This window comes from Pteropus medius, unplaced genomic scaffold, assembly GCF_902729225.1.
Source record: "Pteropus medius unplaced genomic scaffold, Ma_sr-lr_union100, whole genome shotgun sequence".
Taxonomy (NCBI): Eukaryota; Metazoa; Chordata; class Mammalia; order Chiroptera; family Pteropodidae; genus Pteropus; species Pteropus medius.
Genome location: NW_024350397.1, coordinates 925,300 through 1,069,478, shown reverse-complemented (window position 1 = coordinate 1,069,478; position 144,179 = coordinate 925,300). Strand labels below are relative to the sequence as shown.

General features: G+C 37.0%; 2 protein-coding genes and 2 pseudogenes across 10 annotated transcripts; 2 read left to right on the top strand and 2 right to left on the bottom strand.

The window, feature by feature from the left end:
- Nucleotides 1-10,338: 10,338 nt before the first annotated feature.
- On the bottom strand, nt 10,339-16,626 carry BAMBI (BMP and activin membrane bound inhibitor). Its single transcript, XM_039839702.1, has 3 exons — nt 16,414-16,626; nt 12,687-12,974; nt 10,339-12,282 (listed from the first exon to the last, which is right to left on the bottom strand). The coding sequence occupies exons 1-3, from the start codon at nt 16,487-16,489 to the stop codon at nt 11,864-11,866; spliced, it is 783 nt and encodes a 260-aa protein (XP_039695636.1). The 5' UTR covers nt 16,490-16,626; the 3' UTR covers nt 10,339-11,863.
- A 34,879-nt stretch (nt 16,627-51,505) lies between these two features.
- WAC (WW domain containing adaptor with coiled-coil) lies at nt 51,506-129,027 on the bottom strand. Of its 9 annotated transcripts, none has more exons than XM_039839694.1 (14): nt 128,786-129,027; nt 127,761-127,797; nt 126,067-126,262; nt 86,168-86,274; nt 80,385-80,500; nt 79,708-79,820; nt 75,237-75,545; nt 63,695-63,940; nt 62,170-62,292; nt 60,946-61,094; nt 57,378-57,499; nt 55,709-55,895; nt 54,538-54,665; nt 51,506-52,958 (listed from the first exon to the last, which is right to left on the bottom strand). In XM_039839694.1, exons 3-14 carry the CDS (start codon nt 126,203-126,205, stop codon nt 52,889-52,891), a joined length of 1,809 nt encoding a protein of 602 aa, XP_039695628.1. In that variant the 5' UTR covers nt 126,206-126,262; nt 127,761-127,797; nt 128,786-129,027; the 3' UTR covers nt 51,506-52,888. The 9 variants fall into 9 exon arrangements, with proteins under 9 accessions (XP_039695628.1, XP_039695631.1, XP_039695627.1 ...); XM_039839697.1 differs by having other exon boundaries at nt 126,067-126,280; nt 128,786-128,919; XM_039839693.1 differs by lacking the exon at nt 128,786-129,027 and adding an exon at nt 128,166-128,675.
- LOC120584153 (uncharacterized) lies at nt 61,693-61,811 on the top strand (annotated as a pseudogene).
- On the top strand, nt 112,160-113,125 carry LOC120584075 (B-cell receptor-associated protein 29-like; annotated as a pseudogene).
- Nucleotides 129,028-144,179: the final 15,152 nt, after the last annotated feature.

Genomic DNA, 144,179 nt, shown 5'->3' with positions numbered 1-144,179 from the left:
ATCATGTCAAAAATTCCCACTGTGTTGTAGTCTTGACTGTTTTCTAAAAGGTAATTCTTTTAGGACAGTGTTATGAATGAAGTGAATGAAGTCAAAGCATGACCATGAAGAAAGTTCTTTGAGTCTCTTTTGCCGAACAAGACACTGTCTGGAATATAATTACAGTTTCTGAGTGCTATTGAGGCTTTAGAAATACAACTTATATGAAGTTGGACATTTTATGACTTTACAAAATATATCCTGAAACTATTCATTGAAATTGCTCCAGGATCTCTCTGTTCTTAGCACAGAATTAAAAAGCAAGACTGTTAAAAAAGTGAATTTAACACATCATTTTTTTTCCACAAGTACTTCTGTTTCCAAAAGCAAATTTACTCACTTAAAAAAAAAATCTTTCAAAAAGGTCCACAAATATAAACCACAAGGTTCATCAGAATCAATTGATTTCTGCTGCTTTTAGTTCAGAGAGTAGTTTGTACAAAGGTAAGAAGCAACTAGAATAAAAGGGCCAGAAAGAGGAGTTAACAGTACCCTCTGCTTATCCCCAAAGTAAGGGGGTCACTGGGGAGGCGAACAGAAATCCTTTCCCCATAGCCATCATATAAAGCGCTCTTTCCTCGAGGAATTAAACCTAAAAAAGAAGAGAAAAAATTTCTTCTCAGCCCCAAACCCAGGTAAGCGAGGCAGAGAATTCCTGGTTCCACTGGGAGGGATGGGGTGAGACTGGGCAGAAATCATGGGATTTGAGTTCAGTGTGGTTTTGCCTTCCTGAGAGGTAGAGATCCTGTTTCAAAGAGTCATTGTAAAGATTCCATTCAGAAATAAAACTTTGGGAAGTTGATTTTATTTTTCTCCCAAGTTTTCAGTATCTGTTGGGGAGAAAGTGGCCCAGCGCTATGGTCCTGGGCAGAGATTCCTGCTCACAGCATCACTTTGGGCAAGTCACTTAGACAGTTCTTTCCAACTATGAGGTAGGCAGAAGAACACCCAATTTTGCAATATTTAAGTACTATTTAAGTATTAAATGTGTAGATGTAGGTCGACAAAATATTTTTCTTGTTGTCCCTAACCAGGACACAGTCTATTAATCTTAACAGTTCATCTAATGATAGAAAATTTTCAAAAACAAAAGACAGTTTCATTGTTATATATTATTAGTTTTATGTAAAAGAAAAGTACAAAAGTTAAGGTTATTTTAAGCAACATTGTCTCTAAGGTTTGGAGGGGGTTTTTTACGTTTTTTCTTTTTTTTTTTTCTTTTTTTTTTAGTTGAACTCGATGTTTTGTTGTTTCATTTTTATTCAGGATACTCCAAGAAAAGTCAGCACATTTGTTTCAAATTGTACACAACAATGCTGGTACCACTTTCATTAATTATATGGTTCAGATTTTTCTCTCTTCTCTCTCTACCCACCCTAGCCCAAAATCTAAGCCTGAGGTTTGCTGTTAATGTTCTGAATGAGTAGTACATTTATTGGTGGAAAAAAAGGAAAGATGGCCTTCAGCATATAACTGTTGGGTACACCATTTTCTGTCTTCTTAAAGTAAACTTTATGGTTTAAATATAAATAGTAAAGGAAAAAGGATTCAAAACCTATATTGAAAGAGTAACAGAACTCAAAGTGTAGAAGAAACAAAAATGTGAAAACACATGAGAAAAAGCTCATCTTAATTTCAAAACGGCACTTTAAAACCAATTCCTATTCTATGGTGCCTTTCCCAAGGAGATCAAAGGGCCGTACTAGCCCCACAGAACTCCCACAGCTCACATGAGAGGTACAAGGAAAACAGCATTGTTGTGACTCTCGTTTTACAAATGAAAACGACGAAGCTGGGAAATGGCATGATTTACTACATCTGACTAGTCAGTATAGAATCTTCGAACAAATTGCTTCTTTTTCAAAAACTGAAAACTGACCTCATCAGAGTCATACATCAGAGCTGTGAACAAGAGCCGAAAGAAAGATGTTAGAGGAATAGCTGTTGCCGCGGTAGCTTATATGGATCACCTTCACTCTGCCAGGCCTTGTGCTACAGGCTGCCCGAGGAGCTGACCGGAGCATATGGGAAGGCTCTCCAGTTCCTCTGGGAACCACCGAAGCCGCAGTGCTTTTCCCCACCGACTTGAGGCCAACGCTGTTGTGAGTCACCTTGGCACGGGGTACAAGGCTCCTGCATCGAAATTCCCGTGGACCTTCTGGGGGTGCAAATCCCCGCTAGGTGTGGCCAGGGAGGGGCGCTCAGCCCCTGAGATAGCCTGTGATGAACCCCGGCCAGGTTAGCATGTAGGTGCCAGGCTGACCAGCTGCCTGCCATGAGCCACCCATTCAGCCGGAACACCTGCAGCTCAACATCTCATCAAACCATGATCTGACCGGCCTTTCCTGGGCCTGTCGGTTCAGAATTGTGCCAAGTTGGAGCATGTGCTCATGGAGAAGCTCTGGCAAGCTCCCTCTCTTGCAGGAGGCAGCACATGGTAAGGTTGGTAAGTGCCCACCCTTCCTCCCAGCTCTGCCAAGATCCCCATCTTGACTTCCTCGAGATGCCTCCCTGCTGGCTACTCCTCCATCTCGCAGTCACGTTAATAGACTGGAATAGACTAGAAATGTCACCTACTCAATTTCATCAGAGAACTACAGAGTGGCTGGTCATAAGTTGTTCTGTCTGCAGCAGGAATGAGGACGATTTTGTCAGATTTCAGTGAAAACTGTCAGACCCGGGCCTCAGAGGAACGGACATCACCTTCTAGAGCGACAATGAATCAGAGCTCAGGGACCACAGGGCACCAGAAGAATTGCCAGTGTGTTCTCAGTCCTAAGGATGATGGCCTTTTCCCTCAATCACCATCTTGGCCAGAAGCTCTCCAGCTTGCCTCATACCTGCTAAGTCCATAGGTTCTAATCCTACATTATTAATGAGTACAGAACATTCACCAGGAACTATCAGGTTACACGTGTCTTGGAAGTTCAGTGAGGTGAGTTAAAATCTGACAAGGTCTTGAGCATGTAGCCAAGTTTGTATCTAAGCAAGCAAGAGCCCAGCGCTCCAGGCCCAGGATTACTCAATACTGGTCCAGGACCAGACTGCCAGCTCGACATCATGGCACCAAGGTTGACACAGAAAGCTTTCCAACAAGCCAAAGTCAAAGTTCTGTGTCCAATCAAGTCACTGGAAGACAAACATGCTGGACAGAAAAGCAAAGCTCAAATACATCATCGAAAGAAAGGACATAAGGGGTCAGAACCAGCCTGAGGCAGGGTCCAGAGAGATGGCCTGAGTGGTGGAGCATCATAGACAGGAAAGGAATCTCAGGTCTGGGGGGGAAAGTGGGAGGATACACCAGCATCAGCAACAAAAACCCATGTCCAAGGGCATCGGAAGAAACAGGGTAAGGGGCGAGACCCAGAATGGGTGGAAAGGCTTAGAGTTGGTCAGCTAATGAGAAAAGTGCTGGAAATGCCTCTGTGTCTCATTCAGCACATGCCTCCAGGAAGCGGCTGGGGGCTGCTTAAAGATGCTGTGGCGATGTGAGACATAGACAGATTCCTGGGCTTGGGAAAGTCTCGCTGATTTGTCGGTTTCTTATGTAACATGCCCATCAGGCTGACTTAAGGAACCTTAACAAATGTAGAACCATGTATGTCACAACACTTTTAGTAAGAAACGATAAATGACAATTGGTAGATTTGCGATGGGTACTCTATTATCAATGTTGTCTTGTGATTTTAGTTCCACGGATTTAGAAGCACAGATTCTCATGAGAACAGTCCTCACTCGGTTTATGGATTACAGGTGTGATCTGGAACAAAATTTTAACATGCCTCTTGCCTTCCAGAGGGGATGACCTTCACCAGCCCTTCACCCGGACCCCCGAGCAGCAAGACAGTGGGCAGTGCCAAGGGCAGTGAACTGTGGTTTGGCCCTCTGTCAACTAAGTCAACAGAGCAAACCTACACATTTGACAGGTGTGTATTCATTAACAAGATGTGCAAAAACAGGTATTTGTTGTAAGAGGGAACAGATGACATGCCCTTCTTGATTTTGGAGAGTGTTAACACAAACTGCTCCGTGCTGATGTCAAACACTATCATCGTTACTAATAAGTAATATTTTCCTGCAAGGGATATATGATAGTTCCAATATTTTTACATCAAAATTAAGTACTTTCTTACTGTCTTGAGCAAAATATAAACACGGCAGTTTAATCTGGGCAAATTAAAGACACAAATAAAAAAGATTAAACGTCATTGGATCTTTGAATCTATCCAGTCTGGCTCTCCTCACTTTGTCAAGGAGGCGTGGTGACCCCTGTCCACCCCCGGGCCACCCCTGCGACTCTTCTAAGCATTATGAGGGCTTACGAAGGAATAATACCTAGTAAGAATGGCTAACTTTTACAACTTTGCAAGGAATTGAGCTAAATCTTTATTTGCACTATCTCATTTAATCCTCCCAACGAGGCAAAGTGCTGACAATATTATTATCCCCATTGTATCAGCAAGGCAATGGAGGGGCTCGTCAGCCCAAAATCATGACACTCGTAACAAGCCAAGTCTGACCGAACCAAGGTTCCCTGGGAGGCGGGGACCATACACACCCAGGGCCATTACAAAAGACAAGAAAAACATTAGGATGAGCACTGTGAACAAATGCTTTTGACTAAAGTAGGTACGTACAAAGACACAGCCTAGTGAGAGGCTCATCAGCAGGCTTCCTTTAAGGCCAAGGAGGGAGAGAGTTTTCCCAGAAGAGGTCAGAAGATGAAACCAAAGGAAACGGCTGATTTACTTTTTTCCAGATGAGGTAGGTATTCATGGAACGGATATTCTAAAGAGAGTTGGTTTTTTCCCTTCCAGTTGTTTGCTGTTTTGGTGGCTCAGCCCCAGCCAGGAGAGCTCAGAGAAACTCCAAAACGCTGTGAGCCAGCAGCTTCCCAGCAGGTCACTTCCATCAGCGTCAGTCCAGGGACCAGCAGAGCACTTCCGCTCCCGGAGTTAATGAAAATGCTGGGGACCCCGCTGGACCTCATTCATTGCTGAGGGCCATGAAAAAGGGCTCCATAAATCTTCTGCCCTTGGAGAAAAGGTCGCGATAAACAAATTGAGCATTTCAAAGCAACCTGTTAGCTGCTCACCCCAATTTGCATACAAATGCCAACAAACAGCCTCCCATTGTTAAACAAGATGGTTTAGGAGGTCGGGTTTTACGTCTGACCACAGTGTTTGTCACAATCCAATCCCTTGAAAGATTTACCTCTTAACCTGCCTCACAATCAAGTGTCAGGCCGGGGAAATGACCCTTGACATTTAGCGATTCCGGATGGACACACAATCCCCCTTCTGACAGCCTCCTAAAGCAGCACCACCTCCGTGCTTTGTCAGCCTGTGAAATCGGTGGCCAGATGCAAAGAATCCCAAAGGAGATGGAGCTTTGAATCAAGCATGATCACTGCTACATCAGGTTTTGCAGAGAGAATACCTTTTTTCTACTTCCAGCAAAGAAGTCTGCCTTTCCAAATGTCTACAGCTGTGGTGCTTTTAAAGAAGTGGGATTTCTCTTTTCCACACTTTATCCATATTTTTAACAAACACTACTGGAAGCAGGTTGACATCAGTTTGAGCCAGGGCTCATAGAAAATAGAAATATATGTATAAAATATATGTATAAAAATATTTCTAAATAAATAAAAGGCATGTGGGAAATTAGAAAAAATATAAGGATTGGAAAGGCATGAGTGATTATCTCCCCCTACAGACACACACACACACACACACACACACACACACACACACTTTAAAAAAACTTACCTTTGGCTCCTTAAAGTTATCTATGCATAAGTAATTTTCTTGATAGCACTGTATAATAACAAAAGGAACACATACAAAACTGTAAACAGATGCATAGGAGGCATTTGCAGTTTTGAAGTAAAAAGCAATCTTCAAATAAAGATGCTAAGTGTTTGGGAGAGAAGGTAATTTATAACTTCTGCTGTGTCCTTGAATGAAAGATGCGGCAAAGTATTTGTTGCTTTAATTATAGAATCTGGTCAGGGTTTCATTTTAAAAGAAAAGAATTTGCCGGAGTTGTTTGGTGTGGCTGGGACAAGCTATTGAAGACGAGAAGCTAAATCAGCCTGCTGAGTCCAGGTTCTTCACCTTTTGGACCAATAAAACTCTCAGTGGCTTGTTCTTACCTCCTTAGAAAAATAATGTTTCATGAAAACTTTGGATATTTTACAACACGAAAATGAAAGTACAACTCTTAAGCTTAATGGGGAATGATGATGTACTTCTTGGTGAGAATTAGTATCCTTAAATTAGCTTGGAGATTGCCCAAAATTTAAAAGGTGGGCTGAGCCATTTGACCTTAGCAATGCTTCATTAATTTTCAGACGCATTTGAATTGTCTCTCCGCAGCAACATTCACAAGCAATTTGTTTTCCTTTAGGCCTCTCATACAAAAAAATTATAAATCCGTAAAACAATAGTTTAGGGTAGAGAAACTAAAGAGAGGCCTTTTTGTTTATTCACTGACAATTTGAATTCAGATATCTGATGGCAAGAGGCCTTAATCCAGCCACCAACGACAATACCACCTTTTGAGCTTTATTTACTTAAATTAAAAGGTATTTCTTAATTAAAAAAAAAAAGAGAGAGAGAGAGAGACTTTAAGCTCTCCTTTATCTCACTCTCTCCTTTGGGTAGATTATGGAAACATTCAAAGGTTATTGATCCTAGCCCCTGTCACCCCACCCCCACTGGGAGTTCACAGATTAATCCCTAAAGCCAGGTGATAAATACCCCATTTACCAAGGCAACTGTGAATTAAAGTCTATGCTATCAAAATCACCTCCAGTAACTTTAGTAAAAAATGCTTCAAAGTGGACTGGACTTCCAACACTTGAAAAGTAAGAAACTGCTTTTCAAAGTGTGGTGTTTTTCCACTGTCCTCATCAGTTCCCTAGGGAAATTCCAAGGGGAAGAGACCAGGGATAAAGAGCTTTCTGTATTTCTCTTGGTTTTAACTGCTAAAACAATTTTTGTTCCATTAGGTTTGTAATGTGAGATCTTTCAGAGTGAATTTACACAACAGCCTCTGACTTTATTAATTCGTCACAAGTAACTTAGTCCTCACATGTCTAAAAACAAATTGCTGACTTCTCACAAATTCCATCATCTACTTACACACTGCCTTGAAAATTGTTAACTGTAAAATTATTCCAGGATGACAAAGACCATTGAGCTAGCATGGTATATATGTATACGTGTGGCATGCAATAATTACTCACTCATCTTTCCAGGGTTCTACTCAGGTTTAGTCCTACATCAATTTAATCTACAAGATTTAGGAAGCTAAACACAATTTGAAATAGCCCCTGAGAGGCCATCTGGCCACTAGCCACCAGATAGAATGAATCCCTGAAAAGTCTTGAGGAATGACAAATGCCTCGAGGTATTATCTAACTGCTTACCCAAAGTTATCTCCAAAGATGGCTCGCCAATGCCTTTCCGGTTACTGCTTTTTGTATTCATAGAATGGGGAAAGTTTGTAGAAATATGGCTGGTAGGCCTCCCGTAGTAATAACTACTTTGAAACTCCCCAAAGCAGATCCATTGCTGCCTTGATACAAGAATTATACCCCTATCTGGTTAAACTCAGCTTGCCACCTTCCCAATTCTATTTCCAAATTTATGGGATGGCAGACAAGAGCAAGTGAATTTCACCACTGCGCTGCAGAATGGTGTAGCGTTAGCAAATTAGCAAGGATGTGTTTAGAGTCTAAAACTATACCCCAAATAAAGAGGTGTAGAAATTTGAAAGAGCATTTAATTTCATTATTTCACTGGCTCACAAATTCTCAGATCAGCAATCTGCCTTTTTAAGTCAGCAGAATGAGTGTGAGTGACAGAATGAATTGGGTAGAGGGAAGGGGAGTGAGTTGGTTTCTGGAGCGGTAATTTTTTTCCATTACAACTGTGGTCCACAGAGTAACTAACTAACTTAACTTTGTCCAGGGAAATTAAATGGATTTTTCATTAGCTAACCCCCTCTCCAGCAAAATTCACAAAGTCTCCAAAACCATAGTACTTGTTTGGCATGCATCAATCAGACACAAACTATTCAAGCAGGTTTGAAACATTATCTGTCACTTAAATTGGCTTTTGGTTTTCTCAATAGAGTAACCATCCAGAGCAGCTGAAACTCTTGAGAGAACTTCATTCTGCCAAAAAACAAAAAACAAAAAAAAACAAAAACAAAAAGGTATATAAAATTAAAATGTTCTTATCAGTAGCCATGTGGATTATTCCAAAAGGAAATAATTACAAACCAACATAATTGGTAGATATGAGGCTAAATGCAGTAAAAAGAAATTAAAAATACAAAATACAGTCTGCAGGTGACTGAAGGGCCTGCAAATCTTAAATATACAAAGATCTGAAATATGTAAAAGTAAAAATATCCACTGCGTAAGTGACAGGCATAAGTTCTTAAATTTTGAGGCATGTTAGGCCACTCCACTTTACCCAAGACTCTTGTGTATATTAATAGAAATGGCTACTATATCTCCTCCAATAATCTCATAAAGTATTATCGTTGCCCCCATTTTATAGGTAACAAAACTGAGTTTCAAAGAGCTTGTCACTTGTCCAAGTTCACATAGCTTGTAGGGACAAAGGCAGCATCTGAACCCAGGCTGTGTCTTCGAAGTGACCTTGACCGCTACTCTGTATGAGTTCAGTCTCATACTGTGTAACTTTTGGAGGTTTAAAGTTATTTAGGATGAGACAGAGAAGAGGACCAATTAGAGATAAAGAAAAAAAGCCATCCAGCCCCTAAAAGGCTAGTCCCAGACTCATGATACTAGATCCCACTGCTTTCAAGCTTTTAGCCTATAATCAACCCATATTGAAACCAGATTTACGAGCTCTTCAGAGGAGAGCTTTGTGATTTTCTAAAGCAGACATGTTTGGTATTTTAGAAGGTTGAACCCCCTATGGTGCAGTGTTTTTAATAAAATCAGTTCAGCAGAAATTAGAGACACACCAGTCAATTTCTAGGAAGCCTCTGAGCCGTTCAAAATAAGGGGGGAAATATCATAAAAGACAGAACCATGTACAGATCAATTTTTTTCAAAAGAGGTAGAATGTAAGGGGCGTAGATACAGAAATGTGGCAAATTTGGTCCCATTTGTCTCTGGTTTGGGCAAATTTCCACTTAGAAAGGAAAATTACTTTGGGGCGGGGGAAGCTTTATGTCTTGTAGTAAACAAGAGCTGTTCCTGGTTAACCAGGACTTGCACTGACACCTGAAAGTAACAGTAAACATCACTATGAGGGAAAAACAAGTAAATCAGTCATTACCATTCTTACATCACTGAATCAGGTAAGTAGTTATTTCATGAAGGGTCCTTTATCTCTGCTCTTGGCAACTTCCACACTCTCATAGGAAAGCAAAAGAATCTATATTTAGTTCTTCGAAAAAATCAAAGTAGAGAAGCACGCAATATTTTCATTGAAAGGCCAAGTTATGCGTAGATCTGACTTTAAGACTTGTGGCAAGGACATGTGCAAATACTAAATGAATAAGAGGATATTAAAAGAGGATTTATTAGCAAAAGAGTCAAGCCAGTCTATTAAGTGGTTCGAACTTGAGCCCCAGAACTCAGTTTGACAGAGAAAGCATGGGCGCAGTACCACCACCCCATCAACAGGGAGATGTAAACAGCCTTATGAATTTACAGTGGGAAGAACAAGATGCAGGTCAGCAAAACACAGAACCAAGTGGACACTTTGCATTCATCTTCCATCAAATTTCTATGATTTTAGCTCTAGCCTGGATCCAGGCCTATCCTGGAGCATGGGGTTTACTGATTTCAAAGTGCTTCAAAGCATGTGAATTTATATTTTTCATTGCTTTATTTCCTAATAAATTGCTAAGTTCTTAGTTAACTGGGACTTGAAAGAAATGAGGTGAGTAGAGAATGACAGCAGGGCAAGCAGAAAATTAACCATACAGAACTGATACAAAGGCTGGCTATTTAAAGAATAACTGAGCTTGCATGATGCTGTACATGAAAAGGTGAAGAAACAAGAAGTCTTTCCATCCTAAATGGCAAAACTACTCTATCTGATTTAGAGCTAGAAAGCAGAGGGGAGGAGTGGAAATTTCACCAACGGCATTTTAATCAATTCTCTTCTCTAGATAGGTTTGGATAGTGAGGTACAACAATCCTTTAGCTCCATCAAAAACTAACACACATAAAACTTAACACCTTATATAAATTGTAAGTCATGCATGCACGAACTGTCAATCTCAAAAAGCACAAAACAAATGCTGTCATTTATTAAAATGTGTATTTATTCCATAGCCTAATTTGTTTGGGGCAGTGGCCTTTTGATTATTAAATAATCTAGGTATTCATTTTCAAACTAGTCCTTTCAATTCCATTTCTTCCATGAATTGGGCTACTGCATCTAAGGGATCCAAATTATTCTTATAAAAAATTGCAGAAAATCTTTTTTTCAAAATCCTTTAACACTCATAAAAGAAAACCTCATACTCATATATGCAGGCTAGAGGTTAATTTTTAAGCTAAAGTTTCAAATATACAAAAGAATGAAGGAAAAAAAACCCTATATGACAAATTATTGTCATATTTAAGATAATAAAAGACCCATTCTGGAGGGAAAAGTACACAAATGTGGCATGGGTTTAAATTCAGGCTGGGCAGAGTTGCAGACAAGGTTTTACAGGAATGGGAGAGGGTTAGTGGCTAAAGTCAATGTTCTATTTGGTTATGTTAATAAAAGGATCATTTGGGGGAGGTAAACTAGTAGCATTGTGTTATTTAAATCTGTTAATATATAATGTTCACAATTATAAACCTTTTAAAAATTGAGAAGTAAAAAGTAAAATATAATGTTAATAGAACACTGTGTTGAAGGAAGTTGTGAAAACTGGGAGCGTGGTACAGTAAAGTGTAGCTAACTTGGTTTGAGACAGAGTAAATAGTAGAAGACAGTGACTAACTTTAACAACAAAAAAAAGTTTCGTTTAGTAGGGGTTTTTTTTACTGGTTGGAGGTAGACACATTTAAAAAAGTATTCCAGAGCAACTGGATCAAATTGATAAATAACAGTACTTTTGTTAAGGCAACTTCAGAAACTGATCGATATCTGACCTGGTATAAATACGCTTAAGATTTCTCTTAGATGAAAGCTAAAAACCAAAATGGTCTGAACAAAAAATGTGGGTAAGACACTGAAGGATGGGCGGTACATTTAGAAATTCTACGTGCTGTAAAAAAATTATACATGAGCATGTAAGAATATACAAGATCTTGGTCTTGTTTTTTTAAAAAAAAAAAGAAAAGAAAAAATCAGGCCAAAACCTAGTTAGATCCTACTATGAGCAACAGATCTTCATGTGTATAATTAACATGTAGTTTCTTACTTCCCACTTAGTTTTTAATTTATGACAAGACACTGCTAAATTTCAGACAAAATATATATATATATTTAAATCTTTACAATAAATCAAGATGTAGGAGCTTACATAGAGCACATTTTGGTTTATTTAGGTACTCATTCCAGCTCCCTCAGATGCAAATCACCCTGGTAACAGTGTGTGTACATAGTCTTCTCTTTGCTTTTTATAATTTCAAAGCAAATAATACATTTGACTGTATGTAAGTCTGTGCAAATAATCCTTCAGAAGAAACATCCAAGATTCTGTTTGCAGAGGTCATTTTGTCTCTCAAAGATGATCACATGAGTTTGTTTTTCTTCAGATAAAGTGCTCCTGTCCAGCAGAACTCAAAGGCCTTCAAGCATCCAAGAAGCTCGGTTCAGATAAGACGAGGTCATACGAATTCCAGCTTCCCGTGCCCACTATACATGCCCCAGTGAACAAGCGAGAGGATCTTGTCGTTGCTGAGGTCTGCTTGTCTCATTTTGTCACAGGTCAGACAGCAGTTCTCATGCCCACTCACTGGCACCATGCATTCCAAGTCCAATTTTGCAACCTGCCCCTTTTTGGAATGGTGTCCGTGAAAGCTGTAGTGCAAACGGGAGAGCATCTGCTGCCGCTGGTCCTGCAGTCTCTTGTTTTCACTTCGAAGCATCCTCAAGGCCAACATAATAAGCAACACTAAAATCAGCCCTCCGGCGATGGGAACGGCAATCACGGCAGCCCGGAACCACAACTCTTTGGAAGAAGTCAGCTCCTGCACTTTGGTGATGAGGTTTCTGCTACTGTCATGCTGATACCGGTTCCCTTGTCCTAAAGGAGCAGGAGCAAAATGATCAATCTATGCTAAGCCCTCCTATGGACATTCGTGATTACCTCTCCATTTTAAACAAGGCACCCCATTAAAAAGCTTACACTTAAGAAAATAAATGTTGCAAAAAAGCTTACAAAAACGTTTGTTTACTGACCGTCATTACTAAGTAGTAATGGTCATTTAATATTTTCAAAATGTTGAAAAACCAGGCGAAACCTATTACACAGACAGATATCTAATGCTCAGGCAGACGTAAAAGCTACTCAATAGAGATGCATCTTCGCATCCAGCCTGGTGTCTCTAATTACATTAACAACAAAATCAATAGCAGACATACAAAGTCACGTCTGTCACTAGCCTATAGATCAGGCAAGCATTTGGGTTAGAAAGGGCTTCCACCTACCTGAGGCCTCCCCCTTGGGAAGAGAGAGTACATCATGCAGCCCTCTATAATTGCACATATCTTCATGACAGCATTCCAAAGTGGGCATGGTGGTGCCAGAGTGGTTTTGTGCCTGTTTGGCTTGGCAGATGTCTGCTGTGCTTGCCAGAGAGTCCAGGCAGCCATGGGTGAGTGGAGAATTTGTGTTCTGAGGATCCAGAAGTCTAGAGAAGCAAGCGCTCAGCTCAGATTTACACATATAGCCAGTTGCTACGCAGTGGGCAGCGTCACAGTAGCATCTGATTTCACCTGAAAACAATGAGAAATTGCGTCAAACTACTTCAGAGACCAGATAAAGCATCTGCTTAAGCAATCCCTAAACCCCAAGCTCAAAGGCACTAACTTTTAGAACACTCGGCTGAACAGCAGGCCATGTAGACTGGAAAAGCCCTTTGTGCAAATCAGTGTTGAAATGTCAATCCAGTTAAATATAATTTTAGAAATGTATTAATCCTAATAGCGGAGAATCAAAGTTCGATTTAGGTTTCTGATAAATTAGTGAGTAATTAAAAATAATATTTTTATTTTCAAAAGAAAATAATCATCACAATAATTTCTCCTACCATAAGGCAAATTACGTTATTTATTCAGTTTAATCCTATATGACCATACAGCATAAAAATGCTCGGCTTTTTGATTTTGTCAGTATAAATATTTGATCGGAACTACTGAATTGTTTACTACCTCGAAGGGCTGTGCCAAGATTTAAGAGCTTTAGCTAACACCTTATAAAGTTATTAACTAGAAACACAACAATCTAGAAATTGCTCCAGTCAGGAGGTTTTAAAACTATGAAACTGGGCAGCTATTTGCAACCTCTCTAGAAAAGGCAAACTTTGCCTATAAAGATCTTTTCATGCAGAGGAGCTTTTAGTCAGTATATTGTAAAACAGGAACTAGGCAGTTTACAATTAGTGGTTTGCTTGCCAAAGTCAATTTCTTTCAGCCCAAATGGAAAGTCATAAAACTGGGGGCGGAGGGGAGGGTGTAAAACTGCAAGGCTAACTCCTCCGTCCCCCTGACTCCCCAGTTTTACATGTAATTCAACATGGGATCTAAAAGGGGAAACGCTGAAACTGAAAATCCTCTGCTGGTTGAATGAAAAATCCTTAAGGAAACCTCAAATTTTTCTACAGGAAGTGATTAAAAGTTTCCTTTATAAAACTTATTTTGTGAGTTGCACGTCACTGTTAACATTTTGCGGCAATGCAAGATCTGAGGCTTTTAACATCAATTTTTCGTTAAATAATCTGGGTCTCGGAGTAATCGCTAATATGATATCTGACCCAGTGGACTCCGGTCATTGTCACATGGCACAGCTAAAGCTAACGTTAAGTTGAACTAATGCACACACTTCTTCCCAGCTTCCCAGCCTGAAGTTCTGTCTAGTGAACTGAGACCTCCGCTCTGAAATTGAATACCTCTTCCCACCCTCACCTTTCTTCCTCCACCTCCTCTACATGAATGCCTGAGTAAGGTGCCTCATTTAATTATCTGTCCAAATTCCAAGCCACTGTATGGTACGCTCAGTTTTCACCAGAGGCTGCTAATGCTTGGGTTCTAAAAAGACCAGCCAACAAAACACAGGTCTTTGGCAGCCCCGAGTGTAACTGTCCAAGCTGGAGGTCTCGCTCCTATCCTAAATCTGCGCTCCCTGTCCTAGGTCTGGGCCCAAGTCTCTTCTCCAATGAGACCTTCAAGTTAGGACTCTGCTTTGCAGAGGTTTTCTTCTCTTCAGTTTATTTGATTTTTCACATAAAGCTCACCAGTCTCATGTGATGACTACATGTCCCTAGTCTGACAAATTCCATATATAGAGTAGAATAAAAACAGATTAAGTCAACTTTGATCTGGTTCACCTCAGACCTAGTGCAGAAAAAGAAAACTGAATACAAGTAAAATGCTGCTTAAATGTTTATGAGAGCCTATTTAACATACTATATTTTCAATGACCTAAAATAGTCTAATAAAATTTTGACAGGTAACTAGGAAAGTTCTAACAACTTTTTTTTTTAATTGGAGCCACATTTGAGCAAGTTGAATGAACTTCTGTATTACTGTATTAAAACTATATTCCTGTCGTTTCATAAAGTTTCTTCCTGTGGCATGCAAAAGGCCAGAAAGGGGACTGGTATTTTGAAACAGTGAACAATGCTCTTCTGTTTTCCCCCCTTTCTTGTTACTGTATGTAGTGATTAAACAAAAATGTCTGCTTTAGTCAAGATGGCTACAGGAGAGACTGCTGGCTTCTTTTAAAGCTTTTGAAGTCCGCAGCAGGCAGAAATCTCTGATCCCCTAATTATATCATTATCAGGCACATAGTTTCGGTATCTGTGACTTCATGTCAGCCTCAGTCCCTCCCAGTTCTGCTAGCCTTTGATAGGGCCAGGACGCTCCCCTCTGCAGGCTGCGAGGGCTGTTATTTAGGGTTAATTACACCCTTCCTTCCAAAATAAATAAATACTGTAGCACATCATCCTTGCTGGGCTAGCTTATCCTTTAACCTCATGCCTGATACATGGCAATTAGAGAAAAGTGGGGGGTGCAAAAGCTAAATAACGCTTCCTATCTTAAAAAAATTTCTGTTCACTGAACAGTAGGTAGAGCTCATGGCAGGGTAGGTGGAGGAACCTTGAAATCTAGAGGGAGTTTGGGTTATTTCAACATAAAAGGCGAAAGCCTGCACGCGGGGGAAAAAAGAAACTGACCACTGCCTTTTTTTTTTTTTTTTTTTTTTGAGTGTTTGTAAAATACGAGGTGAGTGGGAAATGAGACCGCTGACAGCGCCTACTCCTCCCGGCCACTGAGAAGCAACACAGCACATACTCATGCACAATGAACACAGACCCGGGACACCTACACACTCAGGGAGGCACACACATTCACTAGCTCATAAAGACACTCAGAGACACACAAAGAAACTCAAGGACAGAAGCACATTCAAATACAGAGACAGACGAATACAGAGATATACCCTAACACAGACACAAAAGAGACACCGGCAGAGACACATTCAAATTCACAGACACATTTAAATACACTGATATACTCAAACACAGAGATAGATTCAAAAATAGAGACACTCACAACAGAGAAACACATTCACAGAGGCACACTCAAATTCAGACACACTCAAACACAGAGACACAACAGAGGCAAGTCGGACAGAGACACTCGGGCACCGAAAGATACTCAAATAGAGATGTACTCACAGACAGCGGTACACAGATATACGGATGGACACACGGACGGACGGAAACACACACACTCAGGAGCTGTGCAGCTGGGGGAAGGGGTCTGCGGTTCCTCCCGGACGCCCCCGCCCTGCGGTGGGGAGGGAGGCGCGGTCCGAGCCCGCACTACAACCCTGATCCCCGGCCGCCAACTTTCAGAAGTTCACTACAGACAGACTTACACAAACATTTTGACAACCACTTGCCCTGAGGTCTGACGCCACCTACACGCGCCAGGCCCTGGACACCCGAGGGGGCGGCCGCGAAGCCACCGCCGCGACTTCTAAGAACAGGCAACTTGTCGCGACCTGCGGGCTCCAGCGCGGGAGGAAGCCTCGCCCGCCGCCAACAAAGCCTTGGCAGTTGGCTTCAAAGGCCCGAGGCGGCGGCCGCCCCGGGACCCCGTGCTCCCCTCCGCAGGGAGCCCGCGCCCAGGCTGACCGGTGGGCACCCACCTTTGGTGAGCAGCACGGCCATGGCGCAGAGTTCGAGCTGCAGCCAGATGAAGATGTAGCTGGAATGGCGATCCATTGACGCCCCCCACGGCCGCGGCGGTCCCGCCGGACCCGGAGCCGCGGCGCAGCTGCAGCCTACGACTCTCGGAGCGCGCCGTGCATGGGTGCTGCCCGGGGCGGGCGCCGTCAGCGACGGGGCGAGTGGCCCGGACGCGGCCGCAGCATGGAGTGCGGCTGCAGGGCGCGCCGAGAGGCCGAGAGGACCTGCGCTCACTGCCTGCGTGCACCAGCTCCTTCGCTGCGCGGCACGCCGCAGTCCTGGGTGGGCTCTCGGTTTCACTCCTCTTCGGTCGGCCACTCTGCGAAGGCAGAGGCTCCGCGAGCCCGCGCAGATACAGCCAGCCGCAAGCTCCCGACTGCGCCGGCCTCGGCCCGCTCCGCTCCGCGCTGTAAATAGCGCTCCGCGCGGGGAGCTGGCCGGGGCCGCCCCGCCCCCTTCCCACCCCCAGCTGCGCCAGCGCCGTCCGATTGGCCGCCAGGCTCCAGTCAGTCATCCCACAGCCAGGGGCGGGCCCAGACGCGGGCGGGGTGGGGACCTGCCCGCGGCTCCAAGCGGCGCCGGAGACTGGGGCCTGCGGCCCCGCGGCTGCTGTCTCCCGCGCTCCCCCTCGTGGAGGTTTGCGGGTCCGTGACCTTCGGGAGGCGCGAGTTGAGTCCGGCCACTTGGGTCTGTCTTTGGCACCCGCCTCCGTGACCCTCACTACTCAGCCTTGGGCCAGCGTCTCCCTGCCAGTGGCTTCTGTTTTGTTCCCCCCAAAACACGCGAGGGACCCGCGTGGCCGCCTTCGGAAGCCCTCCTCCGCCATGCACGCTGAGCGCGCTTGGAGCCTCGGGGACAAGTGGCGATCCCCCGGCGTGCGCCGTTGGCCAAGGCGCTCCTGCGGAGCCCCGCTGGCTAGCGTGTGGCCGAGGAGGGGCGTCCAGTCGGGAGCCAGGAAGGGGGGCGGCAGGGCGCTGGGGTCTGCTTTCAGCCTTCCCGGTTTCCCTCTGAGCGCATCCGCCTCGAGCCGCCCGCCCTGTGATCAATAAAGCCCAGACAGACAGACTGTTGATCAGTAGGAGCCGCTAAGTTCTCCTGGGTAGACAGGGGACGAGTAGCCGACTAGAGACACTTAACGAAAATTAGCAAATCCAAAAAGCACCCGGCGCCAGCGAGACGACACAGGCCGAGACTGACACTCAATTAACCACCCCCCAAACAATCGCAGGCAAACACACCGGCTGACCCTGATCAATATCAGCCCCGCAGTGATCTCCTTTCTGAGATGCTAATTCATTTATTAGGACTTGGGGGGGAGGGGGTGCCTGACCGCCCCAACATACCCAAGGCGATCCAGGAGGTTTGGCTGTTTTTATTTTTTTGGAGGGGAAATTCAGCTTAAAACTCTTATCTGAAGAAATGTTCTTTTATCCCCTAGCCCAAACACCAGAGATTAACAAAAGTCAACCATTTGCAAAATTTCCTTTTAGGATCAAACATTTCCCTGCCTGATAAAATGTCAAGGGGAGGGGGGCGGAGAGAAAAGCTCATTTAATGCTAAAATGGGAAATGTAAAGTCACAAACTCTTTAAGACTAGAATGCAGAAGTGAGCTTTAAGACTAAGAAAAAATATATATGTCTGGAAGACTGAAAATCAAGACGAACTTTGTAAATTAAAGTTATTGAAAGTCCACAGAGCTGCAAGATGTAGTTAATGAAATTGCTTTTGAAAAATATTTATATGCAGAAAAAATAAAATAATTTCATAAATTGATGCTCTTACCATCACTTCGCTAGATCGACATTGCATACAAAAGGAGGGGAGGGCAAGCACCGCAGAAGTTTTTAGAGGAAATTAAGCTGGTTAGGACACCAGGTAAAGGAGGCCTGTCTCAATTGGTGGGCTGACGTCATTACTTGAGGAGTTTGATCAGGACTTCCTGACATCTAATTCTTTGACTAGTTAACAATTCTAAGGAGTTAATGCAGACAATACTTTTCTTGTAATGACACACTCTTTTAACTCCAGAGAATCAATCATTAACTTAAAGAAACTTTGAGAGTATATTTATTCAACTATTTTGGAGACCCACTATAAGCCAGGCTCACAGTGTCTGGGCTATAAAGATGTCAAAACCTAAATAGGAAACACAAGCAATGAAGTTTGACAATGATAAAGATTTACGTGCACAATGTTATGATGCATAAGGAAAGAAGAGATAACTAGTTCAGGAAGGTAAAAAGAAAGGTCTGCTGCAAAAAGTGACATTGGGCTCCTGAAGAAGAAAGATTAGCAGGGAACCATTATAAGCACTGAGGACCACAGGAATTTAGGCATGAAATTAATTGATTGTTTGGGGGATATAAGTGGTAAGTAGGGGATGGGTAGATAGAATTACAAGCAATTCCATCTACTCATGCGCATAAAATGTGAAACAGGGAATGGGCAGAGACACACTGGAAAATAACTATAAGTTACCTGGGATGCAGATGAATCCTTGGTTTGGAAAGGGTCTTAGGGAGATGTATTGGTGAAAGCCGTACTGTAGTAAACACTTTCTGAGTGCCTTCCCAGCCCCTTCCTCTGGCGTGGGCATTGGCAGCGAGATTAGGGGACTCCGCCCCTCTGGCCATAGCTAGTCATGTGACTCCAATTAGGTTCTCTTTTCCGGGTCTTCGGGCAGAGATGCCGCTCAATCTCTAGAGGTCATTTCATGGGAGACATACAACTTCAGAGTTCACCTGTCTGCAAAGAAAGAGAAAAATGACAATAGGTTCCATATTAAGGTTAACTCAGGCACCTTAAAAGTTCTCCTTTTACTAAAGATTCTTTTACCTTCCATCCAAAGGGTCCGAACTACAATTATTGTATTTTATTTAATTAATATTGACTTTTATCATTCCAGGATGTATACTTTTTTTCTTCCAAACGCAATTCAGAATAAGAACGTGTGATTCTTCAGGCAATGATTTCAACTCTTTTGTTTTTATTATTAGGTTAATGGACAGAGTTTCAAAATGACTATGAATTAGTTTTAAGAGAAATAAGTCTGCACTTTAGTGGTTTTGAAGCAGACATGGACTTCAACTAAGTGAAGGAGAGTGAGTCAATGTGGGAAATCAAAATTGGTTTAGGGATAATATGTCAAATAAGAGGCCATATCAACAGTTGAGAGAATAGGCAACGATTTTAATTCAATTTAAAACTCAAGGAAAATTGCTTCTCTGCAGAATTTTACTAGCATTTTGTACATAATTCAGTTTTTACTTTCCTACATGTAGGTTGATAAGTAGAGAAGAAAATAGTAAAATCTAGTGTCTTTTGGAAATTTAAATCAAGAAATGAAATCAATGACCAAAATCTTTTGACAGGAATGCAGAAAATACAAGCTTTAAACACAGGAACAGAAAGCTGATTCTAGACCTAAAAACTGAAATACTTCAAAATTATAATAGTTTTATTTTATTAATTTCAAACAATGTTCTAGGTATGATTTATCCATGGATATATATTCTATATAATCACAGCATGCCACTATAATACATTTTTATGGTTGTCCTATACCACAGAATAACATTTCAAATTTCATTTTTCTTATAAATAGCAAAAAACAAACAACAACAACAAAAACCCAAGGATTTTTATGTCCTAACACATTTTGTTAACAAAGCTCTAAGTATTCTACCAATCTCTGCTTACTTAAATAACGCCATTGCTTATACATGATCCCCATTTTTAGTAATACCTATCTACAGTGCAGATGAAAAATAACTCAGTATATTTTGTTCAGAGAGAAACAGTTGTGTTCAAGTTCCTGCCTAGCAAGCATACGAACGATTGTAGTCTAGCACGAGAATCTAACATTTATGTCTGTTATACAAATCTTCTACCAACTAACGCTCTACAGAGGTTAGGTAACACTTGAAATTCCCAGTAGCAGGTCTTTTACAAAGTCATTTATTCTCAGCAGAAGTTAAGAGTTCAGATCTAAAATTTACTTTCATTGGAATAAGGTCAAAGGTGAGAGATTAGCCCAGGCAAAAGGATGGCTGTCTAGTGAAGTTGTTTTTTTTCCTTCCTCAAAAATGGAAAAGGAGATAAAGGACTGACTGCAGAGTCTGGACACGTAGTGGGATAGGACCTAGAAAGAAAAAAGACCGAAGCTCACATTCCAAAATGCCCATCCCCCCACAGACTAGCAAAAATGCTATGGGGTCTTACAAATAAACCATAGATTATCTGTTGGGTTGATGTTTTCTTAATAATTTTTAAAGCAAGTTTAGAATACAGTAAGAAATGTCTCTGGTTAAAGAACATTCATTACTTTATGAACTTAACAATGGATAATACTTATAATCAAATAGTATCAAATATATTCTGTGTGATCCTTAACCATAAGCCTTAGCCTTAATGTTTTCATTAGACAATTAAACATTTAGACTCTTGCTTGAAACTGGCCAAAACCTTGCACCCCTTCCCACCACCCATAATCCACCTGTCTTCTGGTGTTCTGGTCCTCTAGTGGCCACATGGTGACTTCTCATAAAGCCATTCTCGTCTAATACTGGATCTTCCAAACTGAAATCTCACTGACAGAACAGAATGAGGTCTTGTGCAGAGGAACTTTGAAATTACTTATACATGCCATCATGTTTTTGTCACTGCCGTTGTGTTTATTTCATAATAATTTCTGAGGGAATAATTAGCTATACAAATAATTCGATATTTGTTTACTGTTTACAGAGTATCAAGACACACATTAAATTTGATGTATAGGTTCAACCCATGAAATGAAATGCCAGCCAATATCTTCTAACATTTAATACACTTCGGTGAAGTTTATTCTATGGGCAGAGGTGATGGAGAGAGAGCTGTAGGGTTGCATCAAGTGAGATCAGTAATGAACAGAATTCTTGTTTTTATCCTTGATATTAAGAGAACTTTTAATGCATTTATTCCCATATTCGATAATCTTCCTTTGCTCCTAACAAGTTCCTATTCTGTTGTGAATCTGTTTAAACCCAAACAACCCTCCGCTGTTCCTTTCATAGTTTACTGTTGCTTACCTATATTTTTAGCTTATTGTTTCAAAGACACCATTTAAAACATGTACATTTGTAGTACATTCTTCAGTCAGACTCGTTTAATTAAAAGGAAGACAGACCCACTTAAGATTAATTAACTTGGAAGGGGTTTCTTGTGCAGATACAATAGGCATATTGTAAGGACGCAACCGATTGGTGATTTATAAGCATTACTTATCTTCCCCAGAAGCCAGCCTCCCTGGAACCAGAAACTAGACTTGGGTCTCTTTTCTCAGGATTGTCTTTGCCTCTTACCTCTCCTCCAGCCAGCTGGTATCCTTTTCTCATTTCTAGTGTTTGCTCTCTCATAACTTCTCTTACTTTTATCCAATCATACGTCCCCTTTACTTACAGGCAATGCTCGAGATAGTATTGCTCCTGCCACTACTGCAGACTACCTCTGGCAAGACTCATGCTGTGTAGAGAGATATCATCACCCTGCAGAGGCTGGACTGGCAGTGGCAGCCCTTTCGTTTTCCCATTCCCAATCTCTCAGGTGAATCTGACAGGCAAGTTACGTGGGTTCTGTCAGCTTATGACAATCCCATCTCAAAATGCTCAGCCTAAGGTCCATTCAGCTAGGGCAGAGTCCCGGCTGATGTAAAACGTGGTTGCTGCCCCTCACTGAGGTTGTGGGCCAGAAAGACCAGGTGGGAGGAAGTGCGAGCAGGCCAGCACAATAAAGCATGTAATATTTGTGTGTGTGACATATATACACATACTTATGACATATATGATACGCACACACACAAAGTCATTTAACTCACCCATAAAAAAGTATTAATGAGTAGAATTAAGGTCATTCCTTTAAATCATTTAGTGTGAGTATATCACTTGAATGTTTGCTGTCATCAAAAATAAACTTAATGTAACCAAATGAATATGGCCCATCTTATAATGACTGAAGACTCACAACCTTTTCAGAGTCCAGGCCCCGCATGACCACCTTGAAATCTTCAATCATTTTTAATATACAACAGTCTTGAATATCCTGTCTTTTTAGTTGACTGTGGCTACCAAAAGAGCTTTATATCAGTTTCCTGAGAAAGATGGGTATTTGTGGTGAATAATCATCCGGCTTTTACCAAACACGTAATTTGGTTAGGAGAGGCCAAGGTGCCTGCATGTCTGTGGGCAAATAATATTGTTTGCCAGTCCATGTGTAATACATGAGCAAAATTCATCAACTTTATGACCAAAAAGCCAAAGTCATCCCTTACTTCCTTAGAATGGCACCCTCTTGGCTATATCCCATACCACTTAGCTGTTCCTCATAAAATCTTAGGAATATAAAAAGAATTTTCTAAAGAAGCAGCATCTTTTACATGGTAAGGGGGACCAGAGTTCTGCCACCTTAGCATGTAATACAAACTAAATGTGGCAGACAGGGGAAATCTAGCAAAGCCCATTTGTGGAACTTCCTCGGTTTCCCAGTGTTTCTGGGTGGCCCAACAAGAATTTGTTTATTGCATGTTTTCTCTTTCTCATCTACCTGTAAATTACCTGCTTTCTCTTTGAAATCCCAGACCCCTGCATCTTCTCCTTTGCCCAGAATGGCACGTAAGCATCAACTGTCCAATCCATCCTTGGGTCTCATATTCTTATGGCATCCCCACATCCTTAATACATTTTGGACATTTTCTCCTGTTTCTTTTTCTCATGTTGATTTGATTATTAGCCCAGCCAGAGAACTTAGGAAGGTAGGAAGAAAATTATTTTTTGCAACCCCACAATGGTTATTTAACTTTACTTTTCTATCTGGCTACTCAATGAGATTGTAAACCCTTAAAGGACAGAAAACATCTCTATCCTTGCTATTCCTATTGATACCCTTCACAGAGTAGTCCTGGATAAATTTTAGTTTTTGATAAATTAATGTCAATGAATGAATTTCCAGTGGAAATGATATAACTTTGTAGATGAGGAGACAACAGTTAACTAGGAGACTGAAGACCTGAATTTATATCCACGCTTCATTATTCAGTGCGGTATCATAGGTTAATCAATTGTCCCCTCTGTGCCTCAGTTTCCTCACTCATAAATAAGAGCAACAGTGATAGGTGGTCTGGCTGCCTCCCCGATTTCTGTGAGAGCAACATGAGGTCAACTTTGTTTTGTTCACTGTGAAACCCTGTGGAAATGTTAAGTGATTTTCCATAGAAACAAAGCGTTTATTCAAATCTATTTTTTAATCATCCGAATATATTTATGGTAGCTTCAGGACTTCCTGGGTGGGTTCAGGATTCTTTTCTCCCTGGAGCAGAAGATTTGAAGCACAAACCATGCCACTGCCAGTCCAGCCTCTGCAGGGTGATGATATCTCTCTACACAGCATGAGTCTTGCCAAGAAGGTTAGTTCCCATGACGGGTGATGGTCCAAGGATCACCCGAGACAAATTGGTCGGCTAACTTATCCTTATGCAAGAAATTTAGCTGCTCACAGGGAGCCATGATTCATACCTCAGCCTTCTGGGAAACAGGAAGAATCTTCCACTCTGTGTCAGGGCTCCTTCAGATTACCCATCTCCAATTCAAAGGCAATTTTCAAAGAAGCCCGATGTTGCTGGCTCACTGTCAGAGGGAAGTATTTCCCTGTGAAATCCCGACTGGTTATGGACGTGCTGACCGTACTCACGAGCCATACTCACTTTTACGGGCGATCAATAAGATTACTGAAGAGGCTCTTGCCCCTCCAGATACTCCCGATCTCGCCACCCTTCCTTTACATGGCTGCTTAAGTTTAACAAAGATTTATAGAAATAGAAGACGGGAGTGGGGAAAGGGCGCTCACATTCTTTTTTTCTCAATCCTTGAATCCGTTCTGCTTAGACCTGCACAGGTGTTCTGAAAATAGGTGAGTTTGGGGCCATGATAGATGCAGATAATGCAGAGAAAATAATAATAATAATAATAATAATAATAATAATAATAATAATAATAAGTTGTTGTTGTTGTTGTTGTTGTTGTTATTGTCAGACGTAATGTCTTGAGGTACAACTGAAGACTTTCCGGCCTGAAATCTTTTTGTTTCCATGGGGCAGCATAACTCCAGCAAGAGTCTGGAAATAAAGAGAGCGGGGTGGGGGATGCCCGGCTGGTAGCCAAGGGTGAAGTTTCGGAATTGACAGACCCAGGAAGTTTCAGGAAAGTTGACTTCAGGCTCCACACATTTTTACTGGTTCCCGGCTTACAGGAATGGAAGCAAAGAGGTATTTGAGAATATCCGTGTAAGTATAAAATAAATGTTAATGCAGGTCCTTCTACGTTGCTTTTGAAAAATAGAAAAATTGGCAGCATCAGCGCCATTTCGGACCAATGGGATTTTGGTGTCTGCTCTAGGGAGGCCTCCCGCAAGGAGAGCTCGCGGAAAGATCAGAGGCTGGAGCGGCGACAAAGCAGACGGACAGGCCGGAGGGCGAGGGAGCGAGAAGCAGGAGGCAGAGCAAGAGCGAGACCTCGAGGGATCCTGGCTGTGGGGGGAGCAAACGCTGGAGAAAGGCACCAATTATTATAATTGAAGGTAATGGTGCCGAGGCGCCGAGGAGCTCCGCTCTGTTTTACATCAGCAGCCCCGACCCAGACGCACCCGCACCCGCGCTCGGCTCCTCCCAGCGCCCAGCCCGCGCCCAACCCGCGCCCTCGGGGCTCCTTGCGCCCTCCCCGCCCGCGCAGCTCCCGGCCCCCGGCGCGCGGCTCTCAAGTTCAGGTGCGTGCGCTGCGGGCCTGGCTCACCTGCCCGCTCTTTCTATCTGTTCTCTGCCTCGCCCCGCCGCCTCCCTCGCTTGTGACTAGTTGAACGACACTGATTTGTCCCAAAGTAAAACAAAGGGGCAAGCACTTCTGGTCTGGACAGACTCCCCACAGGGTAGCGTCTGTAGGGGTTGCAGACAACTTCCTCCCTTCCTTGTACCCTGAGTTCCTGTTCCTGATGTGCTTCTCAGTTTTACCCCCATTATAACCCCTTTCCCTTTTTTCTCTTAACTCAGGGAACTTATCCGGGGCCTTCAAAGTAATCCACGTGGGAGCAGGGGAGTGAGTGAACAGTGATGGACAGGACAGGAAAGGGCTTTATCGTTTTCTTTTGTTTTGATTAAAGTATAGTTTACATAGAACATCATATTAGTTTCAGGTGTACAACACAGTGACTCGATACCTATGTATCTTATGAAGTGATCACCATAAGTTATTATGACATTGACTATATTCTCTATGCTGTACATATTTACGTACCTATTTTATAACTAGAAATTTGTACCTTTCAATCACCTTTTTCACCCTCCCCCCTTCTTCCCTGGCCAGAAACGGCTTTATTGTTTCTTAACTTCTGACCAAAATGAGATCCCCGAATCATTTAATTTTAAGAGGTGATGGACTAGCACCTTTCCTGACTGGCACTCTACAGGTGTAGAAACAAGGCTAAGGGAATTCAGGGGCTGTGAGTGAGGCGTGTTTTTAAAATCTGTTTATAGATGATAGATTAGGTAGATAGATAGATAGATAGATAGATAGATAGATAGATAGATAGATAGATATTTCTGATGAGAAAAGTAATGCATCATTGTAGAAAACTTGGAAGATAGAGAAAAGGAGTGTGAAACTTTTGCAGCTGGGGCAGGTGGCAGGACACACTGCTCCTTGCCTGTTCCTCTGGCCGCACCAAACATGGTAAGGAGGCAGCACGGAGATTCTCCACCAGGGGGCCCAGCACTAGCTTGGGCCTCAGCCTCCCTACCAGCGTGTGCCTTTAGCCAAACTTGGTTAAACTCTCTAGACCTGTTTTGTCATGTACAAGATTTGACTAGTGGAACGATCTCTAAGATCACTTCCAGATGATCTGGGGGAAGACGGCCTCGAAAATAAAATTAGAGTTCAAAACAGCAAGTGACATTACCTTCTCTATCAAGCCAAATAAAAGAGTCACTACTTTTCAAGAACTGCTTTAAGAAAACCTTTAAAAAGCAATCATGTGACCCTATCTGTCTTTCGGGAGCTCTGTCCTTTTAAAACAGATGTGAATAATAACACAAGTATTTGGCAGGGCAGTTTGGGGCCAGTACATGCTAAAAAGCCCAGCACAAAAATGATGACTGTTCTACTGGAAATTGCACTGATCCGGCCATTCTAGAATGGTGAGCTCAATGCAGTGTAGCACCTTAAAAAAGTTTTTTGATATGGCGATCAAGTTGGTAAAGGCAATTAATGCAACCTTTAACAGCAGTTGTAAAGGTAGGATTTTCAACCATAAAAAAAGGAGAGTTGTTTGTATAATTGCCGAGGGCATAGCAAGGACCAGTGGGTGCCAACTAAAAGTTGCCGAGCAGGCTTAAAATAAGGAACTCTGCAGCATTAACGCTATCTGGAGAGGCCGTGGTTCCAGCGATGGACACGTGAATGAATTGTCGGAGCAGGTGACCCTTGAAAGTAGCTTTCAATGCCAAGATGCTATAATTACAGCAACTGCGTCTAGTTATCATTTCTTTTAATACTATAGACGATAATGCTGTGCCATTTTCCAAAAGTAGGAAAAATGTGGGGCATTGGATGAATCTAGGGAGTGAGGACCTAAGAGTCAGCTCAGACTGTCTTGAGCTGTTTACGACCAAGGATGTCCAGCTGAGGGGAAGAGTGAGGGCTGAAATTCAGCTCCTACTATCAGGACTGGCTGTGCACTCTGGAGCTGACCTTGACTGCTTGAGAGGGCATGCCTTTTTCTAATTTACAAGAAAAGAGCATGGTCTGAGCCAGTCACAGTCCTATGATCCAGCACTCATTAACCTAGCCGGACAAGTTTCTTGCCGAGGAATTATAGTTAGGGCTACAAACGGCAGATGGCCCACATGAAGATTGCTGATAACTGGGATCTTAATTGAAGTTTGAGAATCATACAAGACGAAGAAAAATCTCAAAATAATTAGAAATTGATATAGATTCTCTCAGACCCGTGTTGCATGTAACCCAAAGTCACTTCCTTTATCTCTTTCCTGACAGGTGTCTAAACAATACCTCATATCCATCTCCTTTCAGTTGACAACTGGACAGATTTAACTTTCTATGGGAATAAAGACCAGTTTTGCTTGCAAGCTCTAACAACCTTCCTCATAAATCGCTTTATATTATATAATAATTCCAGACTTCCTCCGCCCCTCCCCCCGCCCAAAAAAAAGGCAGAGGAAGGAAGGAGAGAGAAGGAGGAAGAGGAAGAGAACCCACGCAGGTCCGATATCTTGCTTCATAGTTTGCAGTTTATTTTTTCCAGATTTTTCTCATTATTTTAAGTTCCTCAGTAACTATCTTTTGAGGTGCCCCTGGAACTGGACCTTCCAGAACCAGGGACAGCATCAGTATCACCCAGCTTAGTGACTTGCCTTCTCTTGAAAGCACTGTGTTCCCCAGTATATTTCCCAAATGTCCTTCATGTCACATGTCCCTGCAGCAAGAGAGCAGTGCTGGGAACAGGCTTCTGCTCCAAATCATCAGACGCTGTTGATCACACCTTTGAATTCTTACACATGCTTCATTAAACTTATTTAAAATAATGTGTCCATTTTCTAGAGAATAATTATATAAACAAACAAACAAACAAACAAACAACCCAGCAGGGTAATCCGTTTTTCCTAAGCCAACACTGGAACTTTCACATCTGTTATCACTTGGATTTTCCGGAGAATAAAATGTATTCTTTGCCACCCAGAGTTCGTCCACGTTCAGGGTGTACATCCTCCCTCCGGGAGGGAGCGGGCCTCTGCCGCCCTCTGGTGGTGAGAGGGAAGCAGCACCTAGCTGCTGCTTGCTGTTGATCCCGGAAGGGAGATCATTCTACGGAATATTTAGACTCAATAGTTTAATGACTGTGTCTCAATGTCATGTAGTGACTTCAATAACAGGACTGTGAGCTCTCTTCTCAGAATCTTCTCACGGCTTCGGACAATAATGAACAGGCTCCTCTCTGTGCATAAGGCCAGGAGAAGGTGAGTAGCTGGTCCAGGGATGCTGTGGAGAACTACAGTGACCATTGTTCTACAAAAAACACCCTTACCTGCGAGTGTCTGTCACCCACCAGCAAGCCAGAGCTTTTCCAAGGAGGAGTGTGTATTCTGGGTGACCCTGATTCATGCCTTGGTTTTCAGTGAAAATGTGTTGGCTGAACAGCACCACTACGTGGCATTGCCCCTAATCTCTTAATTTCTAAATGTGCGCATTGTTTCTTCAAATCTACAAACTAGGCCAGCTTCAACTTTAAAAACAAGCACAAAACCTCCAAACAGATGAATGAAACAAAGATCCCCTCCTTTCCTGAGCCACATGACACCAAGGGATGGGTGACTGACATTCTCCAGAAGTGAGCATGACAACGATGAAGTCAGGGCCAAACTCACGCCCATGTAATGTGAAAACCTGACTCTTATTGGGGATCAAAGCTAAGAGACTAACAGGATAATTCAACCTCTAACTCCACGTGAGTTGCCAGTCTAGAACGATCAAATTAACCGAAGTTTCTCTTTGTGCTACGAGTTACGTCAGCCACTCTTCAAATTAAATCATGGAAATGATCGCGTCCTCTCTGACTTTACAGCTGTGGAAAGCGAGAGGGAGTCGAAGGCTCCCCAAAGTCACATCAACTGCTCTGAGACTCTAAGCTCAGGACACCAGCTGCTGGCCACTTTCAAAGGTGGGGAGCTGTGATAGGTCATCACATTCTCTGCTGTATAGTGGTCGGTTTCTCTTCAAACAAGAATATGGAAAGAAATTGTTAGTGTTTCTGAGCTAAGATTCCATAGAAACATATTGGCTATATTTAAGGTAAAATTACCTCTCAAAAAATGGAGTCATTTGAGGGAGAAAAGGAGAAGAGGAAATTTTATTGCTGAGAATAAGGCTGTTTATGAAATGATTGATTTACTGCCACTCCCAAACCTCCTCAGTTCTTAAGAGCCTGAAGTAAAGATTTCTGGGAATGAATTTGGGGATCATTCTTGTATTTCAGTTTCATTGCCAGAACCAACCTGCCTAGGTAGCTGTCAGTGATTGTTTTCCCTGATATTTGATTTTATTTGAAGGCTCCTTCTGCTTAGACCTTGGCCTTCTGCTAGAAATGCCCTATGAGAATTCCCTGGCCCTGACCCTCAGCGCTCAGAAGCAACTAGCCTTTCCAGCCCTCACACCAACCAGTATGTTTACACCAATCAGGGAAGCTGCTTCTGTGGAAGGGCAACCTCAGGGCTCCTGGGATCCATACCTTGTTCCATTCTGAGGCCTGTAGATGGGACATCCTACCCCACTCCCACCTCCAGCCACTGGAGATGACTTCATCTTCCAGAGCAAGAAGAAAGAGGGCAGCCATGACTTCTGGGGCCCTGCCTTCTGGGCTAGAGCCAAGTAGGTCTAACCAGATCCAGCTTCTCCACCTGACCTTGCTCCTCCACACTGTGCCACCTTCTCTGAGTGGCAATTGCATGGAGCTTTGTGATCAGGATACAGGAGAGGCAGTGGGACGCAGGAGAAGAGCATCAGCCATCTTGACACCAGCTCTTGGCCTGGGTTTGGATCAGACCTCACTTAGCCCCTTGGGGTTGCAGAATCCTCAGCTACAAAATTAGCCAAACTAAAAATTGGCTTCTCTAGTCCCTTCTGACTCTAGGGTCCTTGGGCTCCTTCTAATGATGCTGTAGAGGCGGGGCCCTTGTTCCTAGTTTCTGCAGAAGCTCCAAGACCTAGGTTAGTGGTTCTCAGACTTGAGCTTGAGCTTGAGTGTCAAAATGGTCTGGCGGGCTTGTTAAAGCAGATTAATGGGCTTCGCTCCCAGAGTTTCTGACCCACTTGGTTAGAGGTGGGGCCTGAGAATGTGCATTTCCATTAAGTTCCCAGGTGGGGACCACACTTGGAGAATCTTTGTCCTAGGGCTCTACAGGAGGCCACCGGGTACCCCTCAGTACCCAAAAGACACGCTGAGAGATTGTAAACCTGCTCTGCCAGCAAGAGGGAGGCTGTTCCAGACCGACACCTAGACCTATCTCTGCAGACAGGTTTCTAAACAGCCTATAGCCTAATTTGTTAGTCTCATGAGGAAGTATATAATAATATTTGTGTAGTACGTTACGGTTTTCAAAAAGCTTTGTCTTACTTTACTTGTTCCTCCCGACACTTCTATGATGCCATTCCAAGTGGCCCAGTGTTTGACCAGTATCACTCAGCAAGAAGTGGGGTGGGGACTCGGGACTCAGCCCAGGCTTTCAAGTCTTTTGTGCTCTTGCTGTTTTACCAAGCCACCCATCAGTATACTATTCTAGGTACTTGGGGCACTGTTTCCAACCAAATAATTATTTCTTCGAGATGCTATTTAGGTATTATTTTAATACATGCAAAGTCATATTGTTCAGAAAGCCATTCCCTCTGTCTCAATTGTCATAACCTAATAGAAACCTGTGCTTGGAAGCTCTTAGTCTTGCATCAGAATGCAGCTTTCCAATAGTCTAGTGAAACTGTGAATTAATTTGTACTATATGTCAGTCATCATCACAAGTAGTATCGAATAATTTTTCTGCACTGCCCAAGGTACTAGAGAAGGACGCCCTGGATAAGTTTGTTAAAAGGTAAATTTCAATACTTAGTTCTCAGTTTTGATTTTTAAAATCTCTGCTCACTTTCTTCATTCCTTTCTGTCTTCAGTTAATGCATTTAACAGCAAGTCCTTGGAGATGGCTGGCAGACAGGTCATATAAAGTCATGGCCACAAACAGAATGAGGCCACCCTCCTCTGTACACACCCTTTCATCAGCAGCAATGATGAACTTCCCAAACAACGTTGCATAGGTAGTGTGTGAGGTTCATTCTCTGTCATCCCTTCAGGGAGCGTTGCCTGTGAAGACTCTTTCATGCTAAATGCTGTAGCAGGGCTCTAGGAAACTTGGCCGTATTTATTAGGATCAAGGAAGAACAAAAACGAACAACCACCCATCATCTTCAATATTTCTGTTACAATGGCTTACCTGTGCTTGCTATATTGTGAAATGTTGACTCTTGAAATAAAGCTTTTACGAGAGATTAAAACCCTTGCTCATTCACCCTGAGTTTTTCATACCATAACAGGGTCCTGCATCCTTCATTAGTCATGCTGAGAGGTGAGGGTGGAGTATGGAGAGTGAGTTCTGACCAGTGGGAAGCTCCCAAGCTACATGTTGGGCTTTCTGGTCTTATAATCAAAATCTTGCCCAAAGACAAGATTCAAAGAGAGAGGAAAAAAAAATATTGTTGGCTCTCTGGCTGACACGAAAGTCGGGCAGTCAGTCTGCTAGCATCATCTGAAAAAAGATGGACTTGGATAAACAGCAGTGGCCAAGCAGAGAAAGGGCACAGGCTGAATTGATGTACAGACTGGGACATGAACAGTGCTAGTAATAAGGGCAGAAGAAAAGTAAATCTCTTTGAGAGTCTTTAATAAATTGGCAAAGTGAGTTTTAGCGAACCGAGCGCCATCCAGAGCAGTCAGCTGGTCTCCCCTTGATATTGTCCTGGCTTGGATTTCGCACACGCGACCACCTAGCTGTCACTCAGCTTTGGTAAGAGGTATACCTCTTCTTCAACTGCTACCTTGGTTTGGGGTACAAATCACTGGCTTCAAAGTTAATGGTCCAACAATAATGCTTTTCTGCTTATAAATTTCCTGGCCCCATATCCACCTAGAGCATTTCTCCCCTAGGATCCTAGGAGGCAGTGGACCAGGGTGGGGAAGGTCATGCTTTGGACTCAGAGCTCCGTTGCACCCTGACAATGCCACAACTAGGTCTGTGACTCTTGAAAAGTCTTATTTTTTTTTTTTAAACAATGGATTTAATGGAGCTCTGAATAATATACTTTGTCTTAAATCTTTAAGTGTTCCTAAGCCTCTGTTTTCTCATCATTAAAATGGGAGTAAAATAACTATTTCACAAAGATAATGGGGATGAAAAGATGAGGCATGGTATGTACAGCACCTAGCACAAGGCCTGGCACAAAGTAAGTCCTCACTACATTTGGTATCCTGATTATTTTGGTTACCAGGTGAGGGGAAACCTTGGAATTTGAAACTATTGGCCAAGAGCTATGTGTGGTCCAGGTTATATGATCCAAGAAGTGATGCCAAAATATTTTCCCTGCTTCAATGTCTTCTCCACTTCCCCTTCTACGTTCTCATCTACCAAATGGGGATCATGAGGATAATTCCTGCCTCCTCGGATTAACTAAAATATCGCATGAGAAACCATTTTGTAAACTGTAAAGATCAGAGACCAGTATTTTAAGGGAGGGGCCATGAACAGGAGAATGAGGATGAAGGAAGAACAGCTGACGAGACACTCAAAGTCTACCACAGCTGTCTTTGATAAGTTCAGCTCCCAAAAGACAGTTTTACTGCAGGGACTTGGTCTACAGGCAACATTTTAATATTACTTTATAATTGAGATGTTCCGGACTCTGCTCCTGTTTCCTGGACTGCTGACACACAACACATAGATAATGCCAAATGCCACCAGCCTCTAAGATGCAAGGCCACTAAGCTCCAGGGCGCCCCGTCTTGCTACAGGAGAGTCCAACCCCACCTTTAGTCCATCAGAGATGAGATGGTGACAGAGGGACATGGGGGTAGTGACTGCCTCTAAAACACTTCTGTTCCACCAGATGAGGCACATCGAGCAAATGATTTTTTGACGAAGTATTGAATACTTGTTATCTTACTCAGGGTGGACCTTTGAACATACAAGAAAATGAATAAACACAAAGAGTTAGGTTATCACAAGGTTCTTTTTTTCCTTCCAATGTAACAAAATTCATAACGTGTGTGCTGAAGTCTGATACCCTATTTGTTCCCGCCCCCTGCCACAGGCTCCTCACTAATAACGTTATGACCTCAGGCTGGAATGTTAACTTGAACTTTAGCATTTGTGGCACCATCAACTATAACTCAGTTTAAGCATACTTTTTTTTTTATTTGATTGAGTGTTCCAATTTACTGTGTACTTCCTGAGGCCCTTGGGTTAAAACAACATGATCTAATGCAATGGAAACCAGCAAAAAATATGTTCTTTACTTTCGGCCAACTGAATCTACCCAAAACGTACTTACACAGTGTTAACCAGCCTGAAGACTAACTGGTTTTCTCGCCCTTCTTTGTGGCCACACATTCAAGTCAGGAAAACTTCAGTCTTCTAATGGCATATGAATGCTCACAATTTAAAGACTAACCAAGCATCTTTGGGCGCCCAAAGTTTGTGTTAATAACGAGTGTCTAAGGAGGTTCTTGAATAGATTTGGGACAGATTAGGCCAAGGAGAAAAGGAACTCAGTCTTCAATAATTAATTCCAATTCTATAACTTCTGCCCAGAGTGTGAGTATAAGGACTTTATAATAGTCTTGAGGACATAAAACCAAAAAGGGGGCCAGGGAAAAGTTGATACTTGGCTTGTGCTTTAAAGCAAGGACAAGACTTGGTAGATAGAAGGGAGAAAAAAGAACATGCTGGCAAATGGAGACACCCAAGTGCAGGCAGGTAGGGGCAAGTAAGCGCCACATGCATGCACTTAACAAGTATTAATAGAGCTTGTACTGTGTGCCGGGAGCTGAGCTAGATGCTGAGAAGAGAAAAAAAAAAAAAGCAAATAGCTCCTGGAGCTCACATTCTCGTGAAGGGACAAAGACAATAAAGAGCAGCTGAGTAACATATGGAGGTGCCAGGTGGTAACAAGTGCTATGAAGAAGCATAGAGCTGGAAGGAAGATAGGGAGTCCCGAGGCACAGAGTTGCTCTTGTACATAGAGTGACCAAGGGATGCCTCGCTGATAACATGAATGTTCTAGTAAGACCTGGAGGAGGCGAGTTAGACAGCTATATGGGACAGAATGTGTAGGATCATGCCCAAATAGTGAAAGCAAGCATTCTCAGTAGGGGAGACCTCCTCTTAAAGGGCTGAGAATTCATTATTGGAGGATGAAAAAAAAAAATCTTACTCTTTTAATGTATAAAGCACATAGAGAGATAATAAATAAACATAAATAGCATATTCGTGGTGTTAAATTTTCATGGGGTGGGGCATAGGAAAGAAATACCTAAAAAGGCACTTCCTTTTTGCCCCTGGTGGGAACAATAATGAAAGAAAGTTGAGAAACACTGAGTTAGGGGAACAGAGAAGGCCAAGGTGGCTAGAATAGAATGAGCTAGAGAAAGAATAGAAGGAGAAGAGAGCAGAAGAATAATGGGGAGTGGTCTTACAGGTCACTGTAAATATTGGCTTTTACTCTGAGAAAACAAGGGACACTGTGGTTTTCTAACAGAGAAGCGACGTGACTTAGCTTTTAAAAGAATCCATCCGGCTGCTGTGTTGAGAACAGACAGCAGGGAGACCAGTTGGAGGTTATTGCTATAGCACAGGTGAAAGAGGATGGTAGATATGGATTCTGTATGTATTTTGAAGATAAGATTGGCAGGATGCATATGTATTGTATGTGGCATGTGCAAGGAGAAGAGTCAAGGAAGATCCCAAGTTTTGGCTGGAAGAAATGGAAAGGAGAGTTGCCACTATCTTCGTGGGGGGCCACTGAGAGAAGAATAGGGAGATGAGTGTGTCAGAAGCTTGAGCTGGTATGCTAAATTTGAGCTGTCTGTTATATGTCTAAATACAGACATTGAGTAGGCAACAGAATTTAGAAGTCCAGGCTGGAGATATGAGACATGGCAGTGATATTTTTTAAAAGGAGGGGAGAGGAACAGAGGAACAAAATCAGAAAAGACAATGAGAAAAGTAATACAATGGTAGATCCAAACCGAAACATCAATAATTACATTAAATATAAACGGATTAAACACTCCAAATAAAAGGCAGAGATTTTCAGATTACATATATAAATATAGTATAAATATAGAAACACATGTCAGCTGAAAGCCAATGGATGGAAAAAGATGCACAATGCAAAGAGTAAGCATAAGAAGGTTGGTGTGGCTGTATTAATACAAGATAAAATAGACTCCAAGATAAAAAGTATTCCCGAGATAGAGAGGGTCATTTCATTATGATTAAAATGTTCAATTCATCAAGAAGACATAACATAAATGTGTCTGTGTCTAATAACAGAGGTTCAAAATACGTGAAACAAATATTGATGTAATTAAAGGGAGAAAAACATTTTTACAATTACAGTTAAAGATTTCAACATCCCTCTTTTAGCAATTGATAGAATAACTAGGCAAAGATCAGGAAAGATACAGAAGGTTTGAACGCTATCAGCAGCCTCTTTAGAACACTATGCCTGACAGTGACGGAATGCATATTTTTTTCAAGTTACATAGGGTACATCTGTCAGGATAGACTCTATGCTGGGCTATAAAAAAGCCTCGATGAATTTTAAAATACTGAAAGCATGTATAAGTATGTTCTCTGACTACAATGGAATTATATTGGACATCAATAACTAGGAAAACCCCAAATATTTTAAATTAAACAACACACTTCTGAACAACCCATGGGTCAGAGAAGAAATTATAAGGGAAATTAGAAGAGATATTGAACTGCATTCCACAAATTATAAAAATACAACATATCATAATTTGTGGAATTCAGCCAAAGCAATGCTTATAGAGAAATATACAGACTACGGTCTTTTAATTTAGAATCTAAATGCCCAGCATAGCTCACCCTATTCTATATTTAGCGTATTTCTGACCTTTTTAATCCTGAGAGGGAGGTCTCAGTGAAGGACTGCTGCTTTGCAAGCTTATTACAGGGAGAAGTTCCTTGAGCTACAGGAGAACTCAAAGCAGACGGCAACCCTCCAGCACAGAAGGCGCAGCCCTGCTTGGGTGGAGATTACTGAAAGTTTGGTGAATAAAGCCCATGAAATACAGTAGGTTTCTGCAAAGCCCAAGAACTTTAAACACTGCCACCCTAAATACACTCTAAACGAGGCGATGCCACACTAAGGCTCTGAAAACTGGAAGGACATTTTTCCCATTCTAGACATATCAGGTCTAGATATGTCACAGTTTTTGTTTTATTTTTTTGGTTTTCAGTCCAAGCCTCATTTAGTTTTCTAGATAAATAACCCTCCCAAGACCTGATCCTGTAGCTTTGCTTGAGCAGATCTCATCTGACGTCAGTGGAAGGTCTGCCAGAGCGAGGACTCCGCCACTGAGGCCTGAGCTCGTGTTCGATCAGGTGCCACAATTCTCTGTGACGAGCTGTGCCTCTGGAGGAAAAGCGAGGCCTCGACAACGGTTCTGGTTCTGCTCACGTCACCAATAAAAATCATTTGCCAAGGCACCAATGGTTTCTAATGACAGTGTCATCAGATTTCTCACTTCTCCTTCGAGGGACAAGTGTCAGTGCTGAAACTCATTTTGCCGCCCCACACATCAGGACATCCACTTCTCAGCTACCTGTTGGTCTCCACATGCTCTTCTATCCCCTGAACCCATTTCTTTGTTTACTTAGATCATAGGCACCGCCCCCTACCCCCACCACCACCGCCCCAAGCTAGAGGGAGTCCCCTCTATTCAACAGGCCACTTTCAAACCAGGCTTGGCCCTCGAGGCTGACCCAAGGAGGCCCTGCCTCCCTCTGCCCCTCTGGGACGTAGCGACCCTCGCCACCTAGAAAAATCTCCCTTTGTCAAACCTACAAATGTTACAGAATTTTAAAATTACATTTCCCCTTGAATTATCCTTAGTTGAGGCCACGAACAGACAAGGACCATCTTTTTGGAGATACCCTTTCACGCATCTGAAGACCATTCTCAGACGTGGCCCAAACCTTTCGTCATATGAATCATTCCAGTTCCTTTCCAAAGTTTCGTCACCATCGTAGCCATCCTATGACCTCTCCTGTAGCTCTGGGCATTGCTCTCTTCTTTCAGAGTCCAGTGCTAGATGCCATAGTGTCTGGTAAGGCTCTGACCAGTGTGGAATACTGGCCACCCTCAGCTAAATTGTCAGCCCTGCCTTCCCTCCCCTTAGCAATCTGAGCTCACATTCCCCCTCACGTTGGGTTACTGCTCTCCCCCACCATGCCACCTGCCCTGATGACTCTGGTTTTATAGAGCTTATGGCAAAGGTTGGGAGATGGGGAGCGGGGGGAAGAAGGGAGTCCTGTGTGTTGTGAACAACACTAATTCCGTCTGTTTTACTTCTTGGTGCACCAGATCAATGAGAAGGCGTCAGTAGCTGCTGCTGGGCCTCCTCAGCACAGACCTTAACTCTTATGTGAGAGACTCCTGTACCGTATCCACTCGAGACCGGCTCTTGTACTCACAGGACAGGTGCAGAGGCAGTTTTGGGGCCACAACCTCAGTTTTATATGGCGTCTCCAGAGCCAAGGGCAGAACCTGGGAGGGGCTGTGGGGAATGGAGCAGGAAGGATAGCCTGCTCCTCTGAGCCACTTGGGGGCTCCTGGGCCCACATGGTGGAAATAAGGTCCTCTTCTGGGTCACCGGGCCCCTTCGTGGATGCTGCTTCCCATCACCTCCAGTATTACAAGATGCCAGAAGCGGCACTGTGTCATCCTTTGGGCCTTCAAAGCCCCAAAGCTGTGACGTACCCTGTGAAGAGCTGGGGAAACCTCCCCACCTCACTCGTGGGCGACTTTATTTTTCCTAAAACCTTGCGATCGTTCTTGTCTTCGCTCTTTCTCGTACGCCTCACATCCAATTCATCAGGCAGTGATGCCAGGCTGCCTTCACGATCTTCCCGGAATCCATCCTTTGTCACGACTACAGCTGCCACCACCTGGCCCAAGCGCGCAGCATCTCACAGCTGGATCATCGCCGTAGCCTCCCAAAGAGTTTAGTTTCCCTGCTTCCCCTGTCACCACCACCCCATCCGGTCTAGTCTCAACACACAGCCCTTTGAAATGTAAGTCGGATCGTATCACTGCTCTGACTAAAACTCTCCATCGGGCTCATCACACTCAGTGTAAAAGCCAAAGTTCGTACAATGCCTACAAGTCCCCCCACACGATCTGGACCCTGTTCCCTATCCAAACGCATCTGCCAGGCCCCCATTGTTCACTCCACCCCGCCACATGCCCAGGGGCACGCTCTAGCCCGTGGGCCTCTGCTCAAGCTGTTCCTCTTCCTCATGTTCCCCCAGACGTGGCCAACTCACTTCTCGCCTTCAAGGCTTGGCTTCCATGTCACCTCTCAACCATCTCAATGCTGGCCACATGTGTAAAACGGCAGTCATTTCTCCCGCCACAGATGCATCTGGATTTTCTTATCCTGCTCTACTTTTTCTTTATTTATTTTACTTATTACCTTCTAAGGTGCCATGTAATTTACTTATGTATGATGTTTACCATTTGTTGTCTGTCTCCCCATGCAAGCGTACATATTCCCAGGGGGGTTATCTGTTCGCTGATATAGTCCAGATCCTTATGACATTTTCTGGAACATCAGTAGATGCTCAATTAGTATCTACTAATTGAATAGGCAAGAAGAATGTCTCTTTACCAACAGACTTCACAACTTATCATGTGGGCCCCGAAGCCACCCTGATGGTGCTCTTGTGACTCGCAGGGTCCCTGGTGGTAACACCCCTTCCTGATCATTCCCAGGTATGTCTGAGTCTCAGAGATTACTTCACAACTGGACTTAAACTGGCATCACTGGTGTAAGTCAAAGCAGAAAAAAATATGAGAAAGGTGGTGGAGGACTCCCTAGGTGCAGCCTCTTCAGAGAAATCATAGCGTGGTGAGCAGCTTGGTCTGGTTCAAGAGACCAAAAGGGTTTAACTCACAACCACTCAGTTACTATTGGGCAGGTGAATGGCAGCTACCCCACAGGGCTTCTACAGAGGGGCAGAACTTACGCAAAGGTTGGGAGACGGCGGGTGTGGGGGCAGGTGTCACATTGGTTATATAGACGATGTTTTCGCAATCACCTAATATATAGTAGGTACTTGATAAATGATTGAACTTGAGTACCTGCCTTTTTGGCCCAAGAATCATGACTACATTTTCCATTATAAGTTGATTTGGCTTTTCCAAGGCTCATTATTGTTGTCTGGTCGCCACCATCTCAGTCAGTAGCTACTCCATGTGAATAAGTCTAATGGTCCTGGCTGTGTAAACAGACTAACCTGGAATGGAAAGCTGAAAGATAAGAGAAATGCAGTGCACGAAGCAGTCACTTATACAAAAGCAACCGACCAGTTAATGGTGCTAGTTCTCTTCGTGCTTTTTAATTGTAGGCTGGTGTAAATGCAGATACAGTAGAGAGCGAAGCGCATGCGCACACGAATCCCTAGGTCACGCTAGGGATCTCAGGTGTTAACCGCTAAGTCGAACTCATAGTCTCTTTCCCTTTGGAAAAGAGGAATGCTGTTTCCTGCAATTGATTTGGTTTCTCCCCACTGAATTCTGTTTCCTTTTGTTTCCCTCTGTGGTCTGATTTAAAAGAGCAAAGATCAGAACTAAAGATCAGGTCTGGTATCAACGTTGTCAGCCTTGAATATCTCCAGCCACAGTTCATCCCAGGATGGTTTCGTGCCAATATTTTCTGAACCCCAAATCAGGACCTTGTCCACCAGGCTCTCTGAGGTCCAAGTTGATACAGAAGCCCGTGACACAGTCCTGTTCTGAACACAGAGGTGCTGTCCACCGACTTAACCCTGCAAAGGAACCCACTGCTTACCTGACACACAGGTAGCTCTGGAAAACAGGCTGGCGAGACCAGAGGCAGAAAAGGTTTTCCAAAGGGTAAATTCAACAGTGACCCGACCCTATAGCTGGCACTGTGCTAAAGGCTTCTGCACATTGTCACCCTTATCAAGTTGACTGCCAGTGGCAAGTCAGCTCTGAAGGGACAGAACCTGGGTTTGCATTCAGTAGTACAGACTCCCGAGTGAGTGCTCTTATATATCCCCCCAAAATAAGTGTGCTCATTAAAATAAACTCTCCATCATTCCCCCACCCCCATCATAGTACTTTGGGGGCTGCACACAGTTCTAACAGTTACTTTGAAAGCCTGGTCATTCTTTTCTTGCCCCCTCCCTAAGGTTTTTTAAGAAACTTCTCGCCAGTTTGATGATCTGGTTGACTGCAGCCTAACACTGCCACCTGGTGTCAGCAGAGGGATGTCCCAGACCCGTGACGAGCCCTGTGGTCACACACTGCTTGAGACCTACTGGTCCTGATGCAGCTTCAAACACTGTGTTCTGTTTTGTTTTTCTCATTGCCAAAGAACATTCTCATTGTAAACCTTTCAAGTATGCTTATAAAGAATGGTTCTAGAAGCCCATTTATACAAGGGAGAGCCAAATCAGCCCGATTTTCCCCTCCATATAAACATTTCCCTACTTTTCTTTAACCTCCAAGTTTCATCAGATTGTGCCTGTTCTTGTGATAATAGTGTTATGGTTTTGTAGGATAAGAACCTCATTCTCGGGAGTGTCACACTAAAGCATGTAGGGGTCAGTGCCATGATGTCTGCAACTGGCTTTCAAATGGATTTGGGAAAAAGAGAGGAGGAGTGGCAGGATGTGGCAGTGTCAGTTACCCACTGTAGACCGGAAGTAGACGGGTGTTCACTGTTCAGGTCTTTCAACTTTTTGTATGTTTGAGTCTTCAAAATAAAAAGCTATGAGCATCCCTGGGATGTGTGAGGAGAGAAATTAGCCATAATCCAAATGTCAAATATTCAAACTCAGGAATGCAGGCCCTGCGTGCCCTCCCTGTGTGAGACTTTTGGAGGCTATGTATTGCTTATGGGCAAGTTGATTGAAGTAGGACTGGATTCTAGCCAACAATCCCAAGGGGATCATCAAACCTTCTTAGAGATAATTTTCCCCTGTTTGATTAGCTCAATGGCTCCAACCAAGTAAAATGTAGCGTTAAACAGAAGAATTCACACTGTGATCAACGTAAGTGATTATTTAGAAGAGAGAGGCCTTGGGTGAGGAGTCCTCACAAAGGGCAGCTGCTGAGACTTCGCCACTGCCCTGCAGCACAGAGAAGGAGCTGGCCACGGGGGTTGGGTCGGCTAGTTTTTTAAGAAGTTTATCTTTTTTTCTGTTTGTTACACAAGAGCTGCTCCATTCCCTCCTCAAAATGCTGGACACATTTCTTGTCAGTCCTCAGTAGCAGCTGACACTTCTCTATTTTTACGCTCAAGCAAGAAAGGCTAGATCCTAGCGAAAGGAATCAAAAACAAAACGGAAAATAACAGTAGTCTAAGAGACTCAGTTAAGGTCCACAGAGTGTAAGTTGATACCTATTCCTGGGTGCAGAGGGATTGAGGAGAGAGGAATGGGTGTATGTGGAAGAAAGAGAATTTGAAAACAGCCAAACTGGCCAAACTGATGGGACCGTATGAATCGGAGAGTGCCATCATCTCTGAAGTTAATCAGTCCGGTCACCTGAAAAATTATCGTGGACAGATATTTAACTAAAATAAGTGTTTAAAATCTTTGGAACTTCTTCACATAATTGGACATACGACTGAGCAGCCCAAAGGCAGGGGACAGGCATTCTGGAAGCAAGCTTCTGGTCCCCCTGGTCTGCGTCCTTTTTCTCCAGGCCTATTGTGAGTTTCCTTAAGGTAATTCACATTGCGTGAGGAAGAGTATTTGGAAGACATATTTGCAGCGCACGGCCTCTTGGTTGCCTCATGAGGCTTGCTGGTGCTGGTTGATAAAGGATCTGGCAGAGTTTGCCTGTATCTGCCTTTCCTTGCAGTCACACGCACCTCCCTTGTCTGGGGGTGGGGGTATGGGGTGGGTAGAGATCGGGGTCTGGGGATTCTTCCACGGTTTTCTTACCTAAATATTTTTTACCTCAATTATGCTAGTCGTATAGGCAGAGGCGTGCTGACGTTTAACGGGTTGCGGGGAGTGAAGCCTTATTGGAGGGTTAGCCCATTTCCATGCTGTAAACATTTCTGCCATGGCCAAGCTACCAATGTGAGGTCACTAAACACAGAGTTGGGAACAAATGTGCGCAAGTACCCAATCAGCCCTTTTGCGTTTGGCTACAGCACACCACTGAAAACCACAGTAGCAAATGCAAAGCGTACAGAGTCATAATAAATGAAAATAAGTCTCTCTCCCTTCCCTCCTAGTCGGTCTCTTCAACATTAGCCACTATTAATGGTTCCTTGTGTATATATCCAAAATACATCTAATGCCTAGGTATATGTGTATATTTTTATGTGTCTGCTTTTTAAATAATTGTCCAAGTGAACTCATATTCTACTTAATCTTTTGTATCCTGCATCTTTCATTTAAAAACCTTAGAGGTCTTTGTTAGTACATACAGGTCTAACGTCTGCAAAACACTCCATTGCGTTATGCAACCAGTGTAAATCACTAGTTCCCTGTTGATAGATGTTTAGTTTATTTCCCATCTTTTGTTAATGTAAACAGTGCTGCAATTATCATTCTTGCCATATCTTGACCCACTTTTGTGACTATATCCACATAGCAGTGAACTTGCTGGATCTTGGGGTATGGATTTCCCCTGCCACCCGAAAGTAGAAAGTGTTCCTGTGGAACCTTTCCTAAGTCGAAATGGCATAAAGCAAAGAAGCAATTACCATGAATTTATATGGAAACATTTTTGTCCTGAAAAATGACCTAGCAGCTCATACTAAATAAATAAAACCTAAAACAACACTAGCATACAGTAAAAGCAATGCCACCCTCATGGCTCCGTGTGAGTGCTGCCTCCATAACGGCTTGCCGCAAAGCAAACGCTGGATGCGATTTGCACTTTCCCTCACTTTTTCACAAAAGCAAAATCCTCTTCAGATTTCTCTCTGTTATCGAAAACAGGTACTAATGCAGGTCTTTCGTAAAAGCAAGTGGCATAATTCAAACTTTCGAAAAGCAGGGGATACTTGCGTGTGCATTTAAAAATATAAAGATAAGTGCCTGTATCCCATGTATTTATTTATCAATATTGGGTTTTATTTATTTATTTATTTTTGTAAATCTAATACGTGGAAATTGATGTCTCATCGCTTTGATCTGCTTTTCATTTATTCGTTCATTCTATAAATATTTATGAAGTGCCTACTATGCGCCAGGCACTCCGATGTTTTGTAAAAGGCCCGTAAGTCGCACAGAGAACCACACTCGCATAGATTTCATTAGCTCTTTTTCTTTCTTCTGGGAGCTGCCTGTATATATCCTGCTGCTCTTTTGAGCTGCTCCTGTTCCTCTTTCAGATCTGATCCTCTCTAACTTTTTATGCATTGTCGTTCCTCCTGCTCCCAGTTTAATTCTGATACATTGAGTTTGTTTAGGATCTCTAAATTTTTTTTTCATAGAGAAGTTTTTAGTTACTATGTAGTAAAAATTACTTTATAGCATCTAGGTTTTGAGACTAGCTTAGAAATGCTGTATCTATCCAAGATTATAAATAAATCTACCCATGATTTCTTGTTTTTATATTTAAATTTTAATATTGAAACGTTTGATTCGTCTCTTATAATGATAAAGATCAAGATTCAGACTTACAATTTTTAAAATTGCTGATCAATTTTTCCCAGTTTCGAATACTTGCTATTTCTACATCAATTTGAAACGTTATTTTTATCACATCCTAAGTTTGTATTTATATTTTTATTGTTTTCTGGAATTCCTATTATGTTCTGTTAGTTTGTCTAATTATACAATTTGTGCATTTTATGTAGTTTTAATGTATATAAAATAAAACTATAGTATAAAACTTTATATAGCATAAAACTTTATAGTAATGTTTTAAGATAGGTTTAAGATATCTTCCATTAGTCTTTTAAAAAAGAATTTTCCTAATAATTTGTACATTTATTTTTCCAGATGAACATAGGTATCATTCTATCAAATCTCCCCAAAAAATCTTGTTGGTATTTTATTGGAATTACATTGAAAATATTGAAAATTTTAACACTTTTTAAAATACTGTTTTCCTATCAAGAAATACATGTTTTCTATTTAATCCATATTTTATATCCCACAAAAAAGGCTTTTTTCACATTAACTCTATACATGTCTTTTTTTCCCCAGTTTTATTGAGAAATAATTGATATGTAAGTTTAAGGTGTTCAACATTTGACAGGTGTATATGCTGCAAAATGATTACTGTAAGATTAGTTAACATAACTATCACCTCACATGATAATTTTTTTGTAGTTAAAACATTTACTCTCTTAGTAACTTTCAAGTATATAATACAGTATTGTTAACTATAGTGACTGTGCTCTTCATTAGATCTCCAGAATTTATCTTATAACTGGTAGTCTGTATCCTTTGACCAACATCACTCTATTTCCTTAGCCCTTGGCAACCACCAATCTACTGTTCCTATGAGTTAAGCTTTTTTAGATTGCGTCATGAAATCATACAATATTTGTCTTTCCCCACCTAACTTATTTCGCTTAGTATCACACCCTGAAGGTTCATCCATATGGCAGGATTTCTTTCTTTTTATGGCTAAATAATGTTCCATTGTATATATACCACATTTTCTTTATTATAAGTGTGAGGTGATATCTCATTGTGGCTTTGATTTGCATTTCTTTGATGATCAGTGATGTTGAGCGCCTTTTCATGTACTTGTTGGCCATTCGTATGTCTTCTTTGGAAAATTGCCTATTCCAGTCCTCCGTCTATTTTTAATCGAATTTTTGTTTTTTGTTTTTTTCTGAATTGTATAAGTTCCTCATGTATTTTAGTATTAATTTCTTGTCAGATATATGATTTAAAAATATTTTCTTCCACTCCTTAGGTTGCCTTTTTATTTTGTTTCTTTTGCTGTGTAGAAGCTTTCTTGTTTGATGTATTTGTACTTGTTGCTTTTTCTTTTGTTGCTTGTGGTTTTGGTGTCATATCCAAAAAATCATTTCCAAGACCATTGTCAAAGAGCTATTCCCCTGTTGTCTTCTAGAAGTTTTACAAGTTTCAGACCATATATTTAAGTTTTAAATCCATTTCAAGTTAATTTTTGTGAGTGGTGTAAATTAGGGATCCAATTTTATTATTATTTTGCATATGAATATCCAGTTTTCTAAGCCCCATTTATTGAAGACACTTATATGTCCTAATTGGTATCATAAATTAAATCTTCACTTCTATTTTATTTTCTATGTAACAAAGCTATTGATATTTATTAAACTTGTAATTAGCCCTCTTACTGAATTCTCTTTTAATATTTTTTTTTATTTTCTAGATACAAATCACTGAAAAAATTATAATTTGTCCTCCTCCTACTTCATATTTACAGCTCATTTCTTTTTCCTGTTTAATTGCATTGGCTAGTATTGCCCAAACACTATTGAAAACAAGAGAGATGATAATCTTTTTATTTTATTGTTGGACTTGAACTTTATGAGACTGCTTCTAGTGCCTTGTCCTTAAGCATAATACAATATTGGGCTTCACATTTCTGTCTTGTTCTCATTTCTCAGGCCTCAGCTAAGGTCATATCCTCAGGGAGGCTTTTTCTAACTACATGATCTAAAAATTCTTCACCCTTTCTTGTGGGTCTCTAATTATTACTTTGTTTTTTTCACAACCACTTTTTCTGTATTTTTTTGTGCATTATGTATTGATTTCTGAAATTTGTTGTGCATTTACTTTTTCAAGTTGTTTACTATTGTTTTGCCTTCACTTAAATGTCAGATTCACTAGAGAAAGAACCTGCTCCGCCTAGTACGTAAGTACCTTTCTATTGATCAGTGAATACTGCATCTCTCTACTAAAAGAAAAATAAATGAATGCATTTACATTTCCTCCCATCTTCTCACTGTCTTCCATTTTATTTTGACATTGCCACGTTTTACTACATACACATACCACACGTTTCTCACCATCTGTAGTTGCATGTGTGAATTGCTTCCATATCACCAACAGTGTCTTTACCACTATTCTTTATCCCTTGTTAGCTTTGAGTTATTTTCTTCAAGGTCTCATGAGTGCAATAATACCTTTTCACATTTGGGAGTCTCTGTTGTCTTTATATCTGAACAACTTACTAAGTATATATTTGGGTCACAATACATTTTCTTAAATATTTCTTAGAACTTTCTAGACATTGTTCCATTATCTCCAGTTAAGAAATATTGCTCAAATTGGCATACTTTCTCTCTTCCCTTGTTCTGCTAGTGAGGACAGAGGTTATGCTGGTTACTTGTTTGCAATTAGGTTCATTTCCTCTGCCCGTCCCCCCCATATAACCCCACCTTTCTTCCTTTCTCAGCATTGCAGAGAACGAGCCAAGCTCTCCTGCCCTTTTGCTTCTGGCTAAGTTTTGCCATGTAGGCAGAACTAGAGAAGAGGGAAAGCTTGGGTTTTTTCCCTTTTGCTTCAGATAAATCTTGGTCAGTGGTTTTGTCTTTTCCTTGGGTTCGGCTCCCTGGAGAAGAGCTATTCATACTCCCAGCTCTCTCCTTTGTCATTTTCTCCAGTCAGGCCTCCCTTAGTTTTGTCCTCCACCAATATCAGATTCCCTCCCATTGAAATACCTAATATGAGTTCCATTTTCTGACTGGACACTAATTCAGAGGTGATTAGACATGCTAAACTACACCAAAATTTTCTATCTTCCTTTCTCCAGCCATCATCTTTCAAAGATTATAGAACAGGTTCGTGCTCCTTCCATTGTTTTGATGTTTGCAGAGGAAGATTTGGGCTCTTTAAATACTTTTGTTAAGCATAGGGATAGTTCATCAGCTATCTTATCCTGCAATCCATTACCAGTATTTTACATAGTATCATTGGAACCCTCGGGCTTGTGAAAAGGTTATAGAGAGATATAGCTGAGATTGCATTGGCATTTTAAAAATTAAAGTGCTTAACAACCATAGTATTATCACTTTATCAGTTTTGGCTCATAAAGGTAAAATATCAAGGCATAAAAATGAAAAAAAAAAAGTGAAATTTAAGCAACAGGCTTGTAGACTTGAAATTTCAGAGTGACTCTGCTCAAGGTTTCCTCTTTAATCATGAATTTCTGATTTTTAAAATAAAAATTTGGAAAACATTAAGCTTAAATATTAGATACAAAACTGAGCAATCTTACAAATATTTAAAATGTATTCTTATTTCACACAAAAACCTTTGAGCACCCACTATGAGCGGATTTTTCTACGTGACAGGGATACACAATACACAAGACAAAAATTATTGTCCTTGTAGTCTGCCCTTCTCATTTAAGGTAATAATCCTGGAATTACCTAAACAAGATAAAACTTATTGTCATTCTAACACACCCACATAGGCTGATTGAATGGGCAGTTAACAGGCACCTTAAAAAAGAAAAATGTATTTATGAAGTACATACCATGGCATCAATCTTAATCTTCACAAAGGTAGAAAATTCATCATCCCAGCCATTGTCCATTGGATGGGTATGTGTAGCACAGATGTGCTATTAGTGACATCTTAGAATGTGACTCGAGTGTTTCCTGCCTATACTGTCGTAAAAATTAGAAGGGCATGACTGGATGTCAAGGTATCATCTGAACCAAAGATACAGGCCTATCAAAGTGTCCTACGTTGTGAAACCCATAGTCCCCAACCCCTATGCTTCACCCAGTCCCGCCCTTCAGAAGCAAGACTAGTTCCTACTGGCCTATCACCCCAAGCTTATCACATCAGAAGTTGCATTTTGCTTCCCACTGGCTTATTTACTACTAAAATGTATTCACAGGAAACTAATTATTACTAATTAAACTGATTAATCCTGCTTAGAGAGACCACACTTCATAATGCTAACAGTGAAACAAGTTTACAAGTATGTTTTGGTAACCAATATAAAATTATTCCTAAGATGAGGACCAAAATCAACATTTGAAAAAATATTAGTAATCTTTGTAAACTTAAACTGTCCATATCCCTTTAACATTCATAACTCATTTAACAAGTATTTATAGAGTACTATGTATTAGACAGTTCTTCTGAAGACTAGAGTGAAGGAATGAAATTGTGGCAGTGTTCTCTGATATGGGACATCAAGGCCTCTGAGGTGATCTTTGAGAAGACTGAATGGGCAGCAAGCTGCGCAAGTGTCTAAGACCAGAGCTTTGCAGAAAGAAAATGCGAAAACACTAAGATGGAAATGCAATGAGCAAGGAAGAAACTAGTGGATGAGATTGTGGTACTCAGGAGCCTGAAACCATAAAGAGCAGCTTTGGATTTTGTTGAGCGAGCATGAGATCACTGAAGGATTATGAACAGAATATATAATTTACATTTCTTTGGCGGTCTATAGAGACTAGATTGTGTATGTGTGGTGGTGAACTATGAGTAGAAGCAAAGAGAAGGGTGAAGAGGTTGTGCCAGCGGCCTGTTCAAAGACGATTGTGGACTGGAATAGTAAACATGGAAGTAGAAGTTACAGATCCAAAATATATTTTGAAGGCAGAGCTTGTGGATCTTGATTGATAGATTAAATATAGGGTGAAGGTGTTAAGAGGAAAAATAATAAAAGATGACTCCTGTTTGGGTCTTAAGCAACTGAGGGAATCATGGTGTCAATTATTAAAAATAGGAAAACTAGAGGTTAAATGTCTGAAGCCCAAATCAAGAGTTCCCTTTTTTAGAGAATTTGCAACGTTAAGGCTAGTATCTAAGCTTATTGTTAATGGGATTCTTAAAGGGATTCTTAAAGCCAAGGGCCTTGATGAGGTCACCTAGGCAGACTGCACTTTACGGCACTCCCAAAGTTCAGAAATCAGGAAATAAAGGGTACAGCAAATTAGAACAGGATTTAAATAATCCCAACCTTCAAGCCAAAATTATTAAAATACTGCAATTAAGAAATTATTTTATAACTGACACATTAAAATTTTAGCAGATATTTTCTTAAATGCAAATTATGCATTCTAACTTTCAAAATACTGTTCTGAAATAACTGCACAATATAGTCAAAACATATTTATTACTTTTTAGTGTCATTTTGTACACTCCAGTACAAATACAAGAATATAGCCATATTTACAGGTATTGAAAAGAAGTTCATATATCCAAACCCCACATCTAAACACAGTAACTTTAAGTTCTGAACTACAATAGCTCTGATTTGCAGTGATTTACTTCATACCTTGCCTCCTCCCCTTTGAAATAATCCCTTAAAGCTAAGGCTATTTAAACAGAATAAATTATTTTTGAAATGGGATAACAATTCATTCTTCGCAGTTTTAAGCACTTCCTTCCCAAGATTTTACAAGTGTGAAACATATATAAAATTAGAAGATAAAACCATTCATTTGGGTTATTAAAAGCATAATGTCTTTAAAAAGGGCGGAAACATTGAATTTTCAGAGTGCTAAAAATCTGGAAATATAGTCCAAGTCTTAAAATTAAGTCAAACTAGCTACCCAGAAAAGTAGGGAAATTGGTTCTTCAGGGGAAACTTTCTAACGGACCCACCTTCACAAAATACATTTTATTACAACATAGTTTTAAAGATTTAAATATGACTACTAATGTTCCTTTAAAAAAAAAAAAAAACCCTGAGGTTTCCTAGGAGCTATTCATATTTCTATTTTCAAATTATTTGAACCAAGATGCCCGCCAAAACGAGACACATGTTCAAAGCCACCGCAATAGTCTAACTAAAGAATTTTCTTGGATATCACGCCTGTTTTAACCCATTTCCCATTTGCCTCAAGAATACTCGCCATGGCGCTTGCAGATGCAGCGTTTACCCCGAGATAACTCATGGATTACAGTCCTGTCTCTTAAAGTTTGCTACAAAACATCTTATTATTTTCTCAATGCTCTAGTGTATCCAGTGTCTTTGGAAACAAATGACAGCACTCTATAGCGTTCTGTTTTCAGCAGTGGTATTTCCATTTATAAAATATCATTCTCGATAGCTGAAAATGTCAAATCCTAGAAAATGTAGACTTCCTATGCATGATGTTAACAGTTGTTAGCCGAAGACTCATTTGATGAATCCGATTTATGTATACATTTCTGTTACATCAGAATTAGAGACAAGTTGTTCAAAAATAACTCCAAGAAGTTTTTTATTTTCAGTTGAAAATCAGATTTGCTTCAGCCTCAGAACATGTTTATGTAAAATTAAATGAATGCTGGCAGCGAGCCAGGTTAGTAACTGGACACGACGTCTGTATTAAAGTGCAATATTTACTACAGAATTATAAGTGAATCAAATATTGTAAAAATATCCTACAAAAAAATTAAATTTTCTGTTTAAAAATTGACCAGAAAATTCTAAATCAGGCATCTTCTAAATGTATGTGAGCAATTCACTTAGGAATGTAAAGTTTTTAAAGCAAAGAAATAAGGGGATATCTATCAATAAACTATTATTAGCAAGTCAAATTCAAATTTACCTCAAATCATAAGTCAAGTTGCCATCTGATGAGGAAACACGTGCCTACCACATCACAAATTGCTCACTTCTTTCCCGGAAAGATACAGGACTGCATCAGCAAAGGTTCTAGCTTAACACAGCTCTTCAGAGTTTCATTTTACAAGCACTTATCAAGTCCAGCATATGTTAACAATCTCACAGGTATAAACATTTCATGATATAATTTATGACATTCGTTTCTTCTTACATTTTAAATGTATTCTTAAGGTACAAAAAATCAGTTTCCAGCATGATTTTAATTCCACTTAGTTACACTGGAACATTTTCGTATATTAGAAATTATCATCCATACTACTGCTTACAGTTTAATTTATTGAGAAGTCTCATTATTTTCTATACTTTATGCTTTAAAGAACAAGAGCAATTTCAAAATTTTAGTATCCCAGAATGTAATAACATTAATAACGTCCAACATTACAAAATAAGCCCTTGGTGCTGGCAGTTCTAAAAGCAAATGAATGCATCTGCCTCGAAAGGAAAAAAGAAAAAAGTAAATTGGATAAATTAAGATTTTGAAATTAAAAGACTTTTCTACATAAAGAAACCCTTGTGATTTGATATAATACTGGCAGTGTCATGCTAAGGCCAGGTGACCAATATTTTTAGCAAAGAAAAAAAAGCCAAGGTGATTTTATAGTAGCAATAGTTTCTTTTTTTATTTTAATATACTTTAGGAAACAATATACAAAGCTGAGCTTTCCCACCATTTCCAGATAACAGCAGGAAGCTCCAATTACACAAATTTAGCGTTTTGTGATGGCTAAGAACAGCAGTCAGCACCAGACTTGAACAGTTAGCTACAACACAAACATCCTTCAAAATGAAATGTCATAATAGCAAGACAGGTAAACCAGGGTTAAACAAATGACAACCACTTGGGAAATGACTTAATCATTCTTGTTGAATGTCATATTTCATTAAATATCTTATACACAATTTCCTGTTGATATGCTTTAAACAAAGCCTCCCTTAAGGAATTATTTCAATTAAGTATAAATATCCAACAAGAATAGTTCTGATAAAGAAACCCCAGGCAGTTCAAATTCTAATATGCATTGACCGAAGGAAAAGAAAAATAACAATTTGCTTGTTTTAACATGTTTATTACAACAGATACAATTCACATCTGACTAGCTTTGTTTCCTCTTTCCCCTCCCACAACCATGTTCATTGGGCCATTTCCTTACATTTGAGCAATCAATGTACTTTCAGCACACACGCCCAGCAGTACTTTTTAGGTCCATTCTTATAGGGTGCAAATGGATTTCAATAATTTATACAAACAAGTGGGTTATGCTCAATCACTGCAATTTTAAGCTACTGTACACAGGAATGAAAAGGTTATAGAAAAGTGCCATAGCAACAGTGCCTTAAGAAAGGAGAAAAAGAGGAGCCTTAAAAAATGGATAAAATCAGATCAAGGATTTCAGAGGGAAATGGAACACACGGGAAATGAAAAAAACATTTCTCTGCAAAACAAATGGAGAAGCACTGCTCTTGATCAGGTGCAAGTGTGGAAACAGTTGTTTCATGATATTTTGTACACTGCCCATATGGTTCAAAATTGTATCCTTAGACACATCGCCTGGCGCTTGCACTGAATTTTTGAAAATGCAAGATTTCTGAATGATAAATTAACCCCCCCCCTCTTTTTTTCTTAAAAAAGCTAATTTTGCAGACAGGTTTACATGTAAAAGGCTAGGTATTTAGCCACCTCAGCATTGATTAGTTTTGGGTGTCTAAGCTCTGTTACACATGGCTTCCCATGGCTTCACTCTACAAAACATATTTACAACGTGAAGAATACATCTACAAGAAATCTACATTTCAAGGGTTTTACAAATCAATCTTGTCTCTTTCCCCTGAATTGACTCTCACAAACCCCGTCCCCTTGTCATTTCCTTTGCCCAGCTTAACGGTCCAAAGTCTACTTGAATGCAGCTCAAAATGTTAAGATTGGGCAATAGATTTACAGTTCCTGTACTCAAAACCATGTGCAATTATTCACATCTTCAAACCATGAAGGAATTCTGATTTTTTAGCTTTTCGAGTTCCTTAATTTGTTGTCTCAAAAATAGTATCCTGAAAAATAAAAGAAGGCATTAGAACTGTGTGGTCATGTTACAGAAAATCCAAAGCAAACTTTTAACAACAAAAATATTTTTGAAAAGAAAATGAGCAACTACTAGTTAAAACAAAATAATTAAAAACTGATTAGTTTACAGTGAAGACAAAATAACCATTGAATATATGATATATACTAAAGTATTAAGATGACAAAATTAGAATGTTTCCTAGTTTTACAACATTTCTCAATGATTAATCTGAACACTAACATCACACAAAAGCAATAGATATTAAACATGAGATAAATCTACATTGCATTTTTTTCTGGGCACAATACAGTAAGTCTGGGATTAACTAGGTGCAAGAGGCTCATCATTTTGAAGAACAGTTTTCAATATAAATGTAGGTTCATAAAAATGGAGCCTGGTCCAAGTCTCATTGACATGTATGTTTAAAACGAACTCCACGGCTAACTAGATTTCCATTAACTTCATAAAATCATTCCTATTCTGACCCCTCTCTTCTGTGAACTGTGACATTTACTGCCTATACCAGGGAATTAGGAAAAATCATGTACTGGCTTGATATTTGTTTTAATGTTACAATATGGAATAGTATACTTTCCTGAAAGCTAAATCATCTGTCTAGCAAGCCAAAATGTAGTTAAGCTTAATGTCAAAACTACTTTCAGAACAATCCTAAAGTAAAAAAGATCCCAGTTGATATCGAAAAGATGCCTACAGATATTTTAGTAATTGAAAAGTTAAATAAAAACTCAACTTTTCCAAGTTTAGTACAAACCCCAACCTGGTACTTACTAAATATTTGTGGTTTCATGATAAAATTAACTCTACCTTACATAGACTGGATGTAAGGTAGAGTATTTAGTTTAAAGTTTGTCCTCAATTTTGTAACAGGCATTTAAAAAATATCTACACTATTTACTGGATGTAGATATCTTACTTGAGTAAAAATATTAGATTAAGAAATGTGAGACAAAAGATATGTTACGTTGTGATAAGAAATAGTACCAAAATGTGTGTGTGGTGGGGTGGGAGGGAGGAAGAAAAGAAAGGAAGAAAAGAAAATACGAGACAGTAAGAGTTTAGGTGATAACAATTCAAGAAACAGATATACGAACATCACTGAACTTGCCGGACAACTAAATTCTTAGTGTAATTTCCAAGGGATCTATCAGTGATGCGAGGACAATGTAAACAGTGATTTGAAATTTCAATTGAAATAAGTACCCTCAGCAATAGCCAAGTACCCACAATTCAATAAGCCTCAACTGAAGAGTGGACTCTTTAAAATCAGTTGCTGTCTAGTTTCACATTTTAAATAATATATTACTATACCTAAGCATTATAAGAAAAAGTCTAACAAAGCATTTACCATGGGTTAAGATAACTTAAATCTAGAAGCCATTATTGTTCATCAGAAATAGTATTAAATTATACAAATTAATTATAGTATTACAGAAAGTGATAATAATACATACAGAGAACTTTAAATTTCAGAACTGAAATTTATGTTCTTCAGTCTGACTTAAGAGACATAACGCTAAGAAACAAACTTTTAGCAAAAAAATTACCTTTGCTCTCGCAAAGTTGCTTGAATTTCACATACTCGGACTAAAGATCTTAAATTTTTTAATTCAGTACAAATTTCTGACATGTGAACGCTTCCCATGTTATGGGCTTCTTCTCGTAATCTTGATGCCTACAATTAAAGACATGAAAATCCTATGACATGAAAATTACATGAAATGCAAGTAACATTCACATATAAAAAAATTATATTTTTGAGTAGAACTTTATATGAAGATTATAGAATAATCATTTTCTTTAAAAATCTGCAAAAAATATAAGGGGAAAAATGATTTTCTTTAAAAATCAAAACAAAAACAAAAAAACTGTCTCATATGGTAGGAGGAACTTATTCTAAGATTTATCCCCTCAGGTTTCTTGAGAAAATAGCATTTCCAATCTCAGAATAATATAGCATTATGATAGGACAATTCATGATCTGAAGCTAATAAAAAAGATTCTGGATCAGCGAAAGCGAAGTTCAGGTATAACACTGATAAAACAGCCTCACTGTATTCCTGTATCATGAGATACACAACACAGCTATGTGAACTAATGAACATTTCAGATGGTCAGTTGTCTGATAAAAGGCTTAGAAGCCAATGGCAATAACTGCAATGTCTTAAAGTCCCTCACCCCAAAGTAAAAATGTTTTCTAACTTCCAGTAGAGCTAGTCTAGTGAGAGAGTCATAAGATTAACAGTATTAACAAATTCTAAAACTATCAGAGGGGCTGGCTGAGTGGAAAAAGCACAGTGGCTTTGAGCCACATCATTGTATTAACTTGGATGACCTTGGTATAATCTATTTGGTCCTTTAGGGCCTCATTGGTAAAATGGGAAAACTCATTATCCTCACCGGTTAGTTTTAAGTAGAGAAAATAAAATGTAAAGCACTTTAGCACAGAGCTAGCTATATGCGGAGTACTTGATAATGATAGCAATAATGATAATTATATTAAAATATTTTATGTGAAACCACAAGTGGCTTCATAAACACCCTCCAAGTATATCAAATATATTATAAAATGACTACAGACAACTTAATCAGAAATTAGTTCTTTTAAATATAGCTTGAGTTCAGCAGTCTAAATTAGATTTTCTAAAAGCAGAACTAAGTTATATTTTGGTAGTCAATAAAGGTAAAACATATGCTGTGAACCATGTAACAACATACCTGCTTCTCTGCATGATCTGCAGGCCATCCTTGAACATGCTTTATGAGATTTTCATTGAAGTGTGCTGCTAGCGTAGGTGTTAATGAACATGTAGGTCGAGTAGATGAATTCTGTGGTACAACTGCTGCATTTGATGCATTACTGCTAGAAGTATGATTTGGACCAGGTGATGGACTTCTCTGGCTACTGCAAGAGAAAACACAATTGAATGTGTAGTATATCTAAAAGCAGTTTCTAGGTATCCTAGAAATTGTTAATACCTTCTATTAATTTAAAGATATCCAAATACCTAAGAAAAATTTGTTATTTTAACATCAGATAAAATTTAAAATCCAAAGTAAATTTATATCATGTATTCCTCAATATGGTTTTTTTTTTGGGGGGGGAAGAGTCCTTTTAACAATAATATCAGAGACAAATTTAAAATAACAGTACTCTCCAAATTTGACAGCAGAACTCGATGATTGTATAATACAATGAGTAATAAGAATGTAACTAAGAAATGGTCACATTTTAACAGTTGTAGATATAAGGGACATCTAGATATTATTATATTAAATATATGTAGATAAGGACAGGAAAATATATACTGCCTTTGTTTTAATAGCAGAGCAAAGTATTGAATCAGAGGGTGAAATAATGTGAAGCAAAACAGAGACATTTTATTGGACAGCAATGAATGAGTTTAGTGGCAAAATAAGACCAAAAAGTAACACTCTGAGATTATCTTCTTTTAAAACTGTATGGTTTAGGCTAGGGTTTGGGGGTATGGTGGTGAGAACCAAAAATTTAATCACCCAAGTTGATTTCCTACCTGCTTCACCAGACTTGGCTCTGAATGTATTTCAGTTATTTCCAAAAACTAAATCTCCCAAAGGATGAAGAGTTTTCATCACTGAGGATATTTAAAATAATACTGCAGCCTCTAAAGACAATTTAAAAGAAGAATTTCCCAAAAGTGTTCTGAGCAATGGCAACATTGCTGGAGTAAGTAGACAGCTTCCCAAGGTGATTATTTTGAAGGGAACAACTCTCATTTGGATGTGTAAGTTCTGAAATGCTTGTTTAGAAAACAACAATAAAAACAACAGTTGAATTATTTTGCCACCTCGCGGAAAGAAATAAAATAGGAAAATCAATCAAATAAAAATCATTTAAAGTTGTATTTGTTCATTAACAAAGAAAAGTGACAACACAATACAGCTCTATCTGACAAGCAATCCATACAGGGTCAGAGTTGTAGTTAATAGGAGAGCCTGACACACACCAGTTGGCAAATATTGGCCCAAGATTTAGATGTGAGATTTTTGGCTTCATCAATACTCTCAAATCTAAAACTGCTATGAGGTTTAAAATGTCATTTCCAATAAATAAACTATTATAAAACCATGTGCCCTCTTTGTATAAGTTATCACATATTGTTACTCCTATCATAGTCCACTAAGTGAAATTCTAAAGAGCCACTCTCCTTAAAATAAGCCAGGTTTCACCACTAAAGACAAAAATCTATTTGTTGTAGGTTTGCCTTTATAAATTTTATAATACCTAAAACTAAGTTAGGCTAGGGTATACATGGATTCTTCTAAGACCAAGTTCGATTATACAGTTATAATATTCGAGCAATGCAATATTAAGGAAAAAATGTCGCAACATGTAATATCAACTTACTTTGAACGCTGAAGACTTCGAGGAGAGACAGGTTCATGACCTTGTGGCTTGTCAGCAGTTATAGGCTGCTGCTGTGTGGCCGATTGTGAAACTGGTCCTTGCTTAACTACTGGAGTACTAACCTGAAATGTCAAAATCTGGTGAGAAAGGCTTCTATCACATGGACAAATGGCAATGGAAACTAGGTAAAAGCAAAAGCTCTATCAATAAAACTTATCAATTATCCTAAATTGTTTTAATTAAGATTAATATTAGTGACACAGACAGATAATAGCTCCCTTATCCTCAGGGGATACATCCCAAGACCCCCAGTGGAGGCCTGAAACCGCACATAGTGCCAAACACTATATACAGGTGGTACTCTTCAACAGGTACTAGAACAACGTTGTTTCATTATAATGCTGACAGAAATTTAAGACTGTTCATATCAATTGGCCTGTGGTAAAATTTCTTTCATTATATGTTGTTTTGCTTAAAGTTGCAAAACCAATCAACAATATTAAGTGAGGAGAAAGTGTATCTACTATATTTTTCCTATACATACATACCTACGGTTAATTTATGGTAAAGTTTAATTTATAATTAGGCATGGTAAGAGATTAACGATAATAACTTAAAATAGAAAAATTGTAACAGTATACTATAATAAAAGTTACCATGAATGTATGCTCTCTCTCTCTCCCCCTGATAACCAAGATAGCTACACTAAGGGACTAATTGGGCAGGTAGCTTATACAGATGGATATGTTGGTCAAAGGAATGATTCAAGTCCAGGGAGGGAGGGATCAGGATAGCACGAGAGATTTCTTCATGCCACTCAGAAAAGCGTGCAATTTAACTTATGAAATGTTTATTTCTGGCATTTTCCATTTAATAGTTTGTGACAGCAGTTGGCCGCAGGTAACTGAAATCACTGATAAGTGGGAATCTAACTGTACTTAACTGTATAAAGTAGTCATGTAGGCCCCCAAATCCACATACCCCTGCAAATCTAGTTAATGATCTTAAACACCATAAAACTAGAAATTTAAAGAAGTGGAATCAAATGAATTTCTAAAGGTCACGCAGTCAGAAAAGTCAAGGTTTGAGACTAGGATCTAACTTCATAAAATGTCCCAAGACCATACAATTACTTTCCTTAGCATAGCAACATAAGACACTAGTCCTACCGATTTTGAGCCCGGTTTTCTATCCAATACACTATCATACCTCTTCTGATTTATAGTCATGTGATTCATAGCCTTTTAGTCAAAGAAGGTACATATACTACAGAGGTCCCATAAGATTACAATGAAGATGAAAAATTCCTATCACCTAGTGACATCTTAACCCCTAGTGAAATACCTACAGTATTCAGTATAGTAACATGCTGTACAGTTTTGTAGCCTAGAAATTGTAGGGGAACAGACACTGTTACCCCAAAATATGTTTATTTGGCATAAGGCTTATTTTAGGCTGGTTAAAGTAACAGCAGACATGGGAGAAGCTCTGAAAACCAAGCAGAAGCTACCCTTTGTAAAAGACATTTATATTTGCAAGTGAAATCTCTATTTGTAAAGGTGTCTCCCTCAGTGTACCAGGAAGAGGAGAGATGACCATATGCCAGAAACTCTTACCAATGCAGAAGACAAGAACTTTACCCTTATTGTCTGCACTTTTCCCGGTAACCTCCCGCAACAGACTCGCCCACTTCTAACATCTTTTGTCTTCAGCTGAAGATGGTATTTAAGGTGACTTCAGACATTTTAGCAAGTTACCCAGTTTTCCTGGGTCTCTCCCATGTATATAGGAAGTATACACGTAATTAAACTTTTGTTTTCTATTGTTAATCTGTCTTTTATTACAGGAACATCTCAGCCAAGAAGCCAGAAGAGTAGAGGGAAAATTAATTTTCCTCACCTACAGAGCAACAAGCCATCCCATATAACTAAGGTGTGTAGTAGGCCATACCATCTAAGTTTGCATAAGTACACTCTATGATGTTTGCACAACAAAGCCAAAGCTGCACATGACTGTACTGTTACTTCTACATCAATAAAAACAAATGTTACTACATCATATAGATATAGTTGCCTAAATTTCCACCACACATGGATAAAAAGTACAGATTGGTCATTATAGAGATATATACTAAGAGGTACAGGATTGCCAGTGGGGATCATAATACTATTCATATCCAGATGTCAGAGAAACAGAAAACAAAGAGTTTTAAATATAAGCCCCAAATTAAGGCACAAAAGCAGATGGGGCCATTTGTGATTAAGTCACACCTTATAGCAGCAGAGTTTTATGTTTGGGGGTTTTTTTTTTTTTGGATGATTTGATATTCTCCCAAACAAATCTAGATGGCCCTGCTACTCCTTTAATGAACTTTATTTTATAAGTTCTACATTAGATCGAATGTCTACTTATTTTTAAAAACAACCTGAAAAAGTTTTGAATGAAAAAAAAAACTTGACAGCCATTGCTAAGGGATGTGAAATGCTAATTTTTATAACTGACTATAAAACTAACACTATCACTTATTTCATTTTCAGTCGTCATTTACTATTAAGACACTATTGTAAAGACAAGTTTTAAGCATCAAGAATAAGATCTCTTTTGCTGAAATGCACATAAAATATAAACCTTAAGGAATCACATAATTGTCAACTCGGAATTTTAAAAATCAATCTAGACTGACCATAACACATGCACAGGTATTAAATGGTTGAAGTAGGGAAGAGATTAGCCAACAGAAAGACAAAAAGCTGGCCAACCATTAATTTCAAGCTATGTTTCAATTTTTATATCAAGCATTCTGCTTATGATTTTATTTGAATAAAGAATTCTTTGGCACAGAATTTTGAAACAGTCCATTGTTTTTACAATAACTAAAAATAATTTTCTCCTACATTTACCATTAAGAGTAAAAAAAGTCACAGCTTGTATGTACTGTAGGGTCTTCTTTATAGACCATTAAGAATAGATCGGTATTTTTCTAACTGCTGTTAAGAGCCGTCCATTTAAGATTTTGAGTGGACCAGCTTAGCAAAATGAGTTTTCTATTTGGAAAGACTTAAGTCTCAAATTCTGATTCTACCACAAAAACTAGATTTAACCAAAGGCTTAATTTTGTCTATTAAATGAGGCAAAAAGAAGTTGATTTTCATGATGCGAAAGTTTAACATATAAAGAAGCTCTTAGCACAGAAACTGACTCATCTCTGCAATAAAAGTATGTGAGAGAAAATCATGGAAAACACGTTCTCTCATATCTTTAGAGTTTGGAAATTCTACAACTATTAGGACTTACTTAATATACCCTACTTTATCCTACTCTCCATGCTACAAATCCCTAAGCCAATAAAGAGAACAGAATCAGTGTATAAAAGTAGCACAGGTGCAATTCTATTCTCTGCCCAATTAACTGAGAACTTCTAGCCTGGCATCTATTCTCACTCACCTGTCATTCACTCCACCACTTCATTCTCCAAGGGCTTATTCTACTATACAGATTCTAAAACATTAAACTTATTTTTCCAAAAGTAAGTGGTTTCGTTTCCAAATTTCCCTTGAAGGGGACATACCTTTGGCTGTGATGAAACAGGAGGAGTACTAATCAAAGGTTTGATAGGGACTGTGTTAGTCTGAGGTGTGCTTATTCTTGGAGACACATAGGATCTTGGGGATGACGCATCAGACGTTAAAGACATTGGAGACTGATTAGATGGTTGGGCTGCAAAAGAGTGAAGCAGTTAATTTCAAATAAACCAAAAACCTCTGTAATATATATGGAGATCTTTGCATCTCTCCACATTCCTCACCCCTCCAAACAGAACATTTATCTGAAAAAGTAAAAATCTGAGATACTGGGACCACACTGACTAAATGAGCTTTGTATCAGAGATAAGCATATACCCAGTGTGGCCCTCTCTAAGACTAGAGCAAGAAGGTAGCCTGAACCAATTCTCCCATGGAAGGCATCCTCATCGTCCTTACTTCTTTCTTCTTCTACATTTAGGCCCCATTATCTCCCTTAGTCTCCTGCCTCATGAAGCTAAGTGAAGGGTTGTCAAAGTCTTTTCACTATTATACTTCAACTTTAGACCAGTTAGTCCTGCTCAATTTACCAGCTTTCTGAATTAGGGCCGGGGGACAAATCAAAGTGACCCTTTCATTTCTCTTTTGTTCCTATGTGTATCTTTCGCCCAGATACCTTCACAGGGAAGAGAGAGAGCTGTTTCAAGGCAGGACTTGGGCATTTCTGTATCCTCTAGTCAAAAACCATCTAACATCAACCTGAACCAAACTTCGACTTTCATTAAAATATATTCGCCTATGGCCATGCTATCCTGAACATGCCTGAACCCATCTGATCTTGGAAGCTAAGCAGGGTCGAGCCTGGTTAGTATTTGGATGGGAGACCACCTAGGAAGACCAGGTGCTATAGTTGTTAAAAAAATTAAAATAAAATAAAATATATTCAATGTTTCACAAAGATGGAGGGTCTATCATAGTTTACTTTCAGCTTTGGAGTAAAATAACTTAAATTCGGAATTAAATATATACTGTATTACAGATTTGATGGCAATACTGTATGAGAAATGTCAAAGCTTGCTTCATCTAAAAAGAAGTATATTAAAATATTACTGTATATTGTAGTATTTAAAAAACATAAAATATAACCATTATTGTACCTAATCTCCTAAAACAAAATAAAACAAAAAAACAAAAAACTAAAACAAACAAAAAACAAACAAAACACTTTGCTATTACCCACTGCCCTTAGAGATATCTAAGAATATGAATACCTTGTGTAGAGAGCTGAGCAGCTTGAGAAATCAGAGAAGTTATGTTGAAAGCAGATGGTCCAGCAGTAAGAAACTTATGAATTATAGACTGCAATGAGGCTTGTGTCACAGCTGCTGTAAGAACTAAAAACATATTTTATCTTAAATTCAAATAAAATAAGAGGCATATGTGGCATTAGTAACAACCTGAACATTCAAAAAAACCCAGAAAAAACCGGAGTGTTTCAAATTAGAACTCTTAAAAGTCTAAAAGGAGTAATATAATGGGTCTAGAGATGTGAAGTGATATGAGGTAGATGACAAGAAATTTATCTGGTTTATAAATAAAGTAAAAGAGGTTTCCTTTACACTGAAATTCAGGTGTGCAGTTAAAGAACACTCCTCTAAATGAGTATTCTCCCAAGAACTTCCAATTATGCCATAAACCTATCCAGTGATAGGTAAAATGCTTAGGTACATTACACTTGGAATTAACTGGATAAATGTCAGCTCTTTAATGCAACTGCTTTTTTAGACAAGCTGACCACTTAAACTCTACATCAACACCAACCCCAATATTATTTTTAAAAATGGATGTTTTTAAAAATTATTTTTTAAAAAAGCTGAATACTTAGGAATATCACGTTTTTTCAAAGCTGGGATATTTTACTATTGACATTTTCTTATGCTATTGTTTCTTCAAAGTGTTTAAAAGCCCCACTTTGCCTAGTAAAAAGTTCACATATTAAACAAGAGAATGGCATGGTTCTCTCAGAGAATAAAATCAAAATATAGAAAAATTGAGGACAGTAAGAATGTAAAGTTAATGACCGATGACTGAGAAAGCGCAATTTTTAGGATAAAGGAAGGACTTAAACACTTAATACTACTGTTAATATATTATGTAAAAATGTACAGAAATAGAAAATTCTGCAATGCTTTTAGGACTGAATGTTTAAATGTAAATGGTATATAAATTAAAACTACACCCACTTTTATTCAGACATTTTTGAGACCACTGCTTAAATACTTTAGTAGCATACTGAAAAGCAAAGTTAGAATTAATGCAATTAAGTAGGAAAAAGAGCAAAAGATTATCCATTACCTCCTTTCTCAAAATTTCTTCAAATATTATAAGGAACTACCCAAATTTCTACTTTTGTAATTTGCATTATTTTTAACATTCCAAATAATTACTTACTCATATACAGGTTTTTTGAAATAAGCTAGAAATACAAAGTGTTTTTTATAATTTTAGCAAATGCTCATTTTTACTTTAAAAAAATAAAGTAGACAAAGTAAGTAGACAAAACACTTTATCGCTAGTAATCTCTGAGTACGTGACAAGTCTTGAAAAATACAGAAATCCAACTGCTAACTCAAGACCAAAGTCCTTAAACAATGTGGGATATAAATTCCAAAGCATTAAGTTCAAATGTAAATTTCAAAATGAAACAAAGACCATTCCTAACATGAGGAATTTACTAATTACATAATTTTTCACAATGTAAGTGAATTAAAAAAAATTGTTACTATGAGCATTTACCTTCGTTTATTTTGGATATGTCCACATTAGAATTATTAAGTTGCAGTGTAGCTTGCAAAGCAGGAAGCAACTGTCTAAGAAGATTTGGGTCCTGAAGTAATGGAGGTATTGGTGACTGTGGAACAGGAGAAACAGGGATTGCTGAAGCGGATGTTGGAGGTACAGATGTGGGATTCAGTCCAGAGGCAGAAGATGTAGAAGGAGTTGTGCAAGAATGTGAAACAGATTTGTCTCCTGATGTAGGTTCTAAATAAAAAAGATAATAAGGCTGAAAAAAATTTCTTGAATAGAGGTAACTGGAACCAATTATCAAACAAGCAATTTCCATGGCCCAGGAACCTAACTCAAGTAGTATTGTTTAATCTTTACAAGTTAGCACATAGGAAACTCAGTAAATATTTGAATGACTATAATGAGGCAGGCATTTTTATAACCTGATTTCATAGGTGAGAAAACTGAACAAGATTACATAACTTGAAGTCACAAAACTTGGTATAAAGCAGTGATTTAGCCATACTCCATGTTTAAAAGTATCACACTGTTTATTAATAATGCTGTCTCAAACACAGTTGTGTATTAACTATACATTCAAATAAGCTTCCATTAGGATAAAGGTCCAACACAACTCTCCAGGACTTAATTCTGTGTGTCTGATAAAATAACTTAAGGTGAGACCACTACCGAAGTATGACAGTGGCCTCAATACAAAACAGGATAGGTAACCATGGTGAGCAACCCCAGAATAGGCTAAGGATGTGATAAATAAGGAGACTCCTACTTTGAACTTTTATATTTAACAACTGAGTTTTAGAATTACATAGTTCCCTTTTTTAATTAAAAATATAAGGCAATGAGCTATCACTATTTGCATCAAAGATTATCAGCACTAAAAAGGACTCTTTTAATAGCAAACAAACCACCACAAAACCCCTTCTCTCGGTATTTAAAAATAAACAAACAAACAAACAAAAAATGCATGGAAAATTATCATTATTTGAAAGCTATCAATGCAAATTATTTATATAAAGTCAAAGCAATTGCAATCAAAACCCCAACAGCACTTACAGTAACATTTGACAAGCTGATTTTATAATTTATTTGAAAGAGGTAAAGGCTAGTCATGGCCAGAAAATTCTTGAAGAACACAGGTACTGACATGCCTTGCTAGATATAAGAATTTACATTTAAAATGAAACCAACTGAAGGTCAATTATGCTTTATATATACACGTGTGTGTGTGTGTGTGTGTGTGTGTGTGTATGTCTTTAGAACTAGTAGAGGAAAATATAGGAACACTTCTGACATCAGGATACAGAAATTTTCAAAAAGTAAAACCATTACATCCCAAAGTATTGGTAACCAAAATATTTTAAAGGACTCCTATAAATCAAAAAAGACAAACTACACATCAGAAAAATGAACAAAAGACATGAACACATTTCACAGAAAGCTGAATGGCTTAAAAAATGTAAAAGTTGTTCAACTTCATTGATAATCAGGAAAATGCAAATTAAAAGCAAAAGGATATTCTTTTTCGCTCACCAGACTGACACAAATTTAAAAGTCTGACAATACCAAATGCTGACAAGGAGGAACAGGAACATTTCAAATTTCTGTGGAGACTAAATCAATATAACCATGTTGGAAAATAATTAGGCATTATCTAGAAAAATTGGACATGCACGTATTTCAAGACCCAGTAATTCCCCTTAGATAGAAATACACCCCTTAGAAAAACTCTGATGTTCCTAAATCAGAAGAAACAGTCAATAATTTTTATTACGGTACTGTTTTACTTTAGTAAAAAAACTAGTAACAGACCCAATGTCCACCAATACAAAAATGAACACAAATTGGTATTTTTATACCGTGGAATTTTACTAATACAGTGACTTTAACTTAACGGAGGAAAAGGGGAATTAGAAACAGAAGTTCAATGGGTAACGATATTAAGACTGAACTATTCAAGATGTTTGTATATATTCTCATAATACTGGCCTTAAAAACTACGAAAATCTGCTAAAGCACTTTTAGTTTCCCATATATATGCATTTCTTAAAGATTTTCAAGCTCGTGTGTGTATGTAACTGATTTAAGACTGCTATTATGATGTATAAAAGTTTCAGGAAAACTGCATTTGAATATTACACTGCTACCTAGTAACTATAAATCTTCATTTCCAATTCTAGGAACTAAACATTCATTAATCTTCAAGGCCCCAAAGAAGCCGGAACTACTACCAGCAAGCTTATTGAAAATTGTCTCTATCGGCCTTTTTATAATGCTACGTAATGGTCAAATGAACTAAGAGCAATAGCTTTCTAAAATATGGACCTCATAGCTAGCTGCTTTGAGTATATTTCAAAGATGTGCTGATCAATTACAATCAAGTCAGAAGGTCTAAGACGTTTTAATTTTTGTAAGGCAGATATTTTAACTTTTGTAAAGCATAAATTTTAAAGGAATTCTACAAGTCTAGCGGACTATCATATTACGCTTTGCTGTTTTAGATTTAAAGACAAGTATAAAGAAACTTGAATGAAAAAGATTTTCCTTTTGAAAAACCTGTCGTCAGTTATTATATTTTATGGGGCAATTGCAGACAATAGAAACAGTTTTCTCCAAATAATATTCCTTAAGGTTCAATTTAGAGAAGATACAGCTTTAGGAGAATCTTGATTAATGTTTAGAGTGAAACAAGTTCTATATTTTTGTCCCCTACGTAAATAATTAGCAATCACATCCCTCTGAAATGATCTTTACTTTTTGTTACTTTTACTGTGGTTTTCTTCTGTTTTTAATGACAGGAGTTGGAGTGAGTCGTTTTCAAATTTGTTCTGGTGTTGCTAAATCTATCCACGGATTTGAAAAATTAATACAGGCTTGACTAGTTGTTAGTGTTGTTCTTCAAGAAAACACCCAGAATAGAAAACTAATACATATTACCATAAAAAAATAACAAAAAATACCCTTACTTCTAATTTTAATAAGTTTATCCTGAGAATAGATATTTTTTTAGTTTTGTGAGAAAATATTATTGATGAACAGCATGGAAACCAGTTGATTACTACTTAATACTTATGGGACCCTTAGGCAAGTGACATCTCTAAAGGCAAGAATTTATTAAAAGGTTTGACTTTGAGTACCAGTTTTCAACAGAATTCTAATCAGAATCACCTGTAAAGTTAAAAAAAAAATACAGCTCCCAGGGCTCTACTCCAGATCTAATAAACCTGGTGACGTCCAAGAAGCAGACATTAAACTTAAGAGTTCTATGGGTGATTCTGGCATCCCTTACTGGTTATGAAAAAATAGAGAACTTTCAAGGTTCCCATTAATTTAAAAAATAAAAACAAACAAAAAAATAGTACTAACATGGAGAATTGAGAAAAGTTTAAAATCAAAGACAGGGAAGCTATGCTGCCTTCCCAGGCAGGTCTTCAGCATGCTATTTTTACACTATTTTAAAGAGCACCACTCACCCCCACACAAATGCCCTTCCAAAGCATGTTATTTAAACATTTTTAATATTACTTGCCTCAATTTGGAAGTATAATTGAAAATAACTGAGTTTAATAATATAGGTTTAAAAAATGCTGTACTAAAAGGTAGTCATAAACAGTTTAATTAAAATATAAAAGAAAGGTATTGGTAGTGTGCCCCTCCTCTATGTTCAGAGTGCCAACACAGATCTACTACATTACCCAGCATCTTCTATTATATAGTTTATTATTTCTCCTTCTATTATAACATAAACTTCAGGAGAGGAATTTTGTTGTACTTATCTCTGTAGCCCGGGTACAAAACTCCCCAAGACGGAATCGACATATATTTGTTGATTGGATGCCTGAATCCACAATAAAGGCCAGCCCAGGTGCATGTGTATGTGCTCTCTCCCAATCTCTGGGTTCAAAACTTACGATAATAGGGAGGAATGCCTAAAGTCTCCATAAATAATTTACAAAGCAGACAACAAGCTAACTTCATGCTATGAGTAACACTGTATAGTCTTAGAGACAAATCTAACTTAGATTTAATCTTATAAAATATACCTTTTTTTATACACAAAAGCAATAAAACTATTCAGAATAAATATACAGTCACAGTGTTTTTTTCTATAGATATTTAATTTTAATTAACATTCCTATTTGTCTGAAATCTTGTAATCTGGAATCTAATCTTACTGTGTGAAGTTAATGTACTTAACATTCATACAGATTTAAAAAGAAAAAGAAAAAATCTGCATTTAGGGAAAGTTACCTAAAGACAAATGAATTTATATAAGAAATAATGTAGCATTTTGCATTACAAAGCCATTTTAATAGGCTCTTCTACTTTTTAAGAGTATCGGTCTCTAATCTCACACCTTAAATGCAAACTTTCTCAAGCATTCAAGAAATCTAGATTACTTAATTTTTTCAGTCTTTGGTAAAACAATGGTGTCTAGTTTTAGCTCTAGCATTTTTATTTTTGTGTGCGCCTATGAACTTTTAAAGGATACTTAGCAATCTCTCCCAAAGCTAATTTTTTGACTAAGTCACTTTCCCACCTGATTATTTTTGTGACTTGTAGATCTCTAACCAATTCTTTAAGATGAGACCTAATTATGTTATCCTTTGACTTTAATTTAAATTGTGTATATTTGCTTTGATAAAAATTTTTTCTCCCTTTATACTTATAATTATGAATTGTTCATTTATATTTCCAATTTTTACCAGTAGGGGGAGTAACCTACCGAAGACTAGACTACAGAAATATTTTACTAAAACCTAACTTTTTAAGTTTAAAGTAATATCACTTACCTATTTTAATTAAGGCACTCTTTCAAAATATCCAAGAGAATATAAACCAAAGTCAAAATTCATTTCTGACCTACATTTTTCTGGTATGCCAATAATTCCTTTGTAATCTATAATAAAATCTAAAACGATACTGCATGTAAAGAGTAAAAGGTACTAATTGCATTTCTAATCCTTAATTTTCTATTCTGTTCTGACAGTTGCTGTGATAATAGTGAACAGGACATGGGAACGAAGCTCATACCACTAGTGCAACAAGGGCAGTCTGCTTGTTCTACTTTCTAATAATGGTGTTACAGAGGAGAGTACAACATGGAGAAGTTATAAAGGAAAAAAAGTATGCAAGTATAGTGGAAAAAAACATAAGCTAGCTGGGTGACAATACCTGATACATAATCTGTGACTGTCATTTTATTTTTAATCTTATAATTTATGAATATTTTAATCATGTATCCATCTAGACTACTTTCCATGCATTTACAAATACACATAAATATGGTGCTAGTGTTTCATAATATAAAGATATGTTTTTACAAATTGCTTTTTATTCAACTGAGAAAATCTTTATGTTAACCTTATGTTAATACAAAGGATAAGTATATTTTAAAACTTTTAATAGATTTTAATATGCTAGTGACCTCTGCAATAACCAACTTACACACCAATTGTTTCCTCACACTCAATTATCACTAACTTTACGGGTGAAAAAATCTCATTTCAATTCCCAATATATACTGGTAGTGGATCTCTTGAAATTTTTTATGCTGGTAAAATATATGCAACAAACAATTTACCATTTTAACCATTTCTAGGTTTACAATTCAGTGACGTTAAATATATTCACACTGTTGCGCAACCATCGCCACTATCCATTCCCCAGAACTTTTTCATCACCCCAAAATGAAACTCCATACCCACTGAACACTAATTTCCCACTTCCCAAGCCCCTGGTAACTATTTTACTTTCTGTCTCTATGAATTTGCCCATTCTAGATACTTCATATAAGTAAAATCAAATAATATCTGTCCTCTGTTGGGCTTATTTCACCTAGCATAAGGTTTTCAAAGTTCATCTGTTGTAGTATGTATCAAAATTTCGTTCCCTTTTGAGATTAATATTACGTGTATATATCTCTTTATCTACTGTGAATACTGCTACTATGAACACTGGTGTATAAATACCTGCTTGATTTCCTCCTGGCTTTCAATTCTTTTGGTTATATACCTAGGCGTGGAATTGCTTGATCCTATATTTGTTTCACTTTTTGAGAAACTGCCAAATTATATTCCACAGCAGCTGCTGTCATTTTACATTCCTACCAGCCATGCACAAGGGTTTCAATTTCTCCACAGCCTCAAGAACACTTTACTTCCCCTTGCTGTTTTTATAACAGCCATCCTAATGGATGTGAAGTGGTTTTTCATTGTGGTTTTGATTTGCTTTCCCTGATGACTAATGATGTTGAGGACCTTTTCTTGTGCTTATTTACCTTGGAATATCTTCTTTGGAGAAATGTTTCATTTTATTGCTGAGTTATAGGATTTTATATATTCTGGGGATTGATCCCTTATCAGATATATGATTTACAAATACTTCCTCCTGTTCTATGGGTTTTCATTAAAGAGTGTCCTTTAATGTACAAAAGTTTAAATTTTTGATAAAGTCTAATTTATCTGTTTCTTCTTTTGTTGCCTGCGCTTTTGGTGTCATATCCAAGAACTTACTATCAAACCCAATGTCATAAAGATTTTCCCATTTTCTTTTAAAAATTTTATACTTTTAGCTCCTAAATTTAGGTACTTGATCCACTGGGCTAATTTTTGTAATTGTAAGGCAAGGCTGGCAATTTCGAATTCTTCTGTAACTGTCTGTTCATATCTTTTCCTTATTTTTCTACTGAATTATGTCTTCATATTGCTTTGATGAATTCTTAATGCATCTTCAATGTACTGTTATTTATATACACACACACACACACACAGCAAATATTTCCTCCCAATTCGATATTTATCTTTCAACCTGTTTAATGTATGTCAGAGAAGTTTTAAATGCCTTATGTTGTCAAATTTATCAACTTTTTCTTTTAAGTCAAATGCCTTTTTCCATCGTGATTAAAAAGGACTTCCCTAACCCTCAAGTTTTAAACAATATTTTCTAATACTCTTTTGTTACAGGTATTTCCACTGTCCCACTGTTTGAAATGCCATCTTTATTATTAAGTTGACTAAATGTAATTTTAATCTCATAGACTAAAACAGACTAAATTCCTCCATTAATATATTCAGTTATTCAACAATATTTGAGTAATTCTATGGACAATCTTCCTAATATTTCACGAGTACTCAATCCTAAAAATTATTTTCAAGCAAAGCAGCAGAGGGCTGACTGAATATGACCCACTACAGTTAGTTAATGACCTTCTATGTCAGCTATAAAAGATGACTGTCAACACATACTGAAAAGTTTAAGTTCATTTGAACTTTATACCCAGTCTGCAAATATCATCAAAACACAAAAGGAAAGTTTATTCCAGTGACTCACTCCTCACACTAATGAATGAATAATTCTCATTCCCATTAGATTAAGACTATGAAACCAGCAGGTAACTATGTGAATATTAGACATGCTAATCTTCTGAGGTAGCTAAGGTCACTGAATAGGTCTGCTTCTGTGGCCACTTTATTTTTCACAACTTATCTATGCTAATAAATCATAAGAAACTTGTTAATTAAGGTCATTAAACTCTTCTGACTGGCACTTATTTTGCCAAAGCAAAGAAAAAGCACCCATGTTTTGTCATTTCACAAATCTGGAAAAGAGGGTGGAGTCAGGGATAGTTTAGAGTGGCGAATGGGGTACCAAGTGATAAAAATCAATTTTAGATATTTTAGTACTTCTGTTATTTTGTTATATGGTTGTCCAAAAAATTAATCAAGCCAATAAATGTTCAAATGTTGCCCTAACATATATAAATCTAAAAAGAGTACCTGACCCCCCTGCTCCCTTGTTATGCCCTACCCAAAATCAGAATCGTTCTCTGCAAAACCAAAGGGTTTCACATCTTCTTCACACTTCTGTCCCTTAAGCAAAGATAGACTCTGACTTAGGGTCTTTTTCTCGAAAGACACACTGGCATTCAACAGATCTTAATCTATTGCTGGTATCTTTTAACTAGATGCACAACACTCTTCTTTTTCTCCAAATGCATATTTAAAATCACGACCAATGCAGGTGTTCCCCCAACCCTCAGCATCCTCATTACCATTTTTTGTTATTTATCCATCTACAAAAAATATTTATTGACTGCCTATTATTTGTCAAGCACTGCAGATCAATGATTAAGAAAGATCCTGCTCTTGTATTAATACAGCATCCTACTGTTGGCATACTTAGATATAGCTTAGCTATCCTATTAGCACTTAAGACCAAGAAGCCAATTTTATTTGAAACATTAACCTCGTTATATGAATCGTTACGAAAAAATCCAAACAAGGAAATCACTATGTTGATAAGAAGAGTCAACAGGCAGCTTATATTAACAGAAATGTCTCTACTAAGAGGAAAAAATTATATTTCAATTAATGAATACTTCACAAATTTAGACTAACTGGAAAGCAACCTGAAAAGATCTAAGTTGTTATATAATTTTAGAAAATAATACTGTCTTCAATTCACATGCAAAAAGTATCTGGAAAGATTGTACAATTTTTCCTATATAAATAGGGAATTTCGAGGTAGTTGAGTTTCTTCCTATTTCCTTTTACATTTAATAAATTATATGTGAAATTTTTATATAAAATTTGTGATTAGCAAACATTTTGAAAAATTTAAACTTGAATCACCTATGGTTTTCTAAGAAATTCTGAATTACTAGAGTCCGAATTAATATAGATTTGTTGGGTCTTTCATTACCTACGGTTTTATAGAAAGAACATGGATTTTGGAGAAGTGGCCTCCAATACCATGTGTTTAGACTGTGGCAAAGTTCAGGCTCTTCATATCTAAAAGACAATGCCTTCCCCCTCAAAATGTTTTAAGGAAAACATTAAAATGTATATAAAACACTTAGCACCAAACCTGGTACATGGTTAACTTTTAATTAAGTTTGTCAAGAATGGTACTAGAAATATGGAGGGAGAGGACAGAAGGTGAACAAAGTACAAAATGCAATTAAGACATATCTAATCCTAAAGAGGATACAGTCAAATTGAAGGAACTAAAATTATAATGTGATAAGTGCTATAATAAACAAAAGTAGACAGTGTCTGGGAAACAGATTGGGAGAGGTTACCTGATGCTGAAAACCAAAGGACATTAGAGCTGGCTCTTAATTAGAGAGTAATGAATTCAACAGGATGGGAATGGAGGAAAGAGTATGTCTTTTTTTTCAGTAAAGGCTCAAAAAATGAAAGAACATAACATGCCCTAAGAAATGTACAATTCTGCAACAAATGAATTACAGGAAATACAAGAGTGGAATACTGGAGCTCGAGCTAGAAGACAGACTGCAACCAGACTGTCAAGGACTTGCTTTAACCTTACTATGAAGTATGAACTTTATCCTTTGGATAATGGAATACCATTAGAAAATTTAAAGTAAGAAAGTGACACAATCCAATCTAAATTTTATAATGATGCCACCATAAGTGGACAGACTGGGTAAAAGGAAGCAGAGCAATAATCAAGAGGGTTAGTTCAGGAGAGATTAATTTCAATAATAGCAGTCACATAAGAAAGAAAAAGTATACATACAGTTAAGACATAAGAAGAAGAATATAAGATTTGTTGATGAGTGGATGGGGAAGGTAGGCAAGAATGTTGAAGAATAAGGAAGAGTTGAGAAGAGTGTTGTCACTTACTGAGAATTTAAGAATAAACAAGGAGAAAAGAGAGGAATTTGAGACACACTGTATTCTGAGGAGATGTAATATATACCAAGTGCTTACAGAAGGGAAGCAGATATATATGAGTTAGAAATAAAGATTTGGGAGTCAATTACATAGACAAGATAGTCACAATGACTGTCCAGCAAAAGAGGACATGTTAAAGCAAGAAAAAAAGAACAAAACACAGTAAAAGACTGAATGCTACTGATATTTAACAGAAATATAGGAAATAACAGAACTAGGAAATTTAAGAGCAGCGGTATCTCAGAAGACAGGAAAGGAATTTCAAAAAAAGGTAAGAGCTAAAAAGTATTAAATGAACAAGGGGTAAAATGAGATAAACTATTAAAAGGCCACAGGTTTTTTTTTTTTTTTAAAACAAGGGTTTTTAAAATATTGTTTTTCTGACCAAATAATAAAAATAAAATTATTTAAGAACTGAAAAACCATAACCTTCCTTAGGAAGCACTATCACATTAACAATTACTACATTAATTTGGTTTTCATTTCAAGAATTCTTTGTAAATTTAATTCTGCATTAAGGTAAATATGGCTTGTACACCTGCCCTTGGCCCTCAAATTGGGTTCTAGAAGGGGAAAAGATTAGGGATGGGGTCATGGGCATAGAGAGACCAGATCAGATGTGGCCTGAAGTCCATGTGTGGCTGGACCTCAGAGATCCCTGCTCCAGGGAATCTTGAGCGCCAATGAGACAGACAGACAAGACAGACAGAGACACACACATGCGCACTCTCATTCACATTCTCTATTTCTCTCTCACGCTAGTACATACAAATTTTGGTACAAATCATCTTTAGGAAATATGACCTTTGAAGATATTATGCACTATGATGAAAGTAGGGTTTAGCAATGTCTAACAACTGCTACAAGGGAAATTCAAATAACATGCATAGAAGAGAGTAAACTAGAAGTGAAAGAAATGCAATTATTTGAACGTTTTCTCAACAAATTAAATCTATGTGAAATAATGAATCAGATAATAGATTAAAAGCTTAAATATTCATTATGTTCATGCAGCATCTCCTAAAACCATAAGACATTTAAAAGTTTCTTGACGTTTCCTAATGCTAATCTGCTAATTAGCTTTCTAATGGGTCTAGCCATGATAATTTATTTACGTATTGCCTTTTCATTTCCTTAGTTTCTTAAAACATACTAAAAAGTATAAGTTTGGCATTGGGAGCGGTCTATGTAAATATATTTATCCCATCACTCTGCTTTTGTTTATGTTTCACCTCCCAAGTAGCAGTTGTCACAATTTTTCTCTAACATTTTTGAACACACTGTAGTTATTTATTAACACTGAGCTGGATAAACAGTTTGGGTTGCAAAGCTTAACTTCTACTCTTCAGAAATTAAGACCCCCTAATCTTGTGGCCCATGATTGTTTTCTAATTCACAAACTGAAACCAATAGTTGCATGTTATGCAGAAATGACAAGTTTTTAAAATGTCTCTATTCATATTGACTTTTAATTTATAGAAAATTGAGACAATTTCTAAACTACACCATCAAGACAATTATCATGAAAATTTATACAAATATGAAGGGACAGGTATTTGGCTTTGATAAGGTATTTAAACCATTACTGCTATAAATTAAGTGGACTTCATTGTGTCAAAGGCAAAAAACAGTTATGAGGCTTCATAATTAAAAATTAAAAGAAAAAGCTAAACATGGCTAACTCTAGACCTACATCTATGCAGTAACATTCTAAAAGACTTTTTTTAAAAAATGTATAATTAAGAGTCTTATTTAAGCTAGCGGAAATAATGTAATATCATCAGAAACTCAGACTATAGTTCAACGTGCAGCATCTAGTAATAATGGCATACCTTTTCTTTCTGTTTTCTGTGCAGGGACAGAAGATGTGGGTGTAGGCAGTTTTGATAAAGTAGATGCTCCATTAGCATCAAATGATTTCTTTGGCTGGTGATCAGACTGTAGCGTAAATGGACTAGAAGGAACAGTGCTTGGGGTAGCAGTTGGATGAACCACTGGTTTGATGGGGTGCTGTACTGGCGTAGAACTACTGTGAGTCTCTGCTCTTGGCAGTCTGTAGTCTCTGTCATTGTGTCTGCTTGTCTGAGACAAAATATTCTGTGGGAGCAAACTACTGGCATCACTGGAATGCTTGTCTTCCACTTTAGTTCACAGTTCGAAAAAAGAGATGTTGGAATGACGGAAGGGGGAAGAAAAAAGATTACGTTAGAATCCTGTCTTGAACATCAGCTAATTTAGCAACATACTTGTTTGTACTTATATCTATGTTTTTTTATAAAACTGCAAGCCCAGTTAGTGTCTGCAGTTTTACTACTGGCATATAAATATCTAAATACTGGAAGAAGAATTTTAGCTCCACTATAAATATTAATCTATACTCAGATTTCAAGTGGGCTACTACTTGGGGGCTTCTTTAGAACCACACCATTTGTTCAAACAAAACATTAAAAGGAATCAATATATGGAATTATAACATTTTACTCAAATAAAAAAATTAAATATTTTAAAAATTAAAAAAGTAAATGGACCATTCTTTTAAAATATAGATCACAGGTTCTAATAACTAACTGAATTATCCATAGTGGTTCAACTGCAAAGGAATATCAGCTTTATTAGCCTGATTTTTCTGAATACTAAAGCAGTTAATTAGTGGGCTCGAAAGTAGTTGTACTAGGGCTTAAATGACCTCATGTAGGGATGACTGAATTTATAATGAACTGTGCATTCAGTTAAGTAAATCAATATTTTTTAAATGCTAATACCAGAATTAGTTATAAAATCAAGTTATAGATAATGCTTATATGAAAACAAAAGTCCTACATCCGCAGCATAGTAAAATGAAAACTACTTGCTTATTATCAGTTATATTAAAAAACAGATCCTCTTCCAATTTAAAGCCTCAAAAATATTTTAAATTCAGAAATAAGTATTTTTGCTTTCACAAAAACTACAAAAGAAGGAAAAGTTCAACAATTATGGTAACAAAATCTGTTCTTTATTTAAAAATCTCTTGTCTAAATTACAAGTCTAATCAGTAACTAAAGAATTAAAACAATATGTGTTATATGTTTCCAAGTAGAGAAACATCTGCACATGCTATGTAACGATAATATTACCAAAGGATGCCCTTGCTGAATAGTATGTTGTTTTTTTTCCAATTCATGGTTCCTCTAAGTCTAGAGACCAAGACAGCACAAAGGAAGTATGCTGAAACTGTAAGTCAGTTTTCAAGCCACTGGTGCACAACTCCTACATGTTACACCAAAACAACAGGTACTGCCAAAAATCTTCCATTAGATCGAAACGGTCTTTTGACTTAATGACTTAATATATGAAATTGTGTTACAAATTATACATACAGCAACTTATCAGAAAAGGAACAGACTATACTATCACAGAACACATTTATTTAACTCATCAGTAAATTTTCAACTTCCACGCTCATAAAACTTAAAAAGTTTTATTCTAGAGTTTCTTTCTGAAAAAGACTACTACTACTACAATAGAAACTTTCAAGGACAGCCATACAGAAATAATTCAGCCACACCCAATTTCCACCAATCCTGTCACTTAAAATAACGGCAGCAGCATTGCAGGAAATAGGGAAGACATAGTTGCAACAGCTTTCTATTACAACTCTACAGAACACAGTTAAAGCAGTGACTACTTGCACATCCCCCACAGCACGTTAAGCAAATGTGTGGAGACATTTTTGGTTGTCACAACTGAGGAGAGGGGAGGTGTGCTACTGTCATCGAGTATGTCAAAGCCAGGTATGGTGCGCTACATCCTATGAGACACAGCAGAACACAAACAGAATTCCACGACAAAGAATTACCTGACCCAAAATGTCATTACTGTTGAAGAACCCCAAGATAAGTTTTCCCTAACCACAGAGCACTCACTCTATGGGGCACACATTAAAGATGATGAAAATAATCTAGTAGCGGTAACATCAAATTAAAAGTTTTATCCATCTAATTTTCAATGTCATGCTATGGATAACATTATTTGCTACACTGCAAAAAAAAAACAAAAACAAAAACAAAAACAAAAACCCCAAAAACCTCTCTAAAATCTATTTTTCTACCTTTATGTCTTTAGCACATAAAATCTTCCCAACCCTCTCTGTACCCTCCACACATGCATACACATACACACTTCTTTTATTGGTGGTTAGGAATTACAAAGCGTTAAGCCTTACCCTACATGAATACCAATGCACTGGACATGTGGGAAAAACTCTGCCAACATTTCTGGATAGACAAAATTAAACACTTAAATCGCTTAGTGACTTTATTCCTATACCATATAAAGTATAACTCAGTTGACCAAATTTTAAAAAGGCAGCAATATACCTAAGATCTTTTCTAAAACATTACTTAAAACTTAAGTGTGATACATGACTACATTTGAAAACAAACACAGACCCAATGACTCATCATTTGCACTTCTAGGAATTTAGCTAAGGAAGTAAATCAGATAAGTGAGCAAAGACAGGAATCAAAGCCTTGTTTACAATAGGAAAAAGTTATAAACGACCTAAACATCCATGGAAAGATGATTATGTATAAATGAGGGTACATCTAAAAATGGAATACCATGCAGTCAATATACCAAACATAGAACTGACATGGAAACATATCCCCGAAATATTATTAAACAGAAAAGGTTTAAAACAATAACACGTAATTCCTTTTTTGGTGAAAAAAATACATACATACGTACACATTTATATGCAGAAAGAAAAAAGTATATGTCCCCACATGTCTCTAGGTCATGAGCTTAAAATTTTTTCCCTTTACTCTTTAAATAATAAACATGCCTTACTTTTGAAATCAAAAAGAAGCACTCAGATAAACAATTTAAAAACACAACTCATTTCCTTTAAAATGGTTTATTAAAAAGATAAAAATAATATTTTCATGTCCATCAATTATTTATTTTGGAACTCGAATTACCCTCTTCACTTATTCTACCTCAATGGAGGAGTGACTTAAATGACAGGTTATTTTGGAAAGGATAAAGTAGACATACGAGGCTCTGATCCTTTTCCTCTCTGGAAACTATCAGACATTAAGTGGAAAGGTCTAGCCCAATAACTTAAAAAAAAAAAAGTTATTCTTTCTACATCCATTTGCCCCTTTTCCTCCATACCCAGCCACAACTCCCCCCAACAATTTATTCAGGATGCCTATGAGCTGGGTACTTTTTTTTTGACTTAGAGAGAAAAGCTTTTATCTCATTTTTAGTTGTTGGCCAAAAGTCAGTAACTTAAAATATTTAGTGAAACAGAACTAAAATTCAAGTCTTCTGACTCAAAATACAATATTCCTAATTTCCTAACTTCAGTAAATCATTTTGTTTTCTAAGAATTAAGCATCATTTCACTAATATAAAAAATTCAATGTTCCAAAGATCTTAAACATTCAGTCTTACAGAACTGTTACTATTTCATCTTAAATAATTTTTCCCACCAAAAAATCAATAGTTTACTGAGACCAGATAGACTCCCTACTTTTTTGAGTTACAGGAGGACGATTCAAACGCTTAAGTCTAAGAATTCCTAGAATACACCTTAAAATTTTCTTGAAATTTTAAATTTTAATAAAGGGCCTAAGAACTCTCTGTGGCATTTACATTTTATCTAGACAAGAGAAGCCACTGAAAATAGAATATATTTAGTAAAAGCTTCAAGTTCAAATTTAATTTGAATTAAAAACAAATGTATGTTGACAATATTGTCCCACTGGGACAAAATCCGGCCTCAAAGGACCATTAAGGTACACCCACAATATGGAGATGTTACACAGATCTACAATCATGTTGAAATCAGTTACCAAATATAAGGATAAACAAGTTTTTCACTGATAACACATAACAATAGGTACTTTGATGCCACTGTGTGTGGCTGATTCAATTATTAAATGAAATCGAGGGAGTTTTGGAAGAGATTTCAGCGTCCAGTTTAACAGTAAATAATTTGGGGAGTGGGGGTAGAAGTGAAGCTGTTTTAAAAAGAAGTCAATCCACAACATGAAATTTTATTTACCAACTCAACTGCATTACAGCCATTAATGATAGTGATGAATACATGTGTGTACTAATCCGCTGTGCACACTTTTCCTTTTAAGGAAACAAAATGGTAGAAGTTAGGGCAACGGATCCAACCTAAAGGAAATCTCCTATGTTTTATTTTAGTTTACACATATAAATGGTTATACATATAGATTTGTAACATCAATGAACTACAGGAATGAATCAAACATCATTACTGTTTCAAAGAAGAAAATTAATACTTACTTCCACTGGCAAATCCACTACTGGCTGTTGCTTGCATCACCTCTCTTCTGTAATCCCTATCTTTTGGGAAGCTATTAACCGCCATCTTGTTTGCTTCTTTTTGTCTCTGTTCTCTAAAAATAAAAAATAGATAAACCCATAAAAATTCTATCAGGTACAATGAGTCTACATAAAACACTTCTGGTCAAATGCTCAACAAAATGGCATATGAAAAATACAAGACCTGAACATGGCCATAATATCACTTAACTGGTGTGGCAGATGGGATATAGCAAACGATGTTTTCACTGATGGCAATATTATGCCAATTGTTTATATGCCATTAACCCTACAACCAAAACTCTGCAAGATTAATTCTATATAAATGAAGGAAACACAATATTGTCCTATAAGAAGTATAAAGATTTCCATTACAAATTTTAAGGTGCATAAATGCAGATTAATATAAAGTTTTAAATTAAATATACTGTAGGCCCTTGTGGACAGTTGCTTATCTGTCCTAGTATTTTTTTTTCTTTATGTTAAAGAGATATAACAGAAAACACAAAGGGCCAACCGTGCAATTAAAAAGAGGAATCACAGTAAGAAATCCAAACTTAGAATGTTTAATGTTCTAAGATATTAACTCGTAGAATCAAGAATGAGAAATACTGTTGAATTAGATTAAGAGCAAATACCTTTCAAGCCACTCTTTTGGTTTCTCCCATTGTGAAACTTCTGTTCGACAATTGTAGTAATATTTTTTCCCAGAAGAGCTAATATGTTCAGACCAGTCATCTGCAGAATCATAAGGCTTAAAAATATTTTTAAAAATTAGAAAATGTTAATACTATTTATTCACTTGATATGAAGTATCAAGAGTGTCAATGGTTTTCAAAGCAAACATATGGGAAAAGACTTAGAAAATAAAGGTGCCCTGATCTAGGATATAATAATCTTCTTTTACATCTTAGAAGACCTCAGACTATGAAAATCTTCAAAGTTAACTATGGAAAACCCTATAAAATATCAAATAGATTAATAGATATTAATTAAGCAAGAAAAAAAATGTGAAATTAACATCTTTACTTTAGAAAAGCATTACAAAGTTCCCCATTATTATAAGTTTAAATGCTGAAATCCAGTCACATTGGGCAGGTAGACGAGGGTTAAGGAACTTTCTCAACTGACTGATTTGAGGGCATGAGAACACATTAGTTCTAAACTCTTAAGGCACAAAAGTAATCACAGTGTAAGAACAATCTGCCTGTAATTACTGTTATTTAGTGCAAATAAGCACAAAAAATTTTAAATGTAAACACAAAGCTATTTAAGGGCTATGAATGTTTCACTTTCAAAATCTATGAGATGGGTTAAGTATTAACGAAACCTTGTCTCATCTAATGTATAGGATTAGCATCACTAATTTTTCTGTAACTAAAACTGGTTTTTTTCAAAGTTCTCAGATACAGTCTCTTGCTGGTATTTTATAGGCACTGTAAAATTACAATGAAATTAGAAAACTCTGAAAGGCCTGGTTTTCTTGAAACTGATCTCAAAAAACATAAAGTTTAAGTGTCCTGCACTGGCCTCAGAAAATCCGGTAGAATCCAAAGTACACTTCAGGTGAATATCGTAACTATTTTTTAAAGGAGCTTTGAAATTAAAATGAAATGTTATGCTTTTGGTAGCCTATCTTTCTTCTGGGTTCAACAGTATAGAATGACACAATTTTAAAGCTTGAGGAAAGGAACTTTTGTGCCCTGCCTATTCAGCTTTAATTTTACCAAGTAGGAAACAAGCTGAAATAACTTATGAGTAGGTCACGGGTCAAAAAACTAGTGGTAGAAGAAAGGATCAAAATTCAGGTTCCTAGATTCTATTATTTCCACTAAATCAACATCAATTCTCAAAATACCGTAATGATTTTGAGGGGAGTTGAAGAAATACTGCAGATACTGCCATATGTTTATACTCTCAAGTTTATGTCTCAAAAAAATAAAGCTACTGGCAATCAGCCCTATGCCTCCAAACCTCTAATATCAGGGAAGAGTTAAAGTTCAATTCCCCTAGCTTCCAGAATTAAGCCACATCAAACTGCAGAAACCCAATCACAGAAGGCTAAATTTGAAAAAGTTCTTCACCATCCACTGCTCCCTAGTCCTAAATTATTATGCAAACTAAGCCCTTCTATGGATGTATCTATCTGGAAGATTTTGGTTTGCTTGGCAAGTAATTATATGGGATTACTGGTTTGGTCTGAAGAAGCAGAATAAGATTTGAGGCAGGTGGACAGAGCACACACCAGAGAAGATGAACATGGTCTAGACTAGTGCTCTTCAAAGTGATGGTTTTACCAACTGTTTCCTGTCCTGGAGAAGATAAAGGAGCTTGCATTAGAATATGTATCAACACACTGCTTCCCTCATCAAAAGTCTTGCTTTAAGGAGAAATCAACTAAACACTGTATTTAATGACAGTTAATTTACATTCTGGCACTACTTCTGGACAGGTAAAGTTCAAACACCAGAACTTTGAAGAGCATGGGTCTATGACACTGCAGATTTTTAGGTTATTACAAGTATGTCTTCCAGGGTCCCGGCATTACAATCACATACCAGTACTTTAGCTTTCTCCACCCCACTTTCATCCTCAAGAAAAGGTAAAGGGGGATGGGGAACTTTAAGTAATAGGGTAATTTTTAAAATATTACTATACGACAGCAAGTGTTAAATTTTTTTGTTCCATTGTTATTTTTTTAGCTTTACTGAGGTATAATTGACAAAACTGTAAGATTTAAAGTGTACACAGTGATAATATGATATATACTGTGAAAGGATTCCGCCTATCTAGTTAATTAACACATCTATCATCTCACATACCTTTTTTTTTTTTTTTTTGGTGAAAACATGTAAGTTCTACTCTGCCAGCAAATTTCAATTATACAATACAGTGTTATTAATATTGTCACCACGTTAGACATTAGATCCTCAGGTGTTAAATTTCTTAATTTAAAAAAAGAAGATCTAAAATTACGAACTAAACAAAAGGCCTGCAAACATTGTAAGTTTTCAAAGTTATGTTTGATGTAGCTGCCAACATATGCCCTAAGGCAGCAGTTTTGCAAGTGTCGGCCAGAAACCCATGAGGGACTCCAAGTTCATTTCACAAGTTCAAAACTATTTTCATAATAAAACTAAGACAATTTTGTACTTTTTCTCCTCATTCTACCACACAAACAGTGTTTTCCCAGAGAATGCACAGATTTGATATCACAAAGAACTGAATGTAGAGCACATGTGAAATTCTAGATATCTTCCTGTTCTAAGTCAGGCATTAAAGGCATGTTCAATGTCTATTTTTTTTGTTTGTTTTAGAAACAGTTAATGGGTTTACAAATTGATTTTTAAATAAATTATTTTCATATTTATCATTTTAATTTTTAATATGGTAAATATTGATAAGAGTCCACAAAAACAAAAGCTCTCAATGTTCATGAATGTAAGTAAGTCCTGAGACTCAAAGTATGAAAATGGCTGCTCTAAAAGACTAGCACTAAACAGATACTAAGTCACCAATTCAAAATATCTTTCACAATTTTTCTATAAATGCTGCCCTTTTCCTTAAAAGAAAAAAACAAAAAAAAAAAACATTAAAAAAGCTTCCCTTTCCACCCTCTCTCCAAAATGGAGTCTTACTACTTCTTCTCCAAGTTAACCTATGGAACAGGAATAGTTAATCCTGGAATTAATTCATGAATCGTTAATAAAGAATAGTACATTAACATCAAAGATGGCATTCACTGTAACAAAGAATTTCATGGAATCCTAAGAGTTATGATAAATTTCTTTTTTTAAAAAATTAAGTAGAAATTCTTCAGGCAAAACTGGTTACAGAGAATAGACCCTGAGAGCCTCAAACTTAAAAGCTCCAAAATATGCAGAAGATATTTAATAATAATAAATGTTGGAATATAAATGGAAAATCACCTAGGATTGAATTAAAAGTGCTTCCTAGCAAATCAAAATTGGTGAAGGATATTTTGAAGTTAAGAGTCCAATTACAATGTTTTTAAATGAAAATTTAAATTTTTCTAAATGAAGAAATTCAGAGGCCTCTTTAAAAAAACACAAACACAAATATGCATAACTTAACTAAAACAGTCTATATGATACCTGTAAGTCCTATCAGTCAACAAATTTTCCCTAAATATTTACCATGGGCTAAGTAGGCTCTGTGATAAAAACCCCACAATAAATGTTCATCACTGGACTCAGCAGGCTACATGTTAATATCTTAATCTAATACTGAAATAATAAAGTAATTCCAACTCGACTTTTAGTGCTTAATATAAATTACCATACAACCAAATTTCTATGAAGTACTCCAAATCAGCGGTCCCCAACCTTTTTGGCACCAGGGACTGGTGCTCCTATGAGACTCTAATGCCTGATGATCTGAGGTAGAGCTGAGGCACTGGGGAACAGCTGCAAATACAGATGAAGCTTCACTCGCCTGCCCGCTGCTCACTTCTTACTGTGTGGCCCAGTTCCTAACAGGCCACAGATTAGTACCCACCTGCAGCCTGGGGGCTGGGGGCTGGGGATCCCTGCTCTGCATAATACTGTTACTGATTTTCAAAGACAGATTTAAAACTTGAAAACCTCAAAGAGAAAAAGAAACATTTTGTTGAAAGCTATTCCTTATTTTAACCTGGGTTAAAATGTGTTAACCTGGGTTACCCAATAATCATCTGTTCATTTATTCTTTCATTATGAAATTAGATGAAAGGTACTTTGTTTTATTTACTACTCAAAAATTGTCATTAGAAGTGGTTTTAAGAAAAAGTCGGTTTACTAGTAATCTTCAGAAATGTTCAAAACCCCAATTCTCAGATTAGATTAAATTTAATTTTGTAGCTGATAAATGTGTCATACCCACTTTCATCACATCACTTATCACCAGCTCTGCAAGGCTTCTCCTCCAAACTATCCTAATCTGGATAACCCCAACCTTTTCCCATTGTTCTTTAGCCCTAAGGGGTAATCCCTATGTATGTGTTCCCTCAGTGTCCCTTTTTTTCTTTCTAGTCCTCAATACCTGCAACATCTGCTTAACTAATCCTGTATATGAAATTCTGTTACTGAACTGTATGTGCTAAATAAAAATAGCTAGTATGATTTGTTTCACCAACTGGAACCTGATTAACACAATATTTAAAATTATTCTGAATTTATTTTTATGAAAATATTATCATTGATGTCTCAATTTTCTATGGAGATGTGCTAACCACAATGCTTCGACAAGGGACAAGAAATAATAAATAATAAACCTTGAGGGTCTTTCAATGCCGATTAAGTATGATGATCACCCAAATATCCAAGACAGAAATCTGTTGGATTCGACCTACACTTCTACAGTCTCCTAGTTGTTCTTTTCTTCCTGTAATTATTTTTCACAGCTATCATATAATTTTTTAAATTGCAAACATGATGTTACTTCACTGATTATACCCTTCAACAGCTCTCCGCTGCCTTTATATAAAATCCACATTCCTTGGCAAGACAGATAACTCTTTGTGATCAGACTCCCTCTTATTTCTGTACCTTGAGCTTCTCCTGTTCTTCCACATTATCAAAATCCTGTAACTCTCCATACTGTGGTATTTCACACTTCTATGTCTTTGTTGGTGCTGTCACCCTGCATGCTATACAAATTCCAGACTTCTTCAACTGGCTAAGTTATATTCAATCTGTTGGGTAGACTTTAATACCTTCCTCATCCAAGCTATAAGTCTGTCCTCATACTGAGTGCTCCCAAAGCAACTGTTTTAATTGTTTACTTTTCTGCCTCCACCAAAGGCCCAAAAATTCCTTTAGGATGGGTCACATTTTCTTAGTTCTATATATCTACAAGCATATATAACTATATATGTGCTTGACAAATTGAAACCTTATTAAATTTTTGCTGAATAAATGTTATTAGAACTTTCATGTGAACCTTGAATTTAAAAAATTCAAACTGAGTAATAACAGTCACTTCATTTTCGAAATATCTAAAAATCCTCATTGGGTTTCCTACCCTTGAGAACAGGGCTTAGTGTCAGAGTGTATAAATACATAGTACTCAATAAATGTATACTATATGAAGTTTATATATTACAGAAAAAGCAGCTCAAGGTAAACCACTTTAAATTTAGAAGTTTCACGATCTGAGGTTCTTTAGAGCTCAGATAGCTCAATGGTAAAATTATGTTCTGTAAAGGAATGCTAATGAAATAATACCAAGAGGATGTCGTCTGACTATCCTCAGTTCTAATAAGGTAAGCTCAGTAGTTCAAATACATAAAGAAAAGGTCAATTTAGATTTTTAAAAAATTTGAAGACATTAGATTTAGCAAGACTTGGTATGAGGGTTTTTTTTTTTTTTGGGCACTAGATTTTCCCCTACTCCCCAAAATTAGGTAAGTTTATATACTTACTGCATCTGAAGTTTTGCTTGGGTTATTGCTTGGATTAGAAGAATGTGAATTTGAACTATGAAGAGCACTGTGGTTGTGTGAATTTTCTTGTGGAGAGTAACTGGTCCCTTAAAAAATGAAAAGCCAAGTGAATTTTAAGTTATATTTCATGTTTAAATTGGTATTTATCCTACATATCACTGTATATGCCTAAATCATTTTACATAAGCATCAGAAATACATATTCATACTTATTAATATATAAACTATTTATTAGCCAACTAAAGATGTGGCTTAATAAGCATATACACTACATGGTTAATATCCTATGGAACAATGTTATTTATAATTAGATGAGCAAAATCTCATATAATTTCTACCAATTTGTAAGGTTTTTTTAAATAAAAGTTTTATTAGGAAAAGACAAAAACACAACATACATAGAGAAAAGCAGCACAAAAATTCAACTAATACAGAACTAAGTTACAATTATCCAATATATTTTTGCAATTATTTTTCAGTTTCTTAGTTTCACCAAATTTTCAACTAAAACAGGTTTAAATTTTCCAAAAATTAAGTCTCAGGGAAGGAAGGTACTTGCTTTCAAGATGATGAAAATGTCATCAAGTTTTCTAATAACAGGACCAATTCTACCTAAAAAAATTCTTCAATGTAACTCATGAGTTTTCTGAATAATCTACACATCGCAGAAATCGGAGATAGTTTTTATTGTCTTAATTCAAGGTATAAAAATCCAAACTTGCAAAAACAATGATTAATGACACAAAAAGGTTTGCCAAAAATATCTAGTTAGTATTTCAATTCATTCCACATTATTTTTCAGCATCAAGGTGACATAATTCAACTTTTTTGTTTGTTTTTTAACTGAGCAGGCAATGGTATAGAGGCTCCTATAATGGACAAAAACTGTAAGTGGGAAGCACAATTTAAATGGTCCAGTGGTCCAGGAATTAGATGGCAGTCAGAACCAGAGTTGTTATGAGTAGAAATGAATAAGAACTCATTTAACTATTTCAATCAACAGGAAAAACTAAATGCATAATAAAGGTGGACTGGAACAGACAGAAGATGAGTATAAGGTTTTAGGTATCCAAGTGGAAATGGTCAGCAGATCCATGTAGAACTAGGAATTCAGAAGTGGATCTGGAATTCACTTCCATTATAGATGAAAAGTAGGGGACTCCAACTTTGATTGCATACAATAAGGAAGCACTACAAGCTAATGAAATAAGAGTATGGCAAGAGAAAAAGTAATGGCCAAGATTTAACCTCGGGTACATGAGCCAGCCAGAAGCAGATTCAAAGACCTCGTAAAGCTAGTGATATGACAAAAATACAAAAGAGAGTTACTTAAGTACTGAGCAAAATGTAGGTGGCACAATAGAGAACATTTCCCAACAGGCTGCAGCTTGGGAGGCCTGATATTTCTTCATCTACCTGTTTTTAATTTTATCTTGTTACACAGCATGTATTTATGTAAAACAAACTATTTTAAGAGTAGGTAATAAATTCAATAAACAATGTAAGAATGAACACAATCAAGAAATCAGTCAAGAATAAGCTCAGGGGGCCGAAAAGGCTTAAGACTGCTATCCTTAGAAAGGCCTGCTTGCACAGCTGGCCTTTGGCTGGCATGCAGGAACCTATTTCAGGAGAGTTCCCACAACAATAACTGGTAACAGCTGCTCACTGTGCCTAAGCTGCTTGTGCATACAATATGATTTAAGCTGAACACCTGCTTTTCTACTGAGAATCCAGACTTTTGGTGCATGCTAGGCAGAGTGCCTACATAATAAGCCAAATCCGATAAAAACCTTGGATACTAAATTTCTAATAAGCTTCCCTGGTATACAACATTTTGCAAGTGTTCTCACAATTCATGACTGGAGGAATATAAAATTCTGTATGATTCTACTAGGAGAAGATTCTTGGAAGCCTGCATTTGGTTTCCTCCAGACTCTGCCCCACATGTCTGTCTTTGATTATGCTTTGCATCCTTTCATGGTAATAAGTCATACCCGTGATATGACTATATATTTATTGGGTCCTCTGAGTCCTCTTAGAGAATCACCAAACCTGGGGGGGTGGTCAGAGGGCCTTGATATACAGTTACAAAGAAAAATTAATACTCCAAGTTTTAAAGGAAACCTTAGACCTATGCTAAAATTTGCACTTTTCAGATGTTAACACGAATTTTTTTTTAAATCAAGTTTACAGCTGAATACAAATAAGAGATAGATCTAATAACATGGACTACTAGATTATCATATTTATATACTACAAGTCGAGTTGAGATTTCCACAAAATTTACCATAAATATGTCAGCAATAACAGAGAAAAAGCCAATCTTACTGACTGAAATGAACACCAGACTAATCCATTAAGAAGTCTAGGTTAAATGCCCTGATATTTATTTACATCCATTCTTGAGCTAAATGGTCTATGAAATAGCTTTAAATGGTCTATGAAACAAAAGTGCCACATTAAAGATCTGTTAAAAAGAATGATAGGTAGAGTACTTGATAAAAATAAGGTATGTTAGAAATGAGATCTATTGATCTCATGAGGTAAAGATCTAGGAATTCACTCCATTTTAGGGTTATTCTTAGTATTAATGAAAATTCAAAAATCGACAAGCACTCAATTAACTAAGTTTTTACCTCTGAAGAAATGAGTCTTTCGCCAGCCTGACAGACATTTATTAGATAGCTTTTAGGTCTAGTATGTGTTTTCGGAGGGCATAACATGATAAAAAACCATAATCACCAAGGTACACTAGCTTAAGACTCTGGAATCAAGAGAAATCTGAATCAGCTGTTTAGAGGGAAGTCATTTTCAGAGACAGGAGCTTTCTGAATAAGGACTAGACTCCACATTCTAGGAAATAAGATTTATCCAGACCACTTAGCAAAACAACTTAAAAAAGTGAGGAGCAAGATTAAGATACAGATATTTTAGTAAAAGAGTAAAAATAAAGTGACATTCTTAAACAGAATCCAAAACTAAGTATAAGAAGTTTTATAGAAAACAGAATAACACAGGCTAATCTTTTATTCCAGCCAGAAGAATGTGCTTAAGAACTAAAGGCAGATTAGCTCCTGAAAAACATGAGTACAATAAGCTAAATAAAGCTAACTCTCTATAATAAAAGTGTCAATTTATATTATTTACCAGAGCATGGGGGGAAGGGCAGCATTTCATTTGAGCCTTTTAATTTCTCCTTATAGTTCTTTCCAAACTGAAGTAACAGACAAGCAGAAAAGCAAAGTGATTATGCACAACCTCCTCAGGGTCAGAGTAATGAGGATGGCAGTTAAGATTTTCCAAGGCCATATCTATCTATAGAAAGTGCAATTTCTTTGAAATCTGCTTTTCCTTAAAAACACATGATTTTTTGTATCCTACCCCACGATGAATTTGTGTTTCAGGATAAGAATACGGGGTGGGGGTGGTTGGTGGTGTGTGTGTGTGTATTTTAGCAGTATAACTTAGTGTAAGGCAGAGAGAAAAAATAAGTGATTTGTGGATGGTAGCATATCCAAAGAGTAGAGCCATGGATAAAACTTGAACTCAGAATTTTAATACCAAATGCGATGATTATTCAAGTGTGCAAAGGAAGATAATAGATATGCCAGTGAGAATCTCACGGATGCTGTTTAGCACAACAAAGTAATGGAAGCAAAAGCTATTTATGTGGTTCGGTACCCTTTATGCTCTCTATCCATTACCAGGAAAAAGGCTCACTACTTTAAAGATGAAAATATCTCAAAAAAAAAAAAATAGTAATTGCAGATAAGTGAGATAAAACTGGTTTTAAATGATACACATTTAAACCAATCTCATGAAATTAAAGTTAGCATTGATGAAGCTAGTCTTAAAAGCTTTCAAGAAAGGGACACTATGACCTTTTCTGTGACAATATCTTCAATACTTAAAGGCAGACTAATCCTACTTGGCATCCTCTAACACCTCAGAAGTTGGATAGTAAGGCTATAACTAACAGTCTAAGACAGAGTCCTAAGAGAGTACTCTGGGAAACCAGCCAGAAAAATGTAGCAAAACAAACCTGACTCAGCAAGAAAGGGGCATTAAACAATTAGAAGAGGAAAACTGGATATAAGTAGGAATTCTACATGATCAAACAAGGCTGGGAAATATACCCAGATTTTCAAAAGGTGAAGCAACAGTTTTGACTCTAATAGGGGCAAAACATTAAGGCATCTGTGTCCTTATTCAGAACATGCTAACCAAGGAACAGGTAAGATATACCTAATAATACTAAATGAAAGATTTCAAGAACCTCCACCTCCCCAAACTGCTTTTCAAACTAATAAAAGCAGATAACAGGTATGACTGAATAGGTTCAGTATATCTCAAACTTCAGTATATTAAACAATATAGATTTCAAAGTTAAATCTCAGAGATTCTGATTCACATTATATGGGATAGGACCCCCAAGAACTGAATTTTTAATAAGCACTCTCAAGATGGTTTGGTGTGATCAGTATCTGAGCCACACTTTTAGTCTAAATATTATATTATGTTCCACTGTCTTTGGTCTTCCTTTCATCACTCCCAAACCAGAGACCACAAACAATTAAAAATAAGAGGATTTTGCAAAGAAAGCCATATTTCTGTAATGGGTATTTTTGCCATAACATGATAATGTTTAGGAAAACAATGTTTTCTCAAAAAACCTTGAATTCTACAATATTGCACACTAAGAAGAGTCTTATGGGAAAAACAGAGTAGAAACAAATTACTCAAAAGCATGCATCTTTATTATAACCAGAACATGTAACAAAAATTTGAACAGCAGAAGCAAGTAGCTCAACATGGCTGTAGATTGCTTCAAGGGATATGAAAAATGCAAAAAAAACATTAAGACAGAAATTCAGCTTGCTGGGGCTAAGAACATGAAGTGAAGTTCTGTGCATTTACACTACAGTTAAAATGGACAGAGGAGAAAAGTACAGCTTGCCAGAGACAGGGAGCCATGCAAGGCTACAGATGACCAGGCTTAAATTTTCTTTAGGCATCTTGCCTGCGCAGCAGCTGGTTGAGAGCTTTTCCCTTTCTATTTGAAGGTTTAACCCTATTCCTCCTATTCAGATTCTCCTCGCCTAGAAAAAAAAATTTCACATATGAACCAATACAACTTCAGTTTATATTTATGTCATTCTCCAATTTACTAATTGTTTATAAGCTACTGGTAGTGAAAAGCATAAGCTGTGGTAACCAGACTATGTCTCTAGGGGAGGGAGAGAAATGGGTAAGATGATTCCCCAACAATAGGCTTGCATTTGACAGTGCCCTTTAGTTGAGTTACTCCCTCTAAATATGTGCTATCCAAATGATATCCACTAGGCACATATAGCTATTGAGCACTGGAAATGTGGTTACTCTAAATGGAAACTTGCTGTATGTGCAAAATACACACTCAATTCAAAGACTTAGTACAAAAAAAAAATGTAAAGCAGCGCATTAGTATTTTTATATTGATTACATGTTAAACTAATTTTGATATATTGGGTTAAAAAGTATATATTATTAAAAATAATTCCAGGTCTTGGCTTCTAGAAAAATTAAAATTGCATACACGGCTCACTGGACAGTACTGCTCTAGATGAGGGTACCCACTGACATTTAGAGAAACAGGGCCAGGAATGCTTACTGTGCATAGAACATTTCTCAAAGAACTGTCCCATGTCTAAAAAAAATCAACTTATAATTAGCTAGAACCTAATTCTCCTTAATAAATTATGGTGAACTAGGAATGTAATTACTCTGCAAATTGTACTGTAGAATACTTAGTTTTAAACTTTTATCGAGATGCTCACCACTTGGAAACAATCTCATTATCAACAATGCCATATACTACACATCTGCACTTGTATCTATTACAAACGATATCAAGAAAATTCCTTTGTTAACAGCTAGAACCAAAAATTATCAAAGGTAAATGAAAGATGCAGTTCTCTTTCGATTTCATTAAAGCTTGTTTTAAAAACAGTACTGTTGTCCAATATGTTTAGCCCAAATGAATATGCTACATATTTTTAGCACAGTGATACAAACTTCTTTGTGAAAATTACATCATTTCCTTTGGAGCTACCTTTCTTACTCTTAAACATATAGGTAGCACACATTATTTATCTACATGATAGAAATGGTGATTTTACAAAATACTTAAGTTGCACATGCAAAAGAATGAAGTTGAGTTGGACCCCTTCCTCACACCATATACAAAAAATAATTCGAAATGAATCATAGACCTAAATTAAATGTAAGAGCTAAAACTGTAAAACTCTTATAAGAAAATACAGGCATAAATCATCACCAAAAGTACAAGTGAAAAAACTGATAAATTATTTTGTGAAAATTAAAAACTTTTATGCTTCAAAGAACACCATCAAGAAAGAAGACAATCCAGAGAATGGGAGAACACATTTGTAAATCATATACAAAGAACTTTATCTAGTCCTACTAGTAGAAACTCTTAAAACACAGCAAGATACTCAAATTTTAAAGAGCTAAAATCTCAACAAACATTTCTCCAAAGAAGACATAACAAACAGCCAAAAAGCACAAGACTCTCAATATCAGCCATTAGGAAAATGCAAATCAAACTTGCAATTAGATACCACTCCACACCTATTAGGAAAGCTAGTCAAAAAGACAGTCTATAAAAAACTGCTAATGAGGGTACAGAGAAACTGGAACTCTCAGACACACTGCTGCTGTCAATGTAAAATGCTTAGCTGCTTTGAAAAAGTTTGGCAGTCCCTGAAAAGGTTAAGCATAAATTTATCATATGACCCAGCAATTCTACTACTAGATATATGTCCAAGGGAAATGAAAAACATGTCCACAGATGTTATAGCACATTATCCTTAATAGCCAAAAGATGGAAATAAACCAAATGTCCAACTGATTAACGGAAAAATAAAATATGGTATATCTATATAGTGGAATATTATTCAGCAACAAAAAGGAATAAGTATTGCTACATGCTGTAACACAGATGAACCTTAAAAATATTATAAGTGAAATAAGCCAGTCACAAAAGACTACATATTGTAGGAGTCCACTTACAGGAAGCATCCATAACAGGAGTATCTATACAGAGACAGAAAGATTAATGGCTGCCTAGGGCTAGGGGCAAGATTGGGTGTGCGTGTGTGTGGTGAGGGGGGAGGAGTAATAGCTATAGGGTTTCTTTTGGGGTGATGAAAATGTTCTAAAATTGATTGTGGTGATGGTTGCACAACTGTAAATATATTAAAACTACTAAACTATATACTTTAATTGGGTGAACTGTATGGTAGATGAATTATACATTGAAACTGTTACCAAAAAAAGTCCATCATACCTTCACTAGTCAAGCTTAAACCGAAGTCCCTAAATCATCATTTCTCAAACTGTAATCCTACGGAGTACTTTGAATAAAAAATGTTATATGGTCATGTAAATCTGGAAAAAGCTGTATATAATAATCTCATAAAAAACAAACATACTTTAAGGCTCAGAAAATTACTAAAGCAAAGAAATTTTAACCCAGGGGGGAGGGGAAAAAAAAAGAAGTACTGATACATGAAAACACGGATAAACTTGAACACAGCACGCTAAGTTAAAAAAGGCAGTCGCAAAAGACTACACATTATATAGTCTATTTATATGAAATGCCTACAATAGCAAAATCTATCAAGACAGAAAATAGATCAGATGTTGCGAGTGGGCAGAGAGAAGAAAGTGGGAAGTAACTGCTAATAGGTATGAGGTTTTTCAATGGGGTGAGGGGAATAATTTTGTGGTATGTGAGTTATATTTCAATTTTTGAAAATAGCCAATTAAAATACTTTTTAAAGGGTGGGATGTTTGAGTCTAACCAAATTGAGAATCATTTAGTAAAAGGAACATTCAATTGGACAATTGAAGCTTCAGAACATAATTTGTCTCTACCTTACTAAATAAAAACGAGATCATCTAACTTCTGCAGCTACCTTTATTTGTCAAATAAGGTACTGGCTGACAGTGTAGGACTGCAAAGATTGCAAGGAAGTCTGAAATGTTATACTTATGTTACTAAGTTCTTTTGATCTTTGTCACCTGACTTTTCACTTCTATTAGCTGTAGGTGAAGGCTTTATTAACAAAAACCTCTCAAAGCCTTCTAATTGCCTATACCTGCAAGATTCAGTGTCATACATCTACTTGCCTAGAAAAATTATCAACACATGATTCTTGATTCTTCAGTGATCTCAGGCACTTGACTGAACACCACACAGAGCGAATTAGTCAGCTAGCATTACAGGGCTATGTAGAATGAATTCTGGAGTAAGGATCTCCTTATTCTTACTGACTCCTGTAGAAATTCACTGGGTTCACCCGAATATTCTAACTGCTCTCCCACTCTCATTCTCATCTCCATTTCAAAACACTCTACAGAATAGTCAAAGTAACCTTTTAAACATATACCTCAAATCATGACATGTGTTCTGAATTTTAACTGGTAGAGAAGGAAGCCATTTGAACTCCTCTGACTCTATTTACCTTTCAGCCTCATCCTACAGCACTCATCACCTTGCCAGTACACTTCAGCTATACTGGTCTTTCAGCTGAATATATGCCCAGTTCTTTCTTAGCCTAGATCCTTCCATCTCACTTGCATCTCCCACTTTTGCCTGCCTATATCTTGGCCATCCTTCCAGCTTAAATGCTACTCCTTAGAAAAGCCCTCCCTGAGCCCCTAATCTAAAACAAGCCCCCTATCATGGCACACATCTCTCCTTACTAGCTATGTTAAGCAGTGTAATTAGAAGACAGCTCACATTGCTCCCCATGTTTTGTTTTTAACTTAGTTAATTGGCTTGTCCAAGGAAAGAAAGCATTCCTTTAAAAGAATACATGTTAGTATGAAAAATAAATAGTTTTTTGAAAAAGTTATCAAATTATCTAAGATTCTGAAAGGGTGAGCAGCAGACAATATAGTTGAAAAACCAAGTAGTATTCTTTCACAAGCTGATGCTTTCAGAGATACAGTACAGCAAACAGAAAGAGGCAGGTCCTGGCATGTCTGTGGGTCTCCAAGTAATTCTACCTTCTGACTAATCAACTGAACAAGAAGTAGATGATTTCAACTTTGGAAGCCTCACCGTAATCCTCAATCTAAGAAAGGATGAAAAATGAATGCAAAGGAATCTTCATGTATGTTTTACACCTTCATGTTTCACATATTTGAACACTCAGTTACATTAAGATAGTAAGAGAAACTTCAAAGATCATCTGAGATTTAACCGGGTACAATGAAATGAATAAACTTCAGTTGAGAGAAACAATATGCGTAACGACAAGGTTCTAGAGGCAATGAGTCAAACTAGTTTGAAAGGTATACGAGATTCCTGAGAGAGAGAAGGGGTGTAAAGCTAAGCGAAAGACTACTCAAAGGCCTTGGAAGCCAAACTAAGTTTTCCTTCTGTACAAGAAACTATCAAAATAAATCATTAAGAACCTAATTTTAGCTTTTGAGGTGTTTTTGTTTTTGATGCTTTTGAATAGTACTGGGTGCATCATGAAAAAGCAGATTACAAGTATGTATCTTTTAAGATAACACAAGACTAAAGAGAATTCTTTCTAGAAAAACGATTTTCTAATGTTTCCCAACTTCAAGCCACAGAATTCTCTCCTTACATGGGTGGCTGGTTCATTCTTCAGGTGTCAGTCAATTCACAAGTTACACCCTAAAAAAAAGCCTTCACTAACCACTTTCTATACCTGTGCCATCGCTATTTATTTTCTTTATAGCACAAATCACAGTAGAAAATTATCATGTCTGTTCTCCACTTTATATTCTCTTCCACGAGGAAACTTCCTGAGCACAGGGACTTTGCCCTGTCATGCCATGACTATAATCCCTGTAATTACAACAGGGCTTGGGTCTGTCAGAAGATGCTAAATAAAATATACGCATGAGTGGAAGCCCAATCATTAAAACTGGAGCTGCTCTTACTGCAAAGCAGTTAGTGCAGAATAAGGATCAACTAGCCCAGTCACAATCCTGGAACCTATAGGCTGCACACAGCATCATTTAGAAGGGAATGATAAAATAATCTTGAGATTAGTTGTTAAAAGGCTGGGTAGTAGTAACATCCTGTGTCATATGCAGGTACCTAACATCACCTGTTAAGTATAACTAGTGTGACACAGCAAAAAGTTTGAAGACACTCATTACCTTTAACACTCACTGAAAACGTGTAACTTAATATTTATTAATAAAGAAAAATTAGTCTACCCTCCATTCTATTTCCCATAACACATTTAATATAAGCTGGAAAGGTGCTTCTCCCAAAATTATGAGGTTATCAGAAAGAAAAAAGAGTATCGCAACAGAGTTACCTCAAGGAAAACAAAGTTTTCTCTTACAGATGATATTAGCTCCCTGTCTTGACAAACAAATAACACTCTAAAGCTCCATGTTTCTGATGTTTGGTCATTCTGCTTTTGTGTTGAGACAAGGCTGCAGTTTTGGATACAACTACTGGTCCAACTGTGAAATATCTATTAAAAAGAAAAGGAAATATTGCCACATTGCCTTACCCAATTTTATACACAGTGCTAAGTGGCAGATGAAAATGTTACTTACTGTGAGGTATTTTAAAAAACTATAACAGAGGCTCAGAACGATTTGGGGGATGAGAGACACCAAGAGATCATATTTGCTGATAATGTTTAACCTACATACCAATTTTATGGCAATATGTTTTGGACAAAGAATATTACATACTTCACTCTCCCTTCAGTCTCATTCTTACTATTTCCCACCACCCTCCTTGTCCAATTATAGCTCTAGCCAGATGTAGACTATTAAGGTTTACTGAGGAACCGTTTCGAATTTCAGAAAAAGTAATTCCTGTCGATGCATAATCTGTTCCAGAAACAGAATCGCCCAAGTAACCAAATGCACAATCCTGACAAAGATGACAAGAACCAAAGAGCAATAACAGAATTAAGAGAATCCACGATACATACACCTCAGTGCAGGAATGCACAATGGCTGAATATTGAAAGCCTTGCATGAATGTAACTCTTGAATTTAATTTTTTCAATATGCTATCAAGAGACACTCAGAAGGCATCTGGTAAAATTCAAAGACTTCTAACAAAGCATTAACAATTAAATGTAGGAAAAGATGGATTTTTCCTCTAAACTTCAAATAGGGATAAACTTTAATGATCATTCATATCACCAAGCAATACCTTTTAATATCAAAGTTTCCCAACAGACTTTGTCATTTTTTAAAAACTGCAATAACTACTATGACTTTCTAGAATAAAGAACAGGTATTACTGTAACCAGAAGCTACAGAAAAACATTAGGAAACACAACTATCCTTACATACTTTATTCTACATGTACATATAATACCCAAAGATAGAATCACACTAATTTATATGTGGATTTTTTTCTACTTAATATCCAGAACATCTAACTCAATGGGATTCTACATCATTTTTAATATAAGATTATATTCCATATTGCACATATATGTATCTAAATATGTAATCAGAGGAACATTTATGTTCTGTATACCATTTATCTAGGTGTTGGAACTCCCAATTCACATAAAAATGGAATTAGCAATATCTAATACTGAAAAGAACCATGTAAAAGTGATTTTAAGACATTATTTCTGAACTGATTTTAAAAGCCACTCTGATAGGAATGATATATGTATTTTAACAAAAGATTCAGCAAACAAAATATCTGATAATGAAAATTATGTTAAAAGCAGATTTTCAGAACTGATGACAGCATAAGTTCATAAAGGGTAAATACAGAAACATATCAAAATTAAAAAACCCAAAAAGGACGTTTAATCAAATCCAACAAGGGAACAGTCATCACAACCTAACAAAAAGGTACTAACAAGTAATTTCAACAGACATCTAAATCCATACTCAAGTGCAGAGAAATATTGAAGGCAAACATCCAATTTCTCTAGTCTGTTAGAACTATGGCAGAGATAAAGGCTAGGAATAAAGAAAGGGTTGCCTGGCCCAGTAAGTTGACTTTTTGGGTCCAATTAAGTAGAAAACTATCTGAATCAGAGGACAGCCTTGCCACTCTGAGGCTCAGCCATGCACCCCCACATGAGAGAATTAATCAAATAATGAGAAAATTCAGAGAAAACAGAATGAACTGCTACTTTCCCACATTATCACTTCTCTACTAATAGATACCGCCCACCTCTTTCCCTGATATAGACTCAGATTATGAACCATCAACTTTTTTTCTCCCTAAAATTAAATACCTTTATTGCTTCAGCTTACTGTTTTTACAAATATATTATTTTTATAACTTAATACAGAAACATAACAATAATTAAAGTCAGTGTATATACTTCTAGGCTTTTTAATGCATAGATTAAAAAATATTTGCAAAAAACACAAATTGGACTAAACATCACATCTTCTACAATTTGCTTTTTTTCCTGCTTAAAATAACATATCAGGGGCATCTTTTCATTGATACAGACTTCGTCCTTTAAATAACAGTAAAGGGAAATAACCCATCAAATTACAATTTTTAAGTGTGGTAAAAATTAATGGAACCACCAACTTTTAAGGAAACAATTAAAATAGTGTCCAGGAGAATAAGAAACAGAATCAAAGAGAATCTAATCATACCATACATGTATAATATACATATTAAATATTATATATGTATATTTTATAAAGGCTCAACATAATAACTTCACGGAAGACAGGTACACAGAAATCATCCGACATAGAGTCTGTGCAGAGACCAAAGTGTGGGTATATAACATAAATAAGCGAAGAAAATACTTTAAATCTCAGGAAACCAATAACGTTTTAGACAAAGTCTGTTCTATGTCAGAGTAGACATAACATGACTTCTATGAAACAAAACAAAATACAGAGATAAGAGGGTATAAAAAGGGGAGGAGCTGTAATAAACAAAAAGAGGAACTTAAGAAATGAAATCAATAAACAAAAACCACATTAGAAGTAATGAAAGAATCAACACTGCTGAAAGCAATGTCAACAATAAGGAACACAGAGACCTGAGAAATATCACAAAGCATACGGGACAAAAAGATAGAGATGATAACATTTAGAAATAAGATGCCAGAGAGGAAAGCTGAAGCCAACATATGTAAAACTGCAGATCCTGAAGAAAACTGAAAACGGAACATTCAAGAGTATAAATAAAGAAAGCTTTACTGAAATAAAGGAAGATCTCAATCTGGAGACTAAAGGGGGCTCACCATGTATCAGAAAAAAGTAATGAAAGAACCAATAAAAACTGACACATATCCTCATATTCTATTACGGTTGCTGAATTTTAAGCATAAAGAATTCTAAAATCCAGGCAGAAGCATGTCACTTATAAAGCAAACAAAAAAAGGCTGACCTCAGACTTCTCCCACAGAAACACTAAATGTCAGAATAAAGACTAGTAATACCTTGTGCTAAGAGAAAAAAAAATGAATGTGACACATAATTATATTTCCAACTCGGATGTCACTCATGAGTAACAACAATGGGAGGACTAACACAATCACAAGAAAAATCAAAATAACAAATTAAAAAATGGAAAAGACTGACAGTGTTCACTGAATACAGTGAAATTCATCTGCTTAATACTGGAATCAGCATCCATTTATGACTACCAAATGTTTATTTTGATAACTTGTTTATTTAGTGCCAAATGACTGTACAGCAGAAGTTAATTTACTCAAACTATACTCTAAATTTTTCCTTTGTTGTAATTTTATAAAAGCAGTCAACACTCTACCACTACACTACACACAGTACTCATTTAACCAATATTTAATTTACTAACATTTACTGTATGCCAAAGATAGTGCAACACACACGCATGCATATAAAATTGGTGAAATCTGAAGAGGGCCAGTGGACTGTATTGATAAACCAATTTCATGGTTGTAATTATGCCAGATGTTACTTCTGTGGCAAACTGAATTTTTTACAGCTGCAAGCAAATCTACAATTATCTCAAAACAATTTTTTAAAAGTAAATCAGCTAAAACGAACAGCTGTAAACCCAACTGTGACTGTTCCTTCTATTCTCTTGCTTGTTAACAAGTATAGGTGTTATGGTTTTATTCTCTCACTGCCCCCCTAATCCTAAAGTCATTTTTGCTGGATGTGCTTTCATCATTGCTCCTCACTATTGCCACTAAACTTCCTAATCTCCACTAAGATGTTTAATCACTCCTATTCACTCGTCTAATCTCCATGGCTTTTCTCTCACCCTATCACCATTTCAGTACGCATCAAAACTTTCTCCAAATAAGTTTGTCTTCTACAGACAACCCAATATTGGCCACTCTACACGCTGCCATTGTTCTTGTTCCTCATTTTTTTTTTAACACTTCTGGATTTGATGACATTTCAGAAAGAAATTATTCCAATATTGTTTTACTATAACTGTCCTTAAAAATACAGCAAAGTCTCTTACACTGCTTTAGACTCCATAAATTTGAAAAAGTTGAAAGGAACCAAATATACCTAAGATACTTTATGTCAATACTCACTGTAAAATTCCCAAACCTAACTGATTAGTGCTATATAGTATTTTGAGAGTCAAATTTCAAGAAATAGTTTCCATAAAAGAAAAAGCAGTGCCACATATAACCTTCCCCCTTTTTCAACTCCAAAATCTCAACCTCAATCATTAAGCATGGCTGTAAACGAAAATTAAGACAATAATTTTTTAAATTATTATTTAAATATTAAATAATATTAAATATAAAATTTAAATATTATTACTGAACATCTCAAGTATAGGGAAAAAGAGTCAGATTACTTGAAGAGTAATGTTGAAAGAATAACATGGTTCTTTGTACCTAAATTCAAATACACTTTTACTCAGTCATATAAAATACAAAAACAAAAAAAAAAATTAACATTTTTTGATCGCCTTATATACGGTATGAATTGTTAGATTTCAAGCTCATTCCATTTAATCCTCAAGCAAATCTTTGAGGGGGTAATAAAAGATTTATTTTACAGTTAAAAAAAAAAAAGAAACAAATAATGAAAGGCTACAGAGTTAATAAGTGGAAGACAAACAGTCCTTGCCCTAATGCTTTTATTTTCTTATACCACAAAGCCATTAATGCATCATTATTTACATAACTGACATGCGGTACATGACAGTCAATATTTAGTTTATCCTCTTCAACTAAGCAACAGAATGAAATACCTACTGCCATTTTTATTAATTTTTGTTACTTTCTTAATCTCCTAAAAAAGTATATTCTTAAACTATATTCAAAGTCAGAAACAAGTATTACCCATAACATTATTTGCTCATTAAATATTATCTAGTGCTAGGACAACATGTACCAGATTATAAAGCCTGCTGTAAACGATCATATCACTGTATCTGAAACACATTTTCATTTACTGTCATTGCCCTTAAGGAACTGTGAAAAAACATTTAGAAAATCTATTAGAAAACATAACTCATCTCAAATGTCTTCAGCATATCATATATTACAAATCGGTTCCTAGCTCTCTGCCCCTTACTCTCTCACCTAACCCTACCCCACCACCTCAAAAAGATTCTAAATAGTCTAGAAGAAGCCATAATATTTCACCCACCATCCTACCTAATGAAAAAACTTAAAAACTCTACAATCCCCATTTCCCTCTTTAGGGTCAAATCTCATTAAAATAACACACATCTACATACCCTAATGTAAATTGTTTTAAATTATCCTTTTTCAAAGGCACCGATTAAAAGCAAACTTTTCATATCTGGTTAAATTTTTGTCAAAAGAAAATCTACAGAAGTGCATTTTAGATAAACACAAAATCAACACAAACTCATGGGAATGACAAGCATCAAAATCAGGACAATTTTGGGAAAGGGGTAGGGTTAAGTGTAGGGTATTCAGAAGATAATGTGACTGAGAAAGGATAGTAGTACACATGGGGCTTCCTTAATTTGTGATGTTTTATTTCTTAAACTGGGTAGAGTACACAGTTCTATGAGAGCTATAGCAGATCATCGCCTTGCATTACTGTTCTTTTAAGTCCGACATTAAATATTTTTCATCAAAATCTTTAAAAAAGAAATCTCCAAAATGAAGTATTACCCAGAACAAATGAAGAACAGATAAAAGCAGAAACGGTCTCTCTTCCCTTGCTCCTAAGTGACCTGCAAGGTACTTTTAACAGAACATCCATGGCACCAAAGGCTGCATTTTAAAAGCATTAAGGAAACCCATTTAACAACAGCAACTACAGAAGTCCTCACTTAGCATCGTAGATTGAGACTTTAAGTGAAACAACAAATAACAAACCCAATTTTATGATAGGCTAATTGATATAAACAAGAGTTAAGTTCCTACAGCATCACATCAGCATTAAAGTGCCACTGATCAAAACATCGCTATTCAAGAACCTGCTGTATAGTTTTCAAATACACCTTACGATGTTTAGCTTAGAAATTGGTGCTACAGTGATCTCTACAGCTATCATTAAGGAAACAGCAAATAATAATCAGTATATACACTATAATAGTAATAAACCACCTTCTTATTATCAATGAACTGTTAATGTGCCAATTTAAGGCCAACCCTTCAATTTGTACACTAAATCTCAACCTTACTCCAGCACTTGCCCCCTCTAATTTTTTCCTCTACTGGATTGGTTCCACCAGCATACTAATATTCTTCCGTGGCCTCATTTTTAAGAAAATAAAAAAGAACCCACACCCTACCCTGGCCACAGTTTTGTTCTCTATTCCCTTGTTGTAGCACAATTCCTCTAATAAAAGAATCTGTTAGCCACTGACTTCATCTCTTCGCCTCCTACTCTACAAATCCACCCTACTCAGGTCTTCATTCCCGTAGTACCACCGAAACTGCTCTCACCAAGGTCAATGTAAACACCTGACTTGGGTTCCAGGAGAGATACTCCTTAGGTTCTCTTCTAGTCTACTGGATGCTCCTCACTCTCCCTTGCTAGTACTTCCTCAAGTTCCTGATTTCTAAACATCACAGATCAATCTGAAGCTATCCCTTTCTCTGTCTACAGCAGGGGTGGGCAAACTTCCTGCTGGTGAAATCCGACCACAACCATTTCTTTACACAATGCCTATGGCTGCATCTGCACTACACTGGTAGAGTTGAGTATTTGCAAAAAACCTTATGGCTGCAAAGATGAAAATATTTACTAATCTAGCCCTTTGGAGGAAGTCTGCAGACCCCTGGTCTTGACTCATTTTCTATGGAGTCTGGATAAAATCTGGTCTCATGGTTTAAAATTCACTCTACGTGCTGATGACTGACTCCAGCCCCATCTCTCCCTTAAATTCCAGACTCATAGCCCTCTGCCTACACCAGCTCTCCAATCTGTATCCTAAACAGGATTCTCAGATGTAAAACAACCAAAACTCCTGATATTCCTCATACCCCAAACCTCTGATTCTACAGTCTTCATCTTAATACATGACGATTTCAACTTGCACAAGCTTAGGCTAAAAATCTTGGAGTCATTCTTAACTTTATCAGCTGATTCTTTCAAACTACTTCCAGAATATACCACTTCTATTGTTTTTATCCTAATCCAAGCCACCTCTGACTAATGCAACATTATCCTAAGTGATCTCCAGCTTCTCTTATTCAAAGAGATTAAGTCATTCCATATCCTCCAATGGCTTTTCACCTTACTCAGAGGAAAAGCCTAAATCCTTTTCAAAGTCTACAAGGCTCTTCATGATCTGGCCCCCTTGCTATCTCTAAGATAATCTTTGATCACTTCCCCACTCTAAAAACACTGGTGCTACTCTGGTGCTATCTTGTTCAAACAAATCAAGCACACTCTGACCAGAAGGCCTTAACATTTACTGTTTTCTGCCTGGAATATATACTTCCTTTATCCCATATTCGTATGCCTGCCTTCCTCATTTCTATATAGCAGCCCCTATACTTCTATATAGCAACCCATACTTCCTAGGATTATCTTATTTCCCTTATTCAACTCTATTTTCCTATGAGGCAGCACTTTTCTCTAACTCATATATTAGTTTAATATCTATCTCTCCCAAGACAGCATCAGTTTCTAAAGGCAGATTTAACTATCTTATTGTCTGCAATGTCCAGAGTGCCTAGCATACAACGGGCACTCAATGTATTTGTATATGCTATTTCAATCTCTCCCCCTAATGTATTCTTACCTTACCCATTCTATCCATTGTATCAACAAATTCAAATTGGTTGATTTGTACCAATGCTCTACTACATATTCTTCATTCTATGATTTTCTGATATTTTCTAACCTTTCACTGCTTGGTCAATCCTTCAACCATTCATTTCTAGGTGTCTACCAACTTTACCAACCAAAAAGTCTACAGTGTATAAAATTTATGTTCTACTCTTTGCAATGTGTCTTTATGCCCCAGGACAGTCCCACCTTGGCATTCCCTGAACATATTGGGGGCATCACATTTTATTAATTCTGAAGCAAACTCAGTATTATTTTACTGGCTTTCATTAATATCAACAGTTGTAGTCTTTGATACAGTGAAGTACAATAATGAGGACCAAGATGAAGAATGGAAAATTCTGAACTTAACACGGGTTGGTTTGCTTACATAAAACTTTTTATAATTTACATGTGTAAGAGTAGACTGCTGCACATAGCAGTAGAGAAAAAAGTAATGTGGCAACAGGAAATAAATGAACAAAGATAATTCCAGAGGTAAATTTTTAACTCCAAGGACTGAGCTGCTTGCTAAATCTCATATCCTTTACATAGGTGATTAAAATACTGTGACATTAATACAGTTTTATAATACTGTTGGTATACTGCCTCAATATGCAATTTTTACTGGCACTGAAAATGCACTGAATTATGCCTGAAAGTTTATTAGTCGATTATACTAGTACTCAAGTTAATTTCTAAACACCTCAGGGTATAATACCCATTTTTATTAGAAAAAGACTGTTTCAAGTTAAATAATCTTGACTTATCAGCCTTTTCAGAAGTGTAACCAAAGTATGCAACTACTAGTCCCAAATATTTAGGACTATATTTTAAAATTGATATACATTAAATCAATTAAAGTGGCAAAGTTCTCCTTAGCAAGGAAGAAAAACAGAGCTATCCACAATGCAAAATAACCCATTCATATCCAGGCTAAAAAGTGCTAATGTAAAACAGTTCACAATTACTATAAGACATGAAATTTTCTGATGCAACCAAAGTACTAAGAGAGGTATTTCCCTAGAAAGCAGGGGCTGTAAAAATCTTTACAATATTGTATGTATGTTTCTGTGGTTTGAACCGAAGGATATTCCCAATGTTCTCTAGTGTAATCCTCAAGTGACAAAATGTCACTAAGAATTAGGTGCTTGAGTACTGACAACTCCAAAAGGATCCTATTCAGTCCCCAAATATATCATACTACCTCCCAGAAAAAAAACTGAAGGGTACTTCTGTATATTTAAAGGGCCTGGATTCTCTTAGCATCGAAGTTTTAATTCAGTTTTTTAAAGTTTTAAATATATACATTTTTAAGGTTTAAAGTTTATCCCAGACTTTCTGCCACTAATCATGTCATGGGATTCTTAGTTCCTCCACTCCACTGTAACTCCTTCATAGAGCACAAAGCAGTGGTTGTCAAACTTTTATGTGCATCAATATTAACTTTTGGGAAGTTAAATATGCAGACATCCAGGTATTATTATCCAGAGGTTCTGATTCAGTTGCTCTTGAGTGGGACACAGTGGCATTTTTAAACACCCCAAGAGATTCTGGGGCAAGTGGTGCATGAATCACACTTTGAGAAACAATGGTACGTGTTTCTGATTATGAAAAACGCCGGAACGTTTCTCTAAAATATAATAAATATTGATTTCTCTTTAATACACTGAAGTATGTTCTAAAGAATACTGAAAAACTGGGAAGACTTAACATTACTGGCAGTATATTTTACAGTATAGCTTCACTTTTTGTCAAAAAATAATGCCAAAACCCCACCTCTCCATAGATTCTAAATAATAACCAGATTTATTCTTAAGATTAGATATCAAGTCCTCTGACAGGAGAAAAGATTTATGAGAAACCAAGTATCTGAACAATCTGTTGCTGCCCTGGGTAAGAACCACAGTGCATACCACAAATATCACTGTAATCCTTTTGATTATTCCATTTCAATTCATTCAGTGTTATTACTCTCTAGGAATTACTCTTAATCACCCATTTTATATATCGTTTTCAAACTACCTAATAGAAAATATGTGCGCTATCCAGTAAAAAGGAAAAGCAAAGACAGAGACTGTGAGGCAGGAATGTGCCTGAAATGTTCAAGGAACTACAAGGAAGGTAGTGTGGCTAATTCTCAGCAAGAGTAGACTCTAGAGACACATGGTTATAAAGTTAACAATGGAGAGAGTAACAAATCATACAGGGCCTATGGGTCTTTGTAAGAAAATCCGAGAGGGTTTTGAGCAATGGAGTGACTTGATATGATTGCCATATTGAGAATAAACAGAAGAGTTGAAAAGTAAGAAAACAGAGACCCATTAGGAGGCTCGAGATTATCAGCCTGAGCAACTTGGAGACTATAGTTTCTATTTAACAAAATGCAAAAGACTGCGGGAAAAGCAGGCTTGAGAGGGGGAAAATGAGAAGCTTAGTTTTGAACACTACGATATATTACCATACAGGGTTATATGTGATAACAGATGTGCTAACTTAACCTACAATGGGAATTGGGAAGTTAGAAGAAGTAACTTCTAAGTTGAAGCTTGAAAAATAGAAAGGAATTTACTAGGCAAAAGGGGCTGGAGAAGGAAACAGCACAGGTGAAGTTCCCATGTATGACACAACTCCTATTATCTTCAAGAACTGAAGCGTGCAGGAGCGCTACAAAAATACAAAGAGATGTAGCAAACTGTTCACTGAAACCTTTTTATCTTGAGGGCAGTTAGAAGACAAAGATTTTTATGGAAAGGATGAGCAAATGTACTTTTCTAAAAAGGTAATTCTGGTATGGGGAATAAACCAGGGGAAAGAAGTGGCAGTAATTCAGGCAAAAGATAATGGTCTGAGCTAGGAAAAATGAAGATTCAAAAGCTACTTCAGGGGCAAGATGTAAGCGACTCATGTTGAGATAAGGGAGGATAATAGCATTAAGAAAGTTAAGAGCTAAGCAAAGTAAAGAAACCAAGATGCAAGGAAAATCTAAGCTCAAACAACCAGTAAGTAAATAACAAGCATGTTTCACCGCAACCTCAGTGCTTATTACACAGCTATAAAAACCTACACATTATGAATACAAGTATTTATTCATGCAAGATTTCTATGTTTTGAAAATACAATTTCACCAAAAATAAATTGACCAATTCAAGTATTAATATTTACAGTATATTATATACTTTAAGCTTAAAACCAGTAACAACTCTTCCCTCAATCTTCAATGTCACTATATAATTGCATAATGCCTGTTTTATAATACCGTAAGTACCTCATCTCTATCTATTAAGTAAAAACCAGAAATGGCTGTATATATTTAAAATACAAAGAATATATAAGAATTTCTGGAATGTAAAATCAGTATCTCTTTCATATATTTAAAGTAAACCCACCAGATTATTTATTTGACCAACAGATTAATTTAAAGATGTTTAACATTCAGTATTTTGAGAGTCAAAATGAATATTTGCTGTCTTAAAGCAAAAAATGAATAATATACTTGGTGGGCAACTTACGACAATAAATCAGAAGCTGTTTTGACAAGGTACATATAGTAAAAACTTTAGGATTTCTGCTTGTTATCTTGAAAATTTTCAATCTTATTTCTCAATTTAAATTCATAAATGCAGAGAAAACTACCGTGATGTTCTACTCTTCTCTATATAACAATGAAAAAATGGTAAGTGAACATTGGTTGGAAATATTCCAAAGGTCCCCACACAAAAGTTACACATACTATACTTCTGGCATGGAGAATTTTGGTTGCTATGCAATGGCAGGACACACAGAAAATGTATGAAAGCATAAATTAAAGCACAAAAATCAGAAGGTTTTCCTGCACATGTCTCAAGCCATTTATTTTGAAAGGAACTTGGAAATTATCAATTAAACCTTGTTAAAGAGAGAAGAAAAAAATAAAAGCAGCAGCCAGTAAGTTATATGACCTGCCAATAGTCAAAAATCTTATAACCAGCAAAATAAAAACTACAATATTCAGATTGCAAGACTGGTGCTCTTTCCACTTTACATTTTCTCAACTTAATTCTTGTTATCAAATTAACAGGGATCTATCTCTAGCAGGATACATCCTAAAAGATACATATATCCACATTCAAACAGGAACTTTCTTACAATTAGAATACAGTCAATATTCAAAGAGTTCTGGCTCTATGATTCAACATTTTTTTCTAGGTTTTAAATTTTATTTGGTAGTAGTTTCTTAATATGATGCTTTAACATGTATATTAAAAACCTAGACATCAACCAATAAAGGTCTTCTAAAATAACACAACACAAAACAAAATAGACGATCTCTATGTGCTTCCCTGCCCTTCTCCATTAATACCAATCTCAACATTGAAAGGATTACAGAGAGATACTAGAGTGCTCCAAAAAATTTCATGTTAGTCAATTCTTATAGACTACAGTAAAGCTTTTGCATGAATCATAAAAAGCTATGGGTTTCTCTGAAAGAAATGGATGTGCCTCAGCATTTAACTTTCCTGATGTGTAACCTGTATTGTGGATAGAAAACCACTGTCACGACAGAATTTGGAGAGACAGAATGGTTTCCAATAATAGGCAAAGACATCAGATGATGATTCATTTTTTCTTTGTTTATTCTGTATGCAAAACATATCATAGGAAAACCAGGCTAGACTGAGAGGAAGGAGGAATGAAAATTGGTAGAAGTGGAACAGCAGTAACTTAAGATTTTCAGGTAAAACCATCTTACCGTTGGAAAGTAACAATGATTTGAAACAGCTCCTGATTAAATTAAAAGAAGTGCCAAAGCAGGACTGCATTTGAACATCAGGAAGACAAAAATCATGACCACAGAAGAAATATACAACTTTAACATTGACAAAAGATTTTTGCTTACCTTGGTTATTAAGTCATCAATTCAAATGGAGACTGCAGCCAAGAAATAAAGAGAAGGCTGAGACTCAGAAAGACAGCAATGGAAAAATTAGGAAAGATCACTAACAGCAAAGATGCGTCATTAGAGACAAAGGTTAATATTATCCACACCCTTGGATTTCCAATTACTATGTAGGGACACAAAAGCTGGACTGTGAAGAAGGCTGATAGGAAAAAAAAATTGATTCATTTCAAATATGGTGTTGGAGAGTTCTATGAATACCATGACAAATAAGTTGAGTCCTAAAACAAATTAAGCCTAAAATATCACTGGAAACCAAAGTCACAAAATTGAAATTATCCTACTTTAGGCACATCATGGAAGGAAGGGTTCTTTGGAAAAGATATTAATGTTGGGGAAAACAGAAGGCAGTAGGAAAAAAGGAAGACCAAATAGGCACAGGATTGACTTTATAAAAGCCATCAGCGTAAGTCTACAGGTACTAAGTAGGGCTTTGAGAACAGGACATTGTGGACATCACTCATAGGGTTGCCAAGAGTCGGAACTGACTCAAGTCACGTAACACACTCATAAAGAGACAGGGCTAATGACCAAAACTTAAGTGCCGTTCTAACCAATAAGCCTTTCTCTAATTGATTTGATCAATTCTGAACCTAGAAAAAGAGAAAACCATCATATGATATGTCATTCCAACGTCTACAAAAATGTATTGATGCTTTTTTAAAAAAAGCCTGAAGATAGCTTTCTAAAAATCATACAAACCTTGAAGAATACACACTGATAAAAATTTAGAAAAGTGACAAATATAATAATTTTAAAAAATAAACATTAGAATACTCATACAAAAAGCTGATAGGAACTTTCAAAGCATTCACCTTATGAAGTCTCCAATGATGTTAATTCTCAAAACATTTATTATTCCTCTTTGAGAAACCATTTCAGAGCCTATAACATATTCATTCAAGTAGCTTAAGCTAATATTTTAATCACTGAAGATGTGTTCGACTATTAAAACTAATAATTCAATGAAAATACTGGTAAATATGGTAGAATGAAAGTTGGTTAATATTGTTTCACACCAAAAACAAAATGGGATTGAAGAGAAAGTAAAAATGACCTGTTGCTGTAGCTCTTGCGTTTTCAACAAGATGTGAATTCAACCCCAAAAGGCTTCAACTAGGCTGTTGCTGGGTTGAAATAGTTTCTATTTTATGAGTTTACTTTTAAGTCATAGTTTTACCATCAAAATGCACAAGTTCAAGAGCTATGAAGTATGCCATGTTATTGCACTTTTTTTTCCCTGATACAAAATGATCTTCAGTTAACATTTTAGTCACTTTTAGGGATAAAATCACAACACAATGAATCATTAATTAAAAATAATTAGAGCAGCAATTCTCAAAAGGAAATGGAGTACCACATGTAAGAATTTCTAGAGAAATTCTTGATTTCAATAAGCCTGAAAAACCTTATTGACTATTCAAATAGAGTTATACTTGGAAAACAGACCAAAAAGAAAAAAAAACTAAACCCCCAAATCCAACTGATTATTCTGTTTAATATACTACAGAAAGTAAAACTATAAAATCGCATTAATGAGTAGGGTACAGATTTAAGAGAATTTCAGAAATGATTTAGAAAAGGAGCAGTCAAAATCAGTTTAAAAAAGGCTGTAGAATTTTAAAAGTCATGTTATCAAATTATATATAATATTCTGCAGGATTATAGTAAGACAACTAACACTAGCCTAACACTCAAGGCCACTTAAGGGATTGGTAGTATGTTGGAATTAACATACCAATTATATGTATAATTATTTTTAAAGTTTATGACTAAAGTTTATGTAACTCCCTGAAGGTCTGAATAAACTATTTGCCTCTTTCATAAATAGTACAAAATAAACTTCAATCCAATCATTTTGAAAATTCTAGAATACTAAATTATTTTACTTTTAACTGCACCTGAAAATTAACTTTCAATTGAAACCAATTAATTCTCTGAAGGCTACTACCACTTACCTGTTTCTGGCATGTACTAGATATGTCAAAGGGCACAGAAGATATTAATTTAATATTACTGAATGCCTACATTTATATGCCAGGCCCTGATACAATAAAAATTTAAACAAAGTCTCTACCTTCCAGGAGTTCACAGTAGAGCAGGCAAACCACATATGTAAATAATGATAATTCGCTATAAAAGAATTCTAACAGAGATAGGTCTAAGGAAACCTTCGCACAATAAAGAACCGGGATCTTGACGGATAAGGAGGTCTTCCAAAAAAAAAAAGATAGGGTTGGAGTGGAGAGAGAACAGTTTGGGCTGAGAAAACATATAAAAAGACAACAGCATTTGATGTTCTAGGACTGGGTAAGAGGTTTTACATGACTGTAGTACAGGGAGAGGAGAAAATGGTTGAGAAAAGAGAGACGTCTGGACTCAGCAATGGTGATTCAGAAATTTTAAATTATTCAAATCTTCAAGCTATATTTACAAGCAGAAATCTATTCTAAGATACTCGCTTTCCAGCATGAACATAAGAGTGTTTTCATTTCAGTGTCCTCTGTATATCAAGATAGGAAGATTTCCCAGATAACTATGAGAAAGTGAGGAGGGAAACTCGTATCTGGACAATTATGTTGTCAATAAAACATAATGAAGACCTGCCCCATGCCCAGCCCCTCTTCCCGCTGCTCTCCCCACTATGTCTGACTTCTTGCACATCTAGAAATTTGCTTTTGAGTATGCTGTACATTAACTTTGAGTCAAGGATTCCCCATTGTTGTAAAATAATTTCAGTTCAGTGCTGTGATACTGGGAGCCAGGCAGGCCAAAGAATGGGTGTGAAGAGAAAAAAAATGATACCCCAAAAGGCAGCAGTCAGAACCTTTCTTTATGCTGAAACAAGGCTCATTTAAGTCTTCTATTTACCTTTTATTCCTCCTCAGAGATGGTAGAAAATATTTCATTTAACATACTGGATAAAATTGCGACTTGCAGCATCCTGGAAAAAGGCTTTTCTTACTATTCTAGTCTCATCAATTGTTCTTTTTCTAGATACTATTGAGAAAAGTTAAGGAAATATTCTTCTATTCCTGCCACTGAAAAGAGCTGACCCAGCAGATCTGGTGCCCATGAACGTACACAGATGAAACTTTTTACGTCACAAAGAGATCTTTACATTTCTGGATTTTTCTTTTTTTGGCTAGTATTGAGACATCTGGTTACCCTTATTAATTGGCTGGCAAAAGAACTGTCAAACAAAACTTAAAGTTAACAGAGCTGCCAAAAACTCCATGAAAGAGAATGAAAAACTAAAATGGCTCTTGAAAAGTTTAACAAGGAAGAGGAACATATTTTAGAAGCAGAAAATAAAAACTTGGTAGGCCAGGAAAAACTGAAAACTGAATTAAAGAAAACTTCAGATGCCCTTTCTTTGGCTCAAAATGTAATGACAATGAAAATGCACTCAGATTTTCAAAAAAATATGAGCGACACCTAAAACACTCAGAACTTCAGGATTATTCATGGAAAGGCAGTAAGATCTGTGAACTGTATGAAAGACGACTATAATACACCATGTTAAGATTATAAATTTATGTTAGCCTCCAGAAAATTTTAGTTCAGAAAAATGTCCCATGACTGGCCAATATTTTAATGTCACACATAAGCTGTTATGCTAGCATTATCACGATATTTGATGATGTTTCAGATATTTTAAAGCCTATACTCCAGCTCTTAAATAAAATATAATCATGGTGAACACCTTATTTAACATTGATAGTAACACTGGTTTACCAATGGAAGGAAAAATTCATTAGCCAGTTACTTCCAAAATTAGATTTTTAAGTTGCATGAAACCATTAATAGCCTTAAAGGCTTTGATGAGTTTCCACTAATAATAATCAGATGATGATAATGATTATGTGCATGAATATATAGTATCCAGTATCAGCAAATCTGTTCACAGAGATTAAATAATAAATGATCAGAATTTGCTACTATATTTATAGGGAAAAGTCAAAGGACAATAATAAAAACGACCTTATTTTTTTTAAGTCTGATGATACTTTAGTCTATTAAGACAACTATATTGATAATTATACTTGTTACTTTGATTCTGCACCTGTTGGGCTGTTTGTTGACATTTGTGTTAACAACACATAATTAGAAAGCATTCTAACCTTTATAAAGTTCATTTAATAATAGAGTTTACATCTATTCGCATAATTATCACAGCACTAAACTGAAATTATTTTACAACAATGGGGAATCCTTGACTCAAAGTTAATGTACAACATACTCAAAAGCAAGTTTCTCATTGCTGTGAGTTATTAATTATACAAATATTACCTTGAATATACCTAAACTAGTATCATTTTCTCTAAGATGTTTCTGTATTCTGAGTCAGGCTTTAGGAGTTAATGAAAGGAGTGTTTAAATTTATAGCCTAAAACTCAGCAATGTATAAAGGAGGAGACAAAAGATCTATTAAGAGAATACTGCAATGGTTAGGAAAAGAGCAATGAGGTCTAGAATTCCTCCTAAACACAGAAGGAAAGGAAAATCAATCAAAGATGACTTCCCCACCATTAACCAGGACAGAGAATACTCAAGTTAGGAATAGATTTTAGGACCGTATCTATAGAACCACCATATGAAGCATTCCTAATAAGCAAAAAGATATGTAGGCCTGAAAGTAAAAGGACAGCGTTTAAAGAATGAGAAGCAACAAGGACGGAACACATCAGAAAATACTAACTTCTCAGCTCAAGAGCTCAAGAATGGAATTAAAACACTAGCACAGAAAAGATAACCAAAATCATGAAAAATAAAAAAACTATGAACAATGGAGAATCACTTGAAAGGACTAAAGGACTGAAAGGTTTTCGGTGGACTTAGTAACCAAGAGATTATTAACAATTGCAAAAAGAAATTTCAATAGTGAGAAGTGGCATAATAGCAATGGGCTAAATTTAAATAAGATTAAAACAAGTTTCTTAGTTGCACTAGCCATATTTCAAATGTTCAACAGGCAAATGTGGCTACTGACTATCAAATGTTCAGATATTGAACATTTACAACCACACCAATATTTTGTTGGAAATATGGCTACTGACTACCAAACGTTCAGATATTGAACATTTACAAACACACCAATATTTTGTTGGAAAGTAGCTAACCTAGACTCTCATTCCCAAATATGAGCAGACAACTACAAACAACAAACATTCCAGGAACCCAATAACATGGAAGAGATACACCAAACTCAAACAGAAAACTTGCTGAGGAAACATATTTCACACAGAAAAAAATGAAAATGTAATTTAAATTCTCAGAGTATTTCTATCAGATTGGATTCATAAAATTACAAGTAATAAAAATTAAAAGCAGATTGTCTAAAATAAAACTTTTAATAGACGAACGAAATGAACACAGCTTAAAATAATTAGTGTGAAGTACATGCCAAGGGACTCTCCCCAGAGTGCAATGTGTTCTCACTCAAAAAGTATCTGAATACCTACTATTTATCAGGTGAAGAAGTAGAATAGAACCAAAAGACATCTAATTTAAGTTTCAAAAGGGGAAAAGTCAGACACAATTAAAAGAGGGGTAGGATAGATAGCAAGAGGAAGAGAGAGGGAATAACTCTAAGGGCTATCTTCAGACTAAAACAGTAGTAAGCAGAAGTATGAAAAAAGAGCACATTTACAATGAGACTGAAGTTTCAGATCTTAGGACAAAGAAAAAAATTCTAAAGGCCCTCAACCTTGGAGTGGGAAAGTTAACAAACACAGCATAACTGATAAGCTGCCTTTATAAATAAGAACTAGGTTTGATATCATACTTCTCATCTACAACAATGAATGGTAATTCATCATTTTTAAATTATCTCCAGAAATAAATTTTTTTAAAGATTCAAGTGGGGGGTGGTATTTTAATCTAATCAAAAGCTCATTCTTCATAATGAGGACAAAATGAAGACATATCTGATCTGAGCATGCAAAGCTTCAGATAATCACTCATTAAAAATGTTATGATTCATTATGAAAACATACAGAACACAAAGCAAAAAGTGCTTTTAAAAATGAGAAGTGAAATCAATTACCATATTGGAAAACTTTCTCACCTGATAAAAAACAGATCAAATAAAAATTAAGACAAATAAAAATTAAGTATGTAATACATAACAACATAATCTGACAAAGTTCTCTATACCAAAGAATAAAATACATTATTTTCAAACATCCAAAAAATATTTATAGTAATAAAAGTATTCTGATTAAGGAAAAAATGTCTTCATTCCAAAAGGCCAATAAAATTAGAATTTAACAGAAAGCCAAATAATAATAATTTTAAAAATCCTGACTTAAAAAATTCAATTAGAAATTTTAAAATGTACTTCTAAATACTCCTGGGCTAAAAAAGAAAAAAAAAATCATGTCTAGACTTAAGTAAAAATGAAATCACTCCACATAACTGCATCAAAACCTATGCAATATGATCAAAGCAGCAAAGTTTAGAAAATTTATGTTTAAATGTTTTCAGTAAAAAACGAAGAATCAAAATAAACTAAGTATTCGACTGAAGAAATTAGGGCCAAAGAATAACCCAATAAAAACTAAATTAAATAGAAAACAAGAGTTGGTTTCTTGTTAGCTTCTTTAAAAATACCAAATGCAAGGAATGAGTCTTTGGTTATGTCTGATTCTTAAAAAGTGGAAGAGGATACAATGTTAATACAAGAGTCAATATGTAACAGATTTATAAATTTAAACTTTATATCAATAACTTTTCTAATAAAATATTAAAGGAGGTAGGGAAAAGAAATCAATAACCATAGGAAAAATGAGAAAAGAACCAGAGTTCTATCTCACAATAAGGCAACAAGACCAGAGAGTTTTACGGCAGAATGTAACCACAGATTTCAGAAATTGGCAATTCCTATTAAGCTGTTTCAGAGCACAGGAAATCTTTCTAACACATTCTAAATAGTGCTTCTCATTTATAGACATAAAATAAAAATATCAGCACATAAAAACCACAATACTATGACCAAGAATAGGTTTTTTTCAATGTTAAAAATATTTCAACATTAAGAAACATTATAATTTATTACATCAATACACTGAAGAAAAACCTGTATGATCACCTCTCAACAATTGCTGAAAAACTTCGAGATTCAAATTCTGTTCTGCATACTGTTGGCAAACTAGGAAGAGAAGCAAAGTACCTTAACTTGGTCAAGTATCTAACAGAAAACTAAAGGAAGCATTCTGAAAGTAAAACTCTAGAGGTATGCCCGTTAAAATCAGGAACAAAGATGTCCATTATCAACACAATGAACATCTGAATATCCGTCTCTGGCAATATAATTAAGTTAAAAAAAATTATCCAGGTGACAAAACACATTTAATTGTATCCTAGACATTACTGAAAAACAAGGACTTGCCCTAACAAGAAGCAGAATAGGCTATAAATCTAGATTGAAATACATGAAATCGACTTTATCTACAAAAAAACAGCAATTTTATATGATTTAACTCAACATATAGCTACAGGGAAGGGCTGCAGCAGAAATGCATTCCACCTTTCATAAATGTTGCCCTTCTAATTTTAATAAAGCAACATGCAATTAGCAGGAACTACATTTCACTACCTTGAACCTGCTTTCATTGTCATAAAAATGTTTTCTCTTTGGATAAATTCCTATTGTTCTTATTTATAAAAACTAAGTAAACTTTTCTGTTTAAAGCAGAAAGTTTAAGACAGTTCTTATTTCAAACCATTCTACATTATCGAAGTAGAAATCAGAAATTTCCACATTAGTAAAATTTTGATCTGTTCCCCATACAGCAAAATACCACACAAGATGAAAACAGCAATAAAACAGTCACCCAATGACAGAGATGTCCAAAATTGAACTATCCAGGCCCCCTTTCCACCATTTCTCTTGGAGTCTCCCAGTACTTTAGGTTCAAGCTTGAGATCTTCCTCAGCATTTCTAACCATTTTGACACCAGAATCTACCTTTCCCTCAAAATATTCACATCAAAGGAAATCTTTAAACACTACTTACACCATCTCAATACAAATCCCAATCACCTCAAATCTAGAATACTTCAGAGTTCTAATAACATATGACCTTATGTAACTAAATCTTAGCTATTGTGCCCCAAATCAGCACAAGAAAGGACACTTTCAAAGCCTGAATGGACATAAGGAGGAAAAAAGTAGTGAATAGTATATAATCCCCTAGCTGTGCTAATAACATGGTGCTGACAAAGTCAAGTTAAACAGCTAGAATAGCAGCCTCCAGTAGAGTTCTCCTGGTCTAGACTGACCAGACTTATATCTTTCCATGCACTATACAATGAAAATGAAAATCAACTAATAAATAAAACAACTTTTTAAATTCCGTCTGCACCAAAAATAAGTTTAACATTTAAATACTAAAATGAGTGCTATATTCTGAAATCTGTTCTGAACAATCAAGAACATCCCTAAATTACAAGAGTCAGTATCAAGGACTCACGTGTTCACTGTCAAAGGTATAATAAATAAAAGTGGCCCAAATCAAATTAAAGGGGAGATTTTGAGGACTTAAGTACTTTTCCAAAATAATCAACACTGACATTTACTAATTATATAAAAAAGGAACTAGCATAATTCCACAAAAAATATAAAATTAAAGTTAGTTTACAGATTAAAAAAGTATTTAACCCTTCATAGTCTTTGTAACTTAAAGGTACCATAATAAATGAGACTATGCATACAATATTAAAGACAAATGTTTTAAAACTCCGATAAGCAGCCAATGGGCAGCAGGAACAGAAACCTGACCAAATTGCCACACAGAAGAGTGCAGGCAGTAGAGAATACTACTTCTAACAGCCTATCATACTGTGTCCAGCTTCCCTAGCTTTTCCCTGCTACAATGAATGTTTTCATGATCAACCAACACACACTTTTATGAAGCTGGAAGAGTATGCAAAATTATTCTTCACAAATTGGCCCTTCAGCCTCCTTTATGGAACTCTCACTTGCCAGACTCCCAGTATTTTCCTTCCTAACTCTAAGGAAAAAGGAAGCAGTAGCTTGAGATCATTAGTCACAGAAATAAGGGTAAACTTAATTCACTGTGTCACAGTCCAGGCACTTAGCTAAATGTTTTATAAGTGTTTTTAGATAATTTCATTTCACCCCACAACAATCTCAGAGGAGTGGACACACAAACTGAAGTAGTGTGTCTAAGGTTACTACCCACAAGGTTTTAAATACTAATCTAACTGAAAGAAGACTTCCATTATTAAGCTTAAGATGTTAAGTATTAATACTCTAAGCACTAACTAAAAAATACTCCTGGTCAGTCCTTTTAGATTGATATTTTATTACCAAGTGTCTGTAGAGTCCACTCTAATATTAAAAGCAAAAAAAAAAAAGCATGACATAATATGAAACCATTTTAATAAAAATTCTGGAAGGGCTATTTATAGAATCCTCCTGATATTTTATAGCATAAAAATATGTTCCTATGAAAATTGATTAATTCCAAAATTATAGGATTGGAGGTACTTTTATTTTCCCCTTTTCTGCATTTTCTAATTTTTCATAATAAATGTATACTAACAAAAAAAATTTTAGTACAAGCAGCACTATGTAGAGGCATACCTTGTTTTACTGTGCTTTCCAAATGTTGCTTTTTTTATATAAATGAAGGCTAGGCCCTCCACCAGCAAAATGTCTGAAATATTGCCTATAGTTCAAGAACCCATCAAATCCAACCTTGCTTTGCATAAATATGATACTTCAAATATAAGGTATATAAAATTATACTTTCGAGATATAGGAATATGTGTAAAGCTAGACAGAATGCAGGGCAATCATATTCTCCAAAACTGTGCTATCCAATTCAGTAGCCACTAACCACCCACGGCAAGTAGGCAAATGACATGTAGCTAGCACAAACTGAAAAATTTTGTAAGTGTAAAATACTAGATTTCAAAGACCTTGCATTAAAAAAGGATTATAAAGTATCTCATTTTTAAAATATCAAGTATTGAAGTATTTTAGATATATTAGGTTATATATAGTAAAATTTAACTTTACTTATTTCAGTATGGCTACTAGAAAACTACAAGTGATTTGCATTTGTGGCCCACATTGTATTTCTATTGGACAGCGCTGCTCTAGAACCTTGTTACTCAGATGCTGCTAGCAACATGGGCACCACGTGGGATTTTGTTAAAAAGGCAGATCCTTGGACCCCTCCCCAAAACTGCTGAACCAGAAAGCAAGAGCCCCAGGTGATTAGTATAAATATTTAAGTCTGAGAGTCATTATTCCAGGAAACTGCAATTTCTTTTCCCTTCAATCAGGACAATCTCAATATTCTTTTGTCTGCCCATATACAGAGTTATTACAAGGTGTCAGACATCGTTCTAAACAACAGCGATACAAGGAGATATAGTCATTATCAAAACAATCTCACGCCCTTTTCTGGTGGAGTTTATACATTCCACAGAAGACAAACAAACATAAACTAAAATACAGTCACTTCTGCTGTAACACTTCAAATACTTCAAATATGTGCCAGCTATCTCAGTTCACTGCATGAGTTATGAATCATATCCATCCACAATTGGTGTTAAAACTTTCAGATGGTTATTTCAGAGAGCCCTTCTTCCATCACTTCACAGTAACTTACAAGGTACAACCCTTCCAATAGATGCCCATTTCCACAAGTGCATTTCAGGTCTTTGTCCAAGTAAAGCGCCATACTTACTGCATTGTTAATGTACTCATTAACCATTATGATTTTTCTTAAGTTCTCATCTTTTTTTAACGTCAGATATTGTTTTTGAATACTGTTCCCCTAAACACAGTTTTCCCATAAATCCTGTAATGCAATTTCACATAGCATGGTAACTTTCAAGAACATACATGTCAAGTTATAGCAGAATGACTCCAATAATAGGTCATGTTAAGAACAAGGAAGGAACAAAGCAGTGGAAAAAACAGTGATGATAGGGATGGCTGTTCCAGAGTGAACAACGGTAGAGAAGGCTTCTGTGAGAGGGTGACTTTTAAGCAGGCACACTATTGAAGTGAGAGAGTACACAAGGAGAATACAGAGAAAGATGAATATCTCAGAAAGAAGGAGAATAATGTGCAGAACCCTTGAGTCAAGAGAACTTCCTGTAGGGCCAGTATGGACAGAGCAGCACAAACAAGGGGAAGAGCGGTCAATGAAGAGGCTGAAGAAACACCCAGACACACAAATTACACAGGGGCTTTTATAGGCCTTGGTAAATAACAGTCACTAGAGAGTTCTGGGCTTGAGAGTAATGTGAGCTGACCGGCATTTTAACTGGACCACTCTGGCTACTGTGTGGGAAAATAATTCTGTGAAACAAAAAGGATGTAGGGACACCATTCAGGAGGCTCTTGCAGAATCCAGGTAAGAGAAGATGGTAGCCACGACTACAATGGTTGTATTTTAAGTACTGAGAAGCATAGTTTGGAGGTAGAGATAAGGTTTTAGGTATTGTTTGGAAAAAAAAAAAAAGAGAGAGAGAGAGACCCATTTTCAGTTTCAAGAATAGTAGGCGGAATACTTTAACTGGATTACACTTTCATCAGTAAAACAGAAATAATCTGATCAACTGATTTCAAAGGGCTGTATGGGATCAGATGAAAACCAATGTAAAAGGGCTTTGAAAATTATGAAGCATCATTTAAATTATAAAAATTACTCTTCATACTTCCGAGCCCCAAATAACTGCTTTTAAAATGACTAATAGTATCTCCAGAACTTTTACTATAAAGTCTCAGAAACTGAATTCATTTACAGATGTGATCTCAGTTACAGAATCTGTATACAGATGCCCAGCTTATTGCTAACTTATTTTTTTAACTTCACTCTTTTTAGCATGATAAAATGAAACTACATATACCAAAATCATTCTGCCCAACAGAATCAGACAACAGATGCTTCACAGAGACAATCTAGACTATATTTTCTGTGAATTACAGACAAAAATCCCAAATATGCTACACCAATGTTAAATACATCTTGCACAATTCAATTAAGCCGTCCTTAAAAGATCTAAGTGAACCATTCCAAAATATTTTTGTGAAACAGACATACCTTTTCATAAATACATCACCATATTTTAAAAAATAAAATATTAAAATCTGACTACTAAGACAAATGATGTATGTGTTCAAATACATGCACAAATTTTTATAGCATATTTATTTTCTAAAATTAAGAAAAAATACTGAAGAGCTAAAATACTAAGACTGCTCATCTTCCAACCTTGTTTCTCTTTAAATGGAATAGCTGATTCCTATGGTCTTTAAGTGACCTACAGAAATCCAATGAAAACATTTGCCTAGTTGACTATCTTCCTACAAAGCATGAATCAATAAAATAATATTTACCTCTGATTTTCATTAGAAAAATACTGAACATTAGTCAATGTTACAGAAGTCCAAATTTTTAATAAATTTTAGATTCTGTATGAAATCTCCAAATTGCTTTGAAAATAAGTCTCTGAAAATGAGAGCTTAAGAAAAATGGCTTCTTCCTAGTAAAACTTTCTGGCAAGCTTTCATGTTAAAACTTAGTTTTAAAAGTTAAACACATGTAATAACTTGGTCTAGTACTGCATATATACACTGTACCAATGTCAACGCTCTGGGTCTGATACTGTAATTAGAGGTAAGATGTAACCACTAGAGGAAGTTGGATGAGAGCATTAATATAAGTGAAATCACCTTTAAACTAATTTGTGCTATAATACACACACACTGAACAAGCTTTCAATATGCCTAATGTTACGTCTCTGACAGTATATACAATTTACCAGAACAGAGAAGACTAATTTCTAAACTCAGCTCTGTCACTATTTGTTCAATATTATATAAGTAAACTTTTGCTCATTGTTACTCTCTGTTCTATCTACTTTCTAAGGTCAAAATAATGAAATGAGACTTCATTTTTATAGTACTAATATTAAAAATGCAAAGCATATTTCGTTTTACACAAAACCTAGTTACTGGAATAACCATAAGGCCATGTTGTACAAGTATCGCAATCTAATATCCAATGTGAAAGGGTTCAAACATTACTAAATTATATTTTAAAAACTATAAAAAACACCAATTATCCCCGAATGGTCCCTACTGAACAATTCCTTCAAATGTTAATTATAGTAACCTTTGTTTGAAAATATAGTTCCAAATTTCTCCAGATCTGTCAAAATGACAAAACAAGATAAAAAATTTTCACTATGTAACTAAAAACTTTAAAATCTCTGGGAATAATGGTTACCAAATCACTAAGTGCAATTCTCTCTTGTACGCAAAGATATCTGAACGCTAACTGAAGAGCTATGTAATTTATTAAAGTCCCACAAATCAGAGAACCAATAAAGAATATTTTTCAATTAACCAAGGAAGCTAAGGCAACTATCCTAAAAAGATGTTTCTAACGAGTATTCCAAATATATTTTAAAGATTTATAGTTAATTCTGAGATGAATAACGAGAAAAATGGAATGAACCCCAAGGGGTTGAAGTTTTGTGGAACAGCTTTACAGAAACCCTGCAAAGACACTCTTCATCCCTAAATTTATTTGGACTATCATCATTCTTAAAGTTACTTAGTAAAATAATCATTAGAACTAGTCCTCAAGAAAAAAGTACTTAAGCCCGATGGGAAGGGTTTTAAAAATGCATGAAAGTACAAATTCAACCTGTAATGTATGTTCACTCTTCTGAGATTTGGAGGTCAACTGTACACTTTTAAAAACATGTCTAAGCTATAAAAAACAAATCTAACGACTGTACCTTAAGATTCTTATTTTTTGGTTATTTTTAAACAAAAGATTATATGATTTGCAGAGAGATCATGGTATAAAAATTACTTCACCAAGTTAAATAACCTTTTTAAATAAGTTATCTCTCTCAATTTATTTTATTTTACAATAATCTACATTCTTTTTAATAAATCCTAAGGGATAAAATCTCTTAACTGTACATACGATGTTGTAGTTAGTCTTTAAATAAATTTCTAAGAGTGACAATCCTTTTCAATTCCTGCTAACTTTTTCTAGCATAACTTAAGTGCTTTTTATACATTACTTCTAAACTGTCACTTTTCAAAGAAATCCAAGGTGCCATGAAGGAAACCTAGTAATTACTGGGGGATGGGGGATCTGCATCTTACAAGTTCCACATTTAACTTGCTTTGTAAAATGCAAGTTACAAATCATAGAATATAGCCTCTTGTTATTTTTTACTAAAAATCATTAGGTTTTTTTAATCGTAAAATAAAATTTGAAATTAGTTCAATAAACAAAACAGAAACCTATTCTTACATTATTACTTATACATGCTAAGCACACAGATGATCTATCTCACTTGCATTTGACTTTGAATAGTGGCTTTTGACTTTATATATATGAATATTTATCTGTATGTATTTGATTTCATATTTAAAATAAAAATCTAAGGGAATACAAATGCCTGCAATAAAATTATACATATGCACTTTTAAAAGCTTAGTTTCGAACACATTAGCAATAAACGAAAATACCTGTGACTAAGTAAGTATTCATGAGGGAAGCATTACCACTTCACCTCTTTAAAAGACAGAATTAAGAACAAAGATGCTCTCTCAACTCCAAAACAGAGATTTCATGATTATTCCTACACAGTACAAAGAAATATGGCAGCCAGGACTATTAGAGATGGTACAAATAGGAATGGAGTTATAGTATTAGTTAAAAGGCTCCACAGGAAGACAAACAAGTAGCTAAAAAGCAAGTTAGAAAGTAAGGCCCAGCTCAGCAAATGACAATCAGAAAAGAAGTTTCTTAAAACTAGAGCTAAGAAAACATCAGCAAGCAGATACAAATAAAAAGGAAACTAAAAGCCAACAAGAGGTATGTGGAGTTCATACAGGAAGTAAAATTAAAATCAAAATGAAGAAAAAAGGAATAAAGAAAAAGCAGCTACACCACCACTAACTCTCAAGAGTCAAAGCCTTTAAGAGTAGCTACAAGGCCAGGATTATATCTACCTTTCCTTCCAGGAATACCACAGAATTGTTGGCATACAGCGGATGCCTAATGTTTGTTGAATGAATAAGCAACAGAATATTCTTGGGATTAGTTCACCTGTAAAATGATCTGTCAGGCATGATCCACTGTAAATGTGTGAAAGCATTTATATCATTTCCTAGAGAATCTAAACTCATTTTTTTTCCGGAATATGAGATGATAGATTAACCAGATTACAATCACCAAAAGAGATACCTAAAACACTTATCCATAAGGAGATGAGGTGTCACATCCTAGTTTGTCTTGATCGCCCAAATTTTAAAAATAAAGCACAGTACAATACAAGTAGTACCTGCCTTTCAAGAGCTAACATTTGAAATGAAATCCACTACAGAAGAGTGGTTGATATCTCAGACAATATATACTATGGAAAATTCATGCACAAAATGGAAAATATTAATGGTTTCAGTAATTTTGCCATCAAAGAATTTCTAATACAAATTAGAAATACACACACTTTAATAACCAACCCCACATGCTGTTACTTACAAAAATATGTTGTATCTCAATAAGTAGCAGAAAGCTATAGCAAATATTCAACTATACTTTTCTCCCATCCAGTAACCATCCAAATTATCCATCTCAATGCAATTTCCTAACCATTATTTTCTTCAACCAGTAATTATGCACATAGAAGGCCAATGTTTCCCAGTATCTTAGGAGGCAAAAAAGAGACCCAAAAGATGCAGAATATTGTTTAAAAGTAAGCAAAATACTGAGCAGCTCATTGATAATCAGAGGCAGAAAGCCATATGGTTCTCTCTTTACTCTCCTGAGGAGCTTATAAAAGCACAACCATTAGTATATATTTGTTACCTATTTAATGATACAAGATCTTATATAAGGAAAAAATATACAAGTCTTAATTATTTTAGTGAAATTCGTTTGTTCCCCAACACTTACTTTAGACATGAAACCTGGTATTTTGGTAAAGTTGGGCAAATTAACTCTGAAAATATTGCGTTTATTCACTTTTTCTCAGCCTCCTACCACAAAGAGCTTGAGGGAAGGTAATAACTGAAGGGTAACAGCATTGTACAAAAGAAATGAGGTTAATTTTTAAAGATGAATATGCAAATGAACACAGTAGAGAAGGTACATTAATAAGATACAGAATATAGGAAATAATATTTTAAGTGTTTACAACAAAAATCCAAAAGAAATTTTCAGAAGCAAAGTTTTTGAACCTACGATCTCAAAAAACCTGTTTACAATTTACAATTTATCCTTAGGAAACACATTTGAGGCCCTTAAAAAAATAGATCTGAGCACCAACAAGGATCTCAAAATAATTAAGCCAAATAAACTAAAATCTTTACTTGAAAAGGTGAAAGTGCCTTTCTTGGAAAAAAACTCCTCTATTTCTCTCATCATTAAGAAAGCATTTGGTAAATTATATTCATAAATGCATTCTCTTATTATCAGGTCTTGGAATCCATTTTTAGATGCTTGGGTCAGCATCTTATTTCCACAGTAACTACTTCAGGAATCAAATAAATTGATAGAAAATATTTTGATAACATAATCATATAGTAATGTCCCCAAGCTAGAAATATTGCCACCTACACTTTTAAATGGAGCTACTATTAAAAAAAAAATATGTGTGAAAGTTTCAACAAAAAAGCTACTCACCACCATCCCTCTCTCTAACTCTGTGAATATGCACATTTTTGGCCTTACTGTGACCTGTGCTGTCACTATATTTGTTTTCAGGACTATCAGATCTCCGCAACATTTTATTTGGTGGTGAAGGATCTGCGGCGTCTCGCATTTTCTCATGTCTGTGATCACCACTACTGGGGTGACTCTTCGATGAATATTTAAGTGCCTGTAAAACATCACCCCCCCAAAAAAAGAGAGAAAAAAATTAAAACTTTAAACATAATTTCCTAATTTTATCATAAAATTGAGTGTTTATAACTTAAGTTTTACAAATTTTTATATCAATAAAAATAAAATTTCTATTTTCAACTATGCATTTAAGTTATTCAGGCAAAACCTAAATGCCTAAAAGTTATTAAAAAGCTCATACAAATCACAATAACCATGTTTAAAAAAAAAATCCAGTCCATAAAGTATCTTGTAAATACATGAAATCAAACACCTTGACACATTACTTCAATACATTTAAATTTTTCTGATAATTAAAAAGTGTAATCTAAAGAAAAGTAGAAACTGAGTATTACTGTAATCTATTTCTGCTCTACAACTGATAGGCACATAATGAGCTAATGTTTCCTAAGAAACCTACAAAGAAAAATCAGTTCTCTGATTCAAATAAAGCATTTCACATCTACCTTACCTATACTTACAGGTGTGGAGAACAATTTTAAGGTATAAAAAATATATCGGCTAATATTTCTAACATAACAATGAAATTTAACATAACTCCTTCACAATACTGGTTTAATTTTACTATAACACATATTTTACATAACCATGACATACTAGTCTTTTAAAATCTTTAACTGTTTTAGAGGAGTAGATTCAATAGGGTTTAATCTTTAAGATTTCCCCAGGTAATCAACAATGTTTTACACATCAAAGAACCTAGGGTTTTTAACTTGAGCTTTAACTCCTGCTAGCCAGTTAACACATTAGCTTAGAAACCTACTCTCATACTCTTTAAGTGATTAAATGTAGAAAGTATCTACTTATAGTGTCATCTGATAACCATTTGAGATTTCCCCCCGAAAACAGGTGCCACCTGTATAATTTAAAAAAAAAAAAAACAACTTTACATGCAGCAACTGCAGTAACAAAACAGAAACTGCACACTTAGAACCATCTTATATAAGAATGAATTATTCAAGCATCCAAAGATCTCAATTCCTACAGAACCAGAGACACTATCTTTCGCTGGTAATTATTTGAACCAAAAACAATTGAGAAGGAATAGTGGTTTAGAACACACTTAAGAATTAGAATTAGTTGTTTCTTCCCAACCTTTCATCTAATTGTAATACCTTAACATTAACTTTCAGCTCCCCAGTACAATAAATACGTTTCAGCAATCACCTATCACCTCACCCCATCGATTCTTTCACACCCAAAAATAATCGAGAAAGGTCCTTCCTGGCTAAGAATGATTTTTTTTCCTTATAAAAATGAACTTCCTTCAGTCACCTGTCAAATTAAGTCACTGAACCTCGTTGGGGAGCGCAAGTGAACCCAAACACAACATTTTAAGGGGATCCGCGGTGCTAGTTTCGGATTTGTTGCACCGCAGGGCCTGTAGCGACTTCTGAAGCCTGCGCTCGAGTAGCAGGTCCTCCCTTCCCCCTCTGTCCCCCCGTCCGCCCCTCCACCCGGGCCTCGGCTGGTACCTGGTAAGGCTGCGAGTCCCCCCTCCGGTCGTGACAGCTGAAAAACAGGAAGAGAGACAGCGACATGAAACATCTCGGGGGTAGGAAGAAAATGGGTCCCCCCCCAGCGCCCCTCCCCACGGGAGACCTACCAAACGAACCGGCGGTGAGCCCGCACAGACACTCGCCGCTTAAAGGCAGTAACGAGGGCGAAACGCCGCGAACCAGCCCTGCGCTCCCTCCACACTCACTGTGGCCTCGCCAGCTCGCGCGGCCGCTCCTCCTCCCCAGCCCGATCCGGATCAGGGTTAACAACAAAAATGGCGGCTCAGCCAGCACCAGATAAGGAGGAACAGCCCCCCCGCTGCCGCCGCCGCCGCCCCCCGCCCCCGCCGCGGCCCGGCCCGAAACGAAAAGCCAATTTACCCATCACTGAGTCTCTGCTGTTTCCTCGCATACATTACCATCAATGCCCGGCCTGTGAGTGTGTGTCGGGGGAGGGGGGAGGCGGCCGCGAGAGGCGGGCGGGCGCGCAGGCGGCGGGCGGGCGGCAGCACCGGCACCAGGGCCCGGCGCGCCCTCGGCGACTCTCAGCACCTCCCCGTTACTGGCGCCGGCGCTCCCGGGCCATATCCCTCCGTCCACACCACTCTCACTCTCAGCCCGGGCAGCGGCGCCAACTACACGGCGGCAGCGGCGAACCGGGGGGAGGGGGGCAAGAAGACTCGTCCGGCTCAGCCGCGCGGAGAGCGACTGCCTCCTCCGCCTTCTCCTCCTCCTCCTCCTGCTCCGCCGCCTCCTCCCCTCCTCCCCCCGCCGCTGCCGCTGCCTGGCCCTTCTCCTCCTTCTCCTCCTCCTCCTCCTCCTCCTCCTGCCGCTGCCGCCGCCGCCGCTGGTGCCGCCGCTGCTGCTCCACCAACTACATCCGGGCAACTCGGAGGCTGCGGCCTTCGGCAAACCTCGGCAGTTTCCGCCGCACCCCTCCTCTCCCACTCTCGGCCTTCCTCCCCGCCCCGCGCAGCTCCGGAACGCCGCCTTCGGCAAACCTCGGCTCGCCCCGGTCTTCCTCTTCCTCTGAGGCCTGGCTCGCGGCCTCGCGACCCGTCAGCTCTTTCCGGTTACCGCTGCTTTTCCTCACGCTTAAGTCCAGCCACCGCCGTTCCAGTTTAGGGAGAGTCCTGCCTGGGGACCCGCTCGAGGCTGGTCCCAGGGGCCCCGGGGTGCGCGGGGAGGGAGCCGCCTTCGGGAGGAGGACGGTGGGGCGCGAGAGAAGCCATCTCGGACTAAATAAGGAGTCTGCGGCTGCTGCGCGTGCGCCGAGGCGGGGGCGGGGTGGGGGAGGGTGCCCGCGGGGAGCGCTCTGGCCGCCGGCCTCCGCCCCTTCGGGCTCGGGCGGGGTGGTCGCTAACCCCTCGTTAGGCAACAGACGGACGGTTACCCAAAAGCCTTCTCAGTGGGCAGCGACGGAAGCTCCCCGGAGGGAGGCGGGCAGCCCGCGAATGCTCCCTCCTGCCCGCTTCCTGGAGCAGGAACAGGGGCACCAGCCTCAAACCCGACGCTTAACGCGCACCGGCCTGCGACGAGAAGGGGCTGCTTGGAGCCCGCGCGGCGGCGTCTTAGAAGTAAGTCTCACCCCTGGAAGCGAGCTTTCCAAGCAAGGAAAGATGAGTGTGAAAGATTTAGGGATATTATGCACAATGCGGTAAGGCCCCGTGCCTGCTCGTCTGTAAGGTGGTTTCTAGACTGAGCGGGGATCGCCTCTCCGGACAGTGAATTAAAACACTGGTTGAGCCTGGAGATTTAGAGGAAGGGGTGACTAAGAAAAAGTGTCGAACTGCCTCGTCCTTGTTAGATTTTCTATCCTTGGCCGCACCCTTTCTCCCCTCCTTTATTTCCCATTTTTCTCCTAGTTCCTCTTCCTCGCTGAAGTCCTTTGATGGAAAAAATTCATTTGGAGGTTCGGCATATAAATCAAGGCATAGGATATTAAGTGGAGTTGTTACAAAATTGAATTGTAGAGACTTCTAGAGGCACAATAGTAACTGACATATAGGGAGGGAAAACAGTCGAATATACAAAATAATTTTACTTGAGGGTAGTGGTATTCACGTGATTTTTTTTCTGCTCTAAACTTGCAACATTAATGGAAAGAATTGTAGTGTACATAATAAAGTAAATATACAACTATTTACATAGAAGCAAAAGCAAAATAGGAAACAAATCAGAAGAAACAAGACCTCCAAAAAACAATATCAAAAAGTAACAAGTTTCATTATTGCTGGACCTAATGAAGAAATGGAATGATGTGAGGAAAGGGCCCTGAAATCACAATCGATTGAAAAAAATAATTACATTACTTTATCACATCCACGAATCAAATGTTAAGATTATAACTGTTTGTGAGGACTAGTTAAAGCCTACTTAATGCCCACTTAAGCTGTCAGTAACTAAAGAAAAACTGCTAGTGACTGAAATGAGAAAAAAAAGTCTTGTGTGATTTCTAACACTTATACATTGAAGACAGGAGACATCAGATTAGAAGAGTACAAAAAGTAATAGATAAATTTTAAGCAGAAACTTAGGGAACTGGCAGCAAACGTATTAATAATTTCTTGTTTGATAATCAAATGTCTGCTGAAATTCATATTTACTCTTTGATCAAAAGCAGCAAACTGGGTAGAACTATGGAGGAAACATTTCCAGGCAATGTGTAGTCATCCCTCGTTATTCAGAGTCCATGTTTGCGAGTTCAACTACTCAGGAAAATTTATTTGTAACCCCCCAATCAATGTGTGCAGCCTTCATGGACATGCACAGATTAGGGAAATTTTTAACTTGTCTGACATACACATTCCCAGCTGAGGTTAAACAAGGCTATAATCAGCCTTGTTTCACTTCACACTGTAAGCAAATGTGCTTTTCATAGTACATATAGTGTCATGTTTTTCACTTTTTTGTGTTTTTTATTGGTGATTTTGCTGTCTTAAGTACTCACCGAGCATAGTGCTGAAGTACTGTCTGGCATTCCTCAGCACAGGAAGGCTGTAATGTGTGTTGTGCAGAAAACATGCATCCTAGATAAGCTCCCTTCAGGCTTATAATTAGTGCTCTTAGCCATGAGATTAGTGTTAATGAATCAACAATATATATTAAATAAGGCAACAGTCTAGAGCCATGCCACCCTGAATAAGCCTGATCTCAACTGATCTCGGAAGCTAAACAAGTCCAGCCTGGTTAGTACTTGGATGGGAGACCACCTAGGAAGACCAGGTGCTGTAGGCGTAAAAAACAAGGGATTATAAGATGACAAAGTCCTTGCAATCTGTGAAGTCAACCAAGGGTTGCCTCACCAATAAATAAATAAATAAATAAATATTAAATGAGGTGTCTAAACAGAAACACACATGAAAGAAGGTTATATATTGATTGGTTAACAAAATGTTGTGACCAATCTCAGAAACTTAACCCTGTATTTCTCCTAGGAGCAGTTCAGTATTCATTGTGACTTTATAGAACATAATTACCTCAAATAATGACAATTGACTATTTCCTAAAGGACACATGTAAATTTTATGCCCGTTAAAAGAAAAATCATCTCATTGCCTACCTTAGATTTCATTATTCATTGTTATAAATCCTCCTTTGCAAATAACTTCAATCGTTACCTTTTGTCTTCATGTTACCTGCCTAAACCACAACCCTGGTTAATTTTTTTATGTTTGCATCAGAGCTGTTGAACTTGACTGGAGAAAAAAACACAACCATGCTAACTCCAGAGTGAGCTCAGTGTTCTCACCCCCTCGGACTAATTTCCCCACTCTCTAAGACAGTCACTTAACATCTTTCTTCTGACTATATATGCTCATTCCTCACTCATAAGTCATTATATTGCTGCTTATGTCTCCAGAAAATAGAATAAATCAGTAATGGCTCCTGTTTCCCTCCCCTATTGTACCTACCAACCTTCCTACATCTGAATACACTGCCGTGCTCTAGTAACTATGGATAAACTCAAAATTCCTAAGACCAGATTTGCCACTTTTGTATTGAGTTCCATTTTACTCTTGAAATTGTCCACTTCCTTTATGAATTGTTTCCCTCTCATCTGGATCACTTCCATCAACTTATGAACATGATTTAATAGTTACCATTTTAAAGAAAAAAAAACTCTTGGCCCGTAATGCCTTCCATATATTACACCATTGCTGTGATCTGCTCTCCTCTACAGAAAAACTTTTCTCTCTACTTCTACTCTATCTTGAAACTACACTCCATTGAAACTGCTCAAGATCAGCAGTAGCCTCCATGTCCTCAAATCCAATTTTTATAACTCGGTCTTCATCTCATTTCACCTGTCAACATTTGAAACAGCTGATGACTTACTCTCTTCTTTCTGAAACGACTTATCTTGCCTGCCAGAATTCCATTCTGTATTTATCTCTTCTCTTCCTAAATTGCTGTTCCTTAGTCTCCTTGCTGGTTCCTTATTTTCCAGTATCCAAATGCTGGAGTGCCCCAGAATTCAAATCTCGCAAGTTGGACTGCTGCTTCTCTGTTCCCGCTCCCTCTGGCTAAATGAAATTCACATTTGACTCTCCAGCCCATACCATTATCCTAAACAGTAGATTCACACTTAACTGCCTGCCCTACAGCACTGCTTGAATGTATAATGGGCATCATAAACTTAATATATCCAAAACCACTCTAAATCTGCCCTCCCCAAACCAATCCTGATCAGGTCTTCCCTGTTTCATGAAATAGCAACTCCATTATTACAGTTGAAGCTAAAAACTTAGGAATTATCCTTTATTCTTTCATATTGCATTCATTCCATCAGCAAATCTCATTCGTATTATCTTCAAAATATACCTAGAATCTCTGTTCACTACCTTTTTTCAAACTCAGTCTGGTCCAAGCTACTACCTTCTTACATGTGAACCATAGCAAAGGCCTCCTAACTGATCTTTTATACTTATTTCCACATGGTCTGCTCACACAGCAATCAGTGTAGTCCCTTTAAAAGTTAGTATCATTCCTGTCCTAAAACCCACAAGTTTTTTTGCTTCCCATCTCACTCAGAATACAAGCCAAAGCTCTTACCATGGTCTACAAGGCCCTGTGTATACTGCCCCCACCCATGTTACCTCTGGCTTCATGTCCAGTGACTTTACGTGTTCATTCTTTCCCACCATTCTATCCTCCCTTTTTCTCTAATATGTCAAGCATGTCTCCGTCTCAGAACTTTTGCACTACTACCCTTCTGTCTGGAATGCTCTTCTTGGTATGTACTTGGCTCACAATATCACTTATTTAGGTCTCTGCTCAAATCTCACTTTATCACAAAGGTCCTTCCTTTGAGAAATCTATGTAAATGGTACCCCACCATCTTCTCTCCCTTATCCTACTCTATTTTTTATATACAGTTTGCTATATAGTATGTTATACATTTTGTTTGGTTATCTCCCACTAAAGCGAAATCTCTGTAAAAATTTGTTGAATGAAATGTTATTTGCCTACAAAAATATATACAAAGAAAATAGCGAAATATTGTAATTCTCAAGAGGATAAGGCTTATGGTTCTATTTCTGATTGCTTTCTAAAAGAACAGTAGAATTATAAATCCAGTCCTACTGTCACAAATAAAACGGAGAAAGCTGGGTTATTCCTAATACAGATAAAATATTGTAACAGATAACATTTGAAAATGTGTATAAATTTGCATATATAACATCTTAAGCAGACCATTTTTTTTTCTAATTAGGAAACTCAAGTTTGTAAATGAGCAAAACACCCATATTTCAATCAATAGATTGACACATATCAACCAATAGAGGAAGAGAACTGTCAGCCCATAGGCTATAAGTGACCATGATCTTAATGTGACCTATTGTTGGAGGAGGAATGGAAAGGCGAAGTCCTCAAGCCTCTAGTTGTAAAAGGGACTTTAAAAGGTTTTGCTGGAATATCTAAAAGTTCACAAAATAAGGATATATTCCTTGAACATTTTATCTACCTCTTTTCATTTCTGTCTTTTTCTTCTGTCCTTCTCAAACTTGGCATTGCACAGTGATTAAATGCATGAGTATTAGAATGACATACATGGAATTAAAATGTGGCTTTGGCTACATCATTGACTTACTAAGCAGTGTGACCTTGGGCAAATTACTAAAGTCTCATAGATTATGTTTTCTTTTATCTAAAATTGGCTTGATAGGGTATAAGGCTGTCCGTAGATAGTAAATAAAATTTTATAAATAATTTAGCAGCACCTGGTACATGCATGCTCCCCTACTGGTGGTTATCATTCATTCATTCAAAAAAACATTAGGTTTCTCTGCATCGTGTCTTAGGATCATAGTATTAAGCAAATTCACTTGTTCTGTTCTTATGGAGTTTTTATTTTTAACTACAATACATAACTAAAAGGAGACCCTTTTTGTTCTCAGATTTGTAATGTGAGGCTTTCATTCAATATGTGGAAAAATAAGAAAACTGCAACAAAAATTACAATTTAGAAAAAAGGAGTAAAAACTTTCAGGACAACACCGTATCAATATAAAGTTCCTCCAAGTGATAGATACTAAAGTGCAGCCAAAATTGAGAACTATACCCTAAACCCTTTGCTTCTGTCTGGCTAATCTTCAGCCTGGGTTAACCCGACTATTCACTTTTTTGGTACCTCTGAGCATCTATACACAGCTGAAGACTGTCGAACCATAGAATGGATAGATTCCACTAAAATCTCATGATCACCCAAATCAAAGGAACCCTCAGCACAGCCAAGCAATCTTACATTTCTCTCTTCAGCTTTCTCACCTGTTCCAACAAGTGTTTCAAACTTCCACTCCCCAAACCTATCCCCCTCATTTTAGTGCCTCCCCTTCACTGTCAGAAGATAACATCACTTCCTCCTAAACTAAAGTCACCAAATGGAAATTTTCTACTTCCAAATATGCAGATCTACTTATACTCAATTTATCCTTCTCTCTATTTACTCAACAATTTATTGAGTACCCAATGTGTGCCAGGGATACATTGAAAAATACAGGTAAAAATCTCTCTTCTCCTGGAGCTTATATTCTAATGGGAAAAGACAGGCACAATGTAAATAAGTGATGTGATTATCTAGAAAGTAATAAGTGCTAGGGAAAAGTGTACCAAATTAAGGAGTAATATTTTAAATAGTGTCATTAAGCAGGGCACGTTTAAGCAAAGACTTGCAGTGTGAATGGGGAGCAAGCTGTACGGGTGTCTGGAGAGGAATGTCCCTGGCAAAGGGAATAGCAAAAGCAAATGTCCTGTGGTAGGAGTGTGCCAGGGTGTTCAGGAACAGTAAAGAAAGCTATACAGGTGAAATGTAGAGACTGAAGGGGAAAGTATTAGAAAATGAGATCAGGTTAAAGAAGGAGGTGGGGAAGTGGATCACAAAGGATTTAATAGGCTATTAGAAGGATGGCTTGCGCTCAGATGTGAAACCATTGGAGAACTATGAGCAGAGAAATGACAACTGGCTACTGCGTTTAGAATAGTCTATATCACAAGGAAAGAAACAAGAAAACTATATCTGCATTGTCCTAAGGTCACTGTTTCAAAATAGAAGTTAAACCTCTCTAAGGACATTTCCTTCACATACACTTTTCTTCCACCCCTTCAGTTACTTCATCAATTATCCTTAGTTTACTCAAACTCTCCCTTTCATTTGAATCATTTCCATTTGTTTTTAAACATGTCTGAGGCCTACATCAAAAAAAAAAAGAAAAACCACCTTCCTTGATGCCAGTTACTGTTCTGTCACATTCCTCACTTCAGCCAGACTTCCAATAACGCTTGTTTCTGACACCTCACCAGTTTCATTCTTCACTCTATTCCTATTTCAGGTCACTGTAGTCTGGCATCTGCTCCCATAACATCATAATAATAGATTTTCCTAAGGCAGTTCTTCAGGAGGTAGTGCTGATTCTTCGTGGGACATTTGGAAATATGTCGCACTATGTTTTTGGTTTTGACTTGTATATTTTTGGTTATAACTTAAAGGGTAGGAGTGCTAGTGGTCTTTAGTTGTCGAAGATCAAGGATTGCCTAATATACTGCAATGTGTAGAACAATCCCTCCCTTTCTCACATTTAAGAGTTGTCCTGATCAAAATACCAATATCACCCCATTGAAAAATAGTCTTAATGTTGTGACTTCTATATACCTATATCCACTGAACATTTTTCAATCTTTTTCCTGCTTAATCTCAGAATATTTGACACTGATATCTACTTTCTTTGCATTACTCTTTTCTCTTGGTTTCTGTAATATATCACATTCTTTGTTTTTATCCTACCTCTGTGACGACTTCTCTCATTCCTTTTTACAGACCCATCCTCCTCCACTACCAGATGTTGAGCTTCTTCAGGATCAGTCCCTTGGCGGTGATATCAGCAAAAATGGCGAGTAAGGAACTCCAAGGACATGTACGGCCGCATAAACAGCAAATAAGTTGGCAGAAGTTGGCAGAACCAAGTTTATGTGAACTCTGGGAACTAGTCAAACATTACAGTAACCAGACAAATACTTAATCAAGAAACAGGTTTTTGAAGCTCAATAGAAGGGCTTTGTGTCATTTAAACTTATAATGGCCCCATTTCCTCATTCTCAGTTCAGTGGCAGTTTTGAAGATAATCAACATTTCTAGTGTAGATTCCTGGTGCCAGAGAGAGGACGACCTTGTCCTCCAAGACTTGTGATAGTTTGTTTTAAACTTTCTATTAGCTCCCTGAAGCACTGGTGCAAAGAAAGACTTCTGTGTTTCACCTAACCCAGAACTCTTCTGAGGCAACGAGGTGACTGCTCAAGGGGCATTTGTCAAAAACAAAGGAAAATGTATTAGCTGCTGCCAACTAGGAAGACATAAAAATTGGGGCAACCAATAGACACACAAAATCCTAGGAGAGAAGACTAAAGAGTGAGATACTTTGGAGAATAAAGTCTTTGAAAATTTCCCGCGTATTCCTGAGAATCTAAAAGGGCACATGCATGCACTAAAGTAGATTTGTAATTTGCACAGCTGAATGTTGAAGGTGTGCCCCAATACATACACAGAGCTCACTGGCAAAGACTGAAAGTTTTTATTTATTTATTTTTTGGTCCTAGGCATTTAAGGAAATCTCTGTTGAATCACTAGTTGACCTCTAAGCAAACAAAAATATCAATGGCCACACACAGGAATACAAAGTTTACAAAATTAGTTCAGAAAAGTCATTAAACAACAGCAACCAAAACAAGTAGCAACAACAAACTCTAAGGAGGGAGGAAAATCTGATTTCTAGATTTGCCACATTATAATAAAATGTCCAGTTTTCAACAAAAATTACAAAGCAGACATAGAATCGAGACAGTATGGCCCAATACCCAGGAAAAAAAATTAATAGAAACTGTCCTCAAGGATGCACACATATTGGACTCACTAGACAAAGACTTTCCATTAACTATTAAATATTTAAATATGCTGCAAGAGCTAAAGGAAACCATAGACAAAGAACTAAAAGAAATCAAGAAAGCAATGTCTCACCAAATAGAGAATATCAGTAAAGAGATTGAAATTACAAATAGCAACCAAATAGAAATTCTGGAATGGAAGAGTACAATAACTGAAACTAAGAATTCACTGGAGGAGTTCAGCAGCAGATACGAATAGTCAGAAGAAAGAATCAGCAGACTTCAAGATAGGTCAATTAAGATTACCCAATTCGAAAAGCAGAAAGGAAAAAATACAGAAAAATGAATAGAGCCCGAGACCAGTGGGACACCGTCAAGCAAATCAAGATATGCATAATGAGCATCCCAGAAGGAACGGGGAGAGAGAGAGGGGACAAAAGAATATTTGAAGAAATAATGGTCAAAAACTTCCGAAATTTGATGAAGGATTTGAATCTAGATGCCCTGGAAGCTCAACAAATAAAAGGATAAACTCAGACCCACACCAAGACATATAATCACACTGTCAAAAGTCATAGACAAAGAATCCTGAAGTGAGAAGCGAGTCTTACATTCAGGGTCCTTAATAAGATTAACTTGATTTTTTTTTCACCAGAAACCGTGGAAGCCAGGAGGGAGGGAGTCAGATGACATATTCAAGAGTTTAAAGAAAAACTGTCAGCCAATAATTCGATATTCAGCAAAATTATCCTTCACAAGTGAAAGAGAAATAAGACGTTCTCAAAATAAAAACAGTTTGTCACTAGAATACCTGCCTTACAAGAAATACTAAAGAGAGTTCTTCATCTTGAAGAGAAACTGACAGTAACTTGAATCCATGTGAAATAAAAAACACTGTTAGAGGTAACTAGGTAGATATAAAAGGGTTACTGTATTTTGGATTAGTAACTATGATTTAAAAGAACAGAAAAAGCAATTATAAGTCTACATTATTGGGCACACAATGCATAACGATAATTTATAATAACAAGAGGGTAAGGATGAAGCCTAGGAGCAAACAGTTTTTTTACTATTGAAACTGAGTCAGTTTTTATCCAAATACATTGTTGTAAGTTCATTATAATCCTGAGGGTAACTATTGAGAGAATAACTAAAAATTATGTAGTAAAATAGATGAGAAAGGAATCAAAATGTAATCTAACAAATGAAGTAGTGGAGGATTTGGGCAACAAAAAAAAATTACAACATGAAAAACAAATGGCAAAGTAAAAATTTCCTTGTCACTGACTACATTAAATGGAAATTCATGAAACTAATTAGCAGGCAGAGATTGGCAAAATGAACTTTTCCAATTCTAACTACATCCTGTGTATAAGCGATTCAGTTTAGAACCAAAGACACAAATGGGTTAAAAGTGAAAAGATGGGAAAAGATACTCCAAGATATCTCAAGTGTATGTGGAACAGTCTCCAGCATAGAATATATGTCCACAAAACAAGGCTTACTATATTTTAAAAGGTTAAAATCTACCAAGTATCATCTCTGAGCACAATGGAATGAAACTAGAAATAGCACACCTTAAACCACCAATGGGTCAAAGAAGTCACAAGAGAAATTAGAAAATAATTTTAGATAATTTTTTTTTTAATAAAAGCACTAACAGAATGCAGCAAAAGCAGTGCGCAGAGGGAAATTTATAGCTATAAATGCCTACATTTAAAAAGATCTAGAATCAGTAACCTAACCTTCCAAAGTAAACCCAAAGCTAGCAGAAAGAAGGAAATAATAAAGATTAGAGGAGAGGTAAATAAACCATAGAAAACAATGCAACCAAAAGCTGGTTCTTTGAAAAGATTGATAAAATTAACAAACCTTTTTTGACCGAGAAAAAAAGATTCAAAACTAAAATTAGGAATTAAAGGGGGGCATTATCACCAACCTTACAGAAATAAAAAGAATTATAAGAACACTATTAATTGTATGCCAACCAGTTAGATTAGTTAGATGAAATGTATAAATTCCTAAAGACAAACAATGAAAACTGGCTCAAGAAATAGAATAGTCTTAGAACAGTACAGGTAAATAGATTCAATCAATAACCAAAAGACTTCCATCAAAGGAAAGCTAGAACCATATGACTTCACTGGTGAGTTCAATTAAAGATTTAAAAACATCAGTCCTTTCCAAACTTTTACCAAAAAAAAAAAAAAAATAGAGAGGAAAAGGGAACACTTACTAATTCATTCTATGAGACCAGCATTACTGTGAAAATAAAGCCAAAGACATCACTAGAAAATAAAACTACAGACCAATATTCCTAATGACTACAAATACAAAGATCCTCACCAAAAAGTGAATATAGCCCCACATTAAAAGGATTATATACATGATCAACTTGAATCCACACACAAAAAAACCTATTGGAGCTAATAAGTTTAGCAAAGTCACAAGTTATAGGATCAACATAAAAAATCAATTGCCTCTACATTTGCAGTGAGCATACCAAAAAATGAAATTAACAATTTCATTTACAGCAGCATCAAAAAATAAAATACTAAAGTTTAAATGAGGTGTAAGACTTGGACATGAAAACTACAAGACATTTTTGAAAGATTCAAGAACACCTAATTAGAAATACATCCATGTTCCTATATTGGAAGACAATATTGTTAAAATATCAATACTCCCTAAATCGATCTGCAGAGTCACTGCAATTCCTATCAAAATTCCAGGTTCCTTTTTTTTTTTTTTTGCATAAATTGACTAGTTTTTCTTAAAATTCATGTGGAATTGCAAAGGACCCCAAAATAATCCTGAAATTTAAAAAATTGGAGAATTCATACCTCCTGATTTCAGAACTTATTACAAAACTACAGTAATCGAAACTGTGGTGTTGGCAGGAGAATATAGATGTCAGTGTAACAAATGAAAGTCCAGAAGTAACCCTATAGATCTATGGTCAATTAATTGTGACAAAGATGTCAAGACAGATCACTGGGGAAAGAATAGTATTTTTGATAAATGTGACAAAACTGGATATCCACATGAAAAAGAAAATTTGGTCCCATACCTCACAGCATATAAAACATCAACTCAAAACTAATCAATGACTTCGAGAGGGAAACTGCAAATCATAGAAGAAAATATTGAGGTAAAGCTGCATGACTTTGGATTTGGCAATGGATTCTTATGACATCAAGAGTACAAGTAATGAAATGAAAAATAGCTAAATGGACTTCGTCAAAATTTAAAACTTCTGTATATCAAATGATACCATCAAGAAGTAGCCCATTAAGTGGGAGAAAATATTTGTCCAATCATCTATTTGATAAGGGTCATTGTCTTGAATATATAATTCCTAAGTCATCAATAAAAAGTTTAAAGATGGGCAAAGGAATTGAATAGACAATTCTCCAAGGGAGTTATTCTAATGGCAAAGAAATATATGGAAAAAATTATCAACATCATAAGTCATTAAGGGAATGCAAATCAAAACTACAATGAGATACCATTTCACACTAGGGTAGCTATAATTTAAAAAGTATTGGCAAGGATGTGAAGAAAATGGAGCCCTCATAAATTTCTGGTGGGATTGTAAAGTGGTGTAGCCACTGTGGAAAACAGTTTAGTGGTACCTCAAAAGTAAACATGAAATTACTGTGTGCCCCAGCAAATCTCCTAAATATATACTCCAGAGAACTGAAAAAAGCTATTCAAATGAAAACTTCTACATGAATGTTTATAGCCAAGTAATCAAAAAGTGGAAATGACCAAAGTGTCCATCAATATATAAGTAGATGAACAAGATATGGTATACCCATACAGTGGAGTATTATTCAGCCATAAATAGAAATGAAGTACTGATACATGGTGCAACATGGATCAGTTTGAAAAACATGTCAAGTTGAAAGCCGCACACAAAATGCTACATGTCAAATGATGCCATTTATGTTAAATGTCTAAATCCTGCAAATCCATAGAGATAAAAAGCAGATCTGCAGTCGCCAGGGGCTAGAGAGACATAGGATTGGGGAATTACTGCTTAACGGATATGGGATTTCTTTGTTCAGTGATGAACATGTTCAAATTTAGATAGTCTTGATGGTTGCAAACATACTGAATGTACTGGAAATCACTGGAATGAACTAATTAGTTAAAATGGTGAATTTTATGTCTTGAAATTTACCTCAATTAAAAAAAAAGTTCCTTTCCTCACTATTTTCCCACTCCCATGGCTTCTGTGTATAGTTACCAGTTATACACATATAATTCACTAATCTGTATCTCTAGCCTGGATCTTTTCTGACGTCCAAGCTTAAATATTCAGCTGCTTACTTACCTAACACCTCAACATGAATGCTTTAAATGCATTCTTGAAACACAAAACTGAGCTCATTACCTTACCTTTCATACTCACTGAGGGTTCACTATGTTAGGATTGAAGTAAGTGTTTTACATTTTTAAATTTCTTTAATCCTCCCAATAACCTCATATTATCTTTCTGCAGTGAGAAAATTGAGAGGTAAAACAACTTGGGGATATTACACACTTTGTATGTAAGGCTAACTTTGAACAAAGACATCCTGACTTTTCAAAGTCTATATTCTTAATGATACTGCTAGACCATCTACTTTGTTATAGAAACCTAGAAGTCATTGTTGTCACTTCTCTCCATTACACACCATATTCGATTCATCATTAGGTCCTATTAATTAATTATCTTTCTCACTTCATCCAGTTTCTTCATCTCTACCATCATAAGCCTCATCCAAGCCACCATCTTTTGTCTATACAATGGCCTTCTAACTGTTCTTTCCATATTCACTGAGAACAACCTAATGAAAAATAATTTATTATTTTTCAAGCAGGAGTTCATATTGGCTTATTCCCAAGGAGCATTTCCAAATATTAATCGAGTTTGGCCACATAGAAAACCTTAGTGAATTTCAAAAGATAAAAATCTTAAAAGCTATTCTTAAGATGTCAGTGCAATAAAACCTGAAGTCAATAATGGTTACTTTTATTTTGGGTGATTTTAATTTCTGGTTTATTGTCAGTCTCTCCAAGGCTCCTGCCTTAATTTTTGGTGACTTTAATATATACATTAATACTCTTTCTAATACCTCGACTTTCATCTCGAACACCTTTTCACTCACTCATTGGGGGGATCGTTTTATGAACTATACATATAGATGTCTAATCAATGTACTGTATACTTGAAACTAATTAAAATAAATTTTTAAAAATTATATTTGCTTCAAGTTCATTCACTCTCTCCCTTTTTTAACAACCATTTTATACAATTCTTCTCTTCATATTTTCACTTTCTACTCCTAATCTTACCCTCAGTGATAACTTTTCCTATTTCCTGGAGAAAACTGAAACAGACAGAGCTCCTGCCACTACATCTATCTACCTGTCAGCATCTGAACTCATGTACCCTGATTTTGAGCCTATTTACAATGATGCATGCTTTCCATGCCCTTATCTAAAATCAGCCTCTCTGCTCATGTACTACTACATCAGAGATCAGCAAACTATAGCCCGTGGGCCAAATACTGCCCTTTGTTTTCATATGACCTGTGAGCCAAGAATGATTTTTATATTTTTAAATAGTTGGCCACACACACACACACACACACACACACACACACACAGAGAGGAAGGATGGAGGGAGACAGACAGACCAACCATGTGTGGCCCACAATGCCAAAAATATTCACTGCTTGGCCATTTATAGAAAAAGTCTTCTGATCCTATAGTAGATCCCATCCTTTCTCTCCTCCTCAGTGATACTAACAATTCTCTCTTCTCTCTCCTACATTAACAAATTTTTGCCTCCATACTAAATTATTTTCACTTGAAATAATAGTCTACGGTTGTCTCAAATTCCTCCCTTCTAATTATCCCTTGAACCTACTCCAATCAGGTTTTCACCCCCACACCAAAACTGTTCTTGTCAAGGTCACTAATACCCTCCATATGCTAATTCTCATGGTTAATCTTCAATCCTAACACAGTTGACCTATAACAACGTTTGACACTGGATTACTCCTTCCTTCTTAATATATACTTTTTTCTTGATTTCTAGAATGTCGCACTTTCTCCATTACCGATGTTTCCTTTATTGGTCTTATCCTCCTTCCTGATCTCACATCAGAGTGCTCCAGGGCTCAGTCCCTTCTCCATCTGTACATCTTGGTGATCTAGTTTCATGGCTTTTAAAACCATCTATTTGCTAACAACTTCTAATTTATATCTAGCCTTAATTTCTTTCCTGAAATCCAATTTTTTCTGTCTATCAATATCTCCATTTGGATGTCAAATGGCATCTGAAAATTAACATCCAAAAGCAAATTCCTGATCTTCAACTCTAAACTTATTCAGGATTCATTCTCATTTCACTGATGCTAACTTCTCTTCATATTGCTTAGGCTAAAAACTTAAAAGTCACCGTTGATTTCCCTTTTTTACACCACGCATTCATTCTATCGAGAAATTCTGTTGGCTGTACCTTTGAAATAGAACCAGAGCAATTCTCAGCTCCTCTACTGCTGCTACCTTAATCCAAGCTACTATCATCCTTCACCTGGAATCCTGCTCAGTTTTCTGTTTACTATTTGATTTTTTTCTGGTTTTACTCTTTCTCCCAACAGTCTATGCTTAACATACGGGTAGTGATGCTTTTAAAATATAAATCATTGTGTCACTTATCTGCTCAGAAATCTTCAATGACTCTCATCTTCGCTAACAGTGAAACCTGAAGTCATAATAAAAGCCCTGTAGGAACTGGCCTCCCTTTCTTCTCTGACCTCATCTCCAGTTCTTTGCCCTTGCTTTCTCCAGTGGCCTCTTTGTCTTTCAAATACTCTGGACATGCTACTATTTGAGGATTTTTGTACAAGCTGTTTACTCTGCATTCTGCTGTATATCCATTTGACTAACTCACTTTAAGTCTTTGCTCAAATTTGACCTTTTCAGGGCATCCTAATTTGATCACTATATTTAAAATCATGA

Coding starts and splice junctions, on each gene's coding strand:
- BAMBI (XM_039839702.1), bottom strand. CDS start 16,489: ATGGATCGCCATTCCAGCTACATCTTCATCTGGCTGCAGCTCGAACTC. Junction 12,975..16,413: donor GGCCGTGCTGCTCACCAAAG/GTGGGTGCCCAC, acceptor CATTGTTTTCAG/GTGAAATCAGATGCTACTGT. Junction 12,283..12,686: donor TCCCAAGGGGGAGGCCTCAG/GTAGGTGGAAGC, acceptor CTGCTCCTTTAG/GACAAGGGAACCGGTATCAG.
- WAC (XM_039839692.1), bottom strand. CDS start 128,206: ATGGTAATGTATGCGAGGAAACAGCAGAGACTCAGTGATGG. Junction 62,293..63,694: donor CATATCCAAAATAAACGAAG/GTAAATGCTCAT, acceptor ATATGTTTTTAG/TTCTTACAGCAGCTGTGACA. Junction 54,666..55,708: donor CAGATCATGCAGAGAAGCAG/GTATGTTGTTAC, acceptor CTTTAATTGTAG/GCATCAAGATTACGAGAAGA.